Source organism: Salvelinus alpinus, chromosome 22 (assembly GCF_045679555.1).
Source record: "Salvelinus alpinus chromosome 22, SLU_Salpinus.1, whole genome shotgun sequence".
NCBI classification, from domain to species: Eukaryota; Metazoa; Chordata; class Actinopteri; order Salmoniformes; family Salmonidae; genus Salvelinus; species Salvelinus alpinus.
In genome coordinates this window covers 18301590-18445768 of record NC_092107.1, presented here as the reverse complement: position 1 = coordinate 18445768, position 144179 = coordinate 18301590, and the positions used below count along the sequence as shown (strand labels likewise).

Here is a 144179-nt window from a genome sequence, read left to right as displayed (position 1 = left end):
CGAAATAATGCAAAATAGCTACGATTTCATTGGCTGGTTGATAACAAAAGGGGTGGAGTTTTTATAACGGAGTAAATGGAATGTTATCAAATACATGGAAACCATGTGTTTGATTTATTTGATACCATTCCCCTGATTCAGCAGGATAGACAGCAAGGGAGAGGAAGAAATCAAAGAGCTTGTGGACAAGGGGTCCGTCAGAGAGGTGGGCATAGGCCCCGTCAAAGAGGTCAAAGAGGTGGGCATGGGCCCCGTCAAAGAGGTGGGCATGGGCCCTGTCAAAGAGGTGGGCATGGGCCCTGTCAAAGATGTGGACATCAGAGAGAGGGAGGCAGACGGCAGGGAACTGTTGTGTCTAATGAAGTCTGGGCCGTTGTTGTTGACCATGTGGTAAACAACGGCCTTACCGTGGCAGAGGCTGCCAGATACATTCACCCCAATCTGAAAAGATCAACTGTCAATTCGATCACAAGAACATTTCGCCAAGAAAACCAGCAAGTCTGCAGGATATGCACTATACTTTTTGTTTGTTGGTATTTTATTAGGATCCCCGTTAGCTGTTGCAAAAGCAGCAGCTACTCCTCCTGGGGTCCACACAAAACATGAAACATAATACAGAATGACATAATACAGAACATCAACAGACAAGAAAAAGCTCAAGGACAGAACTATATAAAAACAAGTTAAAGGCACTCGTAGCCTAAATATCAATACTTTACTATTACAATTACAGTAAATGACATTCTAACACATGTAAATTCACAAAACATGTTACAGTATTCTTACAGTATGATCTATTTACAGTATACTCTGTTTTACCCTCAGAATTGACAGAAGACCACATGGTGGTGGCCGTGCGCTGACCGACCAGCAGTAGTGGGCAGTGGTTGAAACGGTGAAAGCCAGGAATGACATACGGCTGTCGGAAATGACCCTGGCCCATTGAGGAGAACGTTGACACCAACAATTACCCGCCTTTTGAAGAGGCACCAGGTATCTATAAAACACATTTTTCTGGTGCCTTTTGAGAGAAACAACGACCGGGGTGGAACAACTGGGGGCCGAGTATGTTCAGGTACAGCACTATATAGTGTATTACTGTTACTATTTGATGCACGTGCTATGCTACTTGACAATATCATATTGGAACTGTACTATAAAAATAACTAACCAAAATATATTTTTAGAGAGTGATGGTGCTTGATGCTGGTTCAACCTGGCCAAAACTCAGCACTGTGGGGAGAAACTCATCGGCCAACAGGTGACCCTCCAAGTGCCGGGACAACGTGGGGGGATGTGTGCACTTATCTCTTAAAATGTGGTAGAACGTAGGCCTTTACTTGGATCCTACAACACCGCACAATAAAATTCAGTAGACCTGTCAATGTGAAGTGGTCAACGATGTCATTGTGTTGGACAATGTTAGGTTCCACCATGCTGAGGTGGTGCCGGCCAATCCATAATTTGTGACTCTATATTTACCTCCAGGAACACAATTACGTTTATTTTGCTGCGTAGTATATATACCCGCGAATTCATATGAACATTGTTGGGGATCAAAGTCCATATATTAGAAAGTTGATAAATGTCGCCCGAAAGGTGGAATTGAACCACTCTGCCGCTAAGCAGCTACAGGTTTGAAGCCTGCACCCCGGACCACCGAGGCTCATCCGGGCATTGGTAAGAGAGTTCGCAGTGCCTATATATACCTGATGGTGTACATACGTGTTTCAGTGTCGGTGACAAAATGTTGCGGTTAAAGCAACCGTATTATTTAGTATAAGGAATGTACGTTTTCCTACAATGAAAATCGCATGCATTTTAGTGACTGTATAATGAAAGAAACACAGAAGTTAAACGAAGTATGTTGTTAAGGGAGGGCTTTTCGAAATAATGCAAAATAGCTACGATTTCATTGGCTGGTTGATAACAAAAGGGGTGGAGTTTTTATAACGGAGTAAATGGAATGTTATCAAATACATGGAAACCATGTGTTTGATTTATTTGATACCATTCCCCTGATTCAGCAGGATAGACAGCAAGGGAGAGGAAGAAATCAAAGAGCTTGTGGACAAGGGGTCCGTCAGAGAGGTGGGCATAGGCCCCGTCAAAGAGGTCAAAGAGGTGGGCATGGGCCCCGTCAAAGAGGTGGGCATGGGCCCTGTCAAAGAGGTGGGCATGGGCCCTGTCAAAGATGTGGACATCAGAGAGAGGGAGGCAGACGGCAGGGAACTGTTGTGTCTAATGAAGTCTGGGCCGTTGTTGTTGACCATGTGGTAAACAACGGCCTTACCGTGGCAGAGGCTGCCAGATACATTCACCCCAATCTGAAAAGATCAACTGTCAATTCGATCACAAGAACATTTCGCCAAGAAAACCAGCAAGTCTGCAGGATATGCACTATACTTTTTGTTTGTTGGTATTTTATTAGGATCCCCGTTAGCTGTTGCAAAAGCAGCAGCTACTCCTCCTGGGGTCCACACAAAACATGAAACATAATACAGAATGACATAATACAGAACATCAACAGACAAGAAAAAGCTCAAGGACAGAACTATATAAAAACAAATTAAAGGCACTCGTAGCCTAAATATCAATACTTTACTATTACAATTACAGTAAATGACATTCTAACACATGTAAATTCACAAAACATGTTACAGTATTCTTACAGTATGATCTATTTACAGTATACTCTGTTTTACCCTCAGAATTGACAGAAGACCACATGGTGGTGGCCGTGCGCTGACCGACCAGCAGTAGTGGGCAGTGGTTGAAACGGTGAAAGCCAGGAATGACATACGGCTGTCGGAAATGACCCTGGCCCATTGAGGAGAACGTTGACACCAACAATTACCCGCCTTTTGAAGAGGCACCAGGTATCTATAAAACACATTTTTCTGGTGCCTTTTGAGAGAAACAACGACCGGGGTGGAACAACTGGGGGCCGAGTATGTTCAGGTACAGCACTATATAGTGTATTACTGTTACTATTTGATGCACGTGCTATGCTACTTGACAATATCATATTGGAACTGTACTATAAAAATAACTAACCAAAATATATTTTTAGAGAGTGATGGTGCTTGATGCTGGTTCAACCTGGCCAAAACTCAGCACTGTGGGGAGAAACTCATCGGCCAACAGGTGACCCTCCAAGTGCCGGGACAACGTGGGGGGATGTGTGCACTTATCTCTTAAAATGTGGTAGAACGTAGGCCTTTACTTGGATCCTACAACACCGCACAATAAAATTCAGTAGACCTGTCAATGTGAAGTGGTCAACGATGTCATTGTGTTGGACAATGTTAGGTTCCACCATGCTGAGGTGGTGCCGGCCAATCCATAATTTGTGACTCTATATTTACCTCCAGGAACACAATTACGTTTATTTTGCTGCGTAGTATATATACCCGCGAATTCATATGAACATTGTTGGGGATCAAAGTCCATATATTAGAAAGTTGATAAATGTCGCCCGAAAGGTGGAATTGAACCACTCTGCCGCTAAGCAGCTACAGGTTTGAAGCCTGCACCCCGGACCACCGAGGCTCATCCGGGCATTGGTAAGAGAGTTCGCAGTGCCTATATATACCTGATGGTGTACATACGTGTTTCAGTGTCGGTGACAAAATGTTGCGGTTAAAGCAACCGTATTATTTAGTATAAGGAATGTACGTTTTCCTACAATGAAAATCGCATGCATTTTAGTGACTGTATAATGAAAGAAACACAGAAGTTAAACGAAGTATGTTGTTAAGGGAGGGCTTTTCGAAATAATGCAAAATAGCTACGATTTCATTGGCTGGTTGATAACAAAAGGGGTGGAGTTTTTATAACGGAGTAAATGGAATGTTATCAAATACATGGAAACCATGTGTTTGATTTATTTGATACCATTCCCCTGATTCAGCAGGATAGACAGCAAGGGAGAGGAAGAAATCAAAGAGCTTGTGGACAAGGGGTCCGTCAGAGAGGTGGGCATAGGCCCCGTCAAAGAGGTCAAAGAGGTGGGCATGGGCCCCGTCAAAGAGGTGGGCATGGGCCCTGTCAAAGAGGTGGGCATGGGCCCTGTCAAAGATGTGGACATCAGAGAGAGGGAGGCAGACGGCAGGGAACTGTTGTGTCTAATGAAGTCTGGGCCGTTGTTGTTGACCATGTGGTAAACAACGGCCTTACCGTGGCAGAGGCTGCCAGATACATTCACCCCAATCTGAAAAGATCAACTGTCAATTCGATCACAAGAACATTTCGCCAAGAAAACCAGCAAGTCTGCAGGATATGCACTATACTTTTTGTTTGTTGGTATTTTATTAGGATCCCCGTTAGCTGTTGCAAAAGCAGCAGCTACTCCTCCTGGGGTCCACACAAAACATGAAACATAATACAGAATGACATAATACAGAACATCAACAGACAAGAAAAAGCTCAAGGACAGAACTATATAAAAACAAATTAAAGGCACTCGTAGCCTAAATATCAATACTTTACTATTACAATTACAGTAAATGACATTCTAACACATGTAAATTCACAAAACATGTTACAGTATTCTTACAGTATGATCTATTTACAGTATACTCTGTTTTACCCTCAGAATTGACAGAAGACCACATGGTGGTGGCCGTGCGCTGACCGACCAGCAGTAGTGGGCAGTGGTTGAAACGGTGAAAGCCAGGAATGACATACGGCTGTCGGAAATGACCCTGGCCCATTGAGGAGAACGTTGACACCAACAATTACCCGCCTTTTGAAGAGGCACCAGGTATCTATAAAACACATTTTTCTGGTGCCTTTTGAGAGAAACAACGACCGGGGTGGAACAACTGGGGGCCGAGTATGTTCAGGTACAGCACTATATAGTGTATTACTGTTACTATTTGATGCACGTGCTATGCTACTTGACAATATCATATTGGAACTGTACTATAAAAATAACTAACCAAAATATATTTTTAGAGAGTGATGGTGCTTGATGCTGGTTCAACCTGGCCAAAACTCAGCACTGTGGGGAGAAACTCATCGGCCAACAGGTGACCCTCCAAGTGCCGGGACAACGTGGGGGGATGTGTGCACTTATCTCTTAAAATGTGGTAGAACGTAGGCCTTTACTTGGATCCTACAACACCGCACAATAAAATTCAGTAGACCTGTCAATGTGAAGTGGTCAACGATGTCATTGTGTTGGACAATGTTAGGTTCCACCATGCTGAGGTGGTGCCGGCCAATCCATAATTTGTGACTCTATATTTACCTCCAGGAACACAATTACGTTTATTTTGCTGCGTAGTATATATACCCGCGAATTCATATGAACATTGTTGGGGATCAAAGTCCATATATTAGAAAGTTGATAAATGTCGCCCGAAAGGTGGAATTGAACCACTCTGCCGCTAAGCAGCTACAGGTTTGAAGCCTGCACCCCGGACCACCGAGGCTCATCCGGGCATTGGTAAGAGAGTTCGCAGTGCCTATATATACCTGATGGTGTACATACGTGTTTCAGTGTCGGTGACAAAATGTTGCGGTTAAAGCAACCGTATTATTTAGTATAAGGAATGTACGTTTTCCTACAATGAAAATCGCATGCATTTTAGTGACTGTATAATGAAAGAAACACAGAAGTTAAACGAAGTATGTTGTTAAGGGAGGGCTTTTCGAAATAATGCAAAATAGCTACGATTTCATTGGCTGGTTGATAACAAAAGGGGTGGAGTTTTTATAACGGAGTAAATGGAATGTTATCAAATACATGGAAACCATGTGTTTGATTTATTTGATACCATTCCCCTGATTCAGCAGGATAGACAGCAAGGGAGAGGAAGAAATCAAAGAGCTTGTGGACAAGGGGTCCGTCAGAGAGGTGGGCATAGGCCCCGTCAAAGAGGTCAAAGAGGTGGGCATGGGCCCCGTCAAAGAGGTGGGCATGGGCCCTGTCAAAGAGGTGGGCATGGGCCCTGTCAAAGATGTGGACATCAGAGAGAGGGAGGCAGACGGCAGGGAACTGTTGTGTCTAATGAAGTCTGGGCCGTTGTTGTTGACCATGTGGTAAACAACGGCCTTACCGTGGCAGAGGCTGCCAGATACATTCACCCCAATCTGAAAAGATCAACTGTCAATTCGATCACAAGAACATTTCGCCAAGAAAACCAGCAAGTCTGCAGGATATGCACTATACTTTTTGTTTGTTGGTATTTTATTAGGATCCCCGTTAGCTGTTGCAAAAGCAGCAGCTACTCCTCCTGGGGTCCACACAAAACATGAAACATAATACAGAATGACATAATACAGAACATCAACAGACAAGAAAAAGCTCAAGGACAGAACTATATAAAAACAAATTAAAGGCACTCGTAGCCTAAATATCAATACTTTACTATTACAATTACAGTAAATGACATTCTAACACATGTAAATTCACAAAACATGTTACAGTATTCTTACAGTATGATCTATTTACAGTATACTCTGTTTTACCCTCAGAATTGACAGAAGACCACATGGTGGTGGCCGTGCGCTGACCGACCAGCAGTAGTGGGCAGTGGTTGAAACGGTGAAAGCCAGGAATGACATACGGCTGTCGGAAATGACCCTGGCCCATTGAGGAGAACGTTGACACCAACAATTACCCGCCTTTTGAAGAGGCACCAGGTATCTATAAAACACATTTTTCTGGTGCCTTTTGAGAGAAACAACGACCGGGGTGGAACAACTGGGGGCCGAGTATGTTCAGGTACAGCACTATATAGTGTATTACTGTTACTATTTGATGCACGTGCTATGCTACTTGACAATATCATATTGGAACTGTACTATAAAAATAACTAACCAAAATATATTTTTAGAGAGTGATGGTGCTTGATGCTGGTTCAACCTGGCCAAAACTCAGCACTGTGGGGAGAAACTCATCGGCCAACAGGTGACCCTCCAAGTGCCGGGACAACGTGGGAGGATGTGTGCACTTATCTCTTAAAATGTGGTAGAACGTAGGCCTTTACTTGGATCCTACAACACCGCACAATAAAATTCAGTAGACCTGTCAATGTGAAGTGGTCAACGATGTCATTGTGTTGGACAATGTTAGGTTCCACCATGCTGAGGTGGTGCCGGCCAATCCATAATTTGTGACTCTATATTTACCTCCAGGAACACAATTACGTTTATTTTGCTGCGTAGTATATATACCCGCGAATTCATATGAACATTGTTGGGGATCAAAGTCCATATATTAGAAAGTTGATAAATGTCGCCCGAAAGGTGGAATTGAACCACTCTGCCGCTAAGCAGCTACAGGTTTGAAGCCTGCACCCCGGACCACCGAGGCTCATCCGGGCATTGGTAAGAGAGTTCGCAGTGCCTATATATACCTGATGGTGTACATACGTGTTTCAGTGTCGGTGACAAAATGTTGCGGTTAAAGCAACCGTATTATTTAGTATAAGGAATGTACGTTTTCCTACAATGAAAATCGCATGCATTTTAGTGACTGTATAATGAAAGAAACACAGAAGTTAAACGAAGTATGTTGTTAAGGGAGGGCTTTTCGAAATAATGCAAAATAGCTACGATTTCATTGGCTGGTTGATAACAAAAGGGGTGGAGTTTTTATATTGTGGCTCTGACCCCATTCTCCGAGTGTGTCTAAGGCACGGGAGGCTGCTGAGGGGAGTACAGCTCATAATAATGCATGGAACGGAGTAAATGGAATGTTATCAAATACATGGAAACCATGTGTTTGATTTATTTGATACCATTCCCCTGATTCCGCTTCAGCCGTTACCACGAGCCCGTGTGAAATAGGACAGATGTAAGTACCGACCTAATTATCTTATCTGATTATCTCTGTAGTGAGGTATCTTAGGCAAAAGAGTGCACTTTTAGACCTATTTACTGTATATGGTGGCAGGACACTAAAGGTAGAATTGCCCATTATAAAGAGAAATGATGACAAAATGCATTACAGGAGGCTATGTAATCAGCGTCTCTATGGTAGGAAGAGCAGGACTCTTATTTGTGGGTTCATTCATTTCAATCATGTTTTGCGCACAAAGGAAGCAGAATATCTTTGGTTAAATTATTTTATTCCAGCACATTTGTTGAAGATAGACACACGACTGTAAAAATGCAATCCATATGATATTTCAGAATCATGTCTACATATTCATTTATACTAAGACAGAGGTTCCCAAACTTTTTTGGCCCACGACCCCATTTAGATATCTAAAAATGATTGCTCACCCAATCATGTGAAAAATATTATACAGCCTAATTAACAGCCAATGTTGACTTTTTTATTTGGGGCTATGGCAGTCAATTTGAAAAACATTCTAACAGTATTTCTGATTGTCTTCTCAACTCAGAATATAATACAATAGATCACCATCTTTGAAATGCAACAGAAAAGGTCCCACATCGAGTCATCACTTGGGGTGTAATTCCGATAGTGTCCACACGATGGTAGCAGTGTATGTGCAAAGTTGAAGTATGCGCCAACAAACATGACATTTAGTGTGAAGTCACCCAGGTACATTTGGGCAAATCGTGAAGCAGACATTCACATTACATTTTTCTGCAAGAATATCGTCAAATCTGTATACTTGCACTTTGATGTAGCTTTTCCAGTATTAGTAGCCATATTAGAAGTTCAACATTTGCAAAACACCTAGTTTTCATAACTTTATAACTCTCCATATTGTTATGATTTTTGTCCAAAAGGAAAAGGCTTGCTCACACAAGGTTATCAGCTACATTTTGCGACAGATACGGGCGCGTCATCGGCGGGCCATGAAGGCGTCGCTCTCTGACCAAATTTGGTGTCCTATAGGATATACTACACCCCAAATGATATAGTGAAGTCTGGTTACGTTCTAGGATCTCTGAGGAATAATTACGAACGTGGTTTGACTGATTGAAACAAGGTTTAGGGTTAGATTTTCAGATTCCTTTCTTTGCAAATTGAACGAGTGGAAGTACAAAATCGATCGTGCATGCTATATGGACCTTTTTAGAATATGAAAAAGGATTTTATCTAACAAAACGACACTTCATGTTATCTCTGGGACCCTTTGGATGACCCTTTGAGCAATATTTCAGAATTTAAGTACACATTTCACCTTCAGAGGTGAATTTACCAAACCTATCGCGGTGAAAAAAGTGTTTTGTGGTTCGGAGCTCTCCTTAAACAATAGCATGGCATTATTTCGCAGTAATAGCTACTGTAAATTGGATAGTGACGTTATATTAACAAGAATTGAAGCTTTCAGCCGATATCAGACACTTATATGTACCGACATTTGGTGTTTCTAAAATCTGCGATCGTGACGCATGATTTACAACTGTCCCGTTAACAGGACGCCTATCTTAAACAAATGTTCACATCACATTTCCAAAGCATAAAAAAAAAAACTGTAACAGTACTTAAAGTTGTGTGTGTGAAAGAGAGAGCGCATGTGTGCTTGTCTGCTGTGCTCAAGTGTTAAACTTCAAGAACATTGATAAGAGGGAGGTGACCGACTTAAACATCGGGAGCATTAATAGCTATATGTCAGTGACAGTTGTGTTGTTTACGGTGGAAATTCTGTTGTAGAACATGTCGTGTTACCGTCCCTTCCAATCAAAGCATAGTATGCCTGTGCCTCAATGCACTGCCTTTTAAATGTAAAAATCTTTATTTTGCAATTAACTCCATTAATTACTGTGATTGTTTGACAGCCCTAAATATTTTTCACATTCAATGTACACAAAAAAAGTGAATGATTAGACATACAACTTTGTCATTAATGCGCAATAATGGCAGTGAAAATACACTACCGTTCAAAAGTTTGGGGTCACTTAGAAATGTCCTTGTTTTTGAAAGAAAAGCACATTTTTTGTCCATTAAAATAACATCAAATTGATCAGAAATACAGTGTAGACATTGTTAATGTTAGTACCCGCAAAACACCTCTCTCAACGTAAACAGTGAAGAGGTGACTCCGCGATGTTGGCCTTCCAGGCAGAGTTCCTCTGTCCAGTGTCTGTGTTATTTTGCACATCTTAATCTTTTCTTTTTATTGGCCAGTCTGAGATACAGCTTTTTCTTTGCAACTCTGCCTAGAACGCCAGCATCCCGAAGTCGCCTCTTCAATGTTGACGTTGTAACTGGTGTTTTGCGGGTACTATTTAATGAAGCTGCCAGTTGAGGACTTGTGAGGTGTCTGTTTCTCAAACTAGACACTCTAATGTACTCGTCCTCTTGCTCGTGCACTGGGGCCTCCCACTCCCACTCCTCTTTCTATTCTGGTTAGAGCCAGTTTGTGCTGTTCTGTGAAGGGAGTAGTACACAGCATTGTACAAGATCTTCAGTTTCTTGGCAATTTCTCGCACGGAATAGCCTTCATTTCTCAGAACAAGAATAGACTGACAAGTTTCAGAAGAAAGTTCTTTGTTTCTGGTCATTTTGAGCCTCTAATCGAACCCACAAATGCTGATGCTCCAGATACTCAACTAGTCTAAAGGACAGTTTTATTGCTTCTTTAATCAGAACAACAGTTTTCAGCTGTGCTAACATGATTGCAAAATAATTTTCTAATGATCAATTAGCCTTTTAAAATTATAAACTTGAATTAGCTAACACAACGTGCCATTGGAACACAGGAGTGATAGTTGCTGATAATGGGCATCTGTACGCCTATGTAGAAATTCCATTAAAAATCAGCCGTTTCCAGCTACAATAGTCATTTACAACATTAACAATGTCTTCACTGTATTTCTGATCAATTTCATGTTATTTTACTGGACATTCTTTTTTGCTTTTCTTTCAATAACAAGTGACCCCAAACTTTTGAACGGTAGTGTATGTTGAAAAGGCATTATTGGATAAACACTTAATTAGGTGAGTGACTTGGCTTACAATCTACTGTATCTTTGGTATGGCACCGTGTTAATACAATTAAATACAATCCCAACATAACGATGTAGTACATGCCTACATACATAATACAGTACACATACAGGCCCTTTCTGAGTACCCATAGGAATGCTGTTTATTATCCCACCCCATGCCAAAATACACACACGCATGATGACTACTGGGATTTCTACTCTTCACCTGAGCCTAATTCTTACATTAGGCTATCTAGCTCTCTAAAATTACCTCAATTACCTCATTATAATGTATTCTAGTCAATCCCCAAGCTGCATCTTAATTGCCAAATGTGGTTTGCTCCACTTCAGTCCTCTCACATCAGTTCCATATGAAGGAAAGGATGCAAGGAGCCCACTCTACACTACTGACATACATCCTAGAGGTCCTTCCCTCAAAGAAAGGTGTTCTCTATGATCAGCACGTGAGGCTCCTCCTCAGTTTCCCCAGCAGGGGGTGCCAGTGGCTCTGTAGACCATTCCTCCAGAGGAGCACAGCACATCTTCCCAGCACAGCCCTTCCCACAGGCCAGGCTGCAGGCCAGGTGTGAGGGCATCTCCCTATGGATGATGGTGGGGTTGGTGTTGTTGTTATCCAGGTTGCCGTTGGCTGTGGAAGTAGAGAGGAGGAACTCTGGTTGTACGGTGCAGCAGCTCACACCTACACTCTGCAGCACCTTGGTGACCCCCGACAACAGATCACCACACCTGTGGGAATAGATGCACATGGAGTTAACTATATTTACTGTCCATCCAACACCATTTCCCCATCATCAACATGCATTGTATTGTACTATAAAAACAGACACACACCTGTGTATCTGGAACCCAGCGTGGCAGTGGACATGTACAGACGCCACCAGGCAGCTCTCTGTCAGCTGCCACACGTGGAGGTCGTGCACCGCCTGCACCCCTGGCACACTGGCGATCCGCCGGCCCAGATCAGACACACACACCTGGGGCGGGACGGCCTGGAGCAGCAGCCAACCGTAGCGGCACACCTGGGGCAGAGCGGTGGCCAGCAGCACCACCACAGCCACCATGGAGAAGCCAGGGTCCAGGTAGACGAAGGGGCCACAGGCCCCAGAGCCATGCATGCAGTCTGGGCCCAGGAGTAGCAGGGTAAGTCCGTTGGTGAGTGCCAGGATGGAGCCTAGCAGTGCCTGAGTGAGGGCGATGAGGGATGGGAGACAGGCGGGAAGTTGGACCCTGAGGCTTGTAGGGCTTTCTGACTTTAGGGCTGAGGCTGTGGTGGGGCCTGTCTGATTTTCTGAGGAGGAGACAGGACAAAAATAGGGTAAGGCAGGAAGAACTGAACAAAACTGAAATAATGTATAATCAGTCTGTCTGCCACCCATGAAATGGCTTAACTTGATTAGTATAAACATTGAAAAAACCTCTGTTTCACTTAAAGAGATTCTCCGGTACTTTTGTTTACTTTTTACCCAGTAGTTCTGAAAGTAGTGTTAACGAGCCAAAAGTGGTCCCCGAAAATGTGCAGATAAGTGCACCATGTCATTATTCTCTCTGTCGTGCTAATGTGTGTGTGCATCATGTGCATCTTGCTAGCTGTCACTCATATAGCAAGAGGCTGAAGCTCATTGGTTGAAATCGAATTGCTGGGGGGGCTGGCCCAGATGGGGGGAAATGACGTAGCACAGGTTCCAGAAAAACAGTTGCTTTCAAACTAGTGATTTTGTGCCTAATTGAGGTAAGTAAGTAATTTTTATCATAGATTACGCATTTATGAAGTACACATTGACACTTCCAGCCCACTACAAAAAAAAAGTAGTTGCCAAAGTTCTGGAGCATGTCTTTAAAGTCAAAAAGTCAGTTCGGAACAGGTCTTTGATGTCCCAATACCTTGGCATCGGGTCTATGAACTGATATATAAAACAACAATTGACACATCAATCCGCTCGTTTCAATTTAAACTATTATATAAAATACTTGCTATAAAAAAGAATGCTCAATATATAGGGCATTGAACAGTCTGACCGGGGCAGCCGTGAGGAAACAGAGTAAATAGGGCATATTTTCTAGTACTGTCCATCGGTGGCTCACTTCTGTGATGGTTATGCCATAATATCAGGGTTCAGATGGACCTGCAAAATATTGTTGGGGGGGGGGGATCTGAAAAATCATGATCAGTCAATGGGAAATATCATTATAGTCTTGGGTAAAGTATTTATTTTATAGGGAAATATCGGTAAACATTTTAAAAATAGGGAGGTTCAAGACCCTCGTAAGACATCACAGTAAAATGGGGAGATGCTATTTCCTTTTGCAATACAAAATGGTATTATACTGGGGAAGATGGGTTAATCTGTGGACATCGGAGGGTTGGAGTTCAAATCAGAATGAATGGTGGATTGGCTGATGTGAGTGTAAATCCAGCATTTGCAGAAAAAGGAAATTAGGGATATACAGGTATGTATAATTATTTAACTACATGTACTGTGCATGAGTGAAAATAGCTGTATGTAGCAGTACAAGTATTGTTGTCTGATAGTTTACTCCAATCAGGGGATGGGGTGTAGCCCCCCCACCCCAAAAAAGAACTGGATAGTCTTTGACCATGTCTCGACTCCCTAGTCCTCCTTTTGATTTGTTTAAATTCCAGACTAGGACAGATAAAACCACAAAATGCAACATAGTCCCCAAGCATAGAAATTACTCATCTACCAAATACTAAAATATACTGCCAAGGCCAAAGACAGGAAGATACCATTTCTCACCTCTGTGTCCCATGCAGGCACTATACTTAGACACTTCAGAGTGGGGTTCCTTTGGATGACAGACACTGGCCTCTGGATGTGGGAAGCTGCTCAGTGTCTCTGAAGTTCTGCAGTCTGCAGGGAGCGTGTGCGAGTCTGCAGGGAGTGTGTGTGCTCCATGGCAGTGGTCTGAAAGGGGACCCTGAGGGGCCACGGTATGGAGTGGGGATGTCTGGGTTGGGTGCTGAGAGTCACTGTCAGGGTTCAGGACACTGGAGGTCCCAGGGTTACAGAGTACAAGTGTTCCATCTTGGAAGGCGCCATCTAGAGATGTAGGGAGGTTACTGAGGTCATTCTCTCCCCCCACTGCATTGCTGTCTTTGGTCTGGACCTTGGCCTTGACTGTGGTGTGTTGGAAAGAATGAAAAAACAAACAGACGTCCATTGCTTATATTCTACTGAACCTACTATAATAATGCAGAACGTGTACACAATTCCCTCCCTCCCACACAGACATTAATATTAAAAGCAAAGAATGCACTGCACCTTTTCCATTCACACCAAGGACAGAGCTCTCCTCCCCCTCCCAGGCAGCTCTAGTCTTGGTCTCTGGCAAGCTGCCCCAGCTGAGCCCCAGCACCAGGAGGTTGTAGAGCACACTGACAGCCCCCATCACCGTGGCCAAAAGAGGGCGCTGTATAGGGTGGGGCTGCAGGGTGTGGCTGAGGATCTCTAGAGAGACAGAGACACACAAGGCAGCCAGCAGAAGAGCGGAGATCAGAGCCCCCAGGGGCTGGACCCTCGCCCCACTGTAGGACAGGCCACAAAGGGAGGCCACAGGGTTGAGGGGTCTGGGGAACACACAGGAGGTGGCTGGGGAATATGGGGGAGATTTGACAGGTGACTGAGTGGGGGTGGAGGTGTTGGAGAGAGGGGAGGCAGGTGAGGGTTTCGGGGAACCTCTGCCCAGGGTGGGTTGAGGAAGAGCCATGTGCATGAGGATGAAGAGGGTGTGGAAGACATCCACCATGGTGATGAGGGAGTTACAGAGGCGGCTGACAACGATCTCACACAGTAGGAGCAGGAAGGTCAGGACCAGCATGCATCTGTGCAGGGAACTGTCATGGGGGAGCCCCGACCTGCTCGCCATCTCACCTGTCAGAGGATACAGGCACACGAAAAAGTCTAATTTCATGCTCGATATTGATGTAGCAGCCCATCAGATGCAAGTTAATGTAAAAATGACAAAGGTCTGTAAAAGCCAGGACTTTCTATCAATGACCACTGCTGAAAAGGTTATTTGGTTACCCAAAGTACAACATACACTCTTTAACAAAAAGGGTTCCAAAAGGGTTCTTCGGCTGTCCCCATAGGAGATCCCTTTTGTGGTTCCAGGTTGAACCCTTTTGGCCTCCATGTAGAACTCTCTGTGAAAAGGGTTCTACATGGAACCCAAAAGCATTCTACCTTGAACCAAAAGGTGTTCTACCTGGAACCAAAAGGGTTCTCCAATTCTCCTATGGGGACAACCCTTTTAGGTTCTAGATAGCACCTTTTTTCTAAGACTGCACTGATAGAAACAAACAAACCAGGCACCTTCTTTAACCTTTAGTATTAGCCTGTCTGCCCAGTGCCATGAATGGACAAATTTGATTTGAAATGTATCAAAGGAGCTTTAGCATGTCTCTAGCATGTCTCTTGTTCAGTGGAATGTGTTACCTTGCAATGGTCCCAACCAAACTCACTAACACTCTAGCCTAGCTGATCCTAAAAAGTCACATAGGAATTCATGTTTCACAGCATGAATAACCTGCTTGGCACGCGTGCACACACACTACCATATGAATTTTCCACATGAAATACATGAAAAATCAGTGTCAATATGCTCTAAATTCAGAGCACTTAAATGTAGGCTAGTCTGACGAAAAAAAAAATCCCTGGCAAATGGTTGTTACTATCACTTTTTAATGGTAGGAATTAATATATTATTGTTTTAGAGTTTCTTTACCTTTGATGAACGGTAGATCACACGCGTCAAATAATCACCCGGTAAATGGCGGTGAGATAATACATGCACATTTGCGCGCCGAATTAAGACATTTCTTCATGTGTTCTGTGCTCCGTTATTCTCTCTCTTTCTCTTTCTCTCCCACGCCCACCAAACTCCCAGGTTATAATCGCTGTCATGTGAGGTGATTCGCTCTCATCATCCTCCTCATTTATCCGCAGTCCGCTGTCCCATTCCCTTGTGGGGGTCAAGAGGAAAGGCCACCCACCCATTTAATAACCCTTTACTGACCACACCTCAAGAAAAGGTGATGCTGAGTGAAAATAATTTAAACCTGAGCAAAGATTATACTATACTGAACAAAAATATAAACGTAACATGCAAACATTTTAACGATTTTATTCAGTTACAGTTCATATAAGGAAATCAGTAAATGTAAATAAATTGATTAGGGCCTAATCTATGGATTTCCCATGACTGGTCAGGGGCGCAGCCATGTGTGGGCCTGGGAGGACATAGGCACACCCACTTGGGAGCCAGGCCCACAGAAATACTCTTCAGTTTCATCAGCTGTCCAGGTGGCTGGTCTCTGGCAACAGCTCCGGTGGACATTTCTGTAGTCAGCATGCCAATTGCAGCATTTTGTTGTGTGACAAAACTGCACATTTTAGAGTGGCAATTTATTGTTCGCAGCACAAGGTGCTCCTGTGTAATGATCATGATGTTTAATCAGCTTCTTGATATGCCAAACCTGTCAAGTGGATTGATTGTCTTGGCAAAGGAGAAATGCTCACTAACAGGGATGTGAACAAATTTGTGCACAAAATTTGAGAGAAATAAGCTTTTTGTGTGCATGGAAAATTTCTGGGCTCTTTTATTTCAGCTCATGAAACATGGGACCAGCACTTTACATGTTGCGTTTCATATTTTTGTTCAGTATATACACACAGTATCAATAAGATTAAATATGTGTCATAAGGTCAGGGGGAAAGTTCCTAATGATGTCATATTTATCATGAAAACTCATTGTCATACTTAACCATACTTGAGAGACCACGTCTTGCTCTTCAAGACATGAGTGGAATTTTGCGGCCACCCAAATGGAATCCCTCCGCTAGGGTTCTAAGTCTTGATGGTTGTGATGACAGAGAACAAACTATAGACACTTGAGTCCATCTCAAGATTTATTGACTGGTCAGCAAGAGCAGCGTATGAATAGCATACAACCTTCAAAAAACATGTACAGAGCATTCGGAAAGTATTCAGACCCCTTTACTTTTTCCACCTTTTGTTACGTTAAAGCCTTATTCTAAAATGTATTCAATTGCCCCCCCCCTCCCTCCCTTAATCTACACACAATACCCCATAATGACTAAGCAAAGACAGGTTTTAAAAACGTTTGCAAATTTATAAAAAACAACTGAAATATCAAATGACATAAGTATTCAGACCCTTTACTCAGTACTTTGTTGAAGCACTTTTGGCAGTGATTACAGCCTTGAGTCTTCTTGGGTATGACGCAACAAGCTTGGCACACCTGTATTTGGGGAGTTTCTCCTATTCTTCTTTGTAGATCCTCTCAAGCTCTGTCAGGTTGGAAGGGGAGCATCGCTGCAAAGCTATTTTCAAGTCTCTCCAGAGATGTTCGGTCGGGTTCAAGTCCAGGCTCTGGCTGGGTCACTCAAGGACATTGAGAGACTTGTCCCGAAGCCACTCCTGCGTTGTCTTGGCTGTGTGCTTAGGGGCGTTGTCCTGTTGGAAGGTTAACCTTCACCCCAGTCTGAGGTCCGTAGCGCTCTGGAGCATCAAGGATCTCTCTGTACTTTGCTCCGTTCATCTTTCCCTCGATCCTGACTAGTCTCCCTGCCGCTGAAAAACATCCCCACAGCATGATTCTGCTGTTGGGTGGTCCTTTGCATGGGGTGATGTAAGTTTCCTTCAACAATCAGTCTTCCAGATAGATGACACAGACACAGGAACGTTGGTATAAAACTTTTAAGTAATAAAATGCAATTGCTGACAGATTCACATACAGAATACCTCAGTGGTCTATAGTAAAGATCTGTGTGGCGAAACAACCCTCCTTATACTAGTTGGTGTAGACAACCTACTGTCAATCATATTGTTGCATTGGATTATATACAAAGTATCTAAGATGAGAAGAACATCTCTAGACTGTGGTTTCTCACTCTACTATCTCGGCCTTTAACCTGCGTGACTATCAGCAGATGCAGACAGTTCTCATCCTGAGAACTAAAGCAGTACATCTCCATTTACCCAGTACTTTTTTATCATTGCACATTGCAAGCATACAAAGGTTATCACATATATACAGTAATCATGGCACCAATTGCTCAGTTTGGCTGGGCAGACCAGCTCTAGGAAGAGTCTTGGTAGTTCCTAACTTCCATTTAAGAATGAGGGAAGCCAGTGTGTTCTTCATTGCGGCAGACATTTTTTTGGTACCCTTCCCAAGATCTGTGCCTCAACACAATCCTGTCTCGGAGCTCTATTGACAATTCCTTCGACCTCATGGCTTGGTTTTTGCTCTGACATGCACTGTCAACTGTGGGACCTTATATAGACAGGGGTGTGTGTTTCCAAATCATGTCCAACCAATTGAATTTACCACAGGTGGACTTCAAACAAGTTGTAGAAACATCTCAAGGATGATCAATGCAAACAGGATGCGGAGTTCAATTTCAAATCTCATAGCAAAGGGTCTGAATATTTATATAAAGCATATGTTTATTATTTGAATAAATTTGCAAAAAATTCTGAACACCCTTTTTCACTTTATCATTAAGGGGTATTGTATGTTCTTATTTAATCAATTTTAGAATAAAACTAACGTTACAAAATGTGGAAAAAGTCAAGGGGTGTGAATACTTTCCAAAGGCACTCTGTTAGATTACGGTGCCAGAGCCCCATCTGACAGCTCCTCCCTGCCTACGTGCAGCAGCTTGGTGCAGTCCAGTGGACAGTGAGCCAACAGGCTAGATGAGGGTTGACACCACGGAAAAGTCCCTTTCTCTCTTATACCAACACGCCTGCACATTCCTCAGGCCCTGCTAAGCCCAGGGAAACATTTGATCACTTACCACTGTCCTTTGAAAAAAATAACACTCCTTTAAAAGGTTAAATAGCTGGTTCCTACAGATTTTGTGATCCTTTGACGAACGAGGATAAAGGTATGAGTGACGTCAGCCAGGGTAGCAGATAATTAGTAAGGTTTTTCCTCATATACATTCTCAGGTTACAGCTGCTCTTTCAGCATCACAGGCACACTCAAACCAATCTTTGCAAAATGCACACCGAATCGCTCTCCAGTGGTTGATTGATTGACAACTCGCATAATATTACAAGACATAACATCAACAACAAACGTGGAGTGTGTGTTCATCTATCAGCCTATACAGTATATTACTCTACATAGAATCAACAGTTGCTGGGAAGGCTATGGGACATCTGTGGATGTGCATAATTTCCCTCTATGAGCATAAGATGTTGAAAAGACATCTTGTGCTCACTGGGTATGTCATCACAGTTATGACAGTGATGTTTGGGTATGTTGTCCGGTTGGCAAAGGGAATCACTAGCCAGAACGGACACACAAGACAACGAGTCTGGTCTGTCCACTGACTCCCAAATAGTTTAATAGCTAACACTGCTGACCCGTAACTTTCCAAGACAACCACATTGGTTTATTAATTAGACACCAGATTGTTGACCTGTTAATGTTTATGGCACATTTCCTCTGTCCCACCTCCGGTTTCGCTCAGTCTGCTGGAACAGAAAACTACAGCAGAGTGTCAACCACAACACTAGCGCTAAACACAGCTGAGAAACACGGTTGACACTGTGCAGGTTGCCCATTGGGTTTCTGTCTTACAAATGCTACACAATTTTTCACCAAAACAACTGGGGAAAATACAGTAAATAACAAATAAATGTAATTTGTAAAGCACTTTTCATTACAGAAACTCTAACAGGGAAAATAAATGAATATAGATACAATAAACAGTGGGCCAGCAATCTAGGTTTTGAAAAATAGTCTGTAAAAGTGGGTTTTAAAGGCCCTTTTTTTATTTTCTTCCGTGGACAGAGTAGCTCTCACATGGTCAGGAAGAGCTTTCTATAGGTGAGGGGGGCAAGGGAGCATGAAGGCTTTGTCCCCCATAGTTTGGAGACGTGTATATGAACCTAGCTGTAAAGAAGAGTATATGAACCTAGCTGTAAAGAACAGTCAGGCAAGGTAACAAACATGAAACCAAGAGACACGGGAAATTAGGAAACCCTTTATTTCAACCAAGATTATACACAAAACCCATAAAAACTTTAACACAAATAAACAAAAACAAGAGACACTTTACCTTCGTAGATAGTTTAGAAGAGTACATTATGAGATGTAGGTGAAGCTACAAAACACCACAGGTCACAACACCACAATGTTGCACAGCCATTGCTTACATGATTCACCTCAACAGTCTGCCTGTGCGCTAAAGACAACACTAATGTATTTCCAGGTGAGGTGTACTGGGAGCTGAAACCCACTGCATTGCTTCTAGGTTTACTGAAATGAAAGGTAAACGGGGAAGCTGAGAAAAGCAGACTTAGAACTGAAGGTCACGTTTTAATTAGTTTTCAGTGTTGCTTTCATTGTGGATTTAAGCCAATTCATGGGTGGCAGTTTGGGCTGGGGAAAAGTAGGACAAAGGAAATACTTGCACAGATACACTAGGAAAAAGAAAAAACATGAAAGAAAATTTGTTCTTAAACGTTAACATGGGTATTGAGTTTTCTATTCCAGGTTCTGCCCTTAGTCTCTCTATCCAATCAAGTCACACGTGTCTACTGTACAGAAAGAGAATGGTCCTTCATCCCATTTTTATCCTCTATAATTCCACTTCTGAAATTAATGTTTAAGGCTTTCTCTAGCCCTCTCTCCTTTCCTCTCTCTAGCTCATGATCATTCTTCATATAAGCGGCTGGGGGTGGGAGGGTGGGGTTGGATTAGTATTGGCAGGAATTCCTTCAGAACAGAATTAGTAATATAAAGAGAACAGACCCCCCACACATACACACAATGCCCTCGCCCCATGAGCCTGTCTCAGGGGGGCCGGTGAACCGCCTCACCCCTCAACGTCCCATCTTAACGTTTGGTCACATTTTGGAAAGTTAAGACTGAACCTGCCATCCCCTGAAGTCTGATTTAAAGACAAACCTTTTGAGTCTTGACATAACAGAGAATAAAAACAGCCATACCAGAATAGTTCTGAATGCTTGGCCAAGATGCCACTTCATACTTCAAGTATGCCATGTCGTTATAGTACGCAATCGCTGATCCGAGTGGTCTCACGTTGTTTTTAGAACCATCTCTATCAGTACACATGTCCAATGGACCAAAAAAAAAGATAGAAATTCATAGAATCAACTGAAATTAGATAAAAACAAATGGCAAGCAACCAAAACAGCATAGACAGTGACATATCCAGTTCTCTCAATACTTCTCTTGAAAGGTGAAAGGTCACATATTGCACAGAGGGGTCACTAGTCTGACCGAACTATCTCCGTCAGCTCTTGTACTGGGCCTTGGACTGGTATGCAAATCAGATTTCCACTATTGTTATTGTAGTTCCACATTGTGTAATAATGGCCCCGGACGGGATGGCTGCCGTTTTACAGGCTCCTAACCCGTTGTTTGTTTTCTCGCATTGTGTAACTCGTTTTGTACATAATGTTGCTGCTACCGTCTCTTATGACCGAAAATAGCTTCTGGACATCAGAACAGCGATTACTCACTTCGAACTGGACCAAGATTTTTTTCTTTAATGAGTCCGACGCGAAGGATATACTGCTTTGTCAAGACAAGGCCCAAATCCCCATCATCAGCGTGAAGAAAAGACGGAGGAAAAAGGGGGATGGGGTGCTTTGGAAGAGTTCACCAACGAGTAGGTAAACCACCACTACCCTCCGTATTATTGGTCAACGTGCAATCATTGGAAAACAAACTGGACGATCTACGATTAAGACTATCCTAATAACGGGACATTAGTATGAAGTGCTTTGAAAGGCTGGTCATGGCTCAACACTATCATGCCGGAAACTCTAGACCCACTCCAACTCGCATAACAAGCAAACAGCTCCACAGATGACGCAATCTCAATCGCACTCCACACTGCCATTTACCACCTGGACAAAAGGAACACCTACGTGAGAATGCTGTTCATTGACTACAGCTCAGCGTTCAACATCATAGTGCCACAAAGCTCATCACTAAGCTAAGGACCCTGGGACTAAACACCTCCCTCTGCAACTGGATTAAGGACTTCCCGACGAGCCACCCCCGGTGGTATGGTTAGGCAACAACACATCTGCCACGCTGATCCTCAACACCGGGGCCCCTCAGGGGTCCGTGCTTAGTCCCCTCCTGTACTCCCTGTTCAGTCAAGACTGCGTGGCAAAGCACAACTCCAACACCATCATTAAGTTTGCTGACGACACAAGTGGTAGGCCTGATCACCGACAAGACATCCTATAGGGAGGTGGTCAGAGACCTGGCAGTGTGGTGCCAGGACAACAACCTCTCCCTCAATGTGAGCAAGACAAAGGAGCTGATCGTGGACTATAGGAAATGGAGGGCCGAACAGGCCCCCATTAACATCGACAGGGCTGAAGTGGAGCGGGTCGAGAGTTTCAAGTTCCTTGGTGTCCACATCACGTAAGAACATTCATGGTCCAAACACACCAGGACAGTTGTGAAGAGCATGCCGCATTCAAAAATGTAGAACCAGGGACAGATATAGCCCTTGGCTCTCCAGACCTGACTGCCCTTGACCAGCACAAAAACATTCTGTGGCGTTCTGCATTATCATCGAACAGCCCCCGTGATATGCAACTTTTCAGGGAAGTTAGGAACAAATATACACAGGCAGTTAGGAAAGCTAAGGCTAGCTTTTTCAAGCAGAAATTTGAATCCTGTAGCACAAACTCAAAAAAGTTATGGAGAATAAGAGCACCTCCTCCCAGCTGCCCACTACACTGAGGCTAGGAAACACTGTCACCACCGATAAATCCACTATAATTGACCATTTCAATAAGCATTTTACTACGGCTGGCCATGCTTTCCACCTGGCAACCCCTACCCCGATCAACAGCCCTCAACCCCCCCCCCCCACACACAGCATCTCGCCCAAACCTCCCCCACCCAAATCCAGATAGTTGATATTCTGAAAGAGCTGCAAAATCTGGCCCCAACAAATCAGCCGGGCTAGACAATCTGGAACCTCTCTTTCTAAAATGATCTGCCGAAATTATTGCAACCCCTATTACTAGCCTGTTCAACCTCTCTTTCGTATCGTCAGATTCACATAGATTGGAAAGCTGGTCATCCCCCGCTTCAAAGGGGGAGACACTCTAGACCCAAACTGCTACAGAACTATATCTATTCTACTCTGCCTTTCTAAGGTCTTCGAAAGCCAAGTTAACAAACAGATTACTGACCATTTCGAATCCCACCATACCTTCGCCGCTATGCAATCTGGTTTCAGAGCTGGTCATGGGTGCACCTCAGCCACGCTTAAGGTCCTAAACGATACCATAACAGCCATCGATAAGAGACATTACTGTGCAGCCGTATTCATAGACCTGGCCAAGGCTTTCGACTCTCTCAATCACAACAGTCTTATTGGCAGACTCAACAGCCTTGGTTTCTCAAACGATTACCTCGCCTGGTTCACCAACTACTTCTCTGATAGAGTTCAGTGTGTCAAATCGGAGGGCCTGTTGTCCGGACCTCTGGCAGTCTCTATGGGGGTGCCACAGGGTTCAATTCTCAGGCCGACTCTCTTCTCTGTATACATCAATGACGTCGCTCTTGCTGTGTACGGCCCAGTACATCCCTGGTGCCAAGCTTCCTGACATCCAGGACCTTTATACTAGGTGTGTCAGAGGAAGGCCCGAAAAATTGTCAGACTCCAGTCACCCAAGTCATAGACTGTTCTCTCTGCTACTGCATGGCAAGCCGTACCGCAGCGCCAAGTCTAGTACCTAAAGGCTCCTTAACAGCTTCTACCCCCAAGCCATAAGACTGCTGAACAAATGGCCACCTGTACTATTTACATTGACCCCACCTCTGTTTTTACACTGCTGCTACTCTGTTTATCATCTATGCAGTCACTTTACAAATGACCTCAACTAACCTGTTCCCCCGCACATTGACTCGGTACCGGTACCCCCTGTATACAGCTTTGTTATTGCTATGTCATTTTCCTGTGTTACTTTTTGATTAGATTTTTTTTTACTATAGTTTATTTAGTAAATATTTTCTTAACTATTTCTTGAACTGCATTGTTGGTTAAGGGCTTGTAAGTAAGCATTTCACGGTAAGGTCCACACCTGCGACAAATACAATTTGATTTGATTGTGTCCGTGGTTCTAAGTGAAGTGGAATACTCTACATTAACCGTATTAATTCCTTCCATACAAAGCAGTATCACCTCGCCTCATACAACTCAGACCAGGTCACATCCCCTACCTCAGAACATAAGACAGCACAACACTCATTGAGATATTCTCACGGTATTCTAATTCTATATCAACATCATAACAACCTGAAACCAACAAAGGTGATTGTCATTTTGCATAGGCATCACACGCCCTCCATCCATCTCTCTCTAGTCTGGTTTTAATGTCTCAAAGCTCCAGAATTTGTACAATGTAGGTTAGAAACCTCTTGGAACAGGCCTATGAAACACTACCAAAGGCCTCCTACAAATACCTATTTTATTAACTTGAGTCTCTATAAAACTGCTGTGCTGTGACATTGTCAGTTAACGCCACAGGATTTCCTTCCTCTTATAGAAAGCCTTTTCATGTCTATGACATGTTGACCATTAAATTCCTATTCTCTACATCGGAATAAATGAAATATGGCCATTGGCTAATTTGCTTAAACAAACATCATGGAAACACAAGCAGCATTTACTTTGCTTGGTGATTGAATGGTACTTACCAGCGGAATAGCAGTGCAGAACAGACTTTCAGACCTACAGTACTTTGTACTAAATATGATGGTCCGTCAAATGAAGTATTTTCAGAAAACTCCCAATCACTTCCATGCAGAACATCCAATAAATCAATGCAGTTCCCAAAGAGTATTTGAAGTGAAACACTCCCAGTCACTTCATTAGTCATTACATGCATTTATTTGAGAGAGAGAGGAACAAAAAGAGTTGCCATACATATCTTTGTGATTACCAGCACATTTCAATTAATTTAACAAATAATAAAAAATGACCCAAAAAAATGTAAGCATTACAAATAGTGAGGGCAGCACAGCAATGACGATTTGGGTTGAAAAACAACCTGGTTGACCAGGGGAAATAGAACAGACGGATTGAAACAAGGGGCTCTATTCAACCAAAACCTATATCCAGAGGATCCCGCGGTTGTGACAAACCTGTATTCTTCTTGCACTGTAAGAAAGCACCTTTTGGATACCAGTTGAATAGGGCCCTTGGTAGCTGGCCCATAGGTTCCCAGCGTTGGGCGTTCAGGCTCACATGTCCTCAGTGTTGTTGGGAAGTTCACTCAAACTTTCACCCACATGTTTGTGTTCAAATCAATGTCCTCCTGGCCTACAAGAGTCTTAAGCAGTAGCTGCTGTTGGGTAATACAGTATATCTAGAAAGGAAAACACCAGCAGCCCCAGCGCCCCCAGGTGGCCATAGCTTAACCTAGCACAGTAGTGTTAAAGATGTGAAGTCTCAAAACAGGGATAGTCTCTCAGTCAGTGTGTTATCAGTGATGTCAACCACCATTCACACTGCCCCTCCTTAGGAAAACGTCCTTTTCGTTTATTTTCATAACTGCACTCCCTCCCTATTGCCATAACCGTTGATCCCTCCACCCAGCAGTCTCATTTACATCAGACCCCCCCCCCCCCCCAAAAAACAACATAATAATTGCTCTAATTTGAAACTGAAATATACACCAAAGGGGGGAAATCTTTAAAAGCAAACCTCATGGAAAATAACTAATAAAGAGGGAGAGAACAATAAATCACACAGAGTAAAAGGCTCATATAAAATAAATAAACGACTGATTTCTCCAAGCAGCAAAACAAAAGGAGATGAAATTTAAACCTAGTCGAGTCGAAGGCAACATTAATCCTGCGTTGAGCTGGGAAATGAGATGGCACAGTGTTGTACCGGCAGAAGACTGAAAGAAAGAGGGGAGGACACGACAGACAAAGTCGGAACTACTTTTTCTTGTTACTCCTATCGAGTGTCACACTACATTTAATCACTCTGGTCGGACAAACATGAAAATCCATCTGGAAAAGAATGTCTGATGACTGTCCGGTGGAGGAAAAAAAGGGTAGACTTACTCTGTAATGAACGGCATTACTCCATCAAGGCAGACATTTTGTTATCCAACATTTACAGAGGTTTCCAGAAGGCTTTAGATGAAAGTAACTCCGCCATCTCATCCAAAAATACATTTTGGACTGAGATGGTGTGTTTTTGGCAGATGACAGATGGTTTCGGTGTTCCAGAGCGTTGCTGGAGAGAGACTGGCGGGGACGATTCCTGAGGGGGGGGCCAAAGCGAACGGAAGGAACACAAAAGAAAGCAGAGTCACTTTGGCAGAGATCCCCTTACGAGGTGTGGGGGGGGACAAATACGCACAAAACAAATGCCTTCTCCTGTCACGCCTTCCTTGGTTATAAAACCCTCTGTGCCCAACTGTCATTGTCAGAGAATGACACACTAAAAAGCCAGTGGGTCCTCTTGGCTGGGTCCCACACTGTCACACAGCTGTGCACCTTCTCTTTCCTCCAGCAGAGGGCAATAGTAAGGTTTTGTGTCAGTGTGCACGCTCACCACACGATCAAGAACACAGGGTCGGGGTGGAGCAGGGGGTGAGCAGTGTGTCCTGTGTCTTGGGTTAGAGCAGTGATTAAGCCCCTCCTTCCCTCTCTACTTCTTTCTCACCCCCCGCTCCCTGCATGAATGTGGTTTCCTGATTGACGGAATGTAATGATAGGAAGAAAATCACACTAACCTTTTGCCTTCTTTTTTTTTTATTACTTTCTTTAAAATATAACGTGTGTGCGTTTCGGTTGAAAACGTAGTTAATTCCTTACGTGCTGTGATGAAGCTCAATGATTATTGTTTTGTGTCTTATTTTTTTATTTATTAGGTGTATTACTTAGATGACAACTGGTCCTCTGTTGTCATAGAGGTGGCGGTGGTGAGTTGTGGGATTATGACAACGGGAAAAAATTGTAGGAGCAACGAGTCACCGAGACACAGACGATACGAGTTCCTGTGTTCCTCTCTCCAACAAAACCACTGCAGAAGAAACAGAAAGGACCAACATTAGAGAACACATTGGCCGACCTACACTACATCAAATAACGACGTCTCATTTTGTGTGCGTTACCGCAAATGTGGCGTTGTAGTTAGTGTAGGTGTACCATGACACGGCTATGGTGCGTCTCTCCCAGTCTCCAGGCTGGCCTCCAGCAACAACTCCTCCAGGTCCTGACCACAGCTCAGTTCTGCTGTCACACTCACTGGAGAATGCACACACACACACACTTTGTCAGACGTTGTGTGTGTCTGCAGGTGTACTATGTGTGTGTGTGTACTGTATGCATGTGTCGGTCACAACCCTGTTGTCACACTACAGACAGGGTGTTCCCTCAGAGCCTGTGACTCACCGTGCTCCATCACACAGCTACCAGGCCCAGGCTTGGGGCCTTCGGGGTCCAGCAGGTGAAGGACGAACTCTGGCTTCAGCCCGTTGGGGAGGGCCGAGCCCACCACCTCCTCCACGCTCTCCCCCTCGTCTGTGGAGCTCTCGTCTGGGGACTCCTCTGCCTTGGGAGGGGAGCTACGGCCCTCCACCTCCAGAGCAGTGTCTGTCTCGGCTGGAACAGGTGAGGGCTCGGCGGGAAGGGTGGTCTGGGATTGCCCCTCTGGTTGGAGAGGCTGCTGCTGTAGTTGCTCTAGAACAGGATGTTGTTGTTGCTGCTGTTCCACCTGCACAGGAAGTGCCTGTTGTGCTAGTTGCTGCTGCTCCTCCTCTGACAGATATAGTTCCTGTTCTGCTTCTGCTACACTCTCCGTGGCTCCCTGCTCAGAGGGACTCTCTGGCACCACCTGTCGGTGTGCCTGTGGAAGTGTCTCTGCCGGTTCTGGGGGCAGAAGCTCAGAGTCTGGCTGCACTGTTTCAGGCTGTGACTGGAGTGGTGCTGTTAGAAGGAGATCCCCCAGGGGCTTAGTGTTAGACTGCATCGCTAGCTGAGGCGCTAACGGTTGCGGCGCTAACGGTTGCTGAACTGTGTCACTAGCCTGTTCCGGACTCTGTTCCTGCTGTGGAAGCCGTTCTGACTGCATCTCATCTTCCTCTGTGTTGGTTTGAGACTCTGCCTGTTCACGAAATGTCTCTTCTACTGGGTCCTGACTCTCCTCCTTTTCTCCCACCACCACCTCTCCTTCCAGCGCAGCTTCAGTGGACTGCTGTTCAACAGCAGACTGTTCTAGCCGGGGCTCTGTAGCTGTCTCTACCATCTGCTCTGTCTGTTGGGGTGATGCTAGTGATTGAGTGGCTACATCTTCTGTAGGAAGGGACAGTGTGTGTGATGGCTGGGCTGCTGTTCCTGGGCTCTGCTCTGCCAGTACAGGTTGCGAACTGTCTAGAACGCCCTCGACTTCCTCCTCTGTGGGTTGGGTTAGGAGGTTGGATGGTGGTTCTAGCGTCTCAGAAGGGTCATTAGGAGTCTCTACTACGGCCTCCTCGGAAGAAGGTTCCTCTGGCGCAACAGGACTCTTCTCCGTCTGTTTAGGATCTATTGTCTGTGGTTCATCTAAACTCTGGACCAGCCCCCGTGTCAGTGGCGTGGTTTGGGGTTGTGTCTGTTCTGTCAGGCTCGGTCTCACCTCCTGTGTCAGTGGCGTGGTCTGGGGTTGTGTCTGTTCCGTCAGGCTCTGTCTCACTTCCTGTGTCAGTGGCGTGGGCGTGGTCTGGGGTTGTGTCTGTTCTGTCAGGCTCTGTGTCACCTCCTGTGTCAGTGGCGTGGGCGTGGTCTGGGGTTGTGTCTGTTCCGTCAGGCTCGGTCTCACTTCCTGTGTCAGTGGCGTGGGCGTGGTCTGGGGTTGTGTCTGTTCTGTCAGGCTCTGTGTCACCTCCTGTGTCAGTGGCGTGGGCGTGGTCTGGGGTTGTGTCTGTTCCGTCAGGCTCTGTCTCACTTCCTGTGTCAGTGGTGTGGTCTGGGGTTGTATCTGTTCTGTCAGGCTCTGTGTCACCTCCTGTGTCAGCGGCGTGGGCGTGGTCTGGGGTTGTGTCTGTTCTGTTCTCACCTCCTCCTGTGAGGGTTGTGAAGGGGCCTGTGGTCGATGTGTGGTTTGCTTCACTAGTGACACCACTGGCTCCTTTGAGGCCTTGGGGTTGTGCATGCCAATCTTCCCCAGAACCTGCTGCTGGTCAGAGGGGCTCTCTACTCTGGTCACCATGAAGATCTTGTGGCCCCTCCCGGGGCTCGACACAGAGATACAGCGGCCCGGCGAAGGGGGCGTACCGGGGGGGCCCGTGGACTCCGTGACGGTGATCCCTGAAATGAAAGCCCCCGTAGCTGGTGGGGTAGAGGGGGCGGTTGGCATCTGTGAAGCACTGAGGGGGTGCTGGGTTGTCGCTGCCCGGAGTGAAGGGCCAGTGTGTTTGGGGACAGGGGAGACGGAGGGAGCTTTAGAGAGAACCACCTCTTCCTCCTCATCGTCGTCTGTGTCCGAGTCGGACTCCAACAGCAAAGGCAACACTATTCCCTCAGAGCGCACTGCCGATTGGCTGTCAGTCAGGCTCTCAGTGTCTTTTACTCCTTCCTCTCCTCCACTGTCTTTCCCATCTTTTTCAACATGCTCGCCGGAATCAGCTCCATCCTCCTTTTCGGTTCTGTCCTCGGTGGCGATCTCGGCCATGGAGGCCGAATGCATCTGCTGCTCGGTCTCCTCCTTCTCCTTGGCTAGGATGAAGTTCCGCTTGCAGCCGTTCTGGATCTCAGCCAGCAGGGAACGCTGCGTATCGATGAAGCTCTTCACCTGGGAGACGGAAGGAAAAAACAGAGGGATGAGAACAAGGAGAGATCGGGGGTTCATACGTTGATGTTCCCCCATCTACGTCAACCCTACTCCCCCCATTCCTACAAATTAATTTCCCCATTTATTTTCCCTGGACAACACAATTAATCTTGACAATGTGTTACAAAAGGGCAATTTGCATACAGTTCCCCCTCCTCTCTGTACTTCTCCCCATCACCACCACCCCCCCCCCCCTCTCACAGTCTCTTTCTTGGGCTCTCGGTCCAGGTCGAGGCGTAGGAGGGAGGTGTTGACTTTGAGGGCCAGGGAGAGGGCCATGAGGCCCCCCGTCTTGATCTCGTTCTCCCTCAGGTCCAGACGCAGCAGCCGGGGGCTCTCTGCGATGAACTCTGCCACTGCCACGGCACCTGACATACAGTACAGGGGGGGTGAGGTGGTGGTACAGGGCTCAGCTCAATGCCTTTTCACACACTAACAGCTCCGTTTACATGCACAATGAGCTAGGTTTTCAATCAAAATGTTTGTAATAGCTGTAAATAGCAAAATAAGGACACACACCCTCGCAGGACAGCTTGGTGGACGCCAGGCCAAGCCTGAGCACCGAGCGGTTGGAGATCAGCCCGTCCTTCAGCTTGTGGACCCCCTCGTTCCCCACAGAGTTATGGCCCAGATTTAGGGTCTCCAAACTCTGGGTACAGGGCTAGAGCGAGAGGAACAGGGTTTACACATAGGATAGGACAGTGGGCAGAAAATATACTGTGACGTACGAAGGAAAGTACAACACTGTACCACGAGATGGCTGTATCGATCACTTTGAAAATGTATATACAGTTGAAGTCAGAAGTTTACATAAACTTAGGTAGTAGTCATTAAAACTCGTTTTTCAACCACTCCACAAATTTCTTGCTAACAAACTATAGTTTTGACAAGTCGGTTAGGACATCTACTTTGTGCACGACACAAGTCATTTTTCCAACAATTGTTTACAGACAGATTATTTCACTGTATCACAATTCCAGTGGGTCAGAAGTTCACATACACTAAGTTGACTGTGCCTTTAAACAGCTTGGAATATTCCAGAAAATGATGTCATGGCTTTAGAAGCTTCTGATAGGCTAATTGACATAATTTGAGTCAATAGGAGGTGTACCTGTGGATGTATTTTAAGGCCTACCTTCAAACTCAGTGCCTCTTTGCTTGACATCATGGGAAAATCAAAAGAAATCAGCCAAGACCTCAGAAAAAAATGTATAGATATCCACAAGTCTGGTTCATCCTTGGGAGCAATTTCCAAACGCCTGAAGGTACCACGTTCATCTGTACAAACAATAGTACGCAAGTATAAACACCACGGGACCACGCAGCAGTCATAGCGCTCAGTAAGGACACGCGTTCTGTCTCCTAGAGATGAACGTACTTTGGTGCGAAATGTGCAAATCAATCCCAGAACAACAGCAAAGGACCTTGTGAAGATGCTGGAGGAAAAAGGTACAAAAGTCTCTATATCCACAGTAAAACGAGTCCTATATCCACATAACCTGAAAGGTCGCTCAGCAAGGAAGAAGCCACTGCTCCAAAACCACCATAAAAAAGCCAGACTACGGTTTACAACTGCACATGGGGACAAAGATGAGACTTTTTGGAGAAATGTCCTCTGGTCCGATGAAACAAAAATAGAACTGTTTGGCCATAATGACCATCGTTATGTTTGGAGGAAAAAGGGGGAGACTTGCAAGCCGAAGAACACCATCCCAACCGTGAAGCACGGGGGTGGCAGCATTATGTTGTGGGGGTGCTTTGCCGCAGGAGGGACTGGTGCACTTCACAAAGTAAATGGCATCATGAGGAAGGAAAATTTGGTGGATATATTGAAGCAACATCAGTCAGGAAGTTGAAGCTTGGTCGCAAATCACAAAGCCCTGACCTCAATCCTTTAGAAAATGTGTGGGCAGAACTGAAAAAGCATGTACGAGCAAGGAGGCCTACAAACCTGACTCAGTTACACCAGCTCTGTCAGGATTGAATGGGCCAAAATTCACCCAACTTATTGTGGGAAGCTTGTGGAAGTCTACACAACACGTTCGACCCAAGTTAAACAATTTAAAGGCAATGCTACCAAATACTAATTGAGTGTATGTAAACTTCTGACCCACTGGGAATGTGATGAAAGAAATAACTCATTCTCTCTACTATTATTCTGACATTTCACATTCTTAAAATACAGCGGTGATCCTAACTGACCTAAGACAGGGAATACTAGGATTAAATGTCAGGAATTGTGAAAAACGTAATTTAAATGTATTTGGCTAAGGTGTATGTGTATGTAAACTAGAGTCACAAAGTTCAAGTAACAGACATCTCAACATCAACTGTTCAGAAGAGACTGCGTGAAATCAGGCCTTCATGGCCGAATTGCTGCAAAGAAACCACTACTAAAGGACAACAACAAGAAGAGACTTGCTTGGGCCTAGAAACACGAGCAATGGACATTAGACCGGTGGAAATCTGTCCTTTGGTCTGATGAGTCCAAATTAGAGATTTTTCGTTCCAACCAGTGTGTCTTTGTGAGAAGAAGAGTAGATGAACGGATGATCTCCACATGTGTGGATCCCACCGTGAAGCATGGAAGAAGTGTGATTGTGTGGGGGTGCTTTGCTGGTGACACTGTCAGTGATTTATTTAGAATTTAAGGCACCCTTAACCAGCATGGCTACCACAGCATTCTGCAGCGATACTCCATCCCATCTGGTTTGTGCTCAGTGGGACTATAATTTGTTTTTCAACAGGACAATGACCCAACACACCTCAAGAATGTGTAAGGGCTATTTGACCAAGAAGGAGAGTGATGAGTGCTGCATCAGATGACCTGGCCTGCACAAATCACCCAACCTCAACCTAATTGAGATGGTTTGGGATGAGTTGGACTGCAGGGTGAAAGAAAAGCAGCCAACAAGTGCTCAGCATATGTGGGAAATCATCCAAGACTGTTGGAAAAGCATTCCAGGTGAAGCTGGTTGAGAGAATGCCAATAGTGTGCAAAGCTGTCATCACGGGTGGCTACTTTGAAGAAGCTAAAATATCAAATATTTTGATTTGTTTAACACTTTTTTGGTTACTACATGATTCCATATGTGTTATTTAATAAATGTCTTCACTATTATTCTACAATGTAGAAAATAGTAAAATAAAGAAAAACCCTTGAATGAGTAGGTGTTCTAAACCTACATGTACATGTGTCTCTCCCATTATGAGAGTGCAGTGGAGGAAGTCACAGACCTGCCAACTCTGTCCAACTTTTTATAAAGTACCACACGCGCGAGCCAAATTGGAGATTCAACTCGCAAATCTAGTGCAAAGGTATCTTAGAAGCATTGCCTCTACAGCTAATACCAGACACTCATTCTTCATCAGGCAGTCTTCTAAACTCCCGACTCCATTTAATGCCAAGATGTTTAGATTTATTTTTGATTATACTTTTGTAATGCTTTTTGTGAGGTGGATCATAATTACAGTACCAGTCTATCAGGTTGCGTGATCCTCGTAACGTTACGTGGAAAATACAACTAATGAGACGCAGAATTATATGTACAGTGGGGAGAACAAGTATTTGACACACTGCCGATTTTGCAGGTTTTCCTACTTACAAAGCATGTAGAGGTCTGTAATTTGTATCATAGGTACACTTCAACTGTGAGAGACGGAATCTAAAACAAAAATCCAGAAAATCACATTGTATGATTTTTAAGTAATTAATTTGCATTTTATTGCATGACATAAATATTTGATACATCAGAAAAGCAGAACTTAATATTTGGTACGGAAACCTTTGTTTGCAATTACAGATATCATACGTTTCCTGTAGTTCTTGACCAGGTTTACACACACTGCAGCAGGGATTTTGGCCCACTCCTCCATTACAGACCTTCTCCAGATCCTTCAGGTTTCGGGGCTGGTCGCTGGGCAATACAGACTTTCAGCTCCCTCCAAAGATTTTCTATTGGGTTCAGGTCTGGAGACTGGCTAGGCCACTCCAGGACCTCTACATGCTTTGTAAGTAGGAAAACCTGGAAAATCGGCAGTGTATCAAATACTACTTCTCCCCACTGTATATCATACTCGCACAAATGCGTCAAGTTATTTTTCATATTTGCATTTAATTTCTTTCACTAGCAAATGTGAGTGAACTGCTGGCACTTTAGAGCCCACTGAATGTCCATCTTATGTTCGAAAAGGGATTTGTTCATGTGTTTACGTACAGCTGACAGTCGGCAAACTCAGCGTCACAACAAACAGGAGGGGCAGACACGAGGTAGCTACGTCAAATAGTGATGTATTAATCTCCATGTCCATTGACACAAACTCCGTACATGTCTGTGTGTTGCAGCTCGAGAATCGGGATGTTAGATTTACTCAGTGGATTTATTAATTATTTAAAAAAATAGAAAACGACACATAAATCAAGCCCTATTAATTTCTGCGTACTTTTAACTTGGATCTCGTACCTGCGTACATGGACAGAGAATTACGTAGTTGGTACGCAAAATGCGTGCATGCTGGCAGGTCTGCAGTCATGGGATCTCTTGCATGAGTGTTAGAGGAATGTCCAGAGCGTGTCTTCTGCACCACTGGACCCAGTCCCTGATGGAAATGCTAGCTGACAGGCCTCTCCAAAGACCCGGAATCTCGTGTCTACGTGCCAACATTCCCAGAAGGCCTCAGTATTCCCAACACCCCCCCACACTCCTCAATCTAAAGGGACATCATTCTAGTAGGTGCTGCCTTTCATTTCTATATTTTGATATGGTGAGGTAGGAAGTATCAGTCGTACCAAACCTGTCCATCTGGGGGTCCGACTAAGCTTCATGCCAACTGGATAATATACAGTATAATCACAATTAGTGATGCACCGATATGACATTTTTGGCCGATACCGATATCCAATATTTTCCTTGCAAAAAAAACAGATGATGATAACCGATATTTAAAATACTAGCGTCTTTTTAAGCATTCTAGTACAGTTAAATAGTTAACACACACACACACGCCACTACAATCCCTGGTTCGAATCCAGGCTGTATCAACTCCGTCCGTGATTGGGAGTCCCATAGGGCGGCGCACAGTTGGCCCAGCGTCATCTGTAAATGTTAAATAATTTGTTCTTAACGGACTTGCCTAGTTAAATAAATGTTACACACACACACTGACCAAAAAGTTATTTTGTTGGCATTTACCTATGTCCCCATTACCAGTAAAACATAATCAAAACCTATTTCTTTCACTTACTTGCTGTTTCGTTGTTCATTTGATCAGTCGTTTCATTCTTAACCAGGATTTCTATGGAACGCCATTTGGGTCTTTGCGTGTCAAATAACACTATTTGACGTGTCAAATAACACAACATAATCTGTTTCAGTAGCTATAGTTAGCTAGGTTAGGAATGCTGTTTTGCGCAAAATTTTACGTGGCGTTATTACGCCATGCACCTACGTTATATAGGTATGCACCGTAGCTTTGGTTTTTAACGTTGGCGTTAAACTCGACGTCGGGCAGATACCGATGTTGGCATTTTTAGCTAATGTCGGCCGATATATCGTGCATCCCTAATCACAATATCATCCACTCTGTCTGAAAAACACGCTCCCTCAGGCCTGCTAGTCCTCCACACGGTCAAAACATGATCTTTCTCTATGATAAACGACTGTTGGGAGCAGCACTAGTATGAGCCACCATCCCACTGACTGACAGGCCTAGATATAGACATCACTACCATGCCTAATTCAAGGCCCAGCCTTTAAAGCTGAGCCCAGTTCTCCTGGCAACCGGATCTGTGATAATGGCCTGTACCCAGCTTCTCTGTCCTGACAGGACAAGCCTGAGACATGTCTATGGTTCTGCAGGGAACCCATAGGGATTCATAGTTTGTTTTATATGGGGGACATGTGAGGCAGGCTCCAGACACACACACACACACAGAACTGTTTAAATCAGCAGAGTACAGGGAGCACATGCAAACCACAGTTTCATCAACCCTAATGACTGTATTACCTTTGTATGTGTGTGTGCGCGCACATGAGTGCTGATGCAAAGCATCAGTGGAAGATGCTTGGCATTTCACTATACTTGTGCATGTGACATTAAAACACCTAATTTCTTGTTGTGTGTGTGTGTTTACCAGTGCAGCTGCGAGGTAGCCCATGCCGTTGTGCGTTAGCTGGTTGTTCCAGAGCACCAGAGTGACCAGGCCTTTCCTCTGTTCCTTCAGGCCTTCACAGACATAGGCCAGACCTGCACATCACACAGAGGGAGAGGTAGAGGGAGAGAGAGAGGTTAGGGCTAGACCTGTAGACCTGACCTTTTGGACTACGAGACGGAAAACTCAACACTGGGTTACGAGGTTGTCATGATGTGATAGAAAAGGTGTGTGAGAGAGAGAGAGACAACAGAGAGAGAATGAGCGCAAGAGAGAAAGAAAGGTTCAGACAGGGTGAGAAAGGGAGCGAGAGAGAGGACTGGACGAGAAACAGAGTGAAGAGGTTGGTGAGATGATAGCAGCGAGCTGTATCCCTACCAGAGTCCAGTATGTGGTTGTTGCGGAGGTCCAGTATCTGGATGTTGCAGTTGAACTTGAGCAGGTTGCCCAGCTGTGCCGAGTCCTGCAGGCCGTTCAGCTTGTTATCAGCCAAGTACAGCTCCCGTAGGTTCATGTTCATCTTCAGAGCCGTGGCTGGAGAGAGGGAGAGATGAGAGAGGGAGGGAGACACAAATGAGTAAAGGATGAGGAAATGGAGGCAAAAAAACTTCTCAGTTAACACAGTGATGATTTCCTGTCTCCCCTCTTCCCGTCCTGTTACCCAGCAGCATGAGTGGTCGTCCAGAGAGCCCAGCGTTCTCCAGGTGCAGCACAGCAAGACTGCCGCTGATGCGGAGAGCCCGTGCCACAAACGGGGCAGAGTGGTCCAGCAGGGGCGTGTTGCGGGCGTCAAGGTACTGCAGAGAGCTCGTCTGGGGACAGACAAAAACACAAACCAACATTTCAAAATCACATTTATTTTATTTAGCCCTTTTTACATACGCAGTTGTACAAAGAAAGGAGACCCATTTTCTACATCTCATACAGACATCCTCATGAGTCACTGACACAAATCAGAGGTAGAAACATTTTCTCCTCCGTGTAGACATGCTAACCCATGACAGCAGACCGTTTTGCGTGCGTCTTCGGTTAGCCGGCGATCTACAGCCCACGTACTGTACGCTGGGGCTAATATGGGCCGCCGGTAGCCTAGCGGTTAGAGCATTGTGCCAGTAACCGAAAGGTCGCTAGGGGAAAATTGTCGATGTGCCCTTAACCATGTGTGCACAAACACGCTCGTATAGAGGACGTCCTTGAAATATATATTGGATAATCCTCCCAGCATCCCTGGGTGTGGGAACAACGTGCGCAGGCAGGCAGGCGCGCGCACACACACACACACACACACTCCTTCGGGTTTAACTGTGACCTGACCTCTCTTCCATAATCCAGCAACCTCCCGTAATCTGTAATCAGAGCTCTGATAGTGATGACTCACGTCACAGCGCCAGTTAAGAGCATTATCCCCTGGCTGGGACTGAAAGCCAATACCATTATTCTCTAACAAATACATATGACTCCCATGCAGCGATGATGACATATTCATAGCCATGTCCAGACACGCACGGAACCTCTGCAAATGTAAAGGACGTCACGCTGCTTGCTCAGAGTACTGCTTCGCCTGCGATTCGGCTCAAAGGCTCAATCCCAGGACCTCTGCCTTGCAAACACGTGACCTCCCTCCTGAAGCGGCTCTATACATCACGCTATTGAAAACGGCCTTCCAATGGCGCATGGGGCGGCGCTTCACGCCGAGTAGTGAGTTTCACAGGTCCCCGTCTGCTACACTAACACGTATGCCAAAAAAAGCGCACGCGTGTGTGTGCATGGAGCATATGATTACAAAAAACCTTCGGCATGCCCGAGCATCCGATCGCTGCCCCAGGGGGTGCTTAAGGTGGAGACCGCAGGCAAGTCTCATCATCATACATGCCCAGGGGAGATGTCTTTCTAAAACCAACGTGGACTAAGTGTTAATGACTCACTGTGTTTCATCAACTCAGGGGATAGGGGATACGTTGCAAAACCCTTTGATTTAAATGCATTCAACACATGCTGCTGGAGTCTACCCATTGTGTCATTTAAGAGCCCATCACTTGCTTATTATGATTGCTAAATACTGCAAAATTTAAAAACACTTGACCCCAATCCCTAAAAGCCAAAATATTGGACTATAAATTGCACCTTCCTGTATTATACTTATGCTACAATGTTTATTCTATTCTACTGAGCCATTTACTTTATGCTTGTATTCTTAACTTTTCTTATTGGTTGTTGCTTTGTGTCGAGGAGGAACCTGCAAGTAAACATTTCGTTGGACGGTGTATACCATTTGTATCCCGTACATACGACTAATGAAACATTCAGAAAATCATTTCGAAAATACATAAAAGATAGTTGGTGATAACATCATGCATCACATCCTCTGTTCTACCATTCATTTCACTCCCCCAGAGGTCAAGACCTCTCACCTTCCTCATCATGTGGGCTGCGGCCTGCCAGCCGCGGGTGCCGATGTGCTTGTTGAAGGAAATGTTGAGGTGTGTGGCCGACTCATAGTACTCAATCATGTCAAAGAGAGCTGACGCACCCTGGGAGGAAGAGGGGAGAGACATGATTAGAGAGGGTCAAATGTTAGGCCACACTTTACACTGGCCTTATGTCCTAACTACTAAGATAAGATCATAAAAGAGAAATATTCCATAAACATATTACCTACAAGTGTTGCAGTATGTTATTAAAAAAAAAGGTAGAGAGGGGTGTTATGGGAGGAAGGGCTGACAGAGTTGTGCACAACCTCTTACTATGGAAATGGCTAGCCGGCTCAAGGGTGGTGGTGGGGGGGGGGGGGCCTGCTGGAACATACCACTGGTTGGTGAGTGTGCGTGTGGGCGAGATGACTGCGGCTAGGGCAGCAATAATACTGTGCCTGTGGAATTATTCATGCAAATCAAATCAAAGAGAACATTGTTTTTAATTAAATAAGCTAAGACAATGTTCCACCAGATTCTATCTGACCAGAACCATGACCGAGGACCGTCCAAAAGTAAAGAAACTAAACAAATAAGTCCTGATGGATGACCCTGACTGGCTGGTGTAGCTACAACACTACCTGAACAAGAATGGAGGACAGCCCAGTACGTCTCATTAACAATGAGCCTGATGAAGTGAGGCAGCTGGAAAAGGATAACACACTACAGAGCGACTGGGCTGGCCCATGGCTCTGCCGCAACCACTGCCTCTCTCATTCACCCACTCTTTCGCTGCCTTTCCCTCTGTCGCCCAGGTAGGCCTCCCTACAACCCCGTACCCTACCACGACCCTCTGCCTCGGGGGGAGACTCCGTGGTTGTGCCACTGAAACAAAGGTAAATATAGCTCACAGAGCCAGTTCGGTAACATTTTCAGGGCAGTCAGTGAGTGTGGTACTCAAGTGTGGGGGTGCGCCTGCATTTATACCGTGACGTATTTCTTCAGTACTGTCGGTGCATCTATGCATGCACACATGAATGTATAAAAGTGTAGGTCTACAGTATAGTCTGTTCAAGCATGGACAACACGTGTGTGCATTTACTGTACATGAGTGAGTAGCTCATGGAGCCAAGCCTACGAAAGGAAATAACTGGTCAGACTCAGCAGCGTCGGTTTGTGTCCCTCTGCTCTACAGTAGAGCTGTCTGTCTGTGTCTGACCGTCTGTGTGTGTGTCTCATTCACTCATCGAGCCAAGCCTACAAATATCTGTTTGAGGAAATAAGAAGTGGTCAGACTCAATAGAGCTCTGTCTGACCGTCTGTCCGTCTGTGTCTCTCAACCCAACCCCTCTCGAATGGTGTTTACACTCAGAGCTCTAGAGTAATCACACGACCCTCGGAAACACTAGACATCCTGTCAGAGGGAGGGAGGGAGAGGAAAACAGAGAGGGGGAATGACAGGACAGGGACATAGGAGGGGAAAAATAATGAGAAAGAGTTGGAGATGTGGTAAATGGAAGATAGGAGGGGAAAACCGGGAAGGGAGAAAAGAGGGAAAGAGAGTAAAGAGTGTGGACAAACATACATCTTCATCCAGGCTGGTCTGCTCCAGGTCCACTACTTTAAACTGGACCCTCTTGAACACCTCCTCCAGGGACTCACACGCCTTATAGTCCAGCTTCTCACCTGGAGGGACACACAGTTCCACCTAAAGTAAGACCGGTAGTGTGCGTGCGTGTCTTTGTATGCGTGCGTCTTAGTATAGGCTTACCTTTAAGGTCCAGGCATTCGTTTCGATGAGTTAGGTCTTTCAGCTCCTAAGAAACACAGTGGAACAGAACAACCCTCAGTCAGATACACAAACCCAATCATTCAGACAGACGACATAGCAGGAAAATGTCACCACACAGACAGACTTGACTTTGATCACATAAAAAGGTGACCAATTTGAACCCATGTAAATGAAAAACTGCTCCTGTGTACATAGACTTAAACCGTTGACACGAAGAACAGATCGGTAAAATACGATTGCTCAACGGGATTAATGTGTGTGTGTGTGCACTCTTACATCAGCAGAATACAACATCAAGCCAATACCTGCTTGAACAGACAGGAAAACAACAGACAAAGCATTTCTTCTGTTATCTGGACAATTGTCATAGTATGATAGTGTGCCAATAATAATATCCAGTGTCTTTTATCTGTTAAAATGTCTCAGATCTCCACATAGGTACAGGGTGATTCTTCCCGTTCACACACAGTGTGTGTGTGTGTGTGTGTGTGTGTGTGTGTGTGTGTGTGTGTGTTGTAACCAATGTTCCCTCATTTTTTCCGGCACTGAGTAAATATTGTCTGCTGAGCGCAAACTTGAAAGTTACTTGAACGTTGTGAAAATTCTGTGCAACTTCCAGCAAGCGTTTACTGTGAACACTGAGGCTGTACTTGCCTTAAGTTACAGTTTAAACAGTGGCAATGTAGGCTACTGTGGCTATTTGATCATAATGTAGGCCTACCAGAGTGGCCTACCATCAAAAACAATGGAAATATTATTCAGCCTACGGTAGCAGCCAATGTTTGGTCTTCAATGTAGGTCTACATTCCATGAGACAAAAAAACCTCGCTTTTTAAAGATGTCTAGAAATGTATACGGTTTGTGCTCTTGTAGGAAGCAATCCCTCCCCTGTTGCTAACTACAAATGATCTATAACTGGGCTAATAACTCAGTAACTAGCAAAGGATGTGAACAACATGTGCACACGTGGCTACATGCGCTTGTTTTTGAGATCAAAGCGAGAGCTGTATCTACTCACGACCGCTCATGCTGTAAACACAGTCCAGTTCAAAGTAAATGGTACAGACCCATATGTGATCCGTTTCAGGAAACTAGGTGTATGTCGCGGGTCACTACTTCACAGGAGTGCCGTCTGAATGTAAACTACATTTTTTAAAATCAAAATGCCTTCTCGAACATGTGAACTTTCATGTGCCTTGATAAACTTGTATGCCATCTGTAAATATTAATAAAATTGTTAAATTACGAGCCTAGTCGGTTTAGCCACAGAAAAAGGCCGCCACTTTCCTGATATCCATGATTGGCTGAGATAATGAGTGGGCTGGACATGCTGGCAGATGAGTTTGGATTGGTCAGTTTGGATTCCGTCTCTCACAGTTGAAGTGTACATATGATAAAAATTACAGACCTCTACATGCTTTGTAAGTAGGAAAACCTGCAAAATCGGCAGTGTATCAAATACTTGTTCTCCCCACTGTATATGTCAATTGTCTATTTTGCATATAGGCTTACTGCAGCTCTGATTGTTTATGCCGCAGCGGTCTGTGTAGAGTATGGGCTGAGTAGCGCGTGTCAATACAATAGAATCCTACTCCGATGCCTACGACAAAATCTCTTCCGTTATTTTTTCTTCTTTCCGGTATGTTGCATTGAAAGTGGCTACTATTGTGTTGAGTCAATCAAAATTGCCACAGTAAAGGGAAACGTTGATAGTGTTAACAGGGAAAACTCTAGAACAGTGGTCACCAACCTTTTCTGAGTCAAGATCACGGAGTCAAAAAGCAAGCAGAGATCTACCACTCAGATTTTTTTTTTTTTACATGACTTAAATGTAAGCCTATGCAACATTAACCAATTAAAAACAGTACAATAGCAATGAGGTTTGTGCAATAAGCTATAGGACCAATACATTATCACAGCATATTGGCTTTGCTTGAATTGGCCTGCCAATGCATTGTTGTTCGGGACATTTAAAAATATATATATTTCAAAATTTGAGGTAGGCTACATGATCTGTTGTTGTATTATTTGTGAAGTACAGCGGAGTGAGCATACATTTAAATAATTCGCTTTTTATTTTTCTGGGCTGATGGTGCCTGCCTCTGCTGGTCAGTCTCAGCGGAGGGAGAGAGCAGCAGACTGAGGGTCCGCCACTCAACGGCCCTCCGCTCTCCCTTTCCTCCACTGACACTGACCAAAAAGGAACACCGTCTTCCAGCTGGCAAATTATTTCTGCCTCATGCACAAACTCATGTTGTTACACCTGATTAGAAAAAGACCCAAGCCGCTAACAACAACAATGCAAGCCTATAGCTACACTTTCCTACTCAGTCATTACTGCTGCAGTGCTTGTTGTAGCGCTGAGTAGAAATAGGAAAAACGCACATTTTTATGGCTTATAAGTGTTGAATACAAAGTATTGACAGTGCAGGGTAAGAAGTAAGTAAAGTATCAACTTTTGCTGTAGCTTTTTTTTGCGCCTGCTACGTTACTGCAGACACAGTTGCCCGAGCCATCTGATTGGCCAGCGGTAGGCGTGGGAAGGCAGAGTTTATACCTTCAAACACATGCAATGGTTCAAAATGGCAATAGTTCCCCTCCCGGGCACAGGGCAGCTGCATCGGGTGCTTCTACCGCCAACAGCCCAATAAATAGGAACAATAAACAGGAACAAGGCTTTATCGTTGAGGTTGTTTTCACAGAAATGTTTGGCAATCGACAATGAATGCGATCAACCAGTTGGTGACCACTGCTCTAGAAAGTTGAGTGAAGTTCAGTCTCGTGCTTCTCTCTGTGGGCTGATATTTCTGTGCGGCAGTCTCGGAGCTACTGGCCAAACACTCAGTTTAGAGGGAACATTGGTCGGAACACTCACCTGGCTGACGCACGGCAGCCATTTCGTGCCAATAAAATGCATGCGTTCAAAGGACAAGGGAAATAGTACCATCTGAAAATGTAGCAGGTTCATGAAACCGGAGCTGGACACATTGTGATTACAGTGCGTTATTGAGGCCTTTGGCAGATATTGCCCTCAGTCACCTCTCTATACACCCCACAAGACTGTTTACGTGACGTGTGTGTGTGTGTCCTCACTCCACAGCAACCAGTTCTATTATGCACAGTTAGTGTCATAATGCTGCTGCATTCAAAGAATTGTATTCCCACTCTAGGGATGAAAACGACACCACTGGAGGGGGGGTGGGGTGGGGCTATTCCAATCCACCCTTCCCCAGCCCACCGACAAAACCCGTCGCCTTTCTTACTAACCCCCCCCCCCCCCCCCCAGCGCTGCACTACACGGCACAGTGAACATGCACTCAATAACCTCACCTCCCCTGCCACCGTTCGCTGGCTGCTCATCAGATAGCCAACGCTGAGTACATTAGCTAAAACAGACCTGTGTCCTCGTATCAAAAGCAAAGTTCACCGGATTGTATTTTCAGGGATGTGACCTACACAACCAAGAACCAAGATTAGAGCCATCCGCTTGTATGTTAATGTCAATACTTAAAAATGCAGATGATAAAATAAAGCCAAGTCTGTTCAAGTTCAGCAGTGATAGATAGCTGAGAATGGATCATGGCTCTGAAGCTCTGCTAGGATCTGACTTTGAGTTGAACATAGCCCAGCCAGAAAGCCATTAGTGTGAGAAACTACAGACGACAGCAGAAAAACAATGACCTTTCAATTTACTCCTTGTTTGTTTTGGAAAACAGTCCAAGGCAAACTGTCCTTCTCTCAGCACATATCAAAGCTGCAGGCTAAAGTTAAATCTAGACGTGGTTTCCTCTATCGTAAATCGCTCCTCTTTCACCCCAGCTGCCAAACTAACCCGGATTCAGATGACCATCCTACCCATGCTAAATTACGGAGACATAATTTATAGATCAGCAGGCAAGGGTGCTCTCGAGCGGCTAGATGTTCTTTACCATTCGGCCATCAGATTTGCCACCAACGCTCCTTATAGGACACATCACTGCACTCTATACTCCTCTGTAAACTGGTCATCTCTGTATACCCGTCGCAAGACCCACTAGTTGAGGCTTATTTACAAAACCCTCTTAGGCCTCACACACCCCTATCGGAGATATCTACTGCAGCCTTCATCCTCCACAGACAACACCCGTTCTGCCAGTCACATTCTGTTAAAGGTCCCCAAAGCACAGACGTCGCTGGGCCGCTCATCTTTTCAGTTCGCTGCAGCTAGCGACTGGAACGAGCTGCAACAAACACTCAAACTGGACTGTTTTATCTCAATCTCTTCATTCAAAGACTCAATCATAGACACTCTTACTGACAGTTGTGGCTGCTATATGTGATGTGTTGTTGTCTCTACCTTCTTGCCCTTTGTGCGGTTGTCTGTGCCCAACAATGTTTGGACCATGTTTTGTCCTGCCACTATGTTGTGTTGCTAGCATGTTGTTATGTTGTGTTGCTGCCTTGCTATGTTGTCGTCTTAGGTCTCTCTTTATGTAGTGTTGTCTCTCTTGTCGTGATGTGTGTTTTGTCCTATATTTATAAAGTATTTATTTTATTTTATCCCAGGCCCCCGTCCCCGCAGGAGGCCTTTTGCCTTTTGGTAGGCCGTCATTGTAAATAAGAATTTGTTCTTAACTGACTTGCCTAGTTAAATAAAAAACGGCTCTCCTGTGAAGTAGTGACCCGTGACATACGCCTAGTTTCCTGAAACAGGTCACATTTTACTGTAAACAAATTGACAACAGACTTTCAGCACGCTTATAGGGAAGGACATTCAACAAGCACGGCACTTACACAAATTACTGATGATTGGCTGAGAGAAATTGATAAAAGTATTGTGAGCTGTTTTGTAAGAGTTCAGTACGGCTTTTTACATTATCGATCATAGTCTTCTGATGGAAAATGATGGCTTTATACTCTCTGCTATATTGTGGATAAAGAGTAACCCGTCTAACAGAACACAGAGGGTGTTCTTTAATGGAAGCCTCTCCAAAATAATCAAGGTAGAATCAAGAATTCCTCAGGGCAGCTGTCTAGGCCCCTTACTTTTTTTCAATCTTGACTAATGCCACGCCACTGACCTTGAGAAAGCCAGTGTGTCTATGTATGTGGATGACTCAACACATCAGCTACTACATCAAGTTGAATCACTGCAACACTTAGAGCTGCAGTTAGTTTCAGAATGGGAGGCAAGGAATAAGTTATAAGTCCTAAATATTTTGGGGAAAATCATCCACTAAACCTCAACTAAATCTTGTGTTGAATAATGTGGAAATTGAGGTGAGGCGACTACACTGCTTGCAGTAACCCTGGATTGTAAACTGTCATGGTCAAAACATTGATTGATACAATAGTAGCTAAGATGGGGAGAAGTCTGTCCATAATAAAGCGCTGCTCTGCTTTTTTAACAACACTATCAACAAGGCAGGTCCTACAGACTCGATTTGTCGCACCTGAACTAATGTTCAGTCGTGTGGTCAGGTGCCACAAAGAGGGTCCTTGGAAAATTACAATTGGCTCAGAACAGGGCAGCTTAGCTGGCCCTTAAATGTACACGGGGAGCTAACAAAAATGTGCATGTAAATCTCATGGCGCAAAGTGGCGGAGAGATTGAGTACATCACTACTTGTTTTTGTAAGAAGTGTGGTTTAAAACAACTAGCACACAGCTCGGACACCCATGCATACCCCACAAGACATGCCACCAAAGGTTTCTTCACAATCCCCAAAACAAGAACAGATTATGGGAGGCGCAAAGTACTACATAGAGCCATGGCTACATGGAACTCTATTCCACATCAGGTAAGTGATGCAAGCAGTAGAATCAGATTTAAAAAACAGAAAAATACACCTTATGGAACAGCGGGGACTATGAAGAGACAAAGGCACAGACACATGATAAGACACACACATACAGTGGGGAGAACAAGTATTTGATACACTGCCGATTTTGCCGATTTTCCTACTTACAAAGCATGTAGAGGTCTGTAATTTTTATCATAGGTACACTTCAACTGTGAGAGACGGAATCTAAAACAAAAATCCCGAAAATCACATTGTATGATTTTTAAGTAATTAATTCGCATTTTATTGCATGACATAAGTATTTGATACATCAGAAAAGCAGAACTTAATATTTGGTACAGAATCCTTTGTTTGCAATTACAGAGATCATACGTTTCCTGTAGTTCTTGACCAGGTTTGCACACACTGCAGCAGGGATTTTGGCCCACTCCTCCATACAGACCTTCTCCAGATCCTTCAGGTTTCGGGGCTGTCGCTGGGCAATACGGACTTTCAGCTCCCTCCAAAGATTTTCTATTGGGTTCAGGTCTGGAGACTGGCTAGGCCACTCCAGGACCTTGAGATACTTCTTACGGAGCCACTCCTTAGTTGCCCTGGCTGTGTGTTTCGGGTCGTTGTCATGCTGGAAGACCCAGCCACGACCCATCATCAATGCTCTTACTGAGGGAAGGAGGTTGTTGGCTAAGATCTCGCAATACATGGCCCCATCCATCCTCCCCTCAATACGGTGCAGTCGTCCTGTCCCCTTTGCAGAAAAGCATCCCCAAAGAATGATGTTTCCACCTCCATGCTTCACGGTTGGGATGGTGTTCTTGGGGTTGTACTCATCCTTCTTCTTCCTCCAAACACGGCGAGTGGAGTTTAGACCAAAAAGCTCTATTTTTGAATCATCAGACCACATGACCTTCTCCCATTCCTCCTCTGGATCATCCAGATGGTCATTGGCAAACTTCAGACGGGCCTGGACATGCGCCTGCTTGAGCAGGGGGACCTTGTGTGCGCTGCAGGATTTTAATCCATGACGGCGTAGTGTGTTACTAATGGTGTTCTTTGAGACTGTGGTCCCAGCTCTCTTCAGGTCATTGACCAGGTCCTGCCGTGTAGTTCTGGGCTGATCCCTCACCTTCCTCATGATCATTGATGCCCCACGAGGTGAGATCTTGCATGGAGCCCCAGACCGAGGGTGATTGACCATCATCTTGAACTTCTTCTATTTTCTTCTATTTTCTAATAATTGCGCCAACAGTTGTTGCCTTCTCACCAAGCTGCTTGCCTATTGTCCTGTAGCCCATCCCAGCCTTGTGCAGGTCTACAATTTTATCCCTGATGTCCTTACACAGCTCTCTGGTCTTGGCCATTGTGGAGAGGTTGGAGTCTGTTTGATTGAGTGTGTGGACAGGTGTCTTTTATACAGGTAACGAGTTCAAACAGGTGCAGTTAATACAGGTAATGAGTGGAGAACAGGAGGGCTTCTTAAAGAAAAACTAACAGGTCTGTGAGAGCCGGAATTCTTACTGGTTGGTAGGTGATCAAATACTTATGTCATGCAATAAAATGCAAATGAATTACTTAAAAATCATACAATGTGATTTTCTGGATTTTTGTTTTAGATTCCGTCTCTCACAGTTGAAGTGTACCTATGATAAAAATTACAGACCTCTACATGCTTTGTAAGTAGGAAAACCTGCAAAATCGGCAGTGTATCAAATACTTGTTCTCCCCACTGTATGTACACATGGATGTTGTATTGTACATATGTGATAGTGGAGTAGTGGCCTGAGGGAACACACTAAACTTATTGGGTAAAGTGTTAGGAAGAGTAATGTCACGTAATATTTTAAATTGTATACAACTCCCTTAATGTTGATGGACCCCAGGAAGAGTAATGGGGATCATTCATGAATACAAACACACCCCTCTGGAGCAAATTAAATAGTAATTGTACCATTACTACAGCTGGTTTAGTCACCTGTCATGAATAAACATAGCCATTAGTGCAATATACTATGTTGCCAGAAGCCTACAGCAGATGCATGTGAATGTGGCTTAGTGTGAGAGGAAAGACGGACCTATTCTGGTCAGTGAGTGTGTGAGCAGCAGACAGTCAAGACACGTGAGACCCACAGGGTCTACTCCGGTACAGATACGTTAATCTGACTGAACACTTTTCTGGAGCTGATGGTGTGTGTCCTTCATTCTGTGTGACCCTCCGTGGCGTTCGGGATTGGCAGGTCCTCCACTCCTACCTGGGGTGATTATATATATATATGTGTGTGTGTGTGTGTGTCTGAGAGGGGTGAGGGAGGAACTATGGAAAGGGAACCCGATACGGCAGTGCACAGGGAATCGACAACAGGAAACAATAGGACTGTGTGGCTGTAGGTATGTCTGTACCTGAATAATGAGTGTGTGTGTAGGCCTACACACTTTAATGAGTCATGAGTATGCCAAAGTGCATATCTATGTCCTTGAGTGAGTGTACATGCGAGTATAGATCTATAGTTGTGTGTGTACAGTATGGGTGTGTGTGACAGAGAGGGAGATTCAATGTCCTTGTGCAGAGGGGGAGCAGTAGAGGCAGAAATGTGACACAGGGCTGCCAAGCATCCAGGCCCTGAGGGCTTTGGTTGGGGCTACTGAGGCTCAGGCATTCCACACACAGCCACCGAATAGGCTAGAGTCCCTTAAACACACAAACTTAATGTAGGTAACCTGTAGGCCCCTGGCCGGACACCACGTGCACAGTACACACTAAATAAAGAGTGCATTTACAGGGAAGGTGGGGGGTCCCACTAAAAACTCCTCTTTCTGGGAAGCCATTTTGTTTGACGGGTCTGTTTATATAGCCGTTTTTTTTCCCTCCAAGGATGACTAAGCAGAAAAACTGTGCCATAGTGGACCAGAGCAGACCAGTAGCCAACACACTGACGACAGTGTATTCACTAGCTGTTAACCCCACAGTGGAAAGTTACACAGGCTATATTTTTCGGCCCGATCAGAAGGCCAGCTAAGCAGTGATGAGTCTTTCCACAAGTGTGCGTGATGTCTCCCCCTCTCTCGCCAATGACTAAACACCGCCTGAGTGGGGTGATGGGAGATTCCCTGAACCTCCGTCACACACACAAACAAGCAAGATAGAGCGAGAAGGCAGATTGAGGCAGATTACGTTTTTTTGCGAGGAATGAGGGCTGCAGAAGGGAAAGACCGGCGACAGTACAAGGGTTGAGAGGGAAGTAAGGGGGAGGCAATTCTTCTACCAGGAACATGCGTGTTTGTACAGTGTGTGTCCCCTGTAGGGCTGGGCAATATATCAAATGAATTCAATTCATTTGAATGTATGTTTCGGCACGATATTTCACATGCCTGTATTGCAAGTTTTTTGGGGGTATTTTTATGTTTTTATGAGCGTTTATGTCCTGTGTTCTCATGTTGTCTTTTTGGTCTCGTCTCGTTCGCTCCCTTCTGTCCTGTGCACCTTCCCATTTACACCAGAGATCTGTATATAATGAAGAGATGCTCATGTCTCCACCAGAACAACGGGAGTCGTTGTCCCAAAAGGCGGGAAAGCAGGCGACAAGCTTAGGTTAAAAATAAGCGCATAGGGATTATTTTGGACAGATTTTGGCGAGTGTGAAACCTCTCGCTTCGCCTCTTTCTCCCACGCCCCTCCCTCTACCACCCACAACAACAAAGATGAGAGCTCACGCCTTCCTCTCTGACAAACGGTTTCAACTCGCTATTTGCATTTGAGGTTTGGTCCAACAGAATCGGTCATATGGACACCGAAACACATGAAGACATTATTTTACTGTAATAGAGAAGAAGTTAAACAGGGTTAGAAAGGTTGTTTTTCAACTCCTCACATTTCAAGCAGAGCAGATACTACTAAAACAGATGTACCAATGAACATTGACTCTGGAAAATGAATGCTCAGTCTGTCGCGAGCGCATTACAGTACCACGTATCTCTAGCAGCATTTTGGTCAAATAAAGATTGTTATACTAGCTGTTTAGTGTTTGTGCAATAAGCACAAAACTATTATATAAAAGGAATTGGCAACTCGTTCTCATTCTGAGAAATAAGGTAGGCCACTTGATTTCAACATGTGAACAAAGTGGACAGGCTAACACGCTGTTCAAACGGTTGGAGACGGACAGAAGGGTGTGTTCATTACTAGTCAACGGTTTTGCCTTGTTAGCTGAATTCAGAGATTGTGAAATATTTGTTTTTATTTAACTTGATCAAGTAATTTAAGAACAAATTCTTATTTACAATGATGGCTTACCCTGGCCAAACCCGGATGCCGCTGGGCCAATTGTGTGCCGCACTATGGTACTCCCAATCATGGCCGGTTGTGATACAGCCTGGAATCGAACCAGGGTCTGTAGTGTAGCCTCTAGCACGGAGATGCAGTGCCTTAGACCGCTGCGCCACTCGGGATCCCCTAACAAAAAGGTCATTTTTAAAGACATACCTGAAAGCCAGATCAGTGACTTTTGCAAAAAAGCAGGTATAAGTATTTTGATAAAATAATTAAATTATTACTGGGTCTTAAGGTTGTAGAAGGCATATATTCAGCCTAGGTATAATTACACGAGCTCTGAATTCAATAGGTTATTGTTGACTTTTTTAAATGCAGGGGATTTGACCTTTTAATTATACAACAAAGCTTATTTAGAGAAAACTTCACAAAAATCGAGATATGGGCGACTCGCCCATAAGTTTGAAAAAAGCTTAAAGCCCTATCGCCCAGCCCTAGTGTCCTGTGTGTGGGCAGTGGCAGAGCAAACTGCAAACATCCGACAGTTATAACATGTCCCTGCACTCCACATCCTGCTACCAGCCTGCCTGTCACTCACCCTTAGTGACTCGTCCATATGAGCTCATCCTCACCCACTGCAGATTCCTACTGTCATCCCACGTGCACACACCCTGAAGCCCATTGTCTTGCTAAGACAAGACACACAACAGAGAAAGACTAACCTGCTCAGGAGGCTTTAGGAAGATACTGTGGGTATTAAAACCCGCCTATACTTCTGCATGCAAGCAAGGGGGGTGTGTATGGACCATCAACAGAAGGCTATTGACCATCAACAGAATGTTGACAGTAGGCTGCTTTAGCATGTGTGTGTGTATGTTTGTACTGTTCAAGGGTGTGTGTTTGAGAATGTGTTTGAATGTCTGTGCGCATGTGTGGGCGTATGCGTGAGTGTGTTAAGGGTGGACGGATGGGTGGCCAGAGTTCTGGGGTTGGTCTTGAGGAGTAAGCACTTCCATAAATACTCACTCAAACTTTCCAATGACATGGCACAGCAGACAGAGACATGCTGGAGTGCGCGGGTCGCTGGGCAGGTAACCGTGGCAACTTACAGTAGGAGGGTCACACACCCTCTTATGCTACTTATGGCTGTGCCTCGGTCTTGCTCTTCATTTCCATCCATCGACACATTACTAATTCCATCTGTGATTGCTCTCTTTACAAGCAAATATCATGGTATCAATACTGCATTGGTTGACCTCTCACATGAACGGAAAGGAAAAAGACTACTGGACAATAAGAATCACAGCGATAAGCCAAGTACAAACAGGCATGGTCCGTGTCATAATCGGTTAACCAATCATGAGCCCTCCCCCTGTTCTGCCCAGTCACTTAAAGGTGAAATAGGCCTTTCACAGGTTTCCCCATTCATTCCTGTTCTGTCGCCAAGACAAAGGAAAGTCTCTGCATAACAGGCTTTCAACTGAACGAACCCAAACAATGCCCACTCATGCATTAACATGTTCATGTAGGCACATTCACAGGCACAAACACGCACACGAGCGAGGCACCGGTATATATATATATATATATATAAAAAATGTTTTAACAGTAGAGGCATTCCCTATCAGATCTCAGGAACTGCTTATTCTTAGGGATTAGAGCACACATGACCTTGCAAACAGAAAAACAAACATCAACAAACAAGAAAGACACAGCACATGAATCCCCCTGCTGCTGTCAGCAAAGCCCAGCTAGCAACATGACAATCCCCATGGTGGGTGTGAGTGAGCTGCCCCAGCAGGGTGGTTTGAGGTCAGGTGATGTTTGATTGGGTGCCAGGAGTGATGAGGGGTGAGAGGGTTCCACTGGTACCAGATTTCGATGAGGTGGTGATGGTGTTGGGGATTTAAAGTCCAGATGTAGGCCTAATCCAGCTCCACGACAAGACTCTAAAGCCAATAAAGCCTGAATGATGCCTCGTGTTTCAGTGCTGTTATTAGGCTACTGAAGTAGTGGCATGGATACTTATTTTTCTATCTATATCTGTGTGCGTTTCATTCAGGTTTACCTGCATCTGTTTGAGCACTTTGGGGATGAGTTTACAGTTGAGTTTCACACAGGCCTGTCTGTAGGCAGAGAGAATCTCATCCACCGTCACATTCTGGGCTGAAAAACAAGTCAGAGCAACAAGGTGAGACACAGGATTACACACACACTACAAACACACACACACACAAGTGGCCTGTTGATGACATCAGTTGGCATCACAGACATTATAGCACAGTACGACTGACAACACAATGACATAACACTCCCATTTTCTAGCTATGTTCTCACCTCTTTATAAAACACTTGCAGCTAAGTTAAAACAGTGAGTTAAAACAGTCCAAAAAATGCAGTGATTTCACACATTGGCTGAGTAAGTCATAAACAAGTGGTATTTTGAGACACAGTAAGTATATGGGATTTGCAATCTCCTTAACAAATGGACAAGGAACAAAGCCAATCGGATCCACTCTCTATAAAATGGCTGGTGTCAGTGTTCAGACTGCATCTGACTCATCAGTGGAGAGAGGGGCACGACATGGAGACCCCCGCAGAACGAGGGAGAGCGCAGTTTGTTGTTTTGGAAAGTCTATTGAAACATTTCTTAATAACTAGCTACCTTTTGTGTTTGGATCCCGCGATGTGGTTAGCATCAGTAGGTGGGACTGCTACTATCTGTCCAGAGATCCTGCCGACCAAGGCTGGGTCTGAGGAGCTGTTTGGCGTAGCAACTAGCCTAGCTGCTAACTAGCTAGCAGGGTTTTCTTGAGGGCTTGAACGCAGCCCACAATGTGGTTCGCTATTGTGGCTGGGACCGCGGATTTTCCTGAGCTTCTGGCTGCTGTTTGTTGTTTTTAATCTTCCCTGCGACATGCCCTGTCTGGAACTGCGTAGAGTAACAGCATAACAAAGTTTGCTACAACGACAAAAACTAAAGCTGGCGGGAGAACCGTTGAGGACAGTGGTGTCGCTCTGTCACAAAAACAAAAACTGTTCTACAAGCAGTTGTTACAACAAGAAAATAACTTCAGGTGTTGTGTCCAAATACTGGTGTAGTCAACTCTGTCTCCTGACCCCTCCTGTCTCAGCCTCCAGTATTTATGCTGCAATAGTTTATGTGTCGGGGGGCTAGGGTCAGTCTGTTATATCTGGAGTACTTCTCCTGTCTTATCCGGTGTCCTGTGTGAATTTAAGTATGCTCTCTCTAATTCTCTCTTTCTTTCTTTCTCTCTCTCGGACGACCTGAGCCCTAGGACCATGTCTCAGGACTACCTGGCATGATGACTCTTTGCTGTCCCCAGTCCACCTGGCCGTGCTGCTGCTTCAGTTTCAACTGTTCTGCCTGCGGCTATGGAACCCTGACCTGTTCACCGGACGTGCTACCTGTCCCAGACCTGCTGTTTTCAACTCTCTAGAGACAGCAGGAGCGGTAGAGATATTCTTAATGATCGGCTATGAAAAGCCAACTGACATTTACTCCTGAGGTGCTGACTTGCTGCACCCTCGACAACTACTGTGATTATTATTATTTGACCATGCTGGTCATCTATGAACATTTGAACATCTTGGCCATGTTCTGTTATAATCTCCACCCGGCACAGCCAGAAGAGGACTGGCCATCCCTCACAGCCTGGTTCCTCTCTAGGTTTCCTAGCCACCGTGCTTCTACACCTGCATTGCTTGCTGTTTGGGGTTTTAGGCTGGGTTTCTGTACAGCACTTTGAGATATCAGCTGATGTAAGAAGGGCTATATAAATACATTTGATTGATTGATTTAGAAATGGTTGAAAGACAAATTCAAATCCATCTTTCATCAAATCAGGTGGCTTATTCATCACAAAACCATTTGATGTTGCCTATTATTTAAATTGATTCCTTCATTGGCAACTTAGGCAGGAAGTGCAAACAATGAACAGTGAGCCATCATACTCAAGCATTAAAAAAACTACTAATGAAAGAAAAGTATTGCAAGTTTAAATTTTGTAAAGTTAGTGTGGGAGAGGTAGCAAAATTATAGTTATCGCTCAATAATGACAAACATCCTGGCATTGAAAACTTAGATGGCAAGCTACTGAGGATGGTAGCTGACTCTATAGCCACTGCTATCTGTCATATCTTTCATCTTAGCCTAGAGGAAAGTCTTTGTCCTCAGGCCAGAGGGAACCCAGTCATTCCACTACCCAAGAGTGTTAGAACCAGCAAAGGCTGCTTTAACAGCAGACCAATCAGCTTGCTGCCAGCTCTTAGCAAAACAATGTTATTTCTCTGTAAACAAATTAACAGACTTCCAGCATGCTTATAGACAAGTCCTCAACATGTACTGCACTGACACAAACTACTGATGATTGGTTGAAATCAATTGATAATAAAAGCCTTTGACATTATTGACGATAACCTGCTGTTGTGAAAATGTATGTGTTATTGCTTTTCAACATCTGCCATATCAGAGCTATCTATCCAATAGAACTCAAAGGGTTTTCCTAAATGGAAGCTTCTTTAATGTCAAACATGCAAAGTGTGGTGTACCTCAGGGCAGCTCTCTAGGCCCTCTACTCTTTTCTATTTTTACCAATAACCTGCCACTGGCATTAAACAAAGCATGTGTGTCCATGTATGCTGATGATTGAACCATATATGCATCAGCAACCACAGCTAATGAAGTCACTGAAACCCTTAACAAAGAGTTGCAGTCTGTTTTGGAATGGGTGGCCAGTAATAAACTGGTCCTGAACATCTCTAAAACTAAGAGCATTGTATTTGGTACAAATCATTCCCTACAATCTAGACCTCAGCAGAATCTAGTACTGAATGGTGTGGCTGTTGAACAAGTTCAGGGTACTAAATGACTTGGTGTTACCTTAGATTGTAAACTGTCATGATCAAAACATATAGATTCAATGGTTGTAAAGATGGGGAGAGGTCTGTACGTAAAGAGATGCTCTGCTTTTATGACACTGCACTTAAAAAAGCATGTCATGCAGGCTCTAGTTTGGTCTTATCTTGATTATTGTCACTCGTGTGGTCGAGTGTTGCAAGGAAAGACCTAGCCCAGAACAGAGCGGCACGTCTTGCTCTTCATTGTAATCAGGGGCTAATATAAATACTATGCATACCAGTCTCTCTTGGCTAAGAGTTGAGGAGAGACTGACTGCAACAATTCTTTTTATAAGAAACAATGTGAAATTCTAAATTCCATAGTCAATTTATACACAGCTCTGACTGACACACACTTACCCCCCAGATAAGCCACCAGAGGCCTTTTCAGTCAGCAAATCCAAAACAAATTCAACAAAGCGTACAGTATTATATAGAACCATTATTGCATGGAATTTCCATCTCATATTTCTCAAATGAACAAAACTGGTTAAAAAAAAAACAGATAAAGTAACACCCCACTAGGCTACCTGGGGCGACAGGTAGCCTAGTGGTTAGAGCGTTGGACTAGTAACCGAAAGGTTGCAAGATCGAATCCCCGAGCTGACAAGGTAAAAATCTGTTGTTCTATCCCTGAAGAAGCGAAGGCAGTTAACCCACTGTTCCTAGGCCGTCATTGAAAATAAGAATGTTCTTAACTGACTTGCATAGTTAAATAAATAAAAAAAATTAAAAAAGGCCACTCCACCATTTTAAATAGACAGCCTACATATCAATACATGCACACAAACTAAGTTTAATTTTTAAATGAATGTAGTTCTGTCCTTCATCAATTAATGTTCTGTATTATGTCACGTTTCATGTTTTGTGTGGACCCCAGGAAGAGTAGCTGCTGCTTTTGCAACTGCTAATGGGGATCCTAATAAAATACCAAATACCCCCCAAGGTGCCTCTGTACTGCCGATTTCTGAAGAGTCCATCGTGTGTGTGTGAGACCGACTGCCACCCAATACCATCTCGCTCAGAGCTAACTCGTCAGATGACTGGGGTGCAGATTTAGCCCCATTGTTTCAGCTCAGAGAGACTAATGAGAGAGATGCAGACAACGGGACAGGGGTAGAGGTGCGCGCGCCCGCGCACACACACACACTGCATAAAAGGTCTGATATTTTGTGCTGCCATCAGCAATTTGGCTACTTACGCTAAAGTGAGACAAATTGTCTCCTCTCTTCCCTTCTCCTTTCTTCCCTTCCCTCCCCCTCTCCTTTCCTCCCCACCCTTCATTTGACTCCCGCCTTTTCCTTCTAACCCAGCCCCACTCCTGAGTGACAGGCCAGTCATCCCTAGCCCGGGTGCCAGTCAGTCTCCTGCCAAATCCTAATGGAATTTATGTTTAGCTTGCCAATGAATAGCGCAAAAGCACAAACAGACATGGGACCAGGCTAAGGACCGTGTAAGACGGTGAACGTTGAAGATACAAATGCAATGCACACAGACTCCGCGCGGTTTGACTCCATACAGTATGGTTCAACCACAGACATTCAGGCGCTGCAGTGGCATTTTCATAGTGTGGGATCTTAACACATCAAGTTTTTTTATATGAATCCACAACAAAGATAACACTGTGTCCTAGTGGCTTCTAGGAAACCTGAGGCTTTAGTCATTCTAACCCATTCATGGTCAAGTGACCATGTAATAATAGCAATGAGTCGCCAGGGAATATCCCACAATTAGGCTTACTGTGTCTACATGTGTGTGCTTAAGAGAGAGAGAGATCATGTGTGCGAACATGTTAGTGTGTGTGTCCATGTGCATATGCACAGGGTGTAGGCCTGTGTGTGTAGGTGTGCCTAACAGATGTTAGTCTGTACAGTGCACAGCGCGAGAATGAGAGGGTGTGTGTGTGTGTGTGTAAGTGATCTGCTAGAGTTGAGTTAAGTTTGAGTTTAGTTTATTTTTACAGGGACAGTGCACATTAATCAACGTTTCAGTAAAAGTGCCGGTTTTAGCCAGCCGGCTAATTTTCAACCGCAGTCCCTGGGCAGGTTATTAAAAACAATTACAATATAGACAATCATTGAGCAGTGAGCACACGCAGAGCAACATAGGACAAGCAAGACATAGCATACAGACAGAGCAACATAGGACAAGCAAGACGTAGCATACAGACAGAGCAACATAGAGCAAAAAGCAGCAAGACAAAATTCATAAAAGCAACAAAGTGTTTCCACACCTCACAAGCAACAGACAGTGGGAGTCACATACTGTGGCTTTGTCTGTCTGCAGTAGAGACAACTATTCAGTGTTCACACACACGGCTGTCTGATCTGCTCCAATCACATCAGTCTCTTGTGAGGTCTCCTCAAACTAACAGAGATCGAGCATCTCGAGCACCCCTCACATTAAGACCATTCCTTCGCCACCAACGTCACACCCAAAAACATTCAACCTCAACATAGAACATATCGCTTACATTCTACCAAGTGTAGCCAAGTGAGACTCGAACTGAGGTACATGTCAGCTCGTGTCAACACTGTGTGTGTGTGTGTGTGTGTGTGTATGCTTATGTGTAAAACGTGTCCTTGGAAAAGAATTGGGTCGAGCTTGCAGTGTTGTTGTAGAGCAAGAGTGAGCGTAAACACTTTCCGGAGGGGGGGATAGAGAGACGTGAGGTGCAGGAAGGGAGCATCATTCCCACAGCCCAGAGGTGGAGAAACTCCCCTGGTTCTCACAGCATGCACACACATACAACATTCGGGAATATTCATGATCACTTTGTTACCTACTCTCAGTACAGTAGAGCGCTAGGCCTCAGCATGTAAGGAACTAGAGTTGGAGTGGGAGAGTGTTCTGTTGACAAGCCAGGTGCACACTGTGTACCATATAGCTGCCTAGCCGGGTACAGCTCAAGGTAAACAGAAGCAGGGACTTGCAATACAAGCTACAGGGCCATAAAGTCTGGGCTGCTCCCCTCCCCCCAGTAATCTGTGGGTTTTACTGCAACAGCACTAATTCACCTTTAAGCACCACAAACCCTACTGTATGGAGAGGGGGGGGGGGGGGGGGGGGCTGTATCACACAATCCCTGGGTCTAAACTAGACTTCTAAAACCAACATACAGTTTGAAAGGGAGATGCTGTCTGTCTGAGCTCTGAGGACAAGCCAAACTGTGCCAAACACACCATTTTATCCCTCCTTAAATGACAAAAATGTGCAGGCAGCAGGCACAAACCAACACGTACTGTGACTAGGATTATCTATAGCCGACATCAATAACCTGTTTGTACGGCACCTGGCTGCACAAAGGCCAGGGAAAAAACGAACCTGTGGGGTTCATTGGCACCGTTGTGAAATAAGTTAATCGACAAAAGAAATTGGATGACAATCGATTTTCTTTCGCATTCCTTTTCTTTGTTCGGCAGATTTGTTTGTTTGTTGTTTAAATGTATCCCATCAGGAACAATGTAGCCTAAAACCTTCACCACAAATGCAGGTATTTGAGCCATTGAACCATATTTGATGAGCTCAAGCAAATGTTCAACAGACATGTTATAAACAATGACAGTATTCACCTCAGTGGTGAGCTGGTGGCCAGGCGAGGCATGGACAAAACCTGTACAGTCAGTCTCTGGGGCTGCTATTACAACACTACTGTAGGTATTGGCCAGCCTTCATTAAGCCGCCATGGAATGCACAAGTTCTCAAGTGCTGCTGCAGAGCCTCCGCTCCCAGCTCCTGAGCTTAGCTTGCTGATTCCTAATCAATAGGCCGACAACACGAAAAATGAACACTAGAAAAGCCTGGCCTTGAAAGTATTCACACCCCGCGAGCAATTGACAAATATTTTGGACATCAACACTAACAGTCTTAAAAAAAATACATTTCATATATGCCATTGTAAAAATAATCATTTGGTTGTGTTTACTAATGTATTTCAAAGAACATAATAGCATTTATTAGTTTATGTACAGTGCCTTCAGAAAGTATTCACACCCCTCGACTTTTTCCACATTTCATTGTTATGAATGGGATTAAAATGGATTATTTTTGTAGATTTTTTTTAAAGATTCATGAAAAATAACACACTAATATATCTTAATTAGATAAGTAATCAACCCCCTGAGTCAATACATCAGAATCACATTTGGCAGCAATTACAGCTGTGAGTCTTTCTGGGTAAGTCTAAGAGCTTTGCACATCTGGGGCCTCATTTATCAATCACGCGTAGGCACGAATCTGTGCGTAAACCATGCTTGGAATCATTTCCACTCAAGGTGTGAGATGTATCAATATGAACACGTTTGCTTGAGAGTGAGCGTAAGGGTATGCACAGCCATGACCATGAGTACGCAGTGCCAAGTGGTGGAATAAGGGAACTGCTTGTCAAGACGTGGAATGGGGAAAATATGTTGAACATTTGTGAAATTGTGAGAGTAATAAAACATTTTTTGATTTCATTGTGAATTCATGGAACATATAGTGATATCGTATAATTTGTCCACATCAGTGCATATAAAGTACAGTCATTTGTTGAATTAGAGTCATGTGTGAAAGTGAAACCTTTCTTGTTGGATGATTTGGCACATTGTGCACTTAGCAGAGAGCGTGTTTCTAGAGACAGGTGGGACTTTTTTTGTGCAGAAAGTACAGATTGGTTTTGGGAAACGATATCTGATGAGCCAACCTTAAGATTTTTGCGAGGATGAAAGACCTACTTCAGAAAGGCAAACATGCCATTCCGGTGCTATCCACCCTTGGGTGTTTGGCAACATGCACTTTTCAGCTGGAACTTGCCGATCAGAATCTCTCAGCCCCCAATGAGCCAATGTTTTGGAGGCAATCAGGAGGAAATCAATATCATAACATTTTTATACACCATCGCAAGAGGGGTTTCTTTGCCATCAATGGGTTCACAAATACAAACGGACCAATAGACTGCACCCACATCGCCATAAAAGCACCAACCCAAAACGAGTTCAACCATGTGAACAGAACAGTGTGGAAGTGACAGGTTATGTGACGTGCAAAAGATGCTGCTGAATGTGCTGGCAAGGTGGCCTGGTGGAACGCACGACTCGTTCATTCTGCAGAACAGCAATGTTGGCCTATATGCCTCCAGGAGGGAGCTGTTGAGGATGGATGGTCCTCAATCAAACATTTTTTTTTACTGGTCAAGCCACAACTGAGCGAATCAAATAAAACATTTTGGTTGTACTCGTCTCATCCTCTGACAATAGCACCTCTATTTCAGTCTTTGAAAAGTTAGTTTTTTCTCGATACGCTTTTTTGTTTGCGCCGATGTATCTTACGGTACGGCGTTTTATATTCCCCACGGGTTTTAAAGGGATAATTTTGAAATGCAAATAGCAAAGGTCGTGCACGAGCACCGACGCTGAGAACCATTGGTATTTATCAATAGGTATCTCCTACCGGTGTGCGTATGACTCTTGTGGGATTGTCTGATAAATCACACTTTTTCTGTGCGTACGAACATACTAAGTCGCAATCGCACGTAGTATTTTACAATAGTTTATATACAATATTGATAAACGCCCACTCATTTTTAAACTGTCAAGTTGTTTTTGAATCTGCCAGATTCCAGCCTTGCTGAAGCACCCCCAGATCATCTCCGATCCTCCGCCAAATTTCACAGTGGGTGCGAGACACTATGGCTTGTAGGCCTCTCCAGGTCTCGCACCCACTGTGACATTTGGTGGAGGATTGGAGATGATCTGGGGGTGCTTCAGCAAGGCTGGAATCAGGCAGATTTGTCTTTGTGAAGGACGCATGAATCAAGCCACGTACAAGGTTGTCCTGGAAGAAAACCTGCTTCCTTCTGCTCTGACAATGTTCTCCAACTCTGAGGAGTGGTTTTTCGAGCAGGACAAAGCTCCATGCCACACAGCCAGGTCAATCAAGGTGTGGATGGAGGACCACCAGATCAAGACCCTGTCATGGCCAGCCCAATCTCCAGACCTGAACCCGATTGAAAACCTCTGGAATGTGATCAAGAGGAAGCTGGATGGTCACAAGCCATCAAACAAAGCCGAGCTGCTTGAATTTGTGCGCCAGGAGCGGCATAAAGTCACCCAACATCAACATGAAAGACTGATGGAGAGCATGCCAAGACGCATGAAAGCTGTGATTGAAAATCAGGGTTATTCCACCAGATATTGATTTCTGAACTATTCCTAAGTTAAAACATTAGTACTGTGTTATTTAAAAATGAATATGAACTTATTTTCGTTGCATTATTCGAGGTCTGACAACACTGGATCTTTTTTGTTATTTTGACCAGTTGTCATTTTCTGCAAATAAATGCTCTAAATTACAATATTTTTATTTGGAATTTAGGAGAAATGTTGTCAGTAATTTATAGAATAAAACAAAAATGTTCATTTTGCCCAAACACATACCTATAAATAGTAAAACCAGAGAAACTGATAATTTTGCAGGGGTCTCTTAATTTTTCCAGAGCTGTATGTTTGAAATCTATTTATTCTGAACAGTCTTTTCACTCTGTCAGTTAGGTTAGTATCGTGGAGTAACTATAATGTTGTTGATCCATCCTCAGCTCAAAGGGATATTCAATATTGGTTTTTTTTTTTTTTTTACCCATCTACCAATAGGTTCCCATCTTTGGTAGGCATTGGAAAATCTCCCTGGTCTTTGTGGTAGAATCTGTGTTTGAAATGCAACTCAGCTCAACTGAGGCACCTTACAGATAATTGTATGCGTTGGGTACAGAGATGAGGTAGTCATTCAAAAATCATGTTAAAACACTTATTGCACACAGTGAGTCCATGCAACTTAAGTGACTAGTTAAGCACAGTTTTACTCCTGAACATATTTAGGCTTGCCATAACAAAGGGGTTGAATACTTGACTCAAGACATTTGAATTGTCATTTATATTTAATTTGTAACATTTTCTAAAAACATATTTCCACTTTGACATTATGGGGTATTGTGTAGGCCAGTGACAAAACAAAATCACAACTTAATCCATTTAAAATTCAGGCTATAACACAACAAAAATTTGGAAAAAGTCAAGGCACTTTACACCATCAGAGACATTGCACCATCACTACACTGTCTATCCTGCAACACACTGTAGGCCTATATGGCAGTGTACAGAGGTAAATGAGAGAAACCGGATAGGGGAACGAGGCAGGATGGGAGTAAAGAAAAACGCTATTGGCCACTGCATCACGGAGAGGACAGGACTGAACGAGAGTCAGTGAGGCAGGTAAGGTAGAAAGAGATGATTGGGAAGGAAGGAGCGAAGGACGGGAGTAAAGAAAAGACGTGGATGGAGATCGAGGAGCTCTGCTAAACTCTGACAGCACTGCTGACAGCACAGAACTCAGCGGGAGAAAAACAGGGGGGAGGAGCGAGCCAAAAGGTGGAAGGAGAACAAAGAGGGTAAGCAGATATGTGGCAGTGAGACAGGGGTGAAGAATGGAGGGAATACAGGCAGGCCACTGAGAAAGAGGAGCGTAGAAGAAAAAGGCAATGCACTGAGGGTGCGGCATAGAATTAGCCTAGTAAGTGTTAGACACTTGGCCCTGCTCCCTTTGCACTAGCTAGCCAGGTTGGTAGCACTAGAACGAAAGCACAGGCCAAAAGGGAGTACAGTCTCCTAAGATTTTTTTGTAAAAAATATGAGTCTTCAACAAGCGCAGGAAAATTTGGCTTGACATATGAAGAGGACTCAAACAATTAGAAGCCATTAAAGTGAGCCCTGGTGAAACAGGCAGAACCTGCTCGCTTCTCCTGGGGCCTGAACGGAGAGGAGCAATCCCTATTGAGTTACTGGTCTGGGTAGGGCAGCAGGGAAGGGGCCAGTCTAAATACAATGCTCTGGGCCAGTCTATGTGGGCATTTTATATTGTGCAGTAGTTGTTATCTACTCAGAAACCTACACCGCCTTCGGAAAGATTTCATACCCCTTGACTTATTCCACATTCATTCTGTTACAGCCTGAATTCAAAATGGAATAAACTGATTCTCTTACTCACCCATCTACACACAATGCCTCATAATGACAAAGTGAAAACATGTATATATTTTTTTTTTAAGTATTCACAACCTTGAGTCAATGCGTTAGAAACACCTTTGGCAGCGACTACAGCTGTGAGTCTTTCTGGGCAAGTCTATGAGCTTTGCACACCTGAATTGTACATTATTCTTTTAAATATTCTTCAAGCTCTGTTAATCTGGTTGTAGATCATTGCCAGACAGCCATTAAGTCTTGCCATAGATTTAAGTCAAAACTAACTTGGTCACTCAGGAACATTCACTGTCTTCTTGGTAAGCAACTCCAGTGTAGATTTGGCTTTGTGTTTTAGGTTACTGTCCTACTGAAAGGTTAATTTGTCCCCCAGTGTCTGTTGGAAAGCAGACAAAGAGGTTTTCCTCTAGGATTTTCCCTGTGCTTAGCTCCATAAAATGTTTTATGGTCCATGCCAATGATAAGCATACCCATAACATGATGCAGCCACCACCATGTTTGACAATATGAAGAGTGGTACTCAGTGTTGTGTTTGCCCCAAACCCAACGCTTCGTATTTAGGACAAAAAGATAATTGCTTTGCCACATTTTTAGCAGTTTTACTTTAGTTCCTTCTTCCAAACAGGGATGCATGTTTTGGAATATTTGTATTCTGTACAGGCATCCTTCACACTCTGTCATTTAGGTTAGTGTAGTAACTACTATGTTGTTGATCCATCCTCAGTTTTCTCCAATCACAGCCTGGGGAGGCAGGTAATCTAGTGGTTAGAGCGTTGGACTATTAACCGAAAGGTTGCAAGATCAAATCCCTGAGCTGACAAGGTAAAAATCTGTCGTTCTGCCCCTGAACAAGGCGGTTAACCCACTGTTCCTAGGCCGTCATTGAAAATAAGAATTTGTTAACTGACTAGCTAAATAAAGATTTTAAAAAAAATGTTTAACCATTGGCCTCATTGGTGAAATCCCTCAGCGGTTACCTTTCTCTCTGGCAACGGAGTTAGGAAAGACACCTGTATCTTTGGATGGTGTATCAATACACCCAGTCACTACAAAGTGTAATTAATAACTTCACCATTCTCAAAGGGATATTCAATGTCTGCTTTGTTTTATTTTTACCCAGCTACCAAAAGGTGCCCATCTTTGCGAGGCATCGGAAAACCTCCCTGGTCTTTGTGGTTAAATCTGTGCTTGAAATCCACTGCTCAACTGAGGGACCTTACAGATAATTGTTTGTGTGGGGTACAGAGATGAGATAGTCAATCAAAAATCTTGAGTGAATCTATGCAACTTTTTATGTGACTTGTTATGCTACTTTTTGCTGAACATATTTAGGCTTGCCATCACAAAGGGGTTGAATACTTATCAACTCAAGACATTTCAGCTTTTCATTTTTTATTAATTTGTAAAAATGTCTAAAAACATAATTCCACTTTGACATTATGGGGTATTGTGTGTAGACCAGTGACAAAATCTCAATTTAATCCATTTTAAATTCAGGCTGTAACAAAAAGTGGAAAAAGTCAAGGGGTGTGTATACTTTTTGAAGGCACTGTAACGGTCATTTAAATCAGTCTAAACAAATCTGACTTTTAAGCTGACAGGAATGCCTCCTTTTACCTCTAGATACAGTCTACATTGTGCCACGAGAGATTCTGGTTCGAGTCCAGGCTCACAATTGGCCCAGCGTCGTCCGGGTTAGGGGAGGGTTTGGCTGGCAAGGATGTCCTTGTCCCATCGGGAAACAAAAACAAACAAAAATCCATGGCGGACCGGGCGCAGTGCACGCTGACACAGTCGTCAGGTGCACGGTGTTTCCTCCGACACATTGGTGCGGCTGGCTTCCGAGTTAAGTGGGCACTGTGTCAAGAAGCAGTGCGGCTTGGTTGGGTGGTGTTTCGGAGGACGCACAGCTCTCGACCTTCGCCTCTCCCGACTCCGTACGTGAGTTGCAGCGATTTATTTTGAATTTTTAAACAGCCTACAGTTCTTGATTGAATATTATACGTAGTATTAGGTGTATGTTTACGCTACTACCGCTTTGGAGGGTTTACTATGCACAGCCAATGCAAAACAAGCTAGAGGCAGCCTTCTAAATGAATCCAGGTGCAGTCTGACACGCATGGAGAAGTTGTCAATCTCCCTCCTTTCCTCCTCTCTTGGTGACACGGAACAAAGTGCAAACACACACTCGCCAACGGTGCCGTGCATTTTCCCTTCACCACATTGGCTGGGAGGAGCAGAGAGCAGAGTGTGGAGACACTTATCAGTGCTGAGGGGGACTGTCTGGGTTAGAGAGGGAAAGCAGTCGGTGCCATAGAATTTGATTGAGTAGATTAAAAGCAAACGTTCTGTGGTAGGGTGGACCGGCTGTGTCCATGTTTAAACGTTTGTTCATCAACACCTGTTAGAATTCTGTGCCGAGTCTCAGTTTTTGACATGTGGAGCAATGCTTTTCTATTGCGTGGACGGTGACATCTCCTGTAGATTTTAGAGCCATGTCCATTCTACTCATTCCAACTCTATGCTGGCCACAGTGTATGTGAAGGGACTGGGACCAGGTGTCCCACCCTGTCTGCACTAGCTAGAGCATCCAAGTCATCTGCGGACCGCATGTGGGACTGGGACTTCAGAGGATAGGGCTGTCTTCACTTCAAAACGGGAGGGAGAAGAAAGGAGGAGAGAGAGTGGAGGCACGACTGAATGCTGCTTTGAAGATAACAGCATATTACTTCTGACGTGCTATGGTAAATAATCTCTTCTGAAAGATAACTATGATCTCGGTTGTCAATTAAAATTACCGTTCTGCAATGACCGACAAATTAGCATGGAAGAGAAAGCATGAAAGTTTGACTGACTTATAGTCAGGGCACAATGGAAAGTGAAAGTCACCTGAGCTAATCATTTGTGGCTGAAGGGTGAACACTGATTGTGACTCAGGGTGTTGATGACATGGTGAGATTGAGACATGCTGGGCCATGCCAATAGACATGGTGGTCTAACGATCAGGGTTGACAAAGGATGAAAAGGAGACGAGGAGAGAGAGTAGAGCTAGGCACACCTGATGAGGAACTGCACTTGTCACTGAGAAAATCCATGCAACACTGCTGCATGCAACATCACAGGCTCTTTAATAGACACTCCATTTCATTCTGTGACCTGTATCGATCAGCCCCCACATTGAGGGGACAAGGAGGAATAGAAATGGCAAAGCAGCCATTTTGTAAAGTTGAGAGGTCACCAGGACTGGGCGTAGGGTTCAGATGGAATAGACAGGAGCACTGGGCCTGGTGAAACAGTCAGTCAGCCAGCCAGCAGTCACAGGCCACTGACTGTGTGGAATGAGGAGGGGAGCCCTTTGGACGAGCCTCCAGGAGGGACGAGGCCGGGACTGGAACTGACGCCTACTTAACTAAGTGTTAAGACAGTCGTAAATAGAGCCCTGCTCCCCGGTCCTCATCCCTGCCATTTCACACCACCATGCTGCACAGGGTGGCAGCAGCGTCATTCACACATGACAGCTGACGCTGGTCACAGGGGGAGAGGAACGCATGGTCCATGCCAGAGAACAACCTATGCTACAGGTCAGAGCCATACTGACAGTGCCCTGGATGGATGCCTGCTAGGTAGGGCTGTCCACGACAAAATCTTGGTTGACCTAGTCGTCTGTTCTTTCAACCATTCCCCCCCCCCTATATAGACACACCCTGTGTTTTTCAATAAAAACAACTATATGTAGGCTACTGAGCTTGTTTGATGCATTAACTTCTTATGTCTGCAGGGGCAGTATTAAGTAGCACAGAGGTGCCCAGAGTAAACGGCCTGCTCCTCAGTCATAGTTGCTAATATATGCATATTATTATTAGTATTGGATAGAAAACACTCTGAAGTTTCTAAAACTGTTTGAATTATGTCTGCAAGTATAACAGAACTCATATGGCAGGCAAAAACCTGAGAAAAAAATCCAAACAGGAAGTGGAAATTCTGAGGCTGGTCGATTCTCAACCAAGATCCCATTGAAATCACAGCGAGATATGGATGAGTTTGCACTTCCTACGGCGTCCACTAGATGTCAACAGTCTGTAGAACCTTGTCTGATGCCTCTACTGTGAAGGGGGGCTGAATGAGAGGGGAATTAGTCAGGTCTGCCATGACCTGACCATGCTTTGACCATGCGCGTTCACATGAGAGGGAGCTCTGTTCCATCGTTCATCTGAAGTCAATATAATTCTCCGGTTGGAACGTTATTCAAGATTTATGTTAAAAACATTATAAAGATTGATTCAATACATCGTTTGACATGTTTCTACGGACTGTTACGGAACTTTTGGACATTTCGTCAGGTTTTAGTGAACACGCTTCCCTGACGTTGGATTTGTTTACCAAACACGCTACAAAAATAGCTATTTGGACATAAATGGACATTACCGAAAAAAAAGAATTTCTTGTGGGAGTCCTGGGAGTGCATTCCGACGAAGCTCAGCAAAGGTCAGTGAAGATTTATAATGCTTTTTATGAGTTTTGCACAATTTGGCGGGTAACTGTATGGCTTGCTTTTGTGGCTGAACACTGTCTTCAGATTATTGAATATTGTGTTTTGCCGTAAAGCTTTTTGAAATCTGACACAGCGGTTCCATTAAGAACAAGTGTATCTTTAATTCTATGTAAAACATGTATCTTTCATCAAAGTTTATGATGAGTATTTCTGTTATTTGACGTGGCTCTCTGCAATTTCTCTGGATATTTGGGAGGCATTTCTGAACATGGCGCCAATGTAAACTGAGGTTTTTGGATATAAATATGAACTTAATCGAACAAGACATATATGTATTGTGTAACATGAAGTCCTATGAGTGTCATCTGATGAAGATCATCAAAGGTTAGTGATTAATTTTATCTCTATTTCTGCTTTTTGTGACTCCTCTCTTTGGCTGGAAAAATGGCAGAATTTTTCTGTGAGTTGGTGGTGACCTAACATAATCGTTTGTGGTGCTTTCGCTGAAAAGCCTATTTGAAATCAGAGACTTTGGTGGGATTAACAACAAGATTACCTTTAAAATGGTATAAGATACATGTATGTTTGAGGAATTTTAATTATGAGATTTCTGTTGTTTGAATTTGGCGCCCTGCACTTTCACTGGCTGTTGTCATATCATCCCGTTAACGGGATTGCAGCCATAAGAAGTTAATTAAGCACACTGTGATTAATGAATGAAAACAAATGATTCAAGAGGGAGCCAGAGATCAATTAAAAAAACATGTTCATGACCCTCTGCTGCTGCTGGCCTTCGCAGATTCTGCCGTTAAGCTCCTGAAGTTGCCGGTAATAGGCTAAACCAAGGTTCGGCAACCTTTTCCATTTGGAGTAACAATTTATTTTACCATTTTTACCGACCTGCATGCCAGTTAGGATTTTCATATGCACATTTTCATGGAACAGTTCAATTTAATCAAAACATAGTCATACCTCAAAATCATCATGTGATTAATCACAATTATTTTATTGCCAACTATGTAAAAATGGCGTACATAAAGCCAACAAAAACATTGTAGCCTGGAGGTACACAATATCCTGATAAAATAAATATCCTCTAAATCACATGGCTACACACTTGGCCTGTCTGCAAGGAACTTGCAACATTGTATCAACTATTAACTTGGGTCTGGGCTGAAGTGGCCTGGAGTGGTTATTGAAGAAGAGCCTATTTGAAAAATGTTTCCAGCTATGTTGAGGAACTATTGTCATTCTCAATGGATGTAAAAACAAACTGTTTACTTGCTGTTAGAAGCTCCACAGTGGTGGTGAGTTTAGACAAATCAGAAATACCAATCAGATTCCCAAATGGGCACATTTGTAGGCCTACATTTGCGGAGGGCAAGTAGCCTAGGCCTACTTTAAGCATAATCAGGTGCGCGTCCTCACTCAAGATTGACAGGAGCGCTACAAACAAAATACAATTAATAATTCGTAAATGACATTTAAAAAGCAAAACTTGTTCCTCACAAGTGTAACCTAGGTTGTGCGGTCCTCAAAAAACATGTCCACTCCAACAATGAGAACAGTAAAATAATAATAACAACATTGCAGTTTGGAAATTATGGGAATTAACGGTAAATGTACTACTGATACTGGTGAGCCATCGCAATGGATTAGTCCACTGAGACATGCGTGAGTCAGGTGTCAATCAGACAGGTATCTCGTGTGCCATAAAATAATGAAATATATATATTTGCGACTGCTTGACTAAAAAAGACCAACAGCCTATCGACCAGTCGACTAAATGGGGTCAGCACTACTGCTGGGGGGAGGGTCAGGATGGAAAAACATCTCACAAAGCAGGAAGCCCCCTACAGCTTTACATGGGAGGAAATACAGGTGGATGGATAACTGAATCCATCTGAAACACATGCGGAAGTAGTTAAGCTATTTCACATAGTAGGAACTAGGGTTGGGTTTATACAGATGTTCATATCTCCATACCATCCTCTCATTACGGGATTTACGGTATTACCGGCCTAGTACACAGCAGGGCGCCAAAAAAACGCAAAAAAAGCCCATTGGGCATCTATAACCAGAATGCTAACAAAATGAGCACAAGTAAGAGCGAAAATCCACGGAGGCTGCTAAATATACTAACGGGTGCAAACGAAGAAAAAAATACATAATTTTCAAAGACAGGCAATCAAGCTCATAAAGTTACACATATATAGGTAGGAGCTACCGAATACCATTTTTGGTGAGTATGGACATTTACAAGCGAATGTGAACAAGAGCTATTGTGCTCATGAACAAAGTTTTGACGCATGCTTGTATTACGGAAGAACAGCACTGGCTCTGAAGCAGCATGTGTACACACTGGGTCTGTGTGCAGTCTGGAATTACTAGGACAACAGGCCTGCCTTCTCAAAGAATATGGGGGAGGAGCAGAAGGGCCGAGAACAAAGAGAGAAAAACAAAAAACAAGCAAGGAAATCAATATACAGAATACTCATCCAAAGGGCTTTGACTTCACAAACACAGCAAGGGCTAACACAATATGATGCCCCGTCACCTTATTCATTCAGCCACCGTGCTTCTACACCTGCATTGCTTGCTGTTTGGGGTTTCAGGCTGGGTTTCTGTACAGCACTTTGAGATATCAGCTGATGTAAGAAGGGCTATATAAATAAATTTGATTTGACTTAGCTAGCAATTTAAACTTATGGGTTGCGTTAACGCAGAATTCTGTGTTCTTCTGCGCTTCAGTCGCACTTCTCCATTCGGATGAGAATTCAAACAGCATTCCATCAGCAGACAACATCTTCGGTACTTTTCTCGGTATAGCTAGCATACATTTCTCCAGTAAAATGCAATATTAACTTTTAGCCAAACAACAGGAAATGTACACTGAACAAAAATATAAAATGCCACCAGTTCATAAATAAATCTGTAAATTGAAATACATTTATTACGCTCTAATCTATGGATTTCACACAACTGGGAATACAGATATGCATCTGTTGGTCACAAATCTTTTTTTTTTTTTTTTAAAGGCAAGGATCAGAAAACCAGTCAGTATCTGGTGTGACCACCATTTGCTTCATGGAGTGCGACATCACTCCTCATAGAGTTGATCAGGCTGTTGATTGTGGCCTGTGGAACGTTGTCCCACTCCTATTCAATGGCTGTGCCAAGTTCCTGGATAGTGGCGGGAACGGGAACACCCAGAGCATCCCTAACATGCTCAATGGGTGACATGGCTGGTGAGTAAGCAGGCCATAGAAGAACTGGGACATTTTCATCTTCCAGGAATTGTGCACACATGGGGCCGTGCATTATTATGCTGAAACATGAGGTGATGGCGTCGGATGAATGGTACGACAATGGGCCTCAGGATCTTGTCACGGTATCTCGGTGCATTCAAATTGCCATTGATAAAATGCAATTGTGTTCGTTGTCCGTAGCTTATGCCTGTCCATACCATAACCCCACCTCCACGTGGCACTTTGTGCCGACATCAGCAAACCGCTTGCCTACATGACGTCATACCATCTGCCATCTGCCCGGTACAGTTGAAACCAAGATGAATCCACGAAGAGCATACTTCTACAGCGTGCCAGTGACCATCGAAGGTAAGCATTTGCCCACTGAAGCCAGTTACAACACCGAACTTCAGTCATGTCAAGATCCTGGTGAGGATGACGAGCACGCAGATGAGCTTTCCTGAGACGGTTTCTGACAGTGTGGTCAGAAATTCTTTGGTTGTGCAAACCGACAGTTTCATCAGCTGTCTGGGTGGCTGGTCTCAGACGATCCCGCAGGTGAAGAAGCTAGAGATGGAGGTCCTGGGCTGGTGTGGTTAGATGCGGTCTGAGGTTGTGAGGCCGGTTGGACGTACTGCCAAATTCCCTAAAACAATGTTGGAGGTGGCTTATGGTAGAGAAATTAATAGGGATGCACAATATATCGGTAAGCATATTGGAATCGGACGATATTAGCTAAAAGTGGCAACATTGGCATGTTTAGTTTAACACAAAACCAATGTAAAAGCTGATGTGCATACCTATATAACATAGATAGATGACGTAATGACGGCACACAAAAAAACAGCGTTACACGTGCAACACAGCATTCCTAACCTAGCGCACAATGTCTGCTGTGTGGATATATTTTTACATTTCAAAGGAAGATAACAAAAAGGCCATACGCAATGTTTGTGCTGCTATGATTTCCAGAAGGGAGAAAGTTAAATCTTTCAATACCACAAACCGAATTACTCATTTGAAAGTGCATCACCCCCTGACGCTGAGCGACTACTTAGAACAAAAGGGGAACTAAGTGCACCCTTCCAACAACTAAACAAGTTAACTTCTTATGGCTTGGGGGCAGTATTTCGACATCTGGATGAGAAGCGTGCCCAAAGTAAACTGCCTGTTACTCAGGCCCAGAAGCTAGGATATGCATATAATTGGTAGATTTGGATACAAAACTCAAAAGTTTCCAAAACTGTTAAAATAATGTCTGAGTATAACATAACTGATATGGCAGGCGAAAACCTGAGGAAAATCCATCCAGGAAGTGGGATTCTTTTGATGTGGGTATTTTCAATTGAATGCCTATAGAGTATCTAATGGGTTAGGACCCAGATTGCAGTTCCTATGGCTTCCACTAGATGTCAACAGTCTTTAGACATTGTTTCAGGCTTGTTTTCTGAAAAATGAAGAAGAATGAGACCTTTCTCTCAGTGGACTGTAGAATCATGCAGTGCTGGTTTCGTTGTTTTTCCTTTCTATTGAATACGCTATTGTACGGTTGAAATATTATCGATTATTTAGACAATTGACAACCTGAGGATTAATTATGAACATCGTTTGACATGTTTCGACGAACTTTACCGGTACTATTAGGATTAGAGGTCGACCGATTAATCGGAATGGCCGATTAATTAGGGCCGATTTCACGTTTTCATAAGAATCGGAAATCGTTAATTTTGGATGCCGATTTTGACGCATTTTTTTTTTTTTACACCTTTATTTAACTAGCCAAGTCAGTTAAGAACACATTCTTATTTTCAATGACGGCCTAGGAACGGTGGGTTAACTGCCTTGTTCAGGGGCAGAACGACAGATTTTTACCTTGTCAGCTCAGGGATTCAATCTTGCAACCTTACGGTTAACTAGTCCAACGCTCTAACCACCTGCCTCACGAGGAGCCTGCCTGTTACGAGAATGCAGTAAGAAGCCAAGGTAAGTTGCTAGCTAGCATTAAACTTATCTTATAAAAAACAATCAATCAATCATAGTCACTAGTTAACTACACATGGTTGATGATATTACTAGTTTATCTAGCGTGTCCTGCGTTGCATATAATCGATGCGGTGCGCATTCGCGAAAAAGGACTGTCGTTGCTCCAACGTATACCTAACCATAAACATCAATGCCTTTCTAATAATCAATACACAGAAGTATATATTTTTAAACCTGCATATTTAGCTAAAAAAAATCCAGGTTAGCAGGCAATATTAACCAGGTGAAATTGTGTCACTTCTCTTGCGTTCATTGCACGCAGAGTCAGGGTATATGCAACAGTTTGGGCCGCCTGGCTCATTGCGAACTAATTTGCCAGAATTTTACGTAATTATGACATAACATTGAAGGTTGTGCAATGTAACAGGAATATTTAGACTTAAGGAAGCCACCCGTTAGATAAAATACGGACCGGTTCCGTATTTCACTGAAAGAATAAACGTTTTGATTGAAGCAACAAAACCAAAAAAGTTGGCTTTCAATATAAAAATGTCACCTGTCAATAAACAGCTGGACTCACATGCTCCCGCTTTCTCCCGTTGTGATATTTTACAAACAATAGCGTGACTGGGCTCAACTGTTCTGGAGAACTACAGTAAGCTTCATAATGTAAAGATGTGACAGATGAAATTAACGTGATCTGCTTTATCTTCTAACGTATTGCACCCCCCCCCCCCCCCCGAGCAACTGGACTGACATCCCTGGGCTGATCCAAGGCCAGCAGCTGACTGACCATCTCAGACTGAGTGCTGCTTGTCCCCCTGGACCACGTCTGGCCCCACTCACTCAGGGACACACATGACTGTGAGAAACAAGCACACAATGTCCAGGCCTGGCTGTCTAGAAGAAACCAGCACAACCACAACTTTCTCCCTCCTGAAAAGTCAGCAGGCCTGGATTTGGTAACGATGTCGATCCAGCAACAGCGGGGAATCAAGTGCTCCAGAACCACATTGAACGTGATTATGAAACAATGCTAATTTAGAGCTAGCCTGCTTGTCAATAATTAACAGAGGTCACTTAGCGGAGAGGCTAACACAGGGGAAATGGACACATTTCTGTTTCTCTCACTTCCCAAATGGAACGATTTCACCTTTAGATGCAGGCACTGTTGCATTTTACACCAATGTAATTTGTTAACATCTGTGTATAAGTGAATTAACGTGTCATCATAACAGGTCATAAGGACCATCTACTCCTGAGGAAGCAAGATAAATATTTTCTTCCATCTTAGTGACGTGTTAATCTGTAATTAATTGTGGCGGCAGGTAGTAACCTCAAGGTTGCTAGATCGAATCACCGAGCTGTCAAGGTAAAAATCTGTCGTTCCGCCCCTGAATGCAGTTCACCCACTGTTCCTAGGCCGTCATTGTAAATAAGAATATGTTCTTATCTGCCTTGCCTAGTTAAATAAAAGGTTAATTTAAAAAAACATTTCAATTTCAAGACAGCTTCACTGTAACTGTGATGCCACTGAACAGCAACACAGTAGCTGAGGCATTGTCAGGCAAAGAAGGATTGTAATATCATATGCTAAAAACAGCATGACTGAACTGGCTCTCCACAGGGCCGTCTATTTATAAGTGAGCAGGCATTTTGTGATGAGCGTCGGTCAGCCCTGTTTAAAACAGATAAGAGGGGTGGTAGGTGTTTTATGTGGGAAGCTAGCCATCCCTCAGGCAAAAATTGTGCTTCAATAGCCTACAGTTTCCAAAAGAGAAAAATGATTTAGGACGGATGTGGCTGAAGAACAGTTTTTAGTACAAAAACAAGGTTGTCATCCTAAACGCCGCAAACTCCTAGGGGCATGTTGTTTTCATAAGTGGAGCAGAGCAGCTCCCCCCTGTAAACACACGGGTCAAAATGGTGGCCTCTGACTGCACTGGCTGCAGTCCCATGGTCCATGACTAAAGTTCAGACAGACACACAGTTAAGGGGCAGGGTTCATGTCATGACCCCAAACTACAGGGGCAGAGCAGGACAGACACAGCACAAACAGTACACAAACGCACTACAAACTGCAGCCAAGAAAAAGTGTTGGCCTAGGCTAAACAACCAAGAGTTAAGCCTCTCAGGTCCAACTTTGGTCCAAAAGGTACATCATTACTGGTGCCAATTTCCAAGTGGGCCTTTGTGTTGACATGAGATCACATGTAGGCTATGCAGCTTTCTACATTTTATTTTATTAATGGTTTCACTTATATTCATAACAAAATGCAGTGTAGCTTAGATAAGAAATTCACAATTTTTTTTTGTTGAGATGTAGCTTATTTGTTTACAAAAGCCGAATATTTACAATTGTCAACTAATCTAATTTGTTTATGTCAATAGAAGAACCAACAACAGCCCACATGCTTCTTGCATAATGTAAGGCAGTGGTTCCCAACCAGAGTTACTAGGACCCATGGGGGTACTTGGCCTATCCACAGGGGGTAGTTTAGAATATTAATGAGACTGTAGGCTTACTGATATAATGCACATGAGGGGGTACTTCCGGGGTACTCCGGGCAGAGCAAAATTCAGTTGATGGTACAGTAACCGAAAAAAGGTTGGGAACCACTGACGTAAGGAGTCGGCACATGAGTTTCCCATGTAAGCCCGAGAGAAGGAGAAAGGAGGAACGAGAGAGGGAAAGGGGAAGAATGAAAGAGGGAAGGAGAGGGAAAGGGAGGGAGGAGAGGAAGCAAAGCTGCTAAGAGTCACACTGGGAAGTTCAGGATTCTGAGGAAATGATGCAACATGTGCCCAGCCAGGACTGAAGGGAAGGGACAAGCTCTACAAAACAAAGAGGCTAGGACTCCTTGTACAATCTCACTGCAGGGTGACAAACAAACACTATGTAGGGAGTAGAGTCATCTATCAATTTGTTCAGACTAAAATTCACCTTTAATGTTAACAAGGCTCTACAAAACTGAGTGGATCTGTACTTCAGTGGCAAACCGCATAGTGATCCATCCACATCTTCAATGCTTTGAACTAGCGAAGCATCGCAGAAACTAAACAGACACAATCGTGAGACTGTTACCCTAGTGGCCACGTAACCTGTGACCATTCTGAACATGTCAGCGTGTAAGACAACAAGGAAAGGCTATATAACTGCATGACTTGTAGCTACTTTAACAACTAGGCCTAAACCATTATGGAAATAACAGCCTACAGTTTAGTCTAACACTGAGTAGCATCCCATCGCTGGGTCTGGTGGAGAGAGCAGCACCAAGCACCTGTTTGAGGCCAGTTTTGTTCCTCTTGATGGCTAAGACGAGGTTTGGGCTGTGAAGAGCTGATCCTAGACCAGCGAGTCAAGGAAGTAACCAGGCCGGATCCATTGTGGCGATGATGAGTTCAAGTGAACCATGAAGAGGCTTGGGGGCGGGGATGGAGATACATTTCATTTCCTGGGCCTCAGCTCAGTCACTGCCTATCACACCCGCTTAGACACACTTCTCCATGAGTGAACATCACCCGGAGAAAGACTGCTAAATCAGGACACAGAGAGAGAGAGAGATCTGGGCTAGGCCTACTTCTTCATGAAATAGCAGTGAAGAGGATGGAAAGACAAAGACAGACAAGGATACTGGATGGGGATTGAGCACAATGCAGGCTTGTTACGAATACTAGGCCTATGCCTCAAACTTCCTGGGATGTCTAGATCTGGATGTTTCAGATGGTGAAAATTGAAATAATGAACGTGTTGAGGGAGTAAAACATCAGTATACAACATCACTCAATCTTCTGCAGAACCCTTCAACAGCATGACTGATTAACTTACAATAGATGGGTTATCATCATGATTAAAGCCATTTAACATTGGCCTGAGTTTTATCTACCATTTAGGGCTGGGCGGTATACCGTATTTGACTATATACTGGTATTGATGCACGAACCGGTTTGAGATTTTACTTTATCTATAACTGCATTTCAAAGTTTGGTCTGTTAAATGTGATATGAAACTCTGGTGTATACAATGTCAGTTTTTATAGTTTACTCTATTTTCTACTTAAGTCATCTCTCCTCCTTTCCTGCATGCCGCTAACCACACCAAGCCCTGCCCCGTCACTCAAGGAGAGAGCAGTTGCTCGACCACAGTGTCACGAGCACGTGCTTGTCGTTCACTTTGCATGGTCAGATGGATGCAGCAGTGTTGGTGACATGCTGCTTTCTACAAATGTTCTATACACAAAACTAAGTGTATCTTACTCTCTGTAAACTATCTGCTAGTTTGTCTTTTCTTAGCAAGGTGTTCCTAAAATAATTTGTGTTAGCCGCTAATGCTAATCACTAGTTAGTTGGCTAGCTAGCTTGCTAAAGGTACCAAGGGTCAGAGCAAACACAGCTAACTAACACTGCCTGGTACCAGTGCTGGTGTCGGCCTAGATAAGCATGTTTGTGCAAGGCTATCTTATCTTAGAGAGTAATAGGCGAAACATTCATATGTTGGCTAGCTAGCTACATGAAGAAAGAAAACACGTAATGTAACATCTAATTAGGTTCACCTGGAAACACTGACCAACACTTCCGGCGCCGAAAAGAGATGGCTGCCTCGCTTCGTGTTCCTTGGAAAATATGCAGTATTTTGTTTTTTTACGTGTTATTTCTTACATCGGTACCCCGGGTAATCTTAGGTTTCATTACATACAGTCGGGAGGAACTACTGAACATACGATTAACGTCAACTCATCATCGTTCCTACCAGGAATATGACTTTCCCGAAACGGATCCAGTGTTTTGCCTTCCACACAATACAATGGATCTGATCCCAGCCGGCGACCCTGTGCGACGCCGAAAAAGGGGAAAACGTGGCGGTCTCGTGGTCAGGCTTCGGAGACGGGCACATCGCGCTCCACTCCCTAGCATACTACTCGCCAATGTCCAGTCTCTTGACAATAAGGTTGATGAAATCCGAGCACGGGTAGCATTCCAGAGAGACATCAGGGATTGCAACGTGCTCTGCTTCACGGAAACATGGCTAACTCAAGGGACGCTAACGGAGTCGGTGCAGCCAGCTGGTTTCTTCATGCATCGCGCCGACAGAAACAAACATCTTTCCGGTAAGAAGAGGGGCGGGGGAGTATGCCTTATGATTAACGAGAAGTGGTGTGATCATCATAACAACACACAAGAACTCAAGTCGTTCTGTTCACCTGATCTAGAACTCCTCACAATCAAATGTCGACCGCATTATCTACCAAGGGAATTCTCGTCAATCATAATCACAGCCGTATACATTCCCCCCCAAGCAGACACATCGATGGCCCTGAACGAACTTTATCTGACTCTTTGTAAACTGGAAACCACACACCCTGAGGCTGCATTCATCGTAGCTGGGGATTTTAACAAGGCTAATCTAAAAACAAAACTCCCTAAATTCTATCAGCATATCGATTGTGCTACCAGGGCTGGAAAAACACTAGACCATTGTTATACTAATTTCCGCGACGCTTATAAGGCCCTCCCCCGCCCCCCTTTCGGAAAAGCTGACCACGACTCCATTTTGTTGATTCCAGCCTACAAACAAAAACTCAAACAACAAGCTCCCGCGCTCAGGTCTGTTCAACGCTGGTCCGACCAATCTGAATCCACGCTTCAAGACTGCTTCGATCACGCGGATTGGAATATGTTCCGCATCGCGTCCAACAACAATATTGACGAATATGCTGATTCGGTGAGCGAGTTCATTAGGAAGTGCATTGACGATGTCGTACCCACAGCAACGATAAAAACATTCCCAAACCAGAAACCGTGGATTGACGGCAGCATTCGCGTGAAACTGAAAGCGCGAACCACTGCTTTTAACCAGGGCAAGGTGACCGGAAGCATGACCGAATACAAACAGTGTAGCTATTCTCTCCGCAAGGCAATCAAACAGGCTAAGTCTCAGTACAGAGACAAAATCGAGTCGAAATTCAACAGCTCAGACACAAGAGGTATGTGGCAGGGTCTACAGTCAATCACGGATTACAAAAAGAAAACCAGCCCCGTCGAGGACCAGGATGTCTTGCTCCCAGACAGGCTAAACAACTTTTTTGCCCGCTTTGAGGACAATACAGTGCCACTGACACGGCCCCCTACCAAAACCTGCGGGCTCTCCTTCACTGCAGCCGAGGTGAGTAAAACATTTAAACGTGTTAACCCTCGCAAGGCTGCAGGCCCAGACGGCATTCCCAGCCGCGTCCTCAGAGCATGCGCAGACCAGCTGGCTGGTGTGTTTACGGACATATTCAATCAATCCTTATCCCAGTCTGCTGTTCCCACATGCTTCAAGAGGGCCACCATTGTTCCTGTTCCCAAGAAAGCTAAGGTAACTGAGCTAAACGACTACCGCCCCGTAGCACTCACTTCCGTCATCATGAAGTGCTTTGAGAGACTAGTCAAGGACCATATCACCTCCACCCTACCGGACACCCTAGACCCACTCCAATTTGCTTACCGACCCAATAGGTCCACAGACGACGCAATCGCAACCACACTGCACACTGCCCTAACCCATCTGGACAAGAGGAATACCCATGTGAGAATGCTGTTCATCGATTACAGCTCAGCATTTAACACCATAGTACCCTCCAAACTCGTCATCAAGCTCGAGACCCTGGGTCTCGACCCCGCCCTGTGCAACTGGGTCCTGGACTTCCTGACGGGCCGCCCCCAGGTGGTGAGGGTAGGTAACAACATCTCCACCCCGCTGATCCTCAACACTGGGGCCCCACAAGGGTGCGTTCTGAGCCCTCTCCTGTACTCCCTGTTCACCCACGACTGCGTGGCCATGCACGCCTCCAACTCAATCATCAAGTTTGCGGATGACACTACAGTGGTAGGCTTGATCACCAACAACGACGAGACGGCCTACAGGGAGGAGGTGAGGGCCCTCGGAGTGTGGTGTCAGGAAAATAACCTCATACTCAACGTCAACAAAACAAAGGAGATGATTGTGGACTTCAGGAAACAGCAGAGGGAGCACCCCCCTATCCACATCGACGGGTCAGTAGTGGAGAAGGTGGAAAGTTTTAAGTTCCTCGGTGTACACATCACGGACAAACTGAACTGGTCCACCCACACAGACAGCGTTGTGAAGAAGGCGCAGCAGCGCCTCTTCAACCTCAGGAGGCTGAAGAAATTCGGCTTGTCACCAAAAGCACTCACAAACTTCTACAGATGCACAATCGAGAGCATCCTGTCGGGCTGTATCACCGCCTGGTACGGCAACTGCTCCGCCCACAACCGTAAGGCTCTCCAGAGGGTAGTGAGGTCTGCAGAACGCATCACCAGGGGCAAACTACCTGCCCTCCAGGACACCTACACCACCCGATGTCACAGGAAGGCCATAAAGATCATCAAGGACAACAACCACCCAAGCCACTGCCTGTTCACCCCGCTATCATCCAGAAGGCGAGGTCAGTACAGGTGCATCAAAGCAGGGACCGAGAGACTGAAAAACAGCTTCTATCTCAAGGCCATCAGACTGTTAAACAGCCACCACTAACATTTAGCGGCCGCTGCCAACATACTGACCCAACTCCAGCCACTTTAAAAATGGGAATTGATGGAAATTATGTAAAAATGTACCACTAGCCACTTTAAGCAATGCCACTTAATACAATGTTTACATACCCTACATTACCCATCTCATATGTATATATACTGTACTCTATATCATCTACTGCATCTTGCCATCTTTATGCAATACATGTACCACTAGCCACTTTAAACTATGCCACTTATGTTTACATACCCTACAGTACTCATCTCATATGTATATACCGTACTCTATACCATCTACTGCATCTGCCATGCCGTTCTGTACCACCACTCATTCATATATCTTTATGTACATATTCTTTATCCCTTTACACTTGTGTGTGTGTGTAAGGTAGTAGTGTGGAATTGTTAGGTTAGATTACTGTTGGTTATTACTGCATTGTCGGAACTAGAAGCACAAGCATTTCACTACACTCGCATTAACATCTGCTAACCATGTGTATGTGACTAATAAAATTTGATTTGATTTGATTTGGTTCCTGTCAATAATTCCTCCCTGGTTTATTAATTCGTTGTCATGTCAAACAACAATGAATTCAAGGTGCTGACCACTCTACTCCAACTATAGAATTAGAATAATCATTATATTTCCATGATTCCAACAGTTCAATTAACTGGGCCTATATTTCATGCTGTGTGGCAGTGTGGAAATGATAATAAAACTGCAGGAAACACAGAAATTGATGAAAATGCTGACAATTTTTGTTTCGTTTTGAACAGTATAAAAATGGAGAAAGACCCATTGAAATCACTTAGAAAGTATGTGCTGCCACCCTGGAGTCATGAATGACTCAAAGCATATTTAGAACTTCTATTATTAAAAAACGTCAAATACCATCATAAATGTCAACGATATTGTGATATGATCTTTTGTCCTTATCCCCCAGCCCTACTACCATTTAGTCCTTCTTACAGTTGGCAGAGTAACTGACATGACTGATAGGATTGTATTGATAGAAATATAGGAATGCACTCACTGATCAAGATAACAGTCATATCGCTACCCTAGATGGCAGAACGTTATCTTGAATCATGTGATATCCCTGGCACCCTCCCTCTCCGGGCACTGACCCTTGAAACTTAAACTGATAACTTCTTGTCGACCATGGCTGTAACCTCAGGAACCCCATGATGTAACGGGGAGAGACGTCTGCGGCTTGCGGCCTGATTAAGTTTAATTTTCACATGCCCATTCGCCGTGAATAAACTCATCGAAAGAATTCCTGTTTAGACGTGAAATCAAATTGCACAAATTAGGGTTTTTCTAGTCATGTTCTCCTATCTAGGAACTAACGTAAAACAAATTGAACTGTGTTGAGTTAGTGACATGGCAAATGTCATCCACTTGACACTCATTGGACATGACTGTCTGAGTAGGTTTGTTTTGGTGTAAAAGTAATATGACATTATCCATAGAATTTCAATTAAATTGAACATGCATGTCAAACTTACTGCTTTTTTTGTAATACCTGAAATCTCCCCACCCGACCCTCCTACGTTAAATAAACCTAGTCTGCAAGTGCTTGGGGTGCCTACAGGGAATGTTCAATAAAGAGAAACTGCAGAATCCTTAAAAGAATAAACACACAGGCATACAAATACTTGTGACAGAGTCCTACATGATTTGTTCTGTATGCAAAACGGAAAAACAAATTGTCCATTCAGAATTAGTACACCTCTACCCCCATAGCAGATGTAAGGAATATCACTATAAGCCACATACAACAACATAGGCTAATACTGAGATGTTTTCACTAAATAAACACTGCCCACTACTAAAACGGCATTCGTTTAAGGAGTGCCTGGTCTGGCTGACGACTAAGACACACAGACACGTCTAAGGGAACTTACTTCATTTTGAGCTGGTGGAGAAACTCATGTGGAACCATTATCAAATGAATAAGAAAGAAAACAGGGATGACGCCAACTAGTGGGCCTTTTAGTCCTGAAGACATCAGTGACAAAATAAAATGACCTGGGTGTTGAACTAGCTTTGGTCCCCACCTTGTATTCTGATGTGTCAAGACATTTGTGTAAGATGATTCAATTCTTCATTTTTACAAGGGGGTCTGACACATTTATATAGGCCCTAGGTATTGCCTGGGGATGACATCGATATGAAATGTATAATGGTGTGATCGCATGTTGGGGTCCAATGGTCGCCATGGAAGGCAGAGAAGCAAGACCGAATGAAACAATCCAATAGGATTCACTATAGCGATACTACGATACCAGATATTTCATGGCAAAAAAGATTAGACTAAACTCTATGGCCCTATAAAAACCTACTTTGTCAAATTGTGGGTGCTATAGCTTCCAAAATAAACAAACGTGACTCTAGGTGACAACATAATGCTGTTTGTTTCTAACATTACGAGTGTTTTCATCAAGAAATTAAATTTGTGACAACCCTACAATCCAACACTAAAAGTGCAAAGTCTGGTGAGTGCAAAAACCCTCTATTAGGGCAGGGACAACAGAAAGGTACTATGTGACAGTGTCCCTCTGCCAGTCAGGGAGTTCAAGAGCGCCAGTCTACACTGTGTGGCATCCCCAGCTTGAGGTCTCAGCAAGGCTAAGGACACCATATAAACAAGGACTAAAAATATATGAAAGGGTCACATCAGCAGATATTGCTTAGAAAATTTAGTGAGAAATTACCATGTCTCCAAGGGTCCTTGGGCTCCACTGCTCCAGAGACAATATCCTCATCTGAAGGAAAAGTCACCCTCTTGCCATTTTTGTGTTTATCATCCCCCTCCTCCAGGGCTGGAGAGAGGGCCTCTCCTGTGGCAATGACAGGTGGCGAGTCCTCCTGTTCTGAGGGTTTATCAGGTTCCTTGTCCGTGACAACATCTGGGGTAGATGAATCTGGATTGGTACCGCTTGAGAATGTCTCCTCTGCTAGGGATGGGCCTTGGTCCGTAGGTTCTGACTCCAACATGCCACTTTCATCCAGGCTCAAATCCACACTAATGTCCATATCCCCACCATCATCCCCTTCCTCAATAGCAAACCTGAGGGCCGATGGTGTTGGATCCTTGATACTCTCCTCTTGGTCTTGGTCGTCATTAGAAACGGAAAAGTCAGAACTGACTATTGCAGGGGTATCTGGGACGCTGTTGTTCTTATTCCCGTTCACTTCGTCGATTTCTAGTGTCTCTTTTGACCGGTGGTTGTCCTCCCCCCGCGGGTTGTCTGTGAGCCTGGCTAGAGAGGATGTGTCGGCGACCTCGGTGCCAATGCCTTGTTTGCACAAGTCTCCATCCATCAGTTCCGAAATCCGGGGTATGATCTCTTCCGAGTTATTGGTAGTATTGTCATCGACATTACTCTTCATTTTGACATTGCACAAATCTAGAGCTTGCTCCTCGATATTCATATTTTCATTTCCAGGAAGATAGGGTTGGCAATTGATCTACCAATTTGACGGGATTCGAGAACTCTGCACTTGACAAAAGGTTGATTTCAGTCTAGCCTTTGAATGTTGGTCTTTGATCCTAAAATAGCTAACAATTTGTAATAAGTATTTTCATCAAGAATGTTTACAACTTTGTTTTGACATGTCAACAACGACAATATAAAGTGCATTCTGAGTGATAAAAGTAATTGATTGACAAAACAGCTATTTGTTCTCACATGCGCAACTATTTCAAGATATAATTTCTTGACTGGTTTGATACGTGATGCGTGCCTGCAATTCAGAATATTTATAGCCTGAAATTGTAAGTCAGAAAACCTTTGATAAATTGACCATATCACAGGTCCAGCAACTGTAAATAGTTGTCAAATTATCAAGATCTGAAGGCAACACACCGTGTCAAACGACTGTGACAGACAAATCCGAACCGAGAAATAACGTATTATCCTGCGACAGTAGCTAGTCTCAATCTAGTTTATACTTCTTTGGCTAGCTAATTTAATGCTAGGTAACCGCGATAGATATCAATTAAGTGCATAGATAGCCGTTTTTAGTTACAGTATTCTGTATTTTGTTTGTCAGCACACTCTAAAAGTGGATGTGGAAGCTAGCTAACGTTATAACTATATTTTGGGTGACCATTTAACGTTACCTGGCTAACTAGCTAAAACTGTACAATCGCTCACGGTGCCTCCATTACGTTAGCAAAATACTATGTATTGTGCATTAAGCAAACTAGCTACCTAGCTAAAGTAGTTACCCAACAATGACACCTAGACCAGTTTAGTTTTATGCACCTTTCGGTAAACCCAAATACTTCGTTTTCGAGTTTATCATTTATTTATTTTTTTAAATGATTTCCTAATGTCGCTCGCGGTCTCACCGGAGCACCTCGCATCACAATCCCCGAATAGGCAAGGAAAAAACAAGCGTCATAGTCCGGAGCATGTTTCGATCGTGCCCCAAATTATTTAACTGTAGAGCAATACTCTCCTTTTTGATTGTTATTGTAAAACAAAGACGTGCCGCTTATTGACGTTCCCCGAGAAGCGCTTGAATGTATATATGCTGTTTTATCTCCTCGTCCTTGTGCTAGCTAACGTTAGCTTACTCAAGTCCAACAACTGTTTGTTGTCTCTACGTCATCGCAAATCCATGGGCATGGGGGGGGGTTCACTAGTTACCACAGCCACAAAGTCAAAATTGGTCTTAATTTAATATGGTTAGGTATAAAGCATGCAATCAGACTTGAAGAAGAGAAATTGTAGAAATGGGCGTGGTTTATTGCTTTGTGGCTGTGGTAACTAGTGACGCCCAGGGGCATGTTCAGTAGACGCAACGTAGCAGAACGCTGCAAATAGAAATGTAATACATAGAACGGTCGTAGGTATGCTAATATTTTTGACATAGAACACTTCTAATTCATATCTTGTATTTCTATTTGCAGCGTTTTAAAATGTTGCTGAGAATGATTACGATGCTACGTGATCATTTGGTGTAAGTACTTTCGCCTAAAACATACAGTCAGTTGAAACATAGATAATTACTGTCGCAATAAATGTTACAAATATGTGTGTGCTGATGCTAGGTCTGACAAGAAAGTGTGATACACATTCGCAAATCATCGCTCCTTGGCCCTTGTAATCAACCTTGTCAAATTGTGACATGTGGACACAACTGGGTATCCACTAGATAACACAGCCACAAAGTCAAAATTGTCTATATCGTAGAAAAATTAGAGAAATTGTAGAAATAGACAGGGTTTATGACTTTGTGGCAATAGTGACCACCACACAACTGTACAGAATGATGACGACAATACTGTAATTACGATAACTCATTTTGAAAATATCCTAATCTTTGCATCATGTACCACCAAGGGTGACAACACAGTGATACTTGAACTGATTTGATTTGAGATAGCAAACAATTTTGTTTACTGTTCCATCGCCTACAAATCCCAATTCATCTCGTTGCATACAGACTCAGATGGCAGTGTTGGTGAACTCTGAATAGACCTACCAGTGACTGAATCAATATAACACTGGGATGTGCAGAACAATGGGTCAATTGTTTATATCCCCCCCAAGGAGGGACAGCCCATAGATATTCTATTAAATTACTAATCTAATTCCTAATTCTCTAGTACAATAATTCATTGACTAGATTGTTGGGTCACACTTACAGTGTCCTTATGACAGTGTTATGTGAACAGAATGAAATGACAGACTTGAAAAAAATTACAACTAATGCCAAACCGCCTTCCAGGTGTTCTTTGTGTGAACAGTTCTTTATGCACTTAATCAGAATACTGAACCAAACATTATTTTTCATGTCTGTAGTGTCTGTGTTTTCTAAAAATATACACTGAGTGTACAAAACATTAAGGACACCTGCAAGGGAAGGGGAGGAGACGGGTTAAAGAAGGATTTTAAGCCTTGAGACAATTGAGACATGGATTGTGTATGTGTGCGATTCAGACGGTGAATGGGCAAGACAAAAAATGTAAGTGCCTTTGAAGGGGGTATGGTAGTAGGTGCCAGGCACACCGGTTTGTGTCAAGAACTGCAACACTGCTGGGTTTTTCACGCTCAACAGTTTCTGTAGTGTATCAAGAATGGTCCACGCCCCAAAGGACATCCAGTCAACTTGACACAACCGTGGGAAGCATTGGGCCAGTATCCTGTGGAACACTTTTGACACCTTGTATTCTCCATTTATATGATGGTGAGTTTATATAATGGTGAGACAAACATGTCTCCTCCTACTGGAACTGAATAGTTTCAGTGGCACCTAAATTAATTATTTTCAGGAAAATTATATCGTATGATCAGTAGAGCTGAATAATACATTATCAATAAGTTGTTCTTCATGGATATTCATTAGCATTTGAAACCGATTCCAACACATCTTAAGTCGAGGAAAAAAATAAGTAGCTTAAATATCTGCATTTTGATATTTGTAGCCACTGTAAACCCAGCTAACAATTCTATGGAGAGAGAACGTTTTTGTAATGAGACCTGTAATGTTCCCCGTATGTTTGAGTGTCCAGTTTTCTGTTAGTTATAGGAACATTCTAATAATGTTAGCAAAAACCTCATGAGAACCTATTAAGCATGTTTTGGCATTAGAGTTAGGAGGACATTCCCTAAATATCAAACAGAATTTACCCAGAAAGTGGTTATCATGTTCTCAGAATAGCCAATATCAATGTTCTAGGCACGTTTCATTGGAAAGTTGCAAGAACATTCCTGTGTTCAGTTTTCTGAGGGTCCGGACAATATTCTATCAACTTCCCACCAAACATATACAGAACATGGTTGCCATGTTCTCAGAATATAAGATATTAATGTTCTAGACAAGTGTCTTGGGAGCGTTGCAAGAACATTCATATTTTTCTAAAGATTCAGAGAATATTCCATCAACGTCCCACCAAACATACACAGAACATGGTTGCCATGTTCTCAGAACACGTCACCTGATGGTCCCAAAGAAACATTCTCCCCCCCAAAATTGTTTTCATGACACATCACACCTTGTTACTGTTGCAGAGCCCATCAATGCCCTGATTAGTGAACCACTGATCCATTCACATCGCTTAGTCTGTTGGCAAGGTTAGGGACACACACAGTGCTTTTAACATAGTGTTTTCAATGTATTTATGTGACATACATGATTACATTGTGGGTGGCAGGTAACCCCAGTGCTTAAGTGTTGGGCAGTGACCGAAAAGTTGTTAGTTCAAATCCCCAAGTTGACTAGGTGAAAAATCTGTCAATGTGGCCTTGAGCAAGGCCTTTTACCCCAGTCGCTCTTGATAAGAGTGTCTGCTGAAAATGTTAATTTATACAGTAATTATTATTAAGTATGTCGTCACCTGGCATTTGAACTCACAACCTCGTAGGTTCCCGACACTCCAATCTTTCTGCTACGCCACCATGTCTGTGTCAGTTAGCAGTTCATCTGACAATTTTCCCATCATTGATTTGATGGACTTATTTCAGCAATTTTAGAGCTCTCTGTATAGCGGTCTAATGTTGGTGGGGCATTTTACCCTGTATTAATGTTACTCCTGAGTACTTGAGTACTTTTAACAGAGCTGAAATTTACTTGAAAGTGCATTCATCCTATTGCTTACACCTATCCAGTTGTTTCAAATCGACACAAGTGTCTAAAGAGAAGGGGTTAGGGTTTGCTTCTGGACAGGCCCTTACTATACTGGCCTGATAAGCAAATGCCCTAGGGATATACCTTATTTTGACAAATGGTTGGGGTATTCATCATCGGTGCTGGGGGCCTGGGTTTGAGACCCGCTAGGGTTCTCACATTCTTAGCAATATATGTTAATGTCATTAATGTCACCCCTAATTGATCAAATTACAATCAGTTTGTCATTGAAAGATGGGACTCTGTAGGATTACTCCATGAGCATGAATTATGACCACATTTCCACTACCTCTCATAAATGATCAGTACTTATTCATTCTACAAAGCTGAACATCTCTACACTGTCTTCCTGAAATCCACACCACATATACCATGTAGAACAAACATGTCTGCGTTTACAAAGGCAGCCCAATTCTGATTTTGTTTTTACAAAAGTATGTGGACAGCCCTTCAAATTAGTGGATTCTGCTATTTCAGCCACACCCGTTGCTAACAGGTGTCTAAAATTGAGCATACAGCCATGCAATCCATAGACAATCATTGGCAGTAGACAGGCCTTGCTGAAGACCTCAGTGACTTTCAACTTGGCATCGTCAAAGGATGCCACCTTTCCAACATGTCAGTTTGTAAAATGTCTGCAATGCTAGAGCTGCCCCGGTCAACTATAAGTGCTGTTATTGGGAAGTGGAAACGTCAAGGAGCAACAACGGCTCAGCCGCGAAGTGGTAGGCCACACAAGCTCACAGAACAGAACAGCAGATTGCTGAAGCGGGTAGCACGTAAAAATCAGCTGTCAGTTGCAACATTCACTACCGAGTTCCAAACTGCCTCTGGAAGCAACGTCAGAACAAGAACTGTTCATCGGGAGCTTCATGAAATAGGTTTCCATGGCCGAGCAGGCGCACACAAACCTAAGATCATCATGCACAATGCCAAGCGCCGGCTGGACTGGTGTAAAGCTCGCTGCCATTGAACTCTGGAGCAGTAGAAACACGTTCTCTGGAGTGATGAATCATGCTTCACCATCTGTCAGTCTGACGGACGAGTCTTGGTTTGGCGGATGCCAGGAGAATGCTACCTGCCCCCAATGCATAGTACCAACTGTTAAGTTTGGTGGAAGAGGAATAATGGTCCGGGCTGTTTTTCATGGTTCGGGCTAGGCCCCTTAATTCCAGTGAAGGGAAATCTTAACGCTACAGTGTACAATTACATTCTAGACGATTCTGTGCTTCCAACGTGGCAACAGTTTGGGGAAGGCCCTTTCCTTTTTCGTGCACAAAGCGAGGTCCATGCAGAAATGGTTTGTCAAGATCGGTGTGGAAGAACTTGACTGGCATGCACAGAGCCCTGGCCTCAAGCCCATCGAACACCTTTGGGATGAATTGGAACGCCAACTGCGAGCCAGGCCTAACTGCCGAACAGTGCCCAACATCACTAATGCTCTTGTGGCTGAAGGGAAGCAAGTTCCTGCAGCAATGTTCCAACATCTAGTGGAAGGCCTTCCCGGAAGAGTGGCGGCTGTTACAGCAGCAAAGGGGTACAAACTCCATAATGATGCCCATGATTTTGCAATGAGATGTTCGACGAGCAGGTGTTCACATACTTTTGATCACAAGGTGTCACAATGCTTATGTTTCTAGCTCCAACAGTGCAGTAATAGCTCCAACAGTGCAGTAATACAAAACAATACACACAAATCCCAAAAGCAAAAATTAAGAAATTAAGAAATATCAGAACGAGCAATGTCAGAGTCTGGGAATATAAATATACACTGAACAAAAATATAAACACAACTTGTAAAATGTTGAACCAATGTTTCATGAGCTGAAATAAAATAACCCAGAAATGTGTAATATGCACAAAAAGTGCATATTATAAATAAAAGCTTATTTCTCTCAAATTCTGTGCACAAATTTGATTACGTCGCTGTTAGTGAGCATTTCTCATTTGATAAAATAATCCATCCACCTGACAGGTGTGGCATATCAAGAAGTTGATTAAACAGCATGATCATTACACAGGTGCACCTTGTGCTGGGGACAATAAAAGGCCACTAAAATGTTCAGTTCTGTCACACAACACAATGCCACAGATGTCTCAAGTTTTGAGGGAATGTGCAATTAGCATGCTGACTGCAGGAATGTCCACCAGAGCTGTTGCCAGAGAATGTAATGTTAATTTCTCTACCATAAGCCTCCTACAATGTCATTTTAGAGAAGTTGCCAGTAAGTCTAACCGGCCTCACAACAGCAGACCATGTGTATGGCGTCGTGTGGGCAAGCGGTTTGCTAATGTCAGCGTTGTGAACAGAGTGCCCCATGGTGGTGGTGGGGTTATGGTATGGGCAGGCATAAGCTACGGACAACGAACACAACTGCATTTTATTGATGGCAATTTGAATGCACAGAGATACCGTGATGAGATCCTGAGGCCCATTTCTGTGCCATTCATCCGACGCCATCAGCTCATGTTTCAACATGATAATGCACAGCCCCATGTCGCAAGGATCTGTAGACAATTCCTGGAAGCTGAAAATGTCCCAGTTCTTCCATGGTCTGCATACTCACCAGACAGGTCACCTATTGTGCATGTTTGGGATGTTCTGGATCGATGTATATGACAGCGTGTTTCATTTTCTCCAATATCCAGCAACTTCGCACAGCCATTGAAAAGGAGTGGGACAACATTCCACAGGCCACGTTATCAACAGCCTGATCAACTCTTTGCGAAGGAAATGTGTCGCGCTGCATGAGGCAAATGGTGGTCACACCAGATACTGATTGGTTTTCTGATCCACGCCCCTACTTAAAAAAAAAAAAAAGATATCTGTATTCCCAGTCGTGAAATCCATAGATTAGGGCCTAATGAATTTATTTCAATTGACTGACTTCATTATATCAGCTGTAACTCAGTAACTTTGAAATTTTTGCATGTTGAATTTATATATTTTTGCAGTATATTGCCTTCCGAACGTTCTTACCCCTTGACTTATTTCACATTTTGTTGTGTTACAGCCTGAATTTCTTACCCATCTACAAACAATACCCCACAATGACTAAGTGAAAACATGTTTGTAGAAATTGTTGCTAATTTATTGGAAATGAAATACAGAAATATCTCATTTACATAAGTTTTCACATCCCTTTGCTATGACACTCCAAATAGAGCTCAGGTGCATCCAATTTATTTTGATCATCCTAAGATGTCGCTACAACTTGACTGGAGTCCACCTGTGGCCAATTCAATTGTTTGTTTATAATTTAGAAAGAAACACACCTGTCTATATAAGGTCTCAGAGTTGACAGTGCATGTTAGAGCAGAAGGAACTGTATGTAGAGATAAGGAACTGTCTGTAGAGCGCCAAGATAGAATTGTGATGAGCCATATATCTGGGGAAGGTCATAAAACAATTTCTAGAGTGTTGAAAGTTTCCAAGAGCACAATGGTCTCTATTGTTTGGAAATCGACAAAATATGGAACTACCCAGACTCTGCCTAGAGCTGCCTGTCTGTGTCACGCTCGTCATAATGAGTGGACCAAGGTGCAGCGTGATAGGCATACATTTTCCTTTATTAAATGAACACCGAACAAAAATACCAAACGAACCGTGAAGCTAAATAATAGTGCCAACAGGCAACTATCCATAGTCAAGATCCCACAAAGAACAATGGGGAAATGGCTGCCTAAATATGATCCCCAATCAGAGACAACGATAAACAGCTGTCTCTGATTGGGAACCATAACAGGCCAACATAAATCACTAATCACCTAGATGACCCACCCTAGTCACTATCACGCCCCAACCAACATAGAGAATAAACAGCTCTCTATGGTCAGGGCGTGACAGTACTCCCCCCCCCCCCCCCCAAAGGTGCGGACTCCGACCGCAAAACGTGACTCAATAGGAGAGGGTCCGGGTGGGCATCTACCGTCGGGGGCGGCTCCGGTGCGGGGCGAAGTACCCACTCCGCTCGCAGATACGTCATCCTCCATGGCGGCTCTGGTGCGGGGATCGTCGCCGGAAACTCCGGACCGTGGATCCTCGCCGGAAGAACTGGACCGTGGCTCGTCGCCGGAGGCACCGTACCGCGGATCGTCCCCGGAAGCTCCGGACTGGGAAACCTCGCAGGAGGCTCCGGACTGGGAACCCCTGCTAAAGGCTCTGGACTGCAGACTGTCGCTGGAGGCTTTGGACCGCAGACTGCCGCTGGAGGCTTTGGACTTCCGACCGTCGCTGGAGGCTCTGGACCGCAGACTGCCGCTGGAGGCTTTGGACTTCCGACCGTCGCTGGAGACTCTGGACCGCAGACCGTCGCTGGAGACTCCGGACCGCAGACCGTCTCAGGAGGTTACGAACCGCTGACCGTCTCAGGAGGTTCCGGACCGCGGACCGTCGCAGGAGGTTCCGGACCGCGGACCGTCGTAGGAGGTTCCAGACTGTGAAACGTCGCCAGAATCTCTGGACTGGGACCTGTCGCCGGAAGCTCTGGACTGGGAACTGTCGCCGAAAGCTCTGGACTGTGGAGGCGCACTGGAGGCCTGATGCGTGGGACAGTTACAGGTGGCACCGGGCTGATGACACACACCTCAGGGTGAGTGCGGGGAGGAGGCACAGGACGTACTGGACTGTGGAGGCGCACTGGAGGCCTGATGCGTGGGACCGGTACAGGTGGCACCGGGCTGATGACACGCACCTCAGGGCAAGTGCGGGGAGGAGGCACAGGACGTACTGGACTGTGGAGGCGCACTGGAGGCCTGATGCGTGAGACCGGTACAGGTGGCCCCGGGCTGATGACACGCACCTCAGGGCGAGTGCGGGGAGGAAGCACAGGACGTACTGGACTGTGGAGGCGCACTGGAGGTTTGGAGCATTTAGCTGGCACAACAGATGGATTACATTTGTAGTAGAAAGTAGCTTACCCAACCCTGATTGGCAGGTGTGCATATTCTTCATCTTAAGATATTGACGCAGTATCAAGGTACACAAACAACTGTATGTGAAACATTTCCTGCATTTTGTGAGAACTTTTCTCATTAATCCTGAAATACAATACATTATACCAGTAGCGTGATTTCGACCAACCGGACAGCAGAATGATTGTCTGATTACCAATCATAACACTAGAGGGCAGTAAGACCCAGGGTGGTTTTATATAAAGAAAAGAAAGAAACATTTATTGATGGTGAAAGTGGATTTATGTAGCCTAATTCAATATGTTAGGACACTATAAACACATACTCCACTCATGGCTTTATTTACCCTTCTCATGTTGTGTGTCATCACAAATTAGATGCTGCTTTCTTTGTGTGATTAAAACCAGTTCAATGTAATTGAAAATGTAATCTATGTGATCCCCAAAAGTAATTATTTACCATGAGGGCCATAAACAATAACCACTAATGGTGAATACTCATAAAGGTTCAAATCTCATCTTTCTGGTCAAAATATATATAAATGGCTGAGGTCTACTCACTTTTGAGGACACAAGCACAAGTAAACAGTACAAATATGATACAAATATGAAATTGTATATTTCCTATTCAACAAAACTATTTGAATAGTGTTTGAAATTACTTGTATGCTTTATAAATATAGTATAATAAAATTATAAAATGACTAACTATAAGATTTCACCTTTCTTATAACTGTAAAGTACATACAGTATTTGTATATTTAGTGTTAGAGAAAATGTGCATATTTTGTAAAGGTCTCTCTTGATCAAAGCGTCTGCCCCCATCGTTGTGAACGTCTCACAGAGCTCTAGCTTGGCTTCCTGAACTCGCTAGGAACTCGCCTTTCATCTCATATTAGTCCATCTATGACAAACAGAAAGTGTTTTTTGTTTCAAATCAATGAATTATTTTTGATTAATGGCTGTAAATCGATCTCTGATTGTGCTACAGTGATGAAACCATTCTCATCTCCTGTGCGACGACATAAGGGTTGCAGACATGTGCTTTGTTAGTGGCTTTGAGGTAGGGTTCAGCCAGGAGTTGATGGACAGTCGGAAGAGTGAATGAAACGGTAGGAGGAACATCCCAGCTTCAAGTGGTTTCAGATTGCACATCTTATGTCACACAGGCTCAAAAAATATACTACTGTGTCCGTGGGAACCAGGGCTATCGCTCAATGCAAGCCATTCCGATTGATTTATAAGTGAAAAACGGGACTACATCTACGAGTTATTAATAATGGAATGCATTTTCCCAAGCACCCCCCTTTACATATTGATTAACATAATCTGGGCCATTACCATTGTGAAGCACTAAACACAACATAGGCAACTGTAATGGAGAGGTGCAGAGAAATATTGCCTGTCTGTCTGTTACTACGCAGGATATAGAGTACTGAACATCCCCCTGTCTTTTTGATGGATGTATGCCTCATTATGAAGGAATATGCCTATTTACATGAATGAGTCTAACACAGAGTTCCAGAGCGATGTTAATATCATCATGCCTCCCCACATGGTCAGGCTGGTGTATTACCCTACAGTTCACTGGATTTGTCTCCCGATACATAAACACCATCTGACATGTCGTGCGTGACCCCCTGCAAAAGAATGAGGACTGAAAACAGTTACCAGGCCGCTCTAATGTGTCTGGGATTCCAGATTAATGCAACGAACGAGGATTTAGTTGAAAGCTGGCGCGCAGAGACAGAGCAGGACGGGAAACGGAGACCTCCCACGGGTGGACAAAAGTAAATATTTTAACATCAAATTGGAAGCACTCTATTTCCTCAGCAATCATTAATGGCTTGCTTTGTCACTGCCAATCTCCTGGTTGCCCAGTTTGAGGAAAACCAACTGTGTCCGCTGTGCGTTTCGACTTCCCTAAATACTAAAAGAAAAAAGGTGGAGTGGAGAGAGAGAGCGAGGGGGGGTTGAGTAAAAGTTCAGATTCACTTTAAACATGGCATTGGGCCAATGGCTGCACCACGGGAAGACAAATTAAGCTGGGACCTTCCCAGAGGTTGTCCTTGGACAGATTTGATCTGATTCTAAAGTGGGAGATAGGGGAGGACTCACTAGCTGTCATTGACAGGCTGCTAGCTACAGATCCGCCTGGTCTTCCTGTTAGGTGAGTGAGTGTGTGTGTAAGGTGAAGCCAGCCATCACACTGTGCGGAGATCCCAACACAATTTATTTTCATTCTGCGCAAAATGGATCAACGTATGTGACCGTCTAGGTTTTCATCATGTGGGATGTCATCGTTGGGACCAGCTTTTTGTTTTGTCTGTATCTTGTGAGAGTCGTGCTCAGGACAAGTGCGGAAGGCTCTCTGTATTTATTAGTGACAGTAGCTGGTCACAGTGGCCTGTGTGATGATGAGTGAGGAGAGAAGATGGAAGAGAGACTAGGGAAAGCAGTGAAAGAGTCGGAACTCACATTTGGAAAGTTCAGAAGGTCAGGGGTAACAAGATTGCTCATGCAAACCATATTGGAGTAGTCATGAATTTTCCTCCAAGCAGGCCAAATCAGTACTCTCTGGATGACTCAGCCATGACGGAGTTGGTCATGGCAGAAATCAAACCCTCTCCAACACCTAATCCTCCTGCTGCCACCCTATTCCACCCTACTCCATCACCCTATAGGATTATTGGTTTATTCGGATCCCCGTTAGCTTCTGCCAAAGCAGCAGCTATTCTTCCGGAGGTCCACACAAAAAACACAAAACAAGACAAGTAACAAACCACTGATATACTGATAGACAAGAACAGTCTCACAACTTTAAAATACAACGATATACAAATAATACAACTAATGAATAATGTGTCTGTAGATTGTGTGTTAGAGTGTGATAGTGTGTCTGTGTGTGTGTCATTTCACAGTCCCTATTGTGCCATGAGATGTTGTTTTATACATTTAGATAATTTTGCTGTTTGCTTGAGTAATTAGAGATGGAAGGGAGTTCCATGCGATCATGGCGCTGTATAATACTGTGTGTTGCCGTGAATTCGTTTTGGACTTGGGGGACTGTGAAGATGCCCTGGTGGCATGCCTTGTGGGGTATGTATGGGTGTCTGAGCTGAATGTTATTTGATCATGCAGACAATTTGGAATTTATCACAATAATATTTACCATAAAAACTAGAAGAGAAGCAGTTGATCTCTCGTCAACCCTCAACCAGGAAAGACAGGCATGAGTGTTGTTGATTCTAGTTCTGCATGTGCAGTTCAGGGCAAGGCGTGCTGCTCTGTTTTGAGCCAGCTGCAGATTTCCTAAGTCTTTCTTTGCTGTACTTGACCATATTACCGGACAGTAATTAAGATGGGACAAGACCAGAGCCTGAACAACTAGTACAGTTAATTTTTGTGAAAAAAAACAACAACATGACCATCCATTGTTATACCTAGGAGTTTAGCTAGAAGTTTACCGAGGAGTTTACCTAGGAGTTTAGCTAGAAGTTTACCTAGGAGTTTATCTAGGAGTTTAGCTTCCTCAACTTGCTCAATGGTCACACCCTTCAGGTACAGCTCCAGTTGCAGTCTTACAGATTGTTTTAAACAAAATACAATGTTTTGTTTTAGATGTATTCAAGACCAGTTTATTATTATTATTCACCCTTTCTGATACTGACTAACTCCTTATTTACAATTTCAGTCAACTAACTGGATTTGGGAGATGACATGAAGACTGTGGAAACTTACGCATACATAGTCATTCTAGTTTTGTGTAAGTGCAGTTGTAAGTCATTTGGAAAAATAGAGAAGAGTAACTGCCCAAGGCAACTGCCCTGAGGGACACAGCACTGTACATACACTATATATACAAAAGTATGTGGACACACCTCCAAATTAGTGGATTTGGCTATATCAAGTCAGTCTGTAAAATTTCTGCCCTGCTGGAGCTGCCCCGGTCAACTGTAAGTTCGGTTATTGTGACGAAGAAATGTCTAGGAGCAACAACGGCTCAGCCGCAAAGTGGTAGACCACACAAGCTCACAGAACGGGACCGCCGAGTGCTGAAGCTTGTAGTGCTTTAAAATTGTCCGTCCTCGGTTGCCACACTCCCTACCGAGTTCTAAACTGCCTCTGGAAGCAACGTCAGAACAAGAACTGTTCATCGGGAGCTTCATGAAATGGGTTTCCATGGCCGAGCAGCCGCACACAAGCCTAAGATCACCATGACCAATGCCAAGTGTCTGCTGGAGTGGTGTAAAGCTCGTCGCCATTGGACTCTGGAGGAGTGGAAACACATTCTCTGGAGTGATTAATCACGCTTCACCATCTGGCCGTCCAACAGACAAATCTTGGTTTGGCGGATGCCAGGAGAACGCTACCTGCCCCAATGCATAGTGCCAGCTATAACGTTTGGTGGAGGAGGGATAATCTACCGGGGCTGTTTTTCATGGTTCGGCTCGGCCCCTTAGTTCCAGTGAAGGGAAATCTTAACGCAATTACATTTTCTAGATAATTCTGTGCTTCCAACTTTGTGGCAACAGTTTGGGGAAGGCCCTTTCCTGTTTCAGCATGACAATGCCCCCGTGCACAAAGCGAGGTCCATACAGAAATGGTTTGTTGAGATCAGCCTGGAAGAACTCGATTGGCGTGTACAGAGCCCTGACCTAAACCCCATTGAACACCTTTGGGATGAATTGGAACGCTGACGCCAGGCCTAATCGCACAACATCTGTACCCGACCTCAGTAATGCTCTTGTGGCTGAATGGAAGCAAGTTCCTGCAGCAATGTTCCAACATCTAGTGGAAAGCCTTCACATAAGAGTGGAGGCTGTTATAACAGCCAAGGAGGGATCAACTTCATATTAATGCCCATGATTTTGGAATGAGATGTTCGACGAGCAGGTGTCTACATACTTTTGGTCATGTAGTGTATCCTATGCTAGAGAAGCTTCCATTGAAGAACACTCTGGGTTCTATTGGATAAATAACCTCTCCTACCATATGATGAGATAACATCTCAATCAAATCCCATTTTATTGGTCGCGTACACATATTTTGTAGATGTAATTGCAGGTGCAGGGATATGCTTATGTTTCTAGCTCCAACAGTGCAGTAATATATAACAATACAAAATCCCCCAAATAAAAAGAAAGAAAATAAGAAATATCAGAACAAGCATTCCCTGATACACACAGGAAACGGTTGAGCATGAAAAACCCAGCAGCGTTGCAGTTCTTGACACAAACTGGTGCACCCGGCATCTACTACTATATCCCGTTCAAAGGCACTTAAATATTTTGTCTTAACCATTCACCTTCTGAATGGCACACATCCCTTTCATCTACACTGATTGAAGTGGATTGTACAAGTGACATCAATAAGGGATCATAGTTTTCACCTAGGTCAGTCTATGTCATGGAAAGAGCAGGTGTTGCTAATGTTTTGTGCACTCAGTGTACATACAGTGCCTTTGAGAAGTATTCAGACCCCTTGATTTTTACACATTTTGTTACATTACAGCTTTATTCTAAAATTGATTAACAAAAAAAATTCATCAATATACACACACAATACCCCATAATAACAAAGCAAAATGGGTTTAGACATTTTTGCTAATTTGTACAAAATGTAAAAACTGAAATCACATTTACATAAGTATTCAGGCCCTTTACTCGATCCTCGACTTCGGTGATGTCATCTATAAAATAGCCTCCAACACTCTACTCAACAAACTGGATGCAGTCTATCACAGTGCCATCCGTTTTGTCACCAAAGCCACATACACTACCCACCATTGCGACCTGTACGCTCTCGTTGGTTGGCCCTCGCTTCATACTCGTCGCCAAACCCACTAGCTACAGGTTATCTACAAGTCTCTGCTAGGTAAAGCCTCGCCTTATCTCAGCTCACTGGTCACCATAGCAGCACCCACTCGTAGCACGCGCTCCAGCAGGTATATCTCACTGGTCACCCCCAAAGCCAATTCCTCCTTTGGTCGTCTTTCCTTCCAGTTCTCTGCTGCCAATGACTGGAACGAACTGCAAAAATCTCTGAAGCTGGAAACACTTATCTCCCTCACCAGCTTTAAGCACCAGCTGTCAGAGCAGCTCACAGATTACTGCACCTGTACATAGCCTATCTATAATTTAGCCCAAACAACTACCTCTTCCCCTACAGTATTTATTTATTTATTTATTTTGCTCCTTTGCACCCCATTATTACTATTTCTACTTTGCACATTCTTCCACTGCAAATCTACCATTCCAGTGTTTTACTTGCTATATCGTATTTACCTCGCCACCATGGCCTTTTTTTTGCCTTTACGTCCCTTATCTCACCTCATTTGCTCACATTGTATATAGACTTATTTTTCTACTGTATTATTTACTGTATGTTTTGTTTATTCCATGTGTAACTCTGTGTTGTTGTATGTGTCGAATTGCTATGCTTTATCTTGGCCAGGTCGCAGTTGCAAATGAGAACTTGTTCTCACCTAGCCTACCTGGTTAAATAAAGGTGAAATATATATATATTTTTTAAACTCAGTACTTTGTTGGAGCACATTTGGCAGTGATTACAGCATCAAGTCTTCTTGGGTATGTATTTGGGGAGTTTCTCCCATTGTTCTCTGCAGATCCTTTCAAGCTTTGTCAGGTTGGATTGGAGAGTTGCTGCACAGCTATTTTCAGGTCTCTCCAGAGATGTTTGATCGGGTTCAAGTCCAGGCTCTGGCTGGGTCACTCAAGGATATTCAGAGACTGTCCAGAAGCCAGTCATGCGTTGGGTCGGTGTCCTGTTGGACATGATTTGCTGTGTGCTTAGGGTTGGTGTTCTGTTGGAAGTGGAACCTTCGCCCCCAGTCTGAGGTCCTGAGCACTGTGGAGCAGGTTTTCATCAAGGATCTCTCTATACTTTGCTCCATTCATCTTTCCCTTGATCCTGACAAGTGTCCCAGTCCCTGCCACTGAAAAAACATCCCCACAGCATGATGCTGCCGCCACCACGCTTCACCGTAGGGATGGTGCCAGGTTTCCTCCAGACGTGACGCTTGGCATTGAGGCAAAAATAGTTCAATCTTGGTTTCATCAACCAGACTATCTTGTTTGTCATGGTCTGACAGTCTTTAGGTCCCTTTTGGCAAACTCCAAGTGGGCTGTCATGTGCCTTTTTACTGAGGAGTGGCTTCCATCTGGCCACTATAACATAAAGGCCTGATTGGTGGCGTGCTGCAGAGATAGTTGTCCTTCTGGAAGGTTCTCCTGTCTCCACAGAGGAACTCTAGAGCTTTTAGATTGAGTATTTATTGGGTGATTATGTTAGTATATTATGTATGTTTGTAATAGTGTGTTATTTGTGAAAATGTGTTCGTATTATAAATTGTATTTTAATGTTTAAGGACTCTTGGAAGATTAGTGCAAATGGGAACTAAAAGAGATCCAAATCAAATCAAATCAGCGACCATCGGGTTGTTGGTCACCTCCTTGACCAAGGCCCTTCTCCCCAGATTGCTCAGTTTGGCCGAGCGGCCAGCTCTAGGAAGCTGGTTCCAAACTTCTTCCATTTAAGAATGATGGAGGCCACTGTGTTCTTGGGGACCTTCAATGCTGCAGAAATGATTTGGTACCCTTCCCCAGATCTGTGCCTCGACACAATCCTGTCTCAGACGTTGATTTTTGCTCTGACATGCACTGTCAACTGCGGGACCTTATATAGACAGGTGTGTGCCTTTTCAAATCATGTCCAATCAATTGAATTTACCACAGGTGTACTCCAATCAAATTGTAGAAACATCTCAAGGATGATCAATGGAAACAGGATACACCTGGGCTCAATTTTGAGTCTCATAGCGAAGGGTCTGAATACTTATGTAAATAAGCTATTTAATTTTTTATCTTTTATACATTTGCAAAAATTTCTAAAAAGCAGTTTTGGTTTGCCATTATGCGGTATTGTGTGTAGATTGCTGAGGATTTTTATTTTATTTAATCTAATTTAGAATAAGGCTGTAACGTAACAAAATGTGGAAAAAGTCAAGGGGTCTGAATACTTTCCGAAGGCAGGTGCTGTTTATTAACACTGGGTGTACAAAACAATATGCTCTTTCCCTTTCCATGACATAGACTGACCAGGTGAATCAATGCAAAAGCTATGATCCCTTATTGATGTCACTTGATAAATCCACTTCAATTGGGGGGGCATTTCTCGACGTATTTTGCTCGGCTCCGCTCATACAGAAGCATTAAATTAACAAAACATTTTCCCCCATACGTTCTCTTTTGTTATTTTTTATATATTAATTATTTTTACATTCGTGGTTTATCAGGGTATGCTGCAGCACTATGGAGCAGTGTGCAGTGCAAAGGCGATTTCATCATCCATGGATCTGTTGGTGTGTAAATAATTGTATGTTAATTGTAGTGGGTGTCGGGTAAGGTGGAAGTGATATGACCCTTGACTAGCCTCTGAAAGAACTTCATGATGACAGAAGTGAGTGCAGCTGGGCGATATAGTTCATTTAGTTCAGTTACCTTTGCTTTTTTGGGTACAGAAAGAATAGTGGACATCTTGACGCAAGTGGGGACAACAGACTGAGATAGGCAGAGATTGAATATGTCTATAAACACTCCAGCCAAGTAGTCTGCACAAGCGCTGAGGATAAGGCTTGGGATGCCGTCTGGGTTGGCAGCCTTGCAAGGGTTAACAAACACACTTAAATGTCTTACTCACATCGGCCACAGCAGGCGATGTAAAGCCATAGCTAGTGAGATTCTTCAATAACATGAAAGGCTGCACTGAAATCTAACAATACAGCTCCAATCTTGTTATCCATTTATTTGAACCAATCATCATTCATCGGAGTCAGTGCAGTACAAGTTGAGTGCCCTTCTCTATATGCATGCTGAAAGTCAGTAGTTCTCTCTGAAAAATTGGTCTCTCCATCAGTTTATTAAAAACAGGCAGAAAACTGATTGGCGGCTGTTAGAGCCAGCAAAGGGTGCTCTACTATTTTTAGGCAGTGGAATTCCTTTAGCTCCCTTCCACGCCTGTGGACACACACTTATCTAGGCTTTGGTTAAAGAAATAGCAAATAGGGGTGGCAATACAGTCCCTAACATTCTCAATAGTTTCCCATCAAGGTTGTCTATATCTGGTGCTTTATCATTATCAATGGATAACAATCATTTTCCAACTCTCCCACACTAACATGATCAAATTCAAAACAGCAATCCTTCCCTTTCCTTCTTAGATCTTTCATACAAAAATACGATGGTTCACTGTTCAATGTTGTCGTGTAGCGTCCACATTTTCCGACTTATTATTGGCAATATCGAAAGGATGGTTTGCCACCTCATTTGCATCATTTCTTTGAGCCAGTCAATTTCCCAATTCATCATCAATTCATTCATCATCAATAGGAGAGAGTGACATTAGCACGTCTGGGTATAACGCCCGTCATCACAAACAGCCACCTGCCGGTTTTAAGTGTGTAGCTGTGGCTTAGACAGGTGCTGTGCAGGGAACGGGAGCGTGTTTTGCTTGAGTGCAGATCTTCCACGGATGGGAGTCAGTCAGGGGGCCTCCCCCACTAGTTGGTCATAAATTCTGGAACGTGGCGACTAGGAGGTTTGCACTGTTACTTTGACTCATGCCTTTTTCCTCTCCACTGCTTTATGGAGATGTCAGGCGAGGACTGGGGGAGGTCGGCCTGGGTCCCGAGGAAGGAATCAATCTTCTAAATAAACCAAATCCAAGAGTCAATCTCTGATCTGTTTCACACACGCAAGGAAGTGCTGCTGGTGGAATCAAGGGCCTCCACGTTATAGCTAAAACGGAATAACCCTCCCCGAAAATGACCAAGCCTCTACACATTTTTGAGTGTCGTTGGCAATGTCTTTCTTCATGGACAATATTCAACAACCTATTTCATAGATTCACAGACAATGGTGATAATAATGCAGTAACCACAACAACAAAACAGATAGAGTCTTACTTGCCTGCAATTGGTGGTAATGACCCAATTACAACTTCCACAGTTTGGCTGATGTGTCACTAACAACAATACCCATGGATAGTCTTATGGCCATCCACTGTGGAGCCTGTGTCTCTTAAGGTCACTTGGTCCTGCGGGCCCTTCCACTTGTCCCCTTCTCCCACGTCCCCTAAGGGATAATGGAGCTCGGCTGTTAATGATTGGTTTACCATGGCTTCTGTCACTGGGTGGAGCTGTCCTCCCTCCCATTGAACATGATAAACAACTAATGTCTAACTAATGTCCCTCATGTTTTACCATGTATTGCCCCTGTACTGTTTTGTTTTTGGTGTCAATGTACTGTCTCTATGTCCGTTTCTCTGTTGTTTTTGACTTTTTTTTATTGTAAAGTGTGTGGAGACTTTGAAAAAATGCACTTTAAATAAATAGTGATTTGATTTGAACTAGGGCCTAACATTCATACCTGATAGCCAGTACTTTCCTGATCGAAGTTGTACATGGGTACACCAGATATGGAAAATGAATTGTATCGCTTTGTACCAAGACACCAAAAAAAGAGAGAATTAGGGGCAGGCAGAGACGGAGAGAGTTACAGAAATTGTACTTAAAAACTAGCTGACCGGGGGATGCAACTTGATCTATGACCTCTATGTACACAAACACACACAGTAAACTGTCTACTGTAAACTGTCGATAATAAACTCAGACCATGCATGTACGCACACTACAGACTAAAATACACACTTGTTTGCACACACACACACGTACGTTGCACATAAACACACAAATCTTCACACACATGAACGCAAATACATAAACACACAAATACATGAATATGCACACTACACACACACAGTTCCAGGCCGTATGATGGGGAGCGACCCTGTTCCCAGGCCTTGATGTAGAGACCAACTCTGGCCCTTTCAGAGGGCTCTACCCACTGGGCACAGACGCCCGTTCAGCATCTATTCCACAATGTTGATTCAACCAGTGTGTGACCAGTGGGCAGTCCCTCCAATGCACCACATGGACACTCAAAGAGCATGAATGAAAATGAACTATAGTGGTGGAATGTGAAACGCACAGCTTTCCCTGCTGAAAAAAAACAGCATTTACCAGCATATGCTGTTGATTAGCCTTCGCTGTGTTTTGGACACCGGGGACAAGCCTTTGCTGTGTTTTGGACACTGGGGACAAGCCTTCGCTGTGTTTTGGACACTGGGGACCAGCCTTCGCTGTGTTTTGGACACAGGGGACAAGCCTTTGCTGTGTTTTGGACACTGGGGACAAGCCTTCGCTGTGTTTTGGACACTGGGGACCAGCCTTCGCTGTGTTTTGGACACTGGGGACCAGCCTTCGCTGTGTTTTGGACACTGGGGACAAGCCTTCGCTGTGTTTTGGACACTGGGGACCAGCCTTCGCTGTGTTTTGGACACTGGGGACAAGCCTTTGCTGTGTTTTGGACACTGGGGACCAGCCTTCGCTGTGTTTTGGACACTGGGGACAAGCCTTCGCTGTGTTTTTGCTGGTGACCGGCCTTCACAGTGTTTTGCTGGTGACCGGCCTTCACAGTGTTTTGCTGGTGACCAGCCTTCGCTGTGTTTTGGACACTGGTGACCAGCGTACCAACTATAAATGGTACCAACTATAAATGGTCGCTGGCAAAACCAGCGTCAAGTCAAATTATGCTGGCTTGCAAAGTGATGTTTATTTCAATTGGAATCCAGCCAGAATGAGGATATCCAACAATTTAAACTTTTATTCCCCCACAATCTGCATTCAGAATGATTGCCAGGCTTAAAAAGTATGAGACTTCTGCAACCATCTAAACCGGAACATCCATTTCAGTGACGGGTGCAAGTCCAACCAACAGATTGGATTAGTTTAGAAAAATGTATATTATTTATCTATGTGTTGCATAAAAGTAAATAATCAATCAATGGACATGCAAAAACACAACAAATAAAAAAACACATTGAAACAAATAATTCCTAAAATCTAACCGCAATAGAGCATGCTGGGAAATATGATGGGTGTGGTTTTGCAGACCAGCTTGACCAGATAGACCACGCTGGACAAGCATTGACCAGCTTGGTCACCAGCATAAGTTGGTCACCAGCAAGCTAGTATAAACTGCTCACCAGCATGAGCTGGTCACCAGCATACCAGCTAGACCATGCTGGTCAGACCAGCTTGACCAGCACGGACCAGCATTGACTAGCTTGAAATTTATGCTGGTCTATGCTGTTTTTTTCCCAGCAGGGTTTATATTATTTAAAGGTGTTTCACTACTCTTGTGTCTTGTGTCACTTTGCTTTGATGAAGATTGCTGTCTCTGGCAGAGGTTTACTATTGCTGGGGATGCTCTGCTGCTTCCCAAAACTCTGTCTGTCTGTGGTAGTACAGTAGTTCTGTTAACTACTGGAACTACTTTTATTGGACGACTTCTGTGTGTTCGTTTAGTATTCCTCCATCCTGAAAATAGGACCAGTCTCGTTCTGGGAATGTAATATGTATATGCGTGCTCTGTCTCCAGAGTTGGTCTTTCCTGTGCAATGTATTTCTGGATCTCCTCTGTTTAAGGGGAGTCTGGAGAGAGGAAGCCCTAGTCGGGAGGTTAGCGTAGGGGTAGGTACAGGGGCGTTATTGATGGTAGCCCTCTCCTCTCCTCAGGTCTTACAGATGCACAATGCAGAAATCGCTCTGACATTTCCCGGTTGCTAAAATTCTAAAAGTTTGCCTAATTTCAGTTTGTGACAAAACAAGCAAATATAGTGTCGAGAATCCATGTACAATCTAAACGGCTGTCAAATATATTTTCCAGCTGTTTGAAGCTGGTGTACAAAAGCAAAAGTAAAAGACGCAAAAAAAACGAAACGTAAGAATGGGAAGCATAGAAAAATGCAGATAGAACAGATCTACTGCTTCTTAGACTTGGTTTCAATGAGAATGACAGGTCTATAACTCATATTTCTATGTGAATTTGGTAGGGTCGCCTAAAAAGTTATATATTGCAGCTTTAAGCCAGCTCTAATGGCTACCATATGTCCACCCGGTTTCCCAATCAAAACGCTTTTCTCTTTAAACATTATGAAAATACAAGGCGGGCCCTGAGAGATATAAAATCAAATGAGGATTTGATCTGTCACTGAGCACCTGTGTGTGGGGACTGACGAGGAACAGAGAGGGGCTTCGGCTCCACTGCCACGTCATTAGAAGAAAAAGAGAGGGAAGAAAGAGTGGGAGGCTTTCCAACACTGCAATCCATCCATCCATCCAGACACCCGTCCATCCCACCTGTGCTAAGCCTCCGTCCGTTCCTGTCTTTTATTCCACCATCTGTTTATTCTCTCTATCCCTTCTTCCTCTCTCTATCCATAACTCGCTGGGTCTCTCTTTCACACCCCATGTCTATATCCCTCGATCATTCTTCTTGAGTAGAGATTTCTCTCTTGTCTCCTGCTTCTCCTGTCCCTCCAACACACACACACACACACACACACACACACACACACACACACACACACACACACACACACACACACACACACACACACACACACACACACACACACACACACACACACACACACACACACACACACACAATTTCAAATATTAATTTCCGTCTGACTAGAATATGCTCTGAAGGGTTTCCTGTTCCCAGTGTTCTCGCTTCTCTGAAAACCATGGCATTGTGTCCCTTCCCATCCGATTCCAGTCCCAATCCCATTTATTCCCGATTCCCAGCTAGAGAATAGGGTCAGGGAAGTGAGAAAGTGAGAGTCCCCATCCATACAGGTCACTGTTAATTTGGTATTAGTGGCCTTGGGATTCTGTTATGGAATAGTTGTTGTGCTAACCTCTTCCTTCTTACCAACACTATCCCCTCGTCCCCAGGACATCTTCTATGGCTCACCTCTAATATACTAAACATATTAGTCTATTTCACAGCTGGATATTTCCGAGAATTTGTAAGGTATGATTCCTAGGATAGAAATCCAATAAAAGGGTCTAACACGATTTGAACCAACCACAAACCACCCGTGTGCTGCCAATCATGATCGTTCCAGATGTTTTTCTCCATCAAAACTATTTCTGCATGGCTACAAAAATAATGCCTAAACAATATAAAAACAACGTGTATTTGATTCATAATAACTTAGGTACATTTTCTATGGTCTCAGATTTGAAATAGATTTACACATTGACACCACAAAGCCACAAACAGACAAGAAAACCGGACATTATGGCGACCACAAATCTCAGTCAAGGAAGAGCCCAGACTCTCAGAGGTGGTCCAGAACAGACGATGCGCAGACGAAAGGAGAGAGGAGGGAAATGGGGGACATGGACGTCTGTGGAACTGATTTGGTTCTGTGGTCGATCGTTTCCACTGAACCTCCCTGTCTGCAGTTGCATAGGGGAAAGAGAGGTAACGGTACTTCTCATATCGTCTCCCATTTACTTGTCCTCTTCCTCCTCTTGCGCTCTCCCTTTACATCCTTTCCTCTCCCCTTCCACACTCTCCTCTCCTCTGCCCTCCCTCCCTCCCTCCCTCCCTCCCTCCCTCCCTCCCTCACGGAGCTCAGGTCGGTCCCTCCGTGCCTGTCAATGATTATAAAAATAACCTGCAGGAGGATGGAGGTCCCTCTGATGACCGCCCAAGGCCCTTCTCATGCCTGTGTTTGTTTGTGTGTGTGTGTGTGTGTGTGTGTGTGTGTGTGTGTGTGTGTGTGTGTGTGTGTGTGTGTGTGTGTGTGTGTGTGTGTGTGTGTGTGTGTGTGTGTGTGTGTGTGTGTGTGTGTGTGGAGAGAGCTTGGAGGTCTGGGAAGGCAGATGCATAGTCTAGAACATTCTCCCAGGCTTGTTTTTCTCATTCTGTGATTGATTTATCTTATTGTGCTATTGCTCAGGCCAAAACAGGAAGGAGGGACAGAGCGATGGAGGAAAACAGGTGTTGATTGCTCAATCGCAGTTTTGAAGGACCTTACGTTTTTGACTGTTGGTCTGGTGTTGGTCCAGAGTAAGGCTGACCTTTTGGATTGTGTCTGGCCCTAGTAGCAGCCAGGAAATTCGTAGTAAATGGACCAGTCATCGCCATGTTGACATTGTCACTTCCTCCTTGGGGGTGGATGTTTTTGTGTTCTCTTGCCATAAGCAACCACAATCTGGCCCAGTTTCCCTATGCAATGAAACAAAATACAGTCACATGTTAAAAGGAAACCGTGTAATAATGTTTTCATCGAGCTCTGTGCCAGGTGACTGTGAAATAAGGACAATCTGGACATGGTGCGCTGTTATAGCTCTCATTGTTATCGGAGGCTTTGCCCGTAGCCAATAAGCGTTTTGGATGAAGCGCAAGCTGAGGTCGTGGGGCTTCCTCTCTTTCTCTTCCTTCCCAGTTGAGCTCGGAGTCTGAATCACCCACATGTGAGAACATGCGGGCCAGTCGGCTATACACCTGAACGTGACTTACAGTAAGTTACGGAAAGCAGAGACCATGTGGTTTATGTGTTGACAGAGGATATCGCCCATCTATGTCTCCTATAGTAAAATGTGGTTGAAACAAGATGGAAACAGAGAGAGATTTGTATTTGACACATATGACATGATTGACATTTGAGTTCGGCTGAGTGACATTTGAGTTTCTGTCACTAGAGAACTTTCCATAGGCATCACCAGATCTTGGGGTGAAACCAGTGGAGGCTGCTGAGGGGAGGACGGCTCATAATAATAGCTGGAACGGAGTAAATGGAACGGCATCAAACACATGGACACCATGTGTTTGATGTAATGATACCATTCCACTTATTCCGCTCTAGCCAATACCACGAGCCCGTCCTCCCCAATTAAGGTGTCAGCAACCTCCTGTGGGTGAAACAATGTTTGACATGTTAGTCATCCCTCTCCTTGTTGTTGAATCTTCAGTCCGTGGAGGAAGGAGAGAGGAAGAGAGAGAGTGCTACATTTCCAAGTACAGCAGTAGACAGCAGACTGAGTTTACTGGCCGGTGAGGATACGGTACGCTATATTTCCAAGAACTAGTTTGGCGTGGAGATTGGGCCTGGGCTTCCAGGGAGGGGTTTCGGTAGCATGCTTCAGTTAGCTTGCAGCTCCGTTAACAGTGTATTACGTTAGCTGTTAGCACCTGTTACCTACTCTCCTCCCAGCAAAGTCTCCGCGCGGCGACTCGGCCAGAGCAATTAAGCCCTGGTCGGCCCACCACTGGAGATGAGAGGGTATATACCGTATCAGCCTCCTCATAGCTTTGTCTTCATGCTCTACCAACCCATCCTCCCTTTGGAGTCTCAGCTCAGTGGTGCTGGGAGAGAGGTCGTAATTAAAGGGAAGGGAATGGCGTAGGTTGCGCCAAACCAGGCCCACGCCTTCCCTGGGTTGAGGGGGGGGGGATGTTATCCTTTCACACCCTCTCTCACTAGGATGGATTGTCCGGGCGAGGGTGTTTAGCATATCAAGCATTATCATGCCTTAGAAACAGGTCACTGGACCTTCATCACTGCCCCTGAGGCAGGTGGGAGTGTTGATGGTGTAACACCGCGTGGGGGTGAGCCTTGTGAGCTGTATGATAGAATGAGGCACTCAACAAGTCCGGTCCCCTTGACGGGGTGGTGTTTAGTGATGGGTGTGGTATTGAGGAAGAATAATCGATTAAACGGATTATTAGTACTATGCTTGAAGTAGTTAGTTGTACATTATTGGGCTATGTCATGGGAATGGTCTGTATAGTGTCACACAAAGGCTTATATCAGGGGTTCCCAAACGTTTCTGTTCTGTGACCCTATTAGGATATAAAAAAAAAAAACATCTCAACCCCATCATGTCAACAACAAAAAAGTTATTTAGTCAACGACCAATGTTGACTTCTTTAATTGGAGCTGTGACAGTCTGTCAAACTGCTTTAGAATGATTTGTAGTAATATTTTAATCTGAAGGAAGCATGGTTTGAAGTGCATCAGAAAGGTATTGGGAAGTTCAGGAAAACAGCAAGGAAGATCACCGGGCAGTAATTGTGTATGATGTTTTGTGTAGAAAAGACACTTTTTTCACCGGTCTTCACCAGTCTGATTTTTTGGCTAGTCCTGTACACTCTGTTCTAGGGTTTCTGAGGGAAACAAACCACACATATATGTTTGTGAGAGTTTTCTTTCAGGAATGGGGTCATAATAATTTGTAACGTTTCTAGGAAGAAAACAGAAACAACCGTATTACAAAAGTACTTAGCGGCTACGGGAGGTTACTCACGTAACCCCGGTTCTATGAACCAAGCACCCTTTTCTTTTCCCAATTATTTTTCATGACCCCTAGTTTGGGAAACGCTGACTTATATGGAGGCACAAGAGGCACCAAAGCATCCATTGGGTTGTAGGATCTATGCTCTCTAGACATTTGTTTTATATAAGTTGTACCAATATAACATTTGCAGCTTGGAGATGAATGGGTGAAGGAAGTGAAGAGTCGCAAAAAGAAACAAACGCATTCACACAGAGAAAAAACAGAACAGACAAACCAGAGGGGATGAGGGCGGTGGAGGATGGCGGGAGGGGGAAGAGAATGTGAGATCGGGCCCAGATCTGTCGGGAAGCGGTAGCTTGGGCCGGACAAATTCACAGATGTTTTAAAGTGCTAATCTAATCTCTATGCCAGGCCTTTCCCCCCTCCTCTCTTCCTTCCCTCCTTTTTTCTTGATTCTCTTCCTTGTTTCTTAACTATGGATGGGATAAAGTCCATGTTAATGTTCCTCAGGAGCACGGTGTACTGCTCAGAGATCGCCCGCAGTTATTCATGCGCCTGTTATCGGCCCTGTTCTCAGGCTTAGACACATGTGCTAATGCAATGAGGGAGATTTGCCTGAAAAAAAGGAGATAAAAATATCCCTACTCACTCAGGCAAAACACAAAGCCACCTTAAAAAACGTGAAGAAAGGAGGCAGGGGCTTGTTTCTTGTTTAGTTATGTCACCCCTGGAGACCATTCATCACATTCGATGAACTCACATTTTTTACTCAAGCAGTTATTCAGCTTATCCATGTCTCCTTTACCCATATTCTGACTATCAAAATGTTACAGTTTTGCTCCCGGTAAAGAACCAAGGGGATCGTATTGCCATCGCATAGTAAAATATTGGATATGTTTAAGGGCATACTTTGAATTTTGACTACCGAATCCCTCTCTCCTCCCGTCTCTGCCTTCCTCCCCCTTTAGTCCTTTCCTCGCCACAATTCTCCCTTTCCTCCTTCCTTCAATCTCTTGCCAGGGAGGAAGAGGAGTCTGTCTAATACAGTAACCACATTGAAATATAGTGGCAGCTCCCCCCGACTTAACGGATGTACATGTTCAGCAACTGTACTCTCCTAATGTGACTGCAAACCTCAACCCTGTAGTTGAACCTGTATCACCCCAGACACGCTAGACAAGAAGCAGAAGTACTATCAGAAATGTCCACAAATAATATCAATGACGTGAGAGTCTAATGAAGTGTAAGTGGCAATGGAGTCTGCTATGACCCATCATTTGTACAGTACTGGAGACCGATTCAACATACAACACAATGATATCTATCATATGTAGGCATATAAAAACAAACACATCAGTGAATTAATCAAGGAGAGCAGCTGGACAGGGAAGCTCTGTTTGTTGTGTTGCTGGGCTCTGACTGTTTGGAATGTGTTTGCCACAGACCGGGGCCCCGGGGCCGGGTTCTCCTACTGTTGACCCTCAGTACCTGACCACGTAGCACATTGAATGTGAAAGTCATAAAATGCGTTCAATGATGATTCTATCCTGGCAACGACCCACAAACACCCCTCCGCCCCTCTATCTCTCGCTTCTGTCCCCCACTCCCTTTCCTCTGTGGGATTCAGAACATCTGGAGAAGAGTGACAGCCAAGTAAACAGACCAATAGCTGTCCTCCACCGGCTCCTTTCTCTTTCTCGCTCCCTCTTTCCCTTTCACTGCGTCGGTCGGTCGGTCGGTCGGTCGGTCGGTCGGTCGGTCGTTTGTAGGGCCAGATCAAGTTAAACTGAATAGGGCATATAATTGAATCAGTCAGTTAGGAAAGATGAGGAGGGTGTATCTGGGGCTCTCTGAGAGGGTTAGTAGAGCATCAGGTCATTAAGGGGGCTGTCCCATAGAGAAACGAGGGTCTGGTCTACACGGTGGGGGGTTGAAGGGATTAGGGAGTGAGGGAGTGAGGAGTTTAGGGGTTGAGGTGATGACAGGATTCAAAACACTGCCTTTATTGTCAACAAGTTGCTCATTAAAGCAACACTTAAGGAAGATCACCTCCCTCCTCTCAACTTTGATGATATATTTCCCCTTAACGCCCGCTTCCAGTGTTGACAGCAAAGCAAAAGCTGGCAGAAAGGAAAATATGGCAGGAGAGACGGCGGGAAGGGAGGGGCGAATGCAATTTCCATTCGAGTGCAGACAGCATCCGCATCGTGAGACACCTGTAAAAACATAATTTTTCATCCCGGGACTGAGGGAAGGGGAGAAACGGAGGGGGAACGGGAGCATGGCTGGCCGGAGGGCGGGGACTGGGGGCGGGGGGTTCATGCTTTTCTCTCACCCCTAAGTCATTATCCAGCCTTGCATTTCCATGGCGAGGACTCTGGTACAAGACTTCAACAGGGATTCCAGGAAGAAACGGGATAAAGAGATGCAACAAGCACAAACAGAGACCACCAGCTGGTCCTAACTCAACCCCAAAACAAACCTCCATAACCCCCATTTACCCACACCATCATCCCCCAATTCCACAAACCACCCCCAGCCCACCATACCAATCCCAGACCCTGTGACCTCCACCCCAGCTCTCCCGGAGCTCTGGTCTGCTTCCAGGATGGGGATTGGGGTCAGCCTTCCCAGCTTCATGACAGGCTGGCTTCCGCAGCACCTGCCTCGTTCTGTGACCCAATCACCCAGAGGTCCATGTTTTGTCAATCATTCCAGAATGGGTCCATCTTTGAAGCCCATAGGTGAAACCCAAAACCGTGGCTATCTATTTTCTGTGTTCCAGACCAACCACCAACTCCGCAAACTGGATCCAGCTAGCACATAACGTTCTGAGAAACATGCGTTTCTTCGAGCTTGGTGAGAGCGTGGTTATGTTTATCATGCACACAATCTTTCCACAACTCTCTGGGAATGGTGCAGGATATTTGCTTGGCTTTGGAACATTCTCAGCACATTTAAGGAACTTAACAAAAAAATATGAACGTAATAAAAACGCTCTTCTCCGCTCTCACAACAACGCATTCTGTGTAGCAGGTAGAACATCACATTGACACGACGCTGATGGCAAAGCGACGTTGTGTAAAGAGAGAAGTGAGGGGGGAGTGTGAGCAGCAGGTATGTTAGAAAAACGAATGTGTGCGTAAAATAACACATGCCCAGGACATGATCCGGATCCTTAGCTTTAAGAAATAGGTTTCCGGAGGGGCGGGGCGTGGTTGAAAAATCTATATCAATAGCCACGGCCTAATTCAAAACGTATACATTCTGTTCTCAGCGTCAACAAAACTCTCTCTATCTTTTTTCTTGTTTAATGTGTTCAGGTGTGTTGGCCACGCCCACTAATTGGCCACACCTGATCTCAATGAGTGCTAGTTTCCTTTGAAATGGGGTCTGTTTGAATAAACTAAAATTAACATCTTTGTAAGTGTAAAAGAAACCTGGCATGCTAGCTCCATCCTGGTGGCGCTGTGGACTAATTCCATTAGTAAAAGACAGAAGGTCATAGGTTTGAATCTCATTGACGCTGTGCCACAATAAAAAAGAAATGTGTTTGCGTGATTAATGCCTAAGCAAATTCATTTCCATGTGTCCTATCTCTGCTTGGAGCTCAAAACAGTTAACCTAAGCTATGAGTGTTATTAACATTCTCAGAATGGTATTTAACTACCTTCAAATCCACTATCATTTCCATTCTCAGAACGATAATAAAACCTCTCAGGAAAACTTTATAGGAACCGGGATAAAACGCTCTCAGAACCTCTCTGCGACCTAAAAATTCACATTCCCAGAACAGGACAAATGTTCACTTCCATTCTCAGAATATAAAAAAAAACATTCAGTTTTACCGGTCAGGAAACTTATGGCTTCGTTTCCACAACTTCCAAGGAACCAAATATGCTAGCTGGGGAGGCTTTGACCACAGCTGCTATGGAGGGTTTTATCTTATGAAACAGAATATCTACCATATATTTTACATGTGGGGTGATCCGTGACTGAAAACCAGGTTTGATATAGTACATGGAAACCTTTGTGACCCCACTGAACTGCTGTTGGGAGTTTTATTGAAATCAGACCTGGAACAAATACATCACTTTGGAGCATGTACTGCTCTTACCTACATCACTGATGTTATCCTACGACAGAGTTTTAAACTAGTCTGAAGCATATTTTGGACTATTCGAAAGCGAAGTCAAGCCAGGAGCTTTTACTTGATAACGTCAACCTATTATGTAGCCAGACTAGTCAGTCCACTGGTTCTGTCAAATACACTGATTGTATTTGCATATATGTGCCCTTTGTTCACCATGGTGCTGTTGATTATTGTTCCCATGTCCGTTGGTGCGTGTGAGTACCTGTGCTGTGTGTTTTGGGCTTTCGTGTCCTTGTGGATTGCGCAGATGATTACGGGTCTCGTCCCGTGTGATAATCATTGTGCACGTGTGTTATTTATTCGAGGTACTCCTCGCTCTTTTGTTTTGGGTTTCTACCCTGTGTTTTTGTTACGTGTCTGTTTGGTCTTTGTCCCCGTGCCTTTACACGGCACGTCGTAATTTGGGCTTAATAAAAAACACTATTACGCATTCCTGCGCCTGTCTCCCGAATCATTTATACCAGCGTGACAGGTTCTGATGCTAAACCATGCTATGGGCCTTGTGGTCCTAAATGTGGAAAGTCTAGGGCCGGGATTTAATCCAATCGTGGATTTTTACAATGCGGTATTTAAAGGTAATTTCAGATTGAGCCCGTACATGTGGTTTCGACAAACGTGGGAGCGTCGTCTTTAAAACGTGCGTTGCCGACAAAGTGCGCTCGGATTGAATCCCGCCGTAGGTTGGCACAGAGCGATTTCCAACATGGTAATTTGTGTGTGCTTGTGCGAGTCTGTGTGGGTGTATGAGCACGTGTGTGTGTTGGGGCAGATGTGGACAGTGGGTGGGCTGTGCAGTTGACACACAGTAAGTTGACAGACAGGAGTATAGAGGAGCTGATGGCAGTGGGGGTTATTTCCCTATGCCAGGGTGAATGGGGAAAAGCCTGTCACTTAGTAGGGTCCACCAGGGATGGGGCCTGCTCTGGGCTTACCTTGGCCCTGCCTGTGTGGCTGGTTGGATTGGCAGGTTGACGGAGAGCGTGTCAAACCTGGGTTTAACTTAATTTCCGTGAACTGCACACTCCAACATGGAGGCACCTCTGGGCCTATCCCTAGGCCCTGTTCACATGAACATTCTACTAATGCTGTAACGCAGTACTGAATGTTCCAATCTCACTTCCATCTGCATGTAACACAGACTTTGAGTTCCATAGTAAAATTCTGTTATAATCACAACTGTATTATCTGAACATTCCATACATTTGTGGCTGGAACTGCACTGGGCCTGTTGAACACGGCTCGGCTCCTGTAAAGCGGTTATCATAAACTTTTCCCTGAATGCAGCTAAAATCTGTACGTCAGAAAGAGGGCTATGTAATGTGAGAAATGTGTAATCCCCTGCCTGTCTGGGGTCCATCACAGGCACCTGGTTGTAGGTGCAGCCCCGCAGCCCTGGGTCCCTGTCTCTGTGGGTCGGGTGGGTTTCGAAGCCCCCAGGGCTGAGGGAAGGTGTTCAACAGGGTTGACTGGGTCAAGGCCACTGCTATCCAGTCTCATAGAGCCTACACACCTGACAAGATAAGCTGGCCATATCCCGTCTCCACTCCCCAGTCCTGCTCCAAACCCTGAACACAGTCATAATCCAGCATCTGGGAGAGGAGGGTGAGGGAGGGGTTACGGGGGGGGAGGGATGCGAGAAAATGGAAGGGGTGAGGTGGGTGATAAGCGAATGAGCTGGGAGGGGGAGAGAGGCGAGGGTGGGATGAGGAATGGGTCAGTGGGTGAGGGATGGGCTGGGTGGTGAGGGAAGATGTGTGAGGGAGGGATGAGTTGGGGGAAGGATAGGTTAGAGGGGAGTTAGGGAAGTTAGGGAGGATACAGACCCTCTATGGGGCAAAGGTTATCTTCCTGCCCATGCATGGGTGACTCATGCTGTGTGTATTTCATGAGATGGTTTTCGCTTCTTATCTAAACACATCTACATACAAACACATAAATGCTCTCTCGCACGCACGCAGGCAGACAGATACACGCACTTACACGCACGCACGCACACACACACACACAGGAGCCCCAGTGGCAGTGTGCTGCTGTTGACAGCTGTTGAGAGGCGATATGTAAGAAGAATCTGGACAGCTCCAGCTGTAGCCGACGAGCTCTGGACCACGTCCAGCATGCGACAGGAGGGGAGGAGGGTCGCCCCTCCCTAGGATAGAGCAACGCGGCTGTGGGTTTCACACTGTTCACCTCCCGATCCTTCACAAGAAGTGAGCCGATCCATCTGGAGGAGAGATGGGGGGGGGGGGGGTGGGGGTAGTTCCTTTCAACACACAGGAATGCGGGTTCAAGAAAGCTGTTGAGTTGGTTTGACCCCCACATTCACAATGTGAGGAATGACCCGTGGCCGAGCACACTGACTGCTGTAAGCTCAGAGGCTCAGTAGCTCTCTGGGTAACATCTGGGGATCAGAAACATATGTGGGCTGCATCACAGGCCGGGTGTGAATTGATAAGATGGTGCAGTGGTTTTGCCAGTAAGAGATCTACCCCACGTATAGCATTCTCCTCAGGCCCGTCTATCCCAGGCCTGTGTGTGTTAGTGGGACTATATAGGTACTCTTGGCCTATAGCCAAATCTGGTTTGTTCTGGGTTCTCCAAGGGAGCATTGGCTTCCTTCCTCCTTTCTAATCATGGATAATGTTAGCTCCATTGTCAATCTATGAGGCAATTTGTGATTGAAAGAGTACGACCAACGGGAGGATTTGACAGTCCCACTCTGCTCTCCCCTTGTCCTTGTGCATAGGCTCAGAGCAATATGTCCTCAGAACACTGGCAGAGGGAACAGCAACAAGGAAACGTGGTCGATTTTAAAAACTCAATCATCTGACAGAGGTGCTGCTTTGTCTCTGTTTATTACAGGTCTCGTGTCTTCAGACAATGTCAAACATTTTACAGACTGTTGTTTAAATGCTTCCATTTAAATAGAGGGAAAAGCAAACGAATGGAAAGATACTTAAAATACTCAAAAACACCTGCAAAGCCCCCGAAAGGCACTGGAAATCAACTGCTTTAACATTAGCCGTTCTTTTTTCTAAAAACATGCACTCTGCTAGAAAAGACACCTGTGGTGATGATGACATTGTGTTGTTGTTACACGATTCAGTGGATTGCAATACACAGAGCCTTGATATGTGGTATTTCTCAAGCTTATGACTGCTCCATTATGTGTAGTACACCGAAAGCCACCATAACTTGCTGTACGAAAGCTACTATAAGGACTGCAGGCTCCAGCTTTAGATGTATTACGGTACTGTAGATGTGGCTTTGTAGAGAGCAGATATCTTAAATATTTTCAAGGTAAAATACACAATATGTGGTTGCTATTTAAATACCTAATGTGACTTTTAAGTTAGATGTAATGGAATTAGATGTAATGGAATTACTTTGATGACAACAGTTTTCATAATTTTTCTTAATCTCTGCAAAGGAAATGTACAAAAAAATGTATCTTTTAAATAATAATGATGGTAGTACATTCAAACAATAGCATAATAATTCCTCCGTATTATTGTTGCGGTTTTAAATATCTCATGACGGGATGCTTGGCGCGGACAATTTGCCTGTCTGTGTGTCTGTCTGAGAAGTCCGCATCTATTCAGTCTATGAGGAGTGTCCGTCAATGTCTCTCTCTCGATGAGAGATCAGTAGCTGTCCATTGGCCCAGATATGTTAGATGAGTTAGTTTAAGGATGGTGTCACTGATGCAAAGGTTATACGTTTCCATCCCCCTCATATGGGCCACATGACAGCTTTCTCAGTACTATACGTCACTCTTGATAATATGTCCACCGTATAGATAGTATAATCTGGCACTGATATCTTTATCTCTTGCCAGTCCCCTTGGTCTTCCACTCCACTGGTCGAGTGCATCTCCTTTACAGATTGATGTTGCAATGAGGATGTGAGCGACACACTGAGCACGGAGAGACACAGACACATTACAGACACGTAGAGGGCTGGCGAGTAAGCATTGAACAAGCCCAGGGGTTCTATAGACGGAGAAGAGGTGGGGCTAATGGGAGGATTCTCTCCTTTACTCCTGGCTGTCGTTCCTCTCTTCTTCTGTCAGCAGCATCCTCTACCCCCTACTGGGATGTGGAAGACTGCTTCGTGTTCCTCTCCCTCTCTTTTCTCTCTCACTATGTGGTAGTTCTGAAGCGCTGCGCTGTGTTCTAAGGGGGCTCCTCTGTCTCTGGTTTTCCTCTCTCCCTCTCCCTATCCTCTCTTTATTTCCACTACTGACAGCTGTGGCCCTCCAACACCTATACTTCTTAGAAACCACTTGGTCCTGCTGGATTGGGTTCTACATTCCTGTCTCTTCCCTTCCTCCCTCATCTATCTCTCCTGCCCCCCGCCCCCCCCTCGCTACTAGAATTTTCATCCCTCCACCAGAAGGTCCAGGTACTCTTGTCTCACATGGTCCTGCTGGGCTGGATTCTGTCCTTGCCCTCTTTCCCTACCTCATCAGTCTCTCCTTCCCTCGCTCTCCTCCCTCCCTCTCTTTTGTGTTTCCCGTTACCGGCATCCACAGCCCTCCACCACCATGTCCTGGTAGTTTTTGAGCACCACACGGTCCTGCGGATCCAGGTAGAGCATAGCGATGGGGCTGAGGGCGGTGGGCACGCAGCAGGCCCGCGGTACGGCTCCGTTCACCGAGTTCACCAGCGTCTGCACCATGGCGTGGCTGGAGGAGTTCATGTGGTGGGTGAGCGGGAAGCGGCACTCCCCCAGGCAGAAGAAGGCGTCGTAGCCACTAGGCGCCACGATCCACTTGTTCCAGCCCACGTCTTTGAAGTCCACGTAGAGCGGGTGGCGGCGGCAGCGGGCGCGGGACAGACGCTTCAGTTTCGCCACGCGGCCACCATTGCGCTTCACCCTTCCACCCTCGTTCCAGCTGCCGCCCCAGCCAGGGCTGGCGCTCCAGTCCCTGTCCTTGTCTCTGTCCCTTTCCCGGTCCCTGCTGTTGCTCCTGCTCCTTTCTCTGGCCCGCTTCCTCTCCCTCATCCTCTGGGCAGTGTCGGAGGTTCTCCGGCCATGGGCGGCTAGTGGCTCCCCGTGCCCGTCATGGCTGTAAGTAACCAGCAGGGGTCTCTCCCGTGCCCAACTGTGCTCGTCCTGTCCCAGAGACCTGCGCACCCTCAGGTGTCCCTCTCTGCGTCCTTCCTCCCCAGTGGAGAGTGGTAGAGCATCATGGTCAGGGGGGGTGAGGAGGGTGGTGTTACCCAGAGGGGTCACCTCCAGGAGGAAGGCCAGGCTGCCGGTCCAAGCGTGGGCTCCTACGAAGAGTTCAGTGCTGAGGCTGAAGGCCTCCCAGGAGTCAGCTGGCTTGGTGCTGGGGGCCCCTGTGAGGAGCCGTGACTCCAGCAGAGTGGGCTCAGACTCAGAGTCCCCAGTGCCTCCATCGAGGAACAGGCTGACCTTGTGGGCCCCGGGGCCTAGGCTAGCCCCACCACCCCGGAAGAAACGCAGCTCGGCAGAAACCACACGTTCATCCTGGGGGATGGAGGACACGTTGAAGGAGATGGGGACCTTGTTGTTGCTCGCGGTGGTCAGCCTCTTTTCAAGGGGGAGTGAGGAGCTGGTAGACTCTGAGGAGGGAGGGAGGGAGAGAGCAAGAGAGCGAGAAAGAGAGAGAGGTTAAGATAGGTCAAAGAAGAAGGTTCAATTTGTAAAACAAAATTGATGTCCTCCACAGTTCCTTGGAGGTCTCTCTTGTAGGATTTTCTAAATCAAACATTGTAATCTCACAATGTCAAATACAATGTAAATTGACCTGTCAACCCTTAACTTTAAAGGTCAGACACATTCAGTGCCATAAACAGTTAGATAAGCTTTTCTTTGCACACACTAGCATCAGAATAGGACCTCCACTTGTTGCTGGTTAGCTTGTGACTGTTATGGAAACATCTATGTTATCAAATGGAAAATAGATGGTCTGGATTTGGAGCCTACTAACTGCCATAACAGAGTCATAACAGAGTCATAACAGAAAGAGACTGGGAATCACAGCGCTGTCGTCATCAATGCCATCTAACCCGGACTGAAACTACAAATGGAATGTGTAGAACAGTGTCCATTAAAAACGTATTGTGGAACTGATACCAAACGGTGGCAGGACAAGGTAGAACAGCTTTACAAACTATCCACAAACTGGCTCAGATTAGGAGGGCTAATCTAGGATCTGTCCATATGATCTTATTCGTTATAATCTAAAAGGCTAAACTAATCCTAGATCAGCACTCTTACTCTGAGGTGCTTTGGGGATATGGGCCTGTGTGTATTGTTACCTGTGTGGTGGAAGCTGCGTACGGTGTTGGCCTCCCGGACATGCTGGCTGGGGAATCTGAAGTGTGGATCCTGGACTAGGTGGTACTGCTGGGCGTGGAAGCGATAGAGGTCCAGTATGTACTGGGGGATGGGCGCACCTGGCCGGGGGTTGGGGTGGGACTGCAGGCCCAGGCGGCTCAGCAATAGGTTCTGGATGGTCTGGGCCAGGCTGGGCTCCAGGGGGGTGGGCGATGACGGTGACAACGACGGCACACTGCCATCGGGCTCGGTGGCAAAGCCCTGGCGACCAGACGAGGCTTGAGGTAGCAGCAGGACCATCAGGACCAAGAGTTTAGCAGGGAACATGGTGGATCTAGATGAGGGGGAGGAGAAGGTGAGGAGAGGAGTTAAGTTAGGGTTTATTTTCGGGGAGAAGAGGAAACGGAACGCTTAAGTCTGTCACAATAAACATGTATTACCTTTAATGTGGCTTGAACACAACCAGTCATGATGTTTTCATCCGATTGTCAAACAGATCACTTAAAAATGTAGGCTACCTGCACATGTTCATCCACTGACAAAATAATTCTAGCATCCAGACAGTGCACTTTGCATCTCCCATTTGACGAATGGAAAGAGACATCTGTTACAAAAGATCAAACCGTTTTATGACATTGGGCGATTGTCATTAGTACTAAACTCTTGTAGCCTGAATGAATAGATGCCGTCACACCCTGATCTGGTTCACCTGTCTTTGTGCTTGTCTCCACCCCCCTCCAGGTGTCTCCCATTAGCCACTGTGCATTCATACCTGTGTTTTCTGTTTGTCTGTTGCCAGTTCGTCTTGTCTCCTCAAGCCTACCAGCGTTTTTCACGTACTCCTGTTTTTCTCTCTAGTCCCTGTTTTCTAGTTTTCCCAGTTTTGACCATTTTCCCTGACCTGAGCCTGCCATTCTGTACCTTGTGACACTGCCCTGGATTACTGACCTCTGCCTGCCCTGACCCTGAGCCTGCCTGCCATTCTGTACCTTTTGGACTCTGCTCTGGATTACTGACCTCTTCCTGCCCTTGACCTGTCGTTTGCCTGCCCCCTGTTTTTGTAAAAAACTTTTGTTACTTTGAACTGTCTGCATCTGGGTCTTAACGCGAGGTCAACTGTCACTGGCCTTAAACCATGAGAGAGAGGTGGGGGTGTTTGTTTAATTTGGAATAAGCTTTTGATATTTTCCTATTCACCACTGTAGCAGTACAAACTTGCATTTTAAACCATTAGGAGAATGGCTCAATTAGAAACCCCCCGAAGCCCCCCCCCCCCGTAATTCACACACTGCTCGTCAGGCTATTAGGACATTATGCTGGTGCGACATCAAGAAATGTACTGCTGGAGTCCATGTGAAGTTGTTTGCCGGATACACATGGCTGTAAAAACAGCACCACTTTGTTTTCCTTCATGTTAATTTATTGCTACGTGTTGCCAAGGCCCCGTCTCCTAGGAAACTCAAGCACAAGGGGATACGAGTGATTAAGCAGAGACTATATTCAGTGTGTGTGTGTGTCTGTGTGTCTGTGTGATTTAGGAGACCTTTAATAGTAGTACTGCTAAGACCATAAATTAGCTAAAGTTAGTTTGACTTTAATGGAGAATAATAACTAGTGTAGCTACTGTACTTTATATCTCTATTGCTCTGATTTACTCTCCAGAGCGTATTTGCTGAATGGACCTATACAGTAGCTTCAACCAAATACTTGAGACCATAGTTGCTAACTGGCCTGTCTGCTGCGCGGGAAAAGGCCCAGTGCTGGAGGTCATAGCATTAATGCCCCAGCCAGCCGGGTTACCACCCCATGTCTCTGTAGTACAGGTGTTAATGATTGAGTGACTAATTAGAAACTATAGGCCTTAATGGCCTTGTGCCCTCTGGAGTCAGGAGGTCAGGGGTCAGGGTAGGGGTGTCTGACCTGTCTATTGTTCAAAGTAGGATGAAGTTGGTCCTGGACACTTAACTAGAAGGTCAGTTTGCCCTTAGCAAGAGGGTGAGCTGACCCTAGATTTGGTTCAAAGCATTCAAAGCTAGTAGGCTCGTGTAGAGACTGAGACTTGGGCTGGGCCATGACTTCTCTTCTCCCAACCTGTCTGCTTTACCATCATCCTACAACTAAAGAAATGAGAGATGTCATCATTATTCTAAGAAGAAAAGATACGTCTCAATGAATGTAAACGAAATAGAACTCAACGTCCTGCTTTTCCCTACGGACTAGAGCGAAGCTCTCAATCTTATCTTATCCCTCCCTGCCTATCGCATCACTGTACTGAGCTGAGAATTGATTAAGTCCAACATAGCAGGATAACTGAGGCGTTTATGGCACAACGAACACATAACTACGCCATAATCACAGATAATCATGCCATAGTGTCAGAGTAAGGTTTACAAGGAGGTCACAGGGTGTGTTTGTGTGTGTGCGTGTGTGTGTGTGTGAGAGAGAACAGACACAGCAATACCCTGGGAAAATAAGCTGTGAGCGTGGGACTCTGTTCACTACCCATTAACTCAGTCGGGCCCCACCCCAAGTAATGTCTCTCCACCCCATGCTTCTCCACCTGAGGCAACACTACGGGAGAATTAGAGGATGATTAGAGAGCCACAACTGTACACCCTTTCCCATGGCGTCCTATGGCTCGTCAACTAGATGAAGGATACCCCCTCCCTCCCCCCACCCCCTTAATGAAGGTTCAAAGGTTAGTTTCAGAAGTTGGGAAGGGGGGAGTCAGAGGACACCCTGCCGTACATCCATCGAGAGTACGTCCACCCATCTCCCTGTGTTTCTCCAGCTAATCTAAACTGGGAGAAAAGCTCCTAAACTTAATTTGGCCTCTTTATCTGCCATCCTCTCCGTCGACCCGCCCCCCTCTCCATTCATCCTGGACGGTAACATCCATGCGATTGCTTTCCCTTCATCCCCCGCTCTCTCCCTCCGCTGAAATGGGACTAATCAAGTCTTCCGGGGGAGGTGGTGCTCTCAGACATATTAGATGGTGTCTGACCCAGAGCAGACGGTAGCGTGACCCCAGGCACACGCAGACGAGGGATGGGCGGTAATCAGGCAGGGCGGTCTGCCCGCTGTTCCTCTGAACTCACAGACCAAAACAGACCAACATAAGTATATCTATTTCCCTCTCTCTCTTTTAGTCTCTCCTTTTCTTAGTCCCTCTTTATCTCCTTAATTTGTCTCTGCGTCCATCCCTTCCTTTCTGTTTCTGTCCCCCTCATTCTCTCTTAGTTCCTCTCCATTTCTTTCAAATCTATCCTCTGTATTTCTTCTATGGGGGGCAGAGGAAAGACAGATTTAGAAAATAGAGACAGAGTCAAAGATAGAGAAGAAGATACACAGAGTTAAAGAGAGAGAAGGGAAGATATACAGAGATATATCCCTCTTCTCTCTCTATCACCACTTGTCCTTGTCTCTCCCCCCCCCCCCCCCCCCTGTGTTCCCTGCCCCCCCCTTTCTCCCCATTCTTCTTTATCTGCATGTTTCTCTCTTTCCCAATCTCTATTTTTCTTTCTCTCCCTATCTTTATTTATCTACCCCTCTCTCTCTTGTGTTGGTCTTTTTCCTAAGCCCTCGAAATGAATGGTGTTTTTGCGGACGAGTGCTGCTGAGTGTTGCCGGGCGAGAGGGCCCAGTGTCACCGCAGTCGGCTGATTTATCCGCGGCCGCTGTCTTCGTGTTACGCCTGGTCCCTCCACTTTCCCTTCCTGTTGTTCTTCCCGTGTTTCTTTTTCCCAGATTCCTTCTCTCCCTCCCTCACTCCCTCCCTCGCTTTCTAACACACACGTACACACATAGACTCTCTGCCCATGTCATAATTACTGTACGTCTTGGAAATCTTATACTCACAAACACACTGCTGCTCATGGCCTGGATCCACAGGCTCGACACACTGTCTCCTCTTGGACTTGACCAGGATTTTGAATTGAAACCGTTTTTATAGTTTCAAAATGTCCAAATGATTGTGTTTGTTTTCCCCCCTAATTGAATATTGAAGTGATGTCACTAAGTACTGCCACTATATATAGGACCTTCCTCCCCCACCTGGGATATGGATGCCTGATGAAGACCTAAGGGTCGAAACGTTGTAAATAAATATCACCTGGGAGCATGAGCAGCAGTGTACGGCATTTCCCTCTCTGTTTTCCATGAGTTGGCCTACAACTCCAGCACCTGAGGAAAGTACCTGGATGTGCTTATGTTCCTCAGCTTTTGTACAAGCTCACAAACACACATCCCAAGAATGTTGTTTTTTCAAACTTGCTCAACCCGCATCTCTGTGGACCATTCTCAAAATCACCTGAAACCTACACCTAATGCATCCGGAATGATCCTCACTCTTCTCTATCCGTCGCTAACACGCGGCGGATCTCTCTACCGCACACACCGCTTTATGATTTGATGTATCAGGCTGAAACTAGGAGGTAAGAGTGACATCTTTCGAAGCATGACAGTTGAAATCATTAGAATAACATTCCTGGTTGCCTGCTGTGCGGTTTTATTAGTGTGTATTATAATTGATCCCAGCTGGGGGGCGATTAAGAGGTTAATGGCAGCCCAGACTCCAGCCCGCCGCGCGCCTTCCTCAACAAACCTTTATGGTAATTACTGCCCACGATGCACGGCTCCACTCGTATGCACCACGCAGGCAGAGTGCAAACACGTACATGGAAATACAAGCCAAGAGGGACAAATATGTGTGTGTATATGAATGCATATGATGGACAGAAGCCAATCGATTAGAATGTTTTCATGCATAGCGCTGCACATGCATCACACACACACACACACGTACAATCGCAAAAAAGGTCAAATGCTTGGACACACACACACACACACACGTACAATCGCAAAAAAGGTCAAATGCTTGGACACACACACACACACACACACACACACACACACACACACACACACACACACACACACACACACACACACACACACACACACACACACACACACACACACACACACACACACACACACACACACACACAAATGCAATGTCTGCTGCCAGGGTTGAGATGACACTTTCCAGCTACTGGGGAATCAACCAACACTCTCACAACATCGCTAGAAACTGCAAGGTACCTGACCGCAAGACCCTACAGAGGGTGGTGTGTACGGCCCAGTACATCACTTGGGCCGAGCTCCCTGCCATCCAGCACCTCTTTACCAGGCAGTGTCAGAGGAAGGCCCAAAAAATTGTCAAAGACTCCAGCCACCCAAGCCATAGACTGTTCTCTCTGCTACCTCATGGCAAGCAGTACCAGTCTGGAACCAACAGAACCCTGAACAGCTTCTACCCCCAAGCCATAAGACCTGCTAAAGAAATGGTTACCCGGACTACCTGCACTGACCCTTTTTTGCACTAGCTCTCGTGCACTGACTATGTTCCCACACTGGACTCTACCCACACACATACATACACCCCAACACATATAGAAGCATTTTGCTACACCAGCAGTAACATCTGCTAAATATGTGTATGTGACCAATAAAATTTGATTTGACATACACGCTACAGACGCCCACACACATATAAGACGCGCACACCTGCATACTGACGCCACACACACACACACACACACACTCTCACACTCACCATATATGCTGCTACTACTGTCTATCTATCCTGTTGCCTAGTCACTTTACCCCTACCTATATGTACATATCTACCTCAATTACCTCGTACCCCTACACATCGAATCAGTACTGGCAGCCCACTGCATATACCCATGTTATTTTTATTCGTTATTCAGTGTGTTTTATTCCTCATCTCACTATTTCGATTCTTTTTTCTTTTTTCTTATATGTTAATCTTTAACTCTGCATTGTTAAAAAAGGGCCCGTAAGTAAGCATTTCACTGTTAGTCTACACCTGTTGTCTACAAAGCGTGTGACAAATGACATTTGATTTGGAACGTTAGCTACCTGTACCCTAGGAAAGACATTTAGCCAGATTTAGACACAATTTACAGTATAGTAGTCACCACTGCCAGGACTTTCATTCCCAGGTACATTCTATGAAAGAGTCTAACTAGCACATACATCAACAGGTCACCTTTCACCTCCATCTATTTCAACCTGAACTGTAAGTCACTGGAAGCTTTCCAGCTCTTGTACATATCTTCATCTATTTCAACTAGGACATTCACAACTGTACGCCTCGGTGTTCACGCCGTTTCTCGCCGTGGTCCGCACGTTTCACTCAGAGCTATGTTCGGATGATCGGAGAGTTAAGCGACAGACACCGGGAGGCTGGGTTTTAGTTAACAGGAGGCGTGCGGAGGCAGAAGCTTTGGTGGAAACAGTGACATGCATGACACGTGACAGCAGACACATCAAATACTTCGCACGTCCTGTCGACACAGAGGTGGAAAAGACAAAAACAACACTGGTTCACATGAAAGCTGTGTTTACCATCAACACTGAGGAATAGTTCAATGCCTTTACACTCCTACAGAGCAGTAAGTTACATTAGGTCTCCTGAAAACATAATGGTCACATTATTCTTGGACCCGCGCTCATAAGCGTTTGATTGCGAGCAACACAGTATGCCAGCATCTGCGTGTATGTGAGCATGTGTTTGTTCTCCCTAGAGTGGCTAATGGTTTGAGCAGTGAAGTTCCCGTGGCCAGGCAGAGTTGGCTTGGCATACATGTATATGTGTGTGTTTGCGTGTGTTGTGAGAGAGAGTGTGTGTGTGTGCGCAATACTCACGTCCAGGCGTGGTAGGAGGTGTGCAGAGTCCATGGTTTATCCTTGAGCTCCAGTGTTACAAACCGTTGTCTCTCGCTCCCTCTCCGTTGGACAGAATGGACAAACTCTTTACCTCTCTTCCTCTCTCTTTCTTTCCCCCCTCTTTCTCTCTATCTCTGTTTGTCTCTCTTAGGTTAGCCTGTGTCTGTGTCTCCTCTGTGAGTGGGCTGTGGATGAGGATGCTGTACTCTCCATGGTTCTCCCCCTGTACTGCTGGGCTTTCCCTTCTCACTCACCCTCTCATCCTGTTGTCAGTTTCAGATAAGCGGCCTCTTAAAAAATATCCACCGGCTTTCCCCTGCCTGCCTGACCTCTTCAAACAGGCAACTCCCTCTCTCTGTCGCCGACACTTCCACCTCTGCTCAGACACAGCGAGATAGATAGACATGCAATATATCTACTGTATGGACCTGCACAAGAAAAAGAGAGTTTTCTGTAACTGGCCCCCAAAAAATGCCCTCTTGTCCTCAGTTTCCTAAATGTGTCTCCCTTCCTCTCTTTCTCTGTCTCTCATTCTCTATTTGTCTCTCCTCCCCCTTTTCCTCTCTCTCCCTCTCCCTCTCTCTTATGCTATACCGAGAGTCCAGCTGGTAAACTCAGTTTAACTCTAATTGACTTTCCTGGACATTTGGATCCTCCCTGATCGTGATGTCACTAAGTCAGACCACTCCCACTACCATCACACACACACACACACACACACACACACACACACACACACACACACACACACACACACACACACACACACACACACACACACACACACACACACACACACACACACAGTTAGAGATAAGGTCAGGGTGGACTGGCTAATTATTTTATTTTCCATTATTACTTTCACAAACTCACCCACTGATTTTCATTGACACCATTTTCATTATCAGCTAACATGCTGACATGTTCACAGACAATACAATCTCCATTATCAATTCATGAGTATGTTACTGAATAAGACCAAACATATTCTCTTACCAGACCAAGGCATGAATGGATGACTCATAGGGGAGGATAAAGTCACTACAATTTGGGGGATGTGATTGGATGGAACGAGCCAAAAAAAAAAAAGGCACATTGTAATTCTCTACTGCATTGTTCAAGCAAGGTGCAATCGTCCTTCCAGCGGCGGCCACCGAATTGGTATTCATCGGGCAGGGCTATGAGGAAACGTCTCTTTAGGATGTATCGTCTCACATATTAGATTTCATCTGGAGAATCACTTTATTTCCCGTCCCTCTGCCCCTCCCCCTCCCAAACACACACACACAACCCCAACTCCCATCAATTCACCCAGTCTGATGAATTACCCTGGGCCAGAGGGACAACACACACGCCTTCCCATCTGTGGGCTCAGACAATTTACAGGACAGTTATCTAACGTTATCTGTGTCATCTGAACAATTACACTGCAATTATTTACAGTGTATTTCACAGCAGTATTTGCTTTGATCATGATGTACAGTATTTTTCATTGTACCTATGGATTCGTGAGGACATTCTAACCAAATAGGAGGCCACTGGTGTGACCATAACATTATCCTGTCCAGTCTGTCAGTGAGTAGGCTACAGTATGGACCCTTCAGTGAGTAGGCTACAGTATGGACCCTTCAGTGAGTAGGCTACAGTATGGACCCTTCAGTGAGTAGGCTACAGTATGGACCCTTCAGTGAGTAGGCTACAGTATGGACCCTTCAGTGAGTAGGCTACAGTATGGACCCTTCAGTGAGTAGGCTACAGTATGGACCCTTCAGTGAGTAGGCTAATGTATGGACCCTTCAGTGAGTAGGCTACAGTATGGACCCTTCAGTGAGTAGGCTACAGTATGGACCCTTCAGTGAGTAGGCTACAGTATGGACCCTTCAGTGAGTAGGCTACAGTATGGACCCTTCAGTGAGTAGGCTACAGTATGGACCCTTCAGTGAGTAGGCTAATGTATGTGTAAAGGACGTCACCTTGCTTGCTTAGCGAGTACCATTTCCTCCTGATTCAGCTCTTACCGAGGCTCAAACCCAGTACCTCTGCCTTGCAAACACGTGACCACCGCCCGTAAGCGTCTTACCCAATTACGCCACCGAAAAGCTAGCTATTCGGCAGCGCAAGTGGGGATAGTTCAGGCTGAGGAGTGAGTTTCACAGACTCCCATCTGCTACATATGGACCCTTCAGTCAGAGTAGGCTACTGCAAGGACCCTTCATCACAAGAGCAGTGGTAACTCCACTTCTTCCTCCAGGTTTCCCATCCTCTGGAAAAGACGTCCGCTGTCCCACGTCCCCCTCCACATTCCGACGGGGGTGGAGGAGCTTTTAAAGTAATACCTCGCCGCTCTCTTAACAAGCCGACCGGAGTCCCCCCCCCCAACCATTTCTCAATCCTTTTCCTGTCCACTACCCTGACTGGAGTCACATCTGGAGGAGAGGGGACAGAGACGAGGGGACAGAGACGAGGGCCCTTAATCCCTCTGTACCCTTCACTTGAAGTTGTTACCTATATCATCATCATCGCGTATTTTAGCGTTCAGCACACACACTTAATGTACAAATACTGTATTGTATGAACATTGTTGTCCCTTGGTGTGTCTGAAATGGGAAAAGTCAACTAAGAAATAGACCTTACACACAAGGGCCTAATTTTGTTGTGGTTTGATTCATTGAACTTCAACACGGCTGACAACCATCCAGAGACATCGCATCCATGTTACTGCTCAATTAATCGCTGAATTAAAGATGATGGATTGTAGAGTCAGGTGGGACTGAAAAGAGCATAGCCTGGGCGTAAAATCAGGAAGTGAGGTGGGGAGAAGAGCAGTACAGCTCTATAGACGATGGCGTGATCCTTGGCCTCAGCAATAACACAGACAGCTGAACTGGTGTTCAGCTGGAGCGTAACTGCTTCTCTGGCGATAACGGGAGAATTTACGAGCCACTTTATAGCTGCGATAAAGTTCCAAATGAGTGGTCCAAACCGCACTCCTTATCTGTGCCCAACTAAACATCTGTTTGCTCAGGTAACCTCCTCATTCAACTCAGTTAGAACTGCACACACATGGTGCATGACACACGTTCTTTGACGTCACTATGTAAGTATATAAGGTAGCCAATGGTGTGCTATAAAGCCTATTATAAACTGGGTGGTTCGAGCCCTGAATGCTGATTGGCTGAAAGCCGTGGTATATCAGACCGTATACCACAAGTATGACAAAACATGTATTTTTACATGCAATAAGGCACCTAGGGGGTTTGTGGTATATGGCCAATATACCACGGATAAGGGCTGTATCCATCATGCGTCATGCATAAGAACAGCCCTTAGCCTTGGTATATTGGCCATATACCACACCTCCTTGGGCCTTATTGCTTAACTGTGCACTGGTCATTTTGTAGCAATATTGGATGAAAACATTCCATTGAAAACAGACATTTTTTACTTACAGATGTGGATCTTAATTTGATCACTCTTTTGTTGCTGAGAATTTTCCAAAACAGCAGGAAATGCAAACGTGTAGTGTATTCAAGGTTTAAAAAGGCTTCTAAAGTTTGTAATTTCCACTTTAAAAATGTCAACTCCAACAAAAAAATGTCCATTAATTATATTCCACATAATAATTCACATTTCCTGTTGCTGCAGGATTGACCTTTAAACATTTGAAGGAAAGATAATTCGAAGTGCATGCAGTTGCCATTAGAAGGTTAAGAACAAATTATACTAGTTTGGCCTCTGAAGGAATGACACTGCGAAAAAAAAAGTGGAATGGATGATTTGTGAGTGTAGCGTGCTGGGTAATACAATTTGATCTTGTCAGAGAGTGGACTGCAGTGTGAGGGACGAGGAGGAACACAGAGGAAGACTTTCATTTACAGTTCACATTATACAATTGGGTTAAGTCATGGACCACAAAACAAACACACACGCACAGACTCTCGTGCACACAAACCACACAACATATGTGTACACACACACACACACACACACACACACACACACACACACACACACACACACACACACACACACACACACACACACACACACACACACACACACACACACACACACACACACACACACACACACACACACACACACACACACACGGAGCTGACGTTTTGCATTCACTGGCAAGGAATTCCAAAGTGCATTTTTGCAGAGATAAGATTCCATTCTCCTGAGCTCACTGTTTCCGAGGCAGTCAGGGAGAGGGAGATGGTGGCAGGAGGGGGTCAGTCATGCCAACAACCCTCTGGCCTCCCTCCCCCTTGTTCATTCAGACTCCCCCGCCACCACCACCTCATCGGGGGACTATGAGAGCCAACAGGTTTCCTCTCTGTGTCTTATTGACTGAAACCATTCCTGGAAATGCATGACAATACATTCAGTACCAACACTTTCCTTTCAGGTTACATGATGAAACTTTTACTTTCTCCCTAGCACACACAAACACACTGACTGTCCGACATCCCGCCCCTCCTTCCCCCAGAAACACATTCAATGATATCATCAGAGCAAATACTGAAGACAAGGTCGGTGAGCGGGCAAACGTGGACCAGGGTGTGTGTTGAAGCTTGTGTGTGTATGCGTGTGGGGGAGTGTTCGTCCTTGTTATCAAGACAATGATTTTATAAATAAAATCATTGAATGGTTAGCGTCCCATTCAAGCTGTCTAGAGCAGCACAGGGGACTTCCCTACTAGCCCCATTCAAGCTGTCTAGAGCAGCACAGGGGACTTCCCTACTAGCCCCATTCAAGCTGTCTAGAGCAGCACAGGGGACTTCCCTACTAGCCCCATTCAAGCTGTCTAGAGCAGCACAGGGGACTTCCCTACTAGCCCCATTCAAGCTGTCTAGAGCAGCACAGGGGACTTCCCTACTAGCCCCATTCAAGCTATCTAGAGCAGCACAGGGGACTTCCCCACTAGCCCCATTCAAGCTGTCTAGAGCAGCACAGAGGACTTCCCCACTAGCCCCATTCAAGCTGTCTAGAGCAGCACAGAGGACTTCCCCACTAGCCCCATTCAAGCTGTCTAGAGCAGCACAGAGGACTTCCCCACTAGCCCCATTCAAGCTGTCTAGAGCAGCACAGGGGACTTCCCCACTAGCCCCATTCAAGCTGTCTAGAGCAGCACAGAGGACTTCCTCACTAGCCCCATTCAAGCTGTCTAGAGCAGCACAGAGGACTTCCTCACTAGCCCCATTCAAGCTGTCTAGCACAGGCCAAGCCTTTCATCATTCATCTGCTCAAACGGTCTATGCAACACACACACACACACACCCACCCAAATGTGTGACTGCAAATGACGGTGACCTCAGAGGAGTAAAGCTTTGTCTTGATCGACTTCTCCAGAACCTGTCCACTCTCGTCCGTAATCGCAAAATACCTGTTTTTATTTGGTGATCTCACGGAACATTGAAATAACAGACAGCTGCTTCATTCAAGGTTTTCTACACGGTTCCGTGTTGCCTTAACGACGACCCCGAACCATGACTGTGTCTGGGGTGACAGAGGTGTGGTACTCCACCTTCCTGTGTCTACTGTATATACATACAGCTCTAAACTAAGGTCAACTATTTATGTTTGAGGTATTTTCAGACTCCAAGTTGAACAAACTGGATGTGTGAAGCAGTGCCAGCGAGTGGGTGATGAACCATTGATATTGGCTGTATATTTTCGAACGCAGGTGCCAATACCACCATTGAGGCCAGACTGAGTCTGTCTTGGCAAGCTGAGCACACAGTGAGTAGCATTATGAGCAGTTGTGTGTCCAGGAGTATTTTCAGAGTCAGTCTGACTCACCTCATCCGTAGACCTGTCCATCTGTTTACCCTTGGTACCTCTGTTCCATTCTCATCTTTAGGGGTAATTGTTTCATTATCCTCCACGCGACCTACAAAACCAACCACACAGTCAACAATAGAACTATATAGGAAGCACTGGCTAAATCAGTGGCAATGATAATAATGTATTATTGTAATAGTGGTGATGTCTCAATTCTTAATGCCAATTACAGAATTCAAACACATACAGATCCTCTGTAGTTCAGTTGGTAGAGCATGCGCTTGCTACACCAGGATTATGGGTTTGATTCCCGGACCCACCCATAAGTATGGCTATAAGTCGCTTTGGATAAAAGCATCTGCTTAATGGCATATACAGTGGGGAGAACAAGTATTTGATACACTGCCGATTTTGCAGGTTTTCCTACTTACAAAGCATGTAGAGGTCTGTCATTTTTTATCATAGGTACACTTCAACTGTGAGAGACGGAATCTAAAACAGAATTCCAGAAAATCACATTGTATGATTTTTAAGTAATTCATTTGCATTTTATTGCATGACATAAGTATTTGATACATCAGAAAAGCAGAACTTAATATTTGGTACAGAAACCTTTGTTTGCAATTACAGAGATCATACATTTCCTGTAGTTCTTGACCAGGTTTGCACACACTGCAGCAGGGATTTTGGCCCACTCCTCCATACAGACCTTCTCCAGATCCTTCAGGTTTCGGGGCTGTTGCTGGGCAATACGGACTTTCAGCTCCCTCCAAAGATTTTCTATTGGGTTCAGGTCTGGAGACTGGCTAGGCCACTCCAGGACCTTGAGATGCTTCTTACGGAGCCACTCCTTAGTTGCCCTGGCTGTGTGTTTCGGGTCGTTGTCATGCTGGAAGACCCAGCCACGACCCATCTTCAATGCTCTTACTGAGGGAAGGAGGTTGTTGGCCAAGATCTCGCGATACATGGCCCCATCCATCCTCCCCTCAATACGGTGCAGTCGTCCTGTCCCCTTTGCAGAAAAGCATCCCCAAAGAAGGATGTTTCCACCTCCATGCTTCACGGTTGGGATGGTGTTCTTGGGGTTGTACTCATCCTTCTTCTTCCTCCAAACACGGAGAGTGGAGTTTAGACCAAAAAGCTCTATTTTTGTCTTATCAGACCACATGACCTTCTCCCATTCCTCCTCTGGATCATCCAGATGGTCATTGGCAAACTTCAGATGGGCCTGGACATGCGCTGGCTTGAGCAGGGGGACCTTGCGTGCGCTGCAGGATTTTAATCCATGACGGCGTAGTGTGTTACTAATGGTTTTCTTTGAGACTGTGGTCCCAGCTCTCTTCAGGTCATTGACCAGGTCCTGCCGTGTAGTTCTGGGCTGATCCCTCACCTTCCTCATGATCATTGATGCCCCACGAGGTGAGATCTTGCATGGAGCCCCAGACCGAGGGTGATTGACCGTCATCTTGAACTTCTTCCATTTTCTAATAATTGCACCAACAGTTGTTGCCTTCTCACCAAGCTGCTTGCCTATTGTCCTGTAGCCCATCCCAGCCTTGTGCAGGTCTACAATTTTATCCCTGATGTCCTTACACAGCTCTCTGGTCTTGGCCATTGTGGAGAGGTTGGAGTCTGTTTGATTGAGTGTGTGGACAGGTGTCTTTTATACAGGTAACGAGTTCAAACAGGTGCAGTTAATACAGGTAATGAGTGGAGAACAGGAGGTCTTCTTAATGAAAAACTAACAGGTCTGTGAGAGCCGGAATTCTTACTGGTTGGTAGGTAATCAAATACTTATGTCATGCAATAAAATGCAAATGAATTACTTAAAAATCATACAATGTGATTTTCTGGATTTTTGTTTTAGATTCCGTCTCTCACAGTTGAAGTGTACCTATGATAAAAAATGACAGACCTCTACATGCTTTGTAAGTAGGAAAACCTGCAAAATCGGCAGTGTATCAAATACTTGTTCTCCCCACTGTATTTCAGATTTTTATAATTACAATTTCACCTTTATTTAACCAGGTAAGCTAGTTGAGAACAAGTTCTCATTTACAACTGCGACCTGGCCAGGATAAAGCCAAAGCAGTGCGACACAAACAACAACACAGAGTTACACATGGAATAAACAAGCTTACAGTCAATAACACAATAGAAAAAAAGAAAGTCTATATACAGTGTGTGCAAATGGCGTGAGGAGGTGAGGCAATAAATAGGCCATAGTAGCGAAGTAATTACAGTTTAGCAAATTAACACTGGAGTGATAGATGAGCAGATGATGATGTGCAAGTAGAAATACTGGTGTGCAAAAGAGCAGAAAAGTAAATAAAAACAATATAAGGATTAGGTAGGTAGATTGGGTGATAATAATAACGGCCCAACAATTGTGAGACGAAAAGGTAAAATACATGTCAATTACACAAAATTAGAACGTGCTACTTTTATATTTTGTACATTTGGGTGTGCGTTCTTTTCTTTTTCTCACTCATCTCCAGATACACAGCAGACCAGGGCCCCGTATTCACAAAGCGTCTTAGAGTAGGAGTGCTGATCCAGGATCTGTCCATATAATTCATTACGAATCTTATTCATTGATGATCTAAAAGTCAAAACTGATGCTAGATCAGCACTCCTACTCTGAGACTACGTAAGCTTCGTCACCCTCCATTTCCACGGTGTCCATGATGTTCGTTCCCACAGACTACATTCAGCAGTCAGTCAGTCAGTCCAGCCATCAAGGCAATCTCCCCATCTGTTTATCTGTAGTGGGAACGACAAGGACATAAATCGTAAACATAACTGTCCTTAACAGACAACCAGGGATGAGAAGAGGGATGTTTGCATCTCTGTGTGTTTGTGTTAACGGGTATGTGTGTGTAACGTAACGCGTATGTGTATCTCTGTATGTGTGTGTAAGCACATGTAGAATGCGTGTTTGTATGTGTGTGTTTGTGAGTGTGTGTCCGAGTACTTGAAGACGTCAAAACTATGAAATAATACATATGGAATCATGTAGTAACCAAAATAGTGTTAAACAAATTAAAATATATTTTATATTTGAGATTCTTCAAATAGCCACCCTTTGCCTTGATGACAGCTTTGCACACTCTTGGCATTCTCTCAAACAGCTTCGAGTTATTCACCTGGAATGCATTTCAATAAATTTTAAGAAGGTGTCCCTTCTTAAAAGTTAATTTGTGGAATTTCTTTCCTTCTTAATGCGTTTGAGCCAATCAGTTGTGTTGTGACAAGGTAGGGTGGTATACAGAAGATAGCCCTATTTGGTAAAAGACCAAGTCCATATTATGGCAAGAACAGTTCAAATAAGCAAAGAGAAACAACAGTCCATCATTACTTTTAGACATGAAGGTCAGTCAATACGGAACATTTCAAGTTTCTTCAAGTGCAATCGCAAATACCCTCAAGCCCCATGATGAAACTGGCTCTCTTGAGGACCGCCACAGGAATGGAAGACCCAGAGTTACCTCTGCTGCAGAGGATAAGTTCATTAGTGTTACCAACCTCAGAAATTGCAGCCCAAATAAATGCTTCACAGAGTTCAACAGACACGTCTCAACATCAACTGTTCAGAGGAGACTGTGTGAATCAGGCCTTCATGGTCTAATTACTTCAAATAAACCACTAATAAAGGACACTAATAAGAGGAAGAGACTTGCTTTGGCCAAGAAACACAGGCAATGGACATTAGACCGGTGGAAATTTGTCATTTGGTCTGGAGTCCAAATTGTAGATTTTTGTTTCCAACCACCGTGTCTTTGTGAGATGCAGTGTGGGTGAACGGATGATCCCCGCATGTGTATTTCCCACCGTAAAGCATGGAGGAGGAGGTGTTTTGGTGTGGGGGTGCTTTGCTGGTAACACTGTCTGTGATTTATTTAGAATTCAAGGGACACTTAACCAGCATGACTACCACAGCATTCTGCAGCGATAAGCCATCCAATCTGGTTTGGGCTTATTGGGAGTATCTTTTGATTTTCAACAGGACAATGACCCAACACACCTCCAGGCTGTGTAAGGGCTATTTTACCAAGAAAGGGAGTGATAGAGTGCTGCATCAGATGACCTGGCCTCCACAACTCCCTGACCTCAACCAAATTGAGATGGTTTGTGATGAGTCGGACCGCAGAGTGAAGGAAAAGCAGCCAACAAGTGCTCAGCATATGTGGGAACTCCTTCAAGACCGTTGGAAAATAATTCCAGGTGAAGCTGGTTGAGAGAATGCCAAGAGTGTGTAAAGCTGTCATCAAGGCAAATGGTGGCTATTTGAAGAATCTCAAATATAACATATATTTTGATTTGTTTGACACTTTTTGTTACTACATGATTCCATGTGTTATTTGATAGTTTTGATGTCTTCACTATTATTCTACAATTTAGAAAATAGTAAAAATATAGAAAAATCCTTGAATGAGTAGGTGTTCTAAAACCTTAGACCGGTAGTGTATATGTTTGAGTAGTGTGTGTGTGTGTGTGGAGAGGCTGGAGGAAGGGAAGTGGGGGGGGGGGGGGGGGTCTGTAATAACAGGAAGCTGGTCCTCTGTGTTGATATAAACCTGTATGGGTGACGGGCCATCTGAAATAAATAAATAAGAACCCAGAACCCAAACTAGCGGAATGTTCTTTAAAAAAAGAACTTTGAGGGCTCCCTCAAACCCAAACAAGAACACCTGCAACACACCCCCGAGCCTGGCCCGTTGTCACGACAACCACTTGCATTGTGTGTAAACAGTTTACAGTAGAACAGGGTTGGGAGGGGGGAGAAGAATGTAGCACAGAGGTGGGGGGGATTGGGATGAGAGAAAACAGTGAGAGAGAGTCGAACAGTTCTTTGAGTAGGAGTGGTGGTTGGGACTGAATCAGGTGGCCTTGTAGCGGGATATGGGAAACACTAGAGGAATGCACAAATAAAAGCAACAAGGTTCCCGAAAAAGGCCAAATTAGCATTTGACCTTTAAATGGTACAGAGGGGGAGAGAGGGGAAGAGCTTGCCTGAGTAACGTCATCCCTCCCACTCAGGGTTAGATGAGAATTCAGCAGTGTCATAAAGTATGACCTTCCTCCCATGGAGCCTGTATAGTTAGTAACAGAACCATAGTTGTACAGTACAGCCAGGGATATATATTTTGATTTGGGTGAACTATCCCTTTAACTCTATGGTTAGTTATATGGTTGTGTAGTAGCCTGGTTGCCAATCTGTTCTTTCTTTGGTTGGAGCAAGACATGTTATTCCTCAGAAATTCTGGTCCCTGGTCACATATGGGCTCCCTACACCAGAGGCCCTTATTCACAAAGGATTGTTCCATTGGATTTCAATCACTTTTTGACCCCTTTTCATTTGAACAAAACATACATATTTGCCCATCGTAGAAGTGGTCAGAAAGTGACCAAAACATTCAGGAGATAAAGGTGCTCAAAGTTGACCCATTTTGCATACCCCACAATACCAAGAGACATTCATGTCTTCATCGCTACAAAAGACTAACCGTTGAGTTTGATATCTTTTACAAGGTTACAGGGTTGTCAAACAACTTAATATTTTCTTGCAATTTTTTTTTCTTCATAAAAAGTATGCTTTTTAAAAAACCTTTAGCATCAATTATTATGTTGTAGTTTAAACCCTAATTTTCATAATCTGAGATGTATGTGTTGTGCCTGCCATCAGTTGAGACACAGCATGCTCTTTCAATCATAGAAACATAATTCATAGAATGGACCTATCCCTTGAAATATAATTGAAATGTTCCAATTACTACCACAAAGATGGCCGTCGGTCCACCCACCACTGAATGTCAATTTAAAGGCGAATATCTATTCTATTATCCATATTTCTATGATTTCAATAGGTTTCCTATGGAAGATTGACAGTGTAATATAAAACAACTGATACTCCCATTCAAGTCAACATTCTCTGATGGGTGGACCTCCAAGTTGCAATTTCAATTTGATTCAACTGATGGCGGGCACAACACAAACACCTCAGATGATGTAAAATAGGGTCTAAGCTACAACATATGCAGAAATTATGTTTTTAAATGTTTTTAGATAATTGCAGTTAAAGTTTGAAAAATGACAATAGTTTTGCAACCCTTTTTCTAAGCTTTTAAATTATTTCACTATTTTCCAGTGATGAAGACATGGATGTGTCATGGTGTGGCGGGGTAGGCAAAATGGGTCAACTTTGGGCACCTCTATCTCCTGAATGTTTCTTCATTCAGGTTCAAAAAGTCACTTTCTGACCATTTCTACCAATGGGCAAACGTATATGGGAAGCTTCGTTCAAATCAAAAGGGATGCGGTCAAAAGTGATTGAAATCAAATGGAACGACCCCAAAGCTTCTCAGAGTAGGAGTGCTGATCTGGGATCAGGGCTCCACCTGTTCATATAATGGTATTATTTTATACAGAAAAAATATATAATTGCAACATGTAAAGTGTTGGTCCCATGTTTCAGGAGCTGAAATTAAATATATCTGACATTTTCCATACGCACAAAAAGGTTATTTCTCTCAAAATTTGTGCACATATTTGTTTACATCCCTGTTTTTGAGTATTTCTCCTTCGCCAAGATAATCCATCCATCTGACAGGCGTGGCATATCAAGAAGCTTATTAAACAGCATTATCATTACATCGGTGCACCTTGTGCAGGGGACAATAAAAGGCTACTTTAAAATGTGTCACACAACACAATGCCACAAATGTCTCAAGTTGAGGGAACATGCAATTGGCATGCTGACTGCAGGGATGCTCTGTATTGACGTGTACGACAGTGTGTTCCAGTTCCCGCCAATATCCAGCATCTTCGCACAGGCATCGAAGAGGAGTGGGACAACATTCCACAGGCCACAATCAACAGTCTGATCAACTCTATGTGGAGGGGGGGATGTGTCGCGCTGCATGAGGCAAATGGTGGTCACACCAGATACTGACTGGTTTCCTGATCTACGACCCCTAACCTTTTGTGACCAACAGATGCATATTTGTATTTACAGTCGTGAAATCCATAGATTAGGACCTAATGCATTTATTTCAATTGATTGATTTCCTTATATGAACTCAGTAAAATCTTGGAACTTGTATTTATATTTTTGTTAAGTGTAGATCTAAAATGCTAAACTGATTCTAATTCAGCACTTCTACTCTGAGGCTTCGTGGATACGGGCCCTGGTCTCAGACTCCTCTACTACTACTACTAATAACTTATATAGCGCTTTTCATTACAGAAAATAATCTCAAAGCGCCTGAAAAGCATACAAACAACACATTTAAACTGAGAAAATGAAGATTGAACGCCTCTAGAAAGGCCGGGAGTTGAGGTAGTTTGGATTGGAAATGCAGTGTAGCCTCAGCGGAGGAGGCATCAATGGTACAACCAGGAAGAAACAAAGACAGTCTGACAAACATTCCTGGAGCTCTTCGTCAGTGCACCGCACCTGATTTTCAGACGGTCAGTTCCAAACGTCGCTCCTCCGTAGGTACTGGTCTTCCGTTGCCGAACACGTAGCACCCACCTGGGTGGTGCCACTGCTGCTGAAAAGCGTACAAAAAGCCACCACATTTTGGCAGTGGTTAAGAACAGTCCCTGAACCTCCTCTGCCATCGCTGGACACAGCATGCAGTCAAAGTTGTAGTTATTCCCGACAGATGAATAACAAAAAAATCCGCGGCTGCATTATTTAAATCCAAACTGCCATCTAGCTACCTATAAACTAAACATAGACTTTTAATCTCAATTCTGTACATTTTAGAGTCAAGAATGTCAGGTTGACTCTACTGACAGTGACATGCCTCTGCTGCCTGTAGAGACGCTGCTGGGTCAGAGAGGACCACTATCTGTGGGCCCCAGAGAAAGCAGGGGATATATTGTCCTGCAGTATCAGTGGGGTCCAGTGGGTAGTAAAAGTACCCCTCAGAAAGACAGAGCAGGTGATCGTATTTCTCCCCCAGACTGCAGGATAAAACACAAGCCTCCTCTGATCCATAAAATACAACAGCCAAGCTCACAACTCATGAGGCGGAAGGAGACACTGGATACAGAGTGTCAGTGCGTGTGAGTGTACATGCCTGTCTCTGTGTGTGTGTCTGTATACAGTAAGTGTGTGCGTCTCAGAATGTGTGTGTGTGTGTGTTTCAGAATGTGTGTGTTATTTATGTGTTATTTCACTCCGTCAGAGCCCTAGCTCCAGATGTGTGCGGGTCACATGAGGAGTTTAGCTCTCCCAGATGTGGCCAGGTGTGGCCTGTGGCGTCACACCACCAGACCCATGGCCTCCCTCCACACAGGGCTTCATCTACAGGTTACAGGGTCATGTCTGTCCAATCAGCACTCCAGAATGGGAGGAGAGGAGAGGAGCACCAGGCTAGGACAGGGCGACGCTGAGGTCCAGCTTCGCTGTGGCAGGGAGTGTTACAGCACATACAAGGGCTGAGGACGGAGAGCTGGGCAGGTTACGAGGAAGTGGGGGTATTAGAGGTTTTGGAGTAGTGAGGGGGGTATGGGGGGCCTGGCTGGGATGATTACGAGGAGGTGGGGTACAGAGGAGGTTGGGTGGAAGGCAGTGGGGGCTAGGGTGAAGGAAGATGTCCTCTCCTCGTTATCTACAGTAGGTTCAGTGTTTACCCAGATTCCAGCTCGAAGATACCATCAGTAAATAAGCGGCCAGGGAGACGTGCTCTGGGACCCAGCCAAAAATGACCTGCACCCTGCCACACAGACACTGACCCCACCCCTGCCATCCGATGCCAAACTATGAGCTCTGAGGGACAGGGGTGGAAGGCCAATGTGGTGGGGGGGTCTCATTTAGACCTATAGGTCTCATTTAGACTGATAAATGCATATCACATTAATACAGTACTCAATTATGAAGTGTCTTCCTCCTTCTCCTCCCCACCTCTCTCCATGCTCTAGTGACGGACCACATTATCAACATCATAATGACTCTTTCAAAATGACAGTGTAACGTCGTTTTATTCACTTCAAAATCCCCAAGTGGTTTTGCATTCTGCTCTTCACATCTCAGCCTCCCTTTGTCCATCTCCGTCTCTCCCTGCGACAGAGTGATGAGACAGTAGAGAGCAGACAATGTCGGATTCCCCTGGTAATTTCGGAGGGGACGGAAGTAACCACGGCGTCCCACCCTGGGCCCAGACTGAGCTCACTGATGATTCACCGGCCTGCGTGATGAAGGTTGGCGACCCCAATTTGAGAGAGGGAGGAGGAGGAGGATGATGATAAGAACAGTGGAAAGAGGGAAAGGAGGGGATGGCAATACCTAAATCAGTCTCTCGCTAATGGGCAGATGTCCTTGTCCTTGACACAAGTAAATCAAGCTTTATGAGAAGAGGGAGGGAGGGAGTAGGCCAGAGGAAGTGAACAAGAAAGACCTACACTACATGACCAAAGATATGTGGACACCTGCTCATCATTCCAAAATCATGGGCATTAATATGGAGTCAGGACCACCTTTGCTGCTATAACAGCCTCCAATATTCTGGGTAGGCTTTCCACTTGATGTTGGAACATGGCTGTGGGGACTTGCTTCCATTCAGCCACAAGCCCATTAGTGAGGTTGGGCACTGATATTGGGCAATTAGGCCTGGCTTCCAGTCGTATTTCAATGGGGTTCTGTCCAGGCCAGTTAAATTCTTTCACACTGATCTCAACAAACCATTTCTGTATTAATCTCGCTTTGTGCACGGGGGCATTGTCGGGTTGAAACAGGAAAGGGCCTTCCCCAAACTGTTGCCACAAAGTTGGAAGCACAGAATAATCTAGAATGTCATTGTATGCTGTAGTGTTAAGATTTCCCTTCACTAGAACCAAGGGGCCAGAACAATGAAAAACATCCCCAAGACTATTATTCCTCCTCCACCAAACTTTACAGTTGGCACTATACATTGGGGCGGGTAGCGTTCTTCTGGCATCCTCCAAACCCAGACTCATCCGTCGGACTGCCAGATGGTGAAGCATGACTCATCATTCCAGAGAACGCGTTTCCTTTGCTCCAGAGTCCAATGGTGGTGAGCTTTACACCGACGCTTGGCATTGCACATGGTGATCTTAGGTTTGTGTGCGGTTGCTCGGCCATGGAAACCCATTTCATGAAGCTCCAGACGAACAGTTCTTGTGCTGACTTTGCTTCCAGAGGCAGTTCGGAACTCGGTAGTGAGTGTTGCAACCGAGGACAGATGATTTTTACGTGCTACGCGCTTCAGCACTCAGCAGCCCCATTCTGTGAGCTTTTGTGGCCTACCACTTCGCGGCTGAGCTGTTGTTGCTCCTAGACATTTCTTCTTCACAATAACAGCACTTACAGTTGACTGAGGCAGCTCTTGCAGGGCAGAAATTTGACGAACTGACTTGTTGGAAAGGTGGCATCATATGACAGTGCAGGTTCAAAGTCACTGAGCTCTTAAATAAGGGAATTTATTGCCACTGTTTGTCTATGGAGATTGCATGGCGGTGTGCTTGATTTTATACACCTGTCAGCAACGGGTGTGGCTGAAATATCTGAATCCACTAATTTGAAGGGGTGTCCCCATACTTTGTATATACAGTACCAGTCAAAACGTTTGGACACGCCTACTCATTCAAGAGTTCTTTCTTTTTACTATTTTCTACATTGTAGAATAATAGTGGAGACATCAAAACTATGAAATAACACATATGGAATCATGTAGTAACCAAAAAAGTGTTAAATATATAAATATACAAATATATAATATAATATATTTTATATTTGAGATTCTTCAAAGCAGCCATCCTTTGCCTTGATGACAGCTTTGCACACTCTTGGCATTCTCTCAATCAGCTTCAAGAGGTAGTCACCTGGAATGCATTTCAATTAACAGGTGTGCCTTGTTAAAAGTTCATTTGTGGAATTTCGTTCCTTCTTAATACGTTTGAGCCAATCAGTTGTGTTGTGACAAGTTAGGGATGATGTACAGACCAAGTCCATATTATGGGAAGAACAGCTCAAATAAGCAAAGAG

At 44.6% G+C, this 144179-nt stretch overlaps 3 protein-coding genes and 4 non-coding genes across 9 annotated transcripts; all 7 read right to left on the bottom strand.

The window, feature by feature from the left end:
* Nucleotides 1-1589: 1589 nt before the first annotated feature.
* trnastop-uca (transfer RNA opal suppressor (anticodon UCA)) lies at nt 1590-1676 on the bottom strand. The gene has a single exon. It is a non-coding gene; the product is annotated as a tRNA-Sec (tRNA).
* A 1799-nt stretch (nt 1677-3475) lies between these two features.
* Nucleotides 3476-3562, bottom strand: trnastop-uca (transfer RNA opal suppressor (anticodon UCA)). Its single transcript has one exon. It is a non-coding gene; the product is annotated as a tRNA-Sec (tRNA).
* Nucleotides 3563-5361: 1799 nt separating this feature from the next.
* Nucleotides 5362-5448, bottom strand: trnastop-uca (transfer RNA opal suppressor (anticodon UCA)). The gene has a single exon. It is a non-coding gene; the product is annotated as a tRNA-Sec (tRNA).
* Nucleotides 5449-7247: 1799 nt separating this feature from the next.
* Nucleotides 7248-7334, bottom strand: trnastop-uca (transfer RNA opal suppressor (anticodon UCA)). Its single transcript has one exon. It is a non-coding gene; the product is annotated as a tRNA-Sec (tRNA).
* A 745-nt stretch (nt 7335-8079) lies between these two features.
* On the bottom strand, nt 8080-15902 carry LOC139549171 (proton-coupled zinc antiporter SLC30A1-like). Its single transcript, XM_071359334.1, has 5 exons — nt 15628-15902; nt 14166-14774; nt 13641-14021; nt 11716-12172; nt 8080-11610 (listed from the first exon to the last, which is right to left on the bottom strand). The coding sequence occupies exons 2-5, from the start codon at nt 14767-14769 to the stop codon at nt 11298-11300; spliced, it is 1755 nt and encodes a 584-aa protein (XP_071215435.1). The 5' UTR covers nt 14770-14774; nt 15628-15902; the 3' UTR covers nt 8080-11297.
* Nucleotides 15903-24814: 8912 nt separating this feature from the next.
* Nucleotides 24815-85015, bottom strand: LOC139549170 (protein phosphatase 1 regulatory subunit 37-like). Of its 2 annotated transcripts, none has more exons than XM_071359333.1 (13): nt 83079-85015; nt 52238-52335; nt 40105-40150; nt 39919-40019; nt 38334-38453; nt 36584-36734; nt 36301-36456; nt 35905-36017; nt 30291-30432; nt 29973-30139; nt 27356-29732; nt 27076-27208; nt 24815-26984 (listed from the first exon to the last, which is right to left on the bottom strand). In XM_071359333.1, exons 1-12 carry the CDS (start codon nt 83797-83799, stop codon nt 27120-27122), a joined length of 4281 nt encoding a protein of 1426 aa, XP_071215434.1. In that variant the 5' UTR covers nt 83800-85015; the 3' UTR covers nt 24815-26984; nt 27076-27119. The 2 variants fall into 2 exon arrangements, with proteins under 2 accessions (XP_071215434.1, XP_071215433.1); XM_071359332.1 differs by having other exon boundaries at nt 27110-27208.
* Nucleotides 85016-117146: 32131 nt separating this feature from the next.
* LOC139549169 (bone morphogenetic protein 2-like) lies at nt 117147-127968 on the bottom strand. Of its 2 annotated transcripts, none has more exons than XM_071359329.1 (3): nt 127355-127968; nt 120601-120953; nt 117147-119901 (listed from the first exon to the last, which is right to left on the bottom strand). In XM_071359329.1, the coding sequence occupies exons 2-3, from the start codon at nt 120944-120946 to the stop codon at nt 118829-118831; spliced, it is 1419 nt and encodes a 472-aa protein (XP_071215430.1). In that variant the 5' UTR covers nt 120947-120953; nt 127355-127968; the 3' UTR covers nt 117147-118828. The 2 variants fall into 2 exon arrangements, with proteins under 2 accessions (XP_071215430.1, XP_071215431.1); XM_071359330.1 differs by lacking the exon at nt 127355-127968 and adding an exon at nt 121060-121794.
* Nucleotides 127969-144179: the final 16211 nt, after the last annotated feature.

Excerpts from the sequence above, each read along its gene's own strand:
- LOC139549169 (XM_071359329.1), bottom strand. The coding sequence starts at position 120,946 with ATGTTCCCTGCTAAACTCTTGGTCCTGATGGTCCTGCTGCTACCTCAA. Across the intron at positions 119,902-120,600 it reads ACGCAGCTTCCACCACACAG|AGTCTACCAGCTCCTCACTC; the intron begins GTAACAATACAC and ends CTCCCTCCTCAG.
- LOC139549170 (XM_071359333.1), bottom strand. The coding sequence starts at position 83,799 with ATGAATATCGAGGAGCAAGCTCTAGATTTGTGCAATGTCAAAATGAAG. Across the intron at positions 40,151-52,237 it reads AAGTGCTCAAACAGATGCAG|GAGCTGAAAGACCTAACTCA; the intron begins GTAAACCTGAAT and ends TGTGTTTCTTAG. Across the intron at positions 38,454-39,918 it reads AGACCAGCCTGGATGAAGAT|GGTGCGTCAGCTCTCTTTGA; the intron begins GTATGTTTGTCC and ends TCTTCCTCCCAG.
- LOC139549171 (XM_071359334.1), bottom strand. The coding sequence starts at position 14,769 with ATGGCGAGCAGGTCGGGGCTCCCCCATGACAGTTCCCTGCACAGATGC. Across the intron at positions 14,022-14,165 it reads CCTTGGTGTGAATGGAAAAG|TCAAGGCCAAGGTCCAGACC; the intron begins GTGCAGTGCATT and ends AACACACCACAG. Across the intron at positions 11,611-11,715 it reads GCTGGGTTCCAGATACACAG|GTGTGGTGATCTGTTGTCGG; the intron begins GTGTGTGTCTGT and ends CTATTCCCACAG.